At 38.0% G+C, this 144179-nt stretch overlaps 1 protein-coding gene across 1 annotated transcript; it reads right to left on the bottom strand.

Moving 5' to 3' along the window:
- Positions 1 to 36168: 36168 nt before the first annotated feature.
- On the bottom strand, positions 36169 to 141151 carry Dab (DAB adaptor protein). Its single transcript, XM_068227811.1, has 7 exons — positions 141088 to 141151; positions 138159 to 138373; positions 123674 to 123817; positions 108035 to 108175; positions 100653 to 101297; positions 70896 to 70918; positions 36169 to 41098 (listed from the first exon to the last, which is right to left on the bottom strand). Exons 1-7 carry the CDS (start codon positions 141149 to 141151, stop codon positions 36169 to 36171), a joined length of 6162 nt encoding a protein of 2053 aa, XP_068083912.1.
- Between the last annotated feature and the right edge of the window lie 3028 nt (positions 141152 to 144179).

Below are 144179 nucleotides of genomic sequence, written 5' to 3'. Positions count from 1 at the left end.
TCCATACAGTCCAGACTTAGTGTCATGCGATTATCACGTGTTTGGTAAGCTGAAAAGGATCTCGGTGGACGATGATTTCGAAATTATAAGGAGGTGAAAGCAGCTGTCTCCAGGTGGTTACATAGTGCTGAAGATGATTTCTACGCATCCAGAATCGAAAAGCTGGTTAACCGTTCCGAGAAATGATTACAGTCTCTTTGGGGACTATATAGAAAAGTGAACTTATATTGTATGTTATCATAGACGTGTTGCCTATGTGTAGGTGGTTTCATAAATGGCCATAACTTACTTTTTGATTCGCCCTCATATGTAACTGGATTAAACAATTACAGGTATTCAATTTTGCGTGAAGTGCTATGTTTAAAGGCACTGGAGATCACAAAGAAAATTTTAAGTCCAAAGAAGTCATGCCACCATGCTGCTTCTCTGGCAATCACTGTTCAAGAGTTTTACCAATAACACTCTCCACTTACTGGCGAAATCACTCTTGTATCCTTGTCCTACTCACCAACATGACCAATGGTACACCAATAATCCCCCCCTCCTAATGGTGCAACAGCCCCTAAGGGCCTTGGCCTACCAAACCGCTGACCGCTGCTCAGCCCAAAGGCCTGCAGATTACGAGTTGTCGTGTGGTCAGCATGACGAATCCTCACTGCCATTACACCAATAATGCTATAGACAAAATATGAAAAGATATCCTTTAATTAGAAATATGCATCACCAGATAGGTAAAAGTAGTAACTTTATTTTTAAAAAGTTCATAATTATCAAAATTAATTTCATACTCAATCAATGAAATTGAAATGATGTATCAACAATAAATTGATAGTTGTGATATGTTAATTCTGTTCCAAGAACTACAATATATGCATTCAAAAGTTTGAAATCAGACAGATACAATAACAAATAACCACTTCAGATAACCTCTAATAATACAGGTAAATGTTTTTATTTGGTCTTCTCCTTGTTTAAAATATTCTTTCTTCCAATATTTCATAAATTAATATAAAAATTCCACTAAGACTCTCGTAATGAAGAAGGAAGGCCAATGCAGGATCCACCTCATGGTATATAAAACAGATACAGTAGACATTAGTATAGTTGAGAAATCATTCATCAGTAACATAGCAACCAACTGTTATCTTATCAAATAATTCTGAATCAGCGTCTGCGCTACCCTTTCCCGGTCTGTACACTCCAAAGACATCAAGTTGCCTATTAGCTTTAGAGATGAGCCTTACACCTAGAATTTCATGTTTGTCGTCTTTAACTTTTTCGTAGCTTACAAATTCTTCTTTCACCAGAATGAATACTCCCCCTCCTACCATTCCTATCCTATCTCTACGATACACACTCCAGTTCCGTGACCTGCTCAGTAAATGATTGGAGAGACTGCCTATACGGAATTAGCCAGTATGTCTGACATAGACAAGGATTTGCAAATCAGAAGATAGTTAAGAGTCTGAATATCATGAGGAAGGCTCATCAAGAGTTCAGTCAAGGGGAGCTGAGTGAGCACAAAAAGTAGAAGCTTTGATCTCATAAACAGCTGAACATTCAATTGTCGAAGGCCTCTGCAGTACGATACAGTGTGCCAGGACTGGAAATAAACTGGAAAACAATCAACTCAATTTATAAAAAATCCATAGGACACAGTAGCACATGCAGGAGAAATTATTTTTTGGAACAAATAAAATCTTCACTTCACTGTTCGGTCAGTGCCATAATGCTGCAATAAGAAAAGCAAAAGATGAACGTACAAATTATTTATAGATGTGAAGTTATGGAGATTATTCACAGATAGTTATATTTCAATAATCGCTCGGTGTATATATTAGGATAATTGGCACAGTGTAATCATTCATGTTAAATATTCACAAAGGTGAGCAATATCATGATAAAATTTGTTGCAAGTGAATAATAATCAATTAATTCTGATGCACTATTCAAAGTAGATTATTTTAAAACAAATTCTGTAAAAAAAATTTCAATTTAACATTTTGGAAAATGAAAAGTAATATTGGTAATATACATAAGAAAGAACTTCCTCATATCTTAAATGAGAAGAATATCAGTAGGCAAATGGTAAAGAAAAAAATTAATCTAGGTTGGGCATTCAAGTACGTAGAGCAGTTCAAATAATTATACAGCATATTCTCAATGGTCATGTTACAATAATATAACCCATGTTCAACAAAGTTTGAGAAGAGTGACCTATTCTCAAGTGTGGTCTGTTGTATTTTGTAAAGAAGAAGTGAGTTCCCACACATGTATGACTATAAAATCAGGATGATCCTGCTATAAAGATGCAAAAACAGGCTGTTTTCAGACTGTCAATGGACTAGACAAAAGAATGGTTGAATAGGTGGCTAAATTTCTAGAAAACAGAACTCAAAAAATTGGAGAATTATCTAACCCCCTGCAATGACTAAGAGGGGGGTCTCACAAGACAGTATTATTGGACCTTTATGTTTTCTTATGTATGTAGATGATATGAGTAAAGAACTGGCATCAAAGAAGGTTTTTGCATATGATGTTATACTGTACAGAGTAGTAAATAAATTACAGGATTGTGAACAACTTCAAAAAATACCTCAACAATGTTGTGAGATGGACAGTTTTAATAACTGTGTTGATAGGGTGAAAGTCCCTCAATGGGATGACTGTAAGTACTCAGGTGTTAATATAAGGAAAAATGTTCATTGGGGTAATCACAAAAATCACATAATGTAGGGCGTGTAGTAAGGATGTAAAGGAGAGATCATGGAAGTCACGGGTAAGAACCCAATTAGAATGTTGTTCCAGTGTATGGGACCCTCACCAGGATTACACGATACAAGAACTGGAATACAGGAAAGTAGCACGATATATTCTGGGTGATTTCTGACAACAGAGTAGTTTTAAGAAAATGTTGCAAACTTTGGGCTGGGAAGACTGTGGAGTAAGGAGATGAACTGCCTGACTAAGCGGTATTCACTGAGCTGTCAGCGGAGAGATGTCGTGGAATGACATAAGTAGATGAATAAACTTGAGTGGAGCTTTTAAAGGTGAGAAAGATCATGATTATATGAAGATAAAGTTGGAGTTCAAGAGAACAAAGTGGGGCAAATATTCATTTATAGAAAAAGGAATAATTTATCAATAAATTTTTTAAGTTCATTAAAATCATTTAAGAAAAGACTAGGTAAACAACTAATAGGGAATCTGCCACTTGGGTGACAGCTCTAAATGCAAATCAATGATCACTGATTGATGTTCAAGTCCTCAAACATGATAGAAAGAGACGGGAACAAAGGCAAGAAGATATTCATAATGAAGAGGTTATGACTGACTGACTGCCTGGGATACAGTGCATAAATATCAGCTTAGTGGTGAAACTACATGGGATGAATGAGTAAGGAACCATTACTTAGGGAACTATATAGAATAACAGAAACAGAGGGAGAACTAAGAGATAATGCCTAATACCCATACTTCATAGAATGGGGTATAAAAAAGGAAAAGGAACCAGTGCTTATTAAGAATCCTGGATGTGTTCAAACTGAAATATTAAAGGCACAGCAGTGTATATATGTGAGCATATGATACATAAAACATAACTTAAGGCACACATCAATGAAAATTCTAGATATGCTAAAGACATGATGAATGATTTCTCCACAACTTTTATGTCTGCAGAATAATGAGTACTGGTACCAAACAAATTAGTTATTCGTTGCAATCAAGCTGAATTGTCTTTCCTTCTTTACCACCTTCATGTTCAATTTCCTTAAAAATAGGAGTCTTATAAGTTTAATTTTACATTCACCAGTATAACATTCATATTGCATGAAGTTAGCCACTCAAAATTCATAGCAAACCAGTATTTACCATATTAACAATTTTATTTTTGAGTATTTGATAATGTATCTTGAGTGAGATAGAAACATAAAAAGAGAACACATTAAAATAAAGACACTCTTACATAACAATATACGTAACATTCTGTGTAGTACAGTCGTGGATAACAAAGCGATGACATATCAAACAATCTAATGAAGCGGTATTGCTCAACATTGAATGGACTAGAAAAAACCTGAAACAGATAAAATCACCATCAGAATCAGGAACATTATCAAATTCTACAGCAAAACACAATAGAAGTATAAATATAATATAATAAAATAAAACAAGAACTGTACTAATTTTACATACACATAAAGTGAGGCATGCATTTTTGTGCAACAGACTTCCAGCAACCTACTATTTCACAAAATACAGTATTCCAGATATGGACTATTTTACTTAGATGGGTAGATTACAATGAAGAATTACACACTATAAAGTAAGGTAGCTGGCAATTGCCAGTGATCACAAACATAAAAGAACAAAAATCACACCATAACCAAAAGACAGAAGGAGACACATATTGCACTAACAATTTTAGTACAAACACATAAACCTGCTCAAATCAAAATATCTCAGAATTCTGAGATAATTTTAACATGAAGCCCAAGTAATTTTAGTACAGCCTGAAATCAATGCACACTAAGTGCCATGCAAAAAGTACTTTGCTTGTGTTTTTTTATGTTTTATGATTTATTTTACTAGTGCAATTATTATTATTATTATTATTATTATTATTATTATTATTATTATTATTATTATTATTATTATTATTATTATGGTACAAACTACTTGTCCAAGTCACTTGAGCATCATAATTAACATAACATACACCATCAATCTGTTATTAATGATCTGCATTTCGGGCTGTCACCCTAGTGGCAGATTCCGTATCTTTTGCTTACCTCACCTTTTCTTGAACGTTTTCAAAAAACTGTGTGTGCACAATGTCCAGCCAAATCTACAGCATGCAAAGACCTGAAATTTTTAACATACAATCGTTGGGATGGAAGTGGTCCAAATGCACCTAAAAGCCAGATTTTTCATTTTTTGTATTTATTGGAGAGTTATGAATGAAAAACCAGCAGATTACATGTGTTCCACCAGGATTTAAAAATGTATAGATTCACTGTCAATAGGCAATGTACAGATAAGTAATACAAGGTTAGGAGCTATTTTAAGTCCATGGCGTAGGAAGCCATTTTTGGTCTCCGACTCAAGGAGCCATATTCACTCTGTGATAACAGGAAATGTTTTTTGTCTATATGAGTGTGATGCCCAGCCAAATTTACGGCAAGCAAATTATTAACATAGGCATATTCTCAAATAAATCTTTATACAGGTAAAGGCCTGCTTCCCATGAAATATTTGTAGTAGTTTTCATTGTCTCAATTATTTATTTATTTATTTAATATATTTCATATTTACCTGATAGTCATTTCATTCAAATAAATTTTAGGAAATACAGGGATTTCGCTATCATCATCATCATCATCATCATCATCATTTTCATTTCCCGTTGTCCAGTCCTGCCAGGTCGGGGTGTTGATAGCACTTCTCTACCGTTGCTTCTCCTTCCACCACTCCTTTTCAGTAATTGTATTCCATTCCAGTCTTCTTTATACTGTTCTTGACAGTCTCTATCCATCTTGCTCTGGGCCTCCCTCTTGACCTCTTTCCCTCTATATTAACCTCCACTACTTGTTTTGATATCCTTTGCTCCTTCATCCTCACACTCAGTTTTTCTACTCCTATTTATTTTCTGACCTCAACATTTCTTATTCTGTCTCTCCTTGTCTTCCCTACAATACTCCTCAGAAACTTTATCTCACTGGCCTGAATTTTACTCTCATATCTTGCTGTCAATGTCCAAGTATCTAATACATACATTAATATAGGGGTATAGTACATTTTTTACATTAGGAACTTCTTTGTTCTGCACCAAGTTCCTTACATTCTGGTAGAATGTATTTACCACTTGTACACTTCTACTGATTTCCTTATCTACCCTTGCATTTTGCATTATTTTACTTTCCAAATATTTGAAGCATTCAACAACCTCAAGGCTTTGTCCTCTGATACTAACGAATCCTTTTCCTTCTATTTCTCCTCTTGTCATCACCACTGTTTTGCTCTTTCCCACATTTTTTTAATACCATATTTCTCAATATTGTCATTTAAAGCCTCTAGTTGGATTTGCACTTCTGTATTGTTGATTAGTATCATCTGCAAACAAGAATATTTTCATATCCCCTCTATATGTTGCCTTTGTTTTCTTTAGAATTTCATCTGTAATCATTATAAATATAAGTGGAGATAGTTTTTATACATTGCTTTCACTAATTTCCTTGATTGCTTTCCACATCCTTTTCTTTCCAGGGTTTCCCACAATTTTTCTCTATTAACACTATCATATGCTTTCACTAAATCACGGAAAACCATCACCAGATCTTTTCCATATTTCCACTGTTTTTCTATCAGTAACTCATGATAAATATAGGATCTATTGTTGACCTACCCTGTTGTAAGTTATACTGCTCTTCTTCTAAATTTCTTTCCACCCTTCCTCTCAGCCTCCTTTATATTATTCCCTCCAATATTTTGGCTACTTATGACAACAGTGTAATCCCTCAATAATTGTTGCATACCTTCCTATCACCTTTCTTAAATACTGGTATTATTACACCTTTACACCAACCATCAGATACTTGCTTCTTCCTTCATATACACCTTAGCAGCCTATATAACCAATGTAGATCAGTAGGTCCTGCTACCGTTACATTTCCAAACGTTTTATCCATCCCTGCTGCTTTACTTGTTTTCATTTGTTTAACAGCCATTTCCTCCTCTACCATTGCAATATCACTCTCTGTTTCTGGATCATCCTCATTTGCCACTACACTCTCTTCTGCATTATTTCCCACATTCAAAAGTTCATCAAAGTAATATAAATATTTCCACCTATTCTTTATCTCCTCTTGATCTGTTATTACATTTCCACTCTCTTTCTTCACTTGTTTTGTGTACATTTTTCCTTTTCTCCTATTTTTTATCAATCCATACATCCTTTTTTCACCATTTAGATTCTTTTCCAACTCTTGTATCATTCTCTCCAAATATTTTTTTCTTTTCCTCATTTACCACTTTTTTACACTTACTTAATCTTAATTAATCTTACTTCTTTCTTTTCTACCTTTATTTCATTCTTACCATTTGTTATGACCATACACGAATTGCATTTATAATTAAGCATGAACACATTGCTTACAGAAATAATTGTAATGAAATTGTCTCATGATACATCTGAATAACCAACCTCAACAAATGGGCAGACAAAAACAGTCTCTATACAAATGCTGTGTTCGACATTCGCGCATTCTACTGGGATATAACAGTCTCCCATGCTTATTTTGAAGAAGAGAATTTGGTGATCATTTAAGTAACATAGTCCTTAAGGTACTGTGGCGGACGGCGTTTCCTATCTGGTCGGCAGGTTAGGCTTGAGGGTGGAGGTCTGTTTTCTTCTGCCTCAAGTCTTCAATTTCGCATGTCTTCTTCTGCCCCAAGTCCTTGATATCTCCCAGGGATTGGTTCATTCATCCGGTCAGTGAAGATGAAAGGTTGTTTATATTCAGGATGATGTTCTTGTTGACTTGGGGCTAGTTTCTGATCAGTGAATGTTCCCGTATTCTTTGGAACCTGCGTCCTAAGTATTTGGTCAATATGTCTTTTGAGGCTATAACCATCGTCTAGCTGAATCTGATAATGTAAATGACCAAACTTTTCAATGACTACTCCATACTTCCATGGCATTTTATTCCCTTCATAGAATTTCACTTGGACTCTGTCTCCCATGCTTAGATTGTGATGTCCATGAGTCTCCTCTTGATTTCTTTCCTGTTTGATTGGTCGAATAACATCTAGTTTGATCCGTAATGGTCTGTTCAGGTACAATTCAGCTGGTGATTTTCCAAATTTTGAGGGGTGGCACGATATTTCAGTAGGATCTCTTACACTTTTCTGGATATAGACAAGGGCTCATTCGACATAGCGTTTTAGCATCTGGACGTTTCGTTCTGCCATTCTGTTAGTTGCTGGATGTCCAGGAGCTGTGAATTTTTGCAATATACCATGCTTCCTACAGAAGTATTTGAATACATCACTTACAAATATTGTAGCGTTAGCAGAGACTATCGCTATTGGGAATCCATGAAATGCAAAAATTTCTCTTAATAGCTCAAGTGTCTTAGCAGATGTTGGAGCTTCTCGAATTACTTTGATTTCTGCCCACCTGGATTTTGCATCAACAATTAGAAGGAAGTAGAAACCTTGAAATGGACCTGCATAATCCATGTGGACATGGCTCCAGTTTTCTGTAGGGACGTCCCAATGGTGAATCAGTGCCTTCGCTGGAGAGGATCGAATGTCAGTGCAGGCCAGACAAGATTTTACCATTTTCTCAATGTCCTTATCGATATTCTTCCAGTAGCAATACCGCCTTGCTAATTGTTTCATTCTTGTAATCCCTATGTGTGTGCTATGTAATTCCTTCAGGACTAATGGCTGGAGCTTTGAAGGAATGGCGACTCTTTGACCCTTGAATAAGATTCCATCATCTAGTGTGAATTCATTGCCTATGGATTCAGATGACATGACCTCCGCTTTGATTTTTGATAACAATTCATCATTTTCTGTTGAAATTCTATTATTGTCAGGATTTAATTCCGTGGTTGCTATTTCAGCGATAGTTAAATAACAGAGTTTATGAACTTCTTCACTGAACACTATATCTTTTGATATGTGTGACTGATTGATCGCTGCTCTTGACAAGCAGTCAACATTGGCATGTTCTGAACCTATCGTATACTCAACTTCATAGTCAAACCCCGAAAGGAATGATGCATATCTTAGCAATCTAGCAGAAGTCATAGCTGGTAATCTTGAATTCTGATGGAAGATTCTGGTAAGTGGGCTATTGTCTGTTATCAACTTAAACTTACATCCAAATAGATACATATAAAAATGGTTGACAGCGAGCATAATTGCTAGAGCCTCATGATCCAGCTGGCTGTAGTTACGCTCGGCTGAATGACCTTGAAGCAAATGCGATAGGCTTTTCAACATCAACAATGTGTGAAAGGACTCCAGCAATACCTGTTGGACTGGCGTCACAAGCTAGAACCAGTGGTAAATCTGCATTATAGGTGTCAGCACTCGATCACTTGCAATCTTCTCCTTTAATCTGGCAAATGCTGATTCACATGAACTAGTCCAATGAAACTTCTTATTCTTACGGAGAAGCTGCCTCAAAGGGTAGGTCATAGTTGAAGTATTTGGAATGAATCTTGAAAAATATGTTATCATTCCAAGAAATCTTTGAACATCGTTTGTATTGACCGGACAAGGCATTTCAAGTATTGCTTTAACTTTTGCTAGTGACTTCATGATTTTGTTATATTCAATGACATGGCCGAGATATTCGATGCTGGTTTCAAAGAAAGCACACTTCCTTTGATTTCGATGTAAGTCGAATTCTTTGAGCCTTTGAAGGCAGGCAAATAGGTTTTGTTGACATTCTGTTTTTGTAAAGCCATGGATAATAATGTCATCAAAATATGAATGAGTTTTTGATAGTCCAGATAAAACTTTATCTATGATTCTATTAAATTCGGACGGAGCTGTTTTCATCCCAAAGGAAAGACGATGCAAGCGATATGTACCTCGATGTGTTGATATGGTTTGGATATTGCTGCTCTCTTCATCAACCTGGAGATGAAGATATCCTTTATATATGTCCAGGCGGCAAAAGTACCTCGAGTTTCTCAAGCTATTTAGGATGTCATCCACTTTCCGAATTGGGTCGTTTGCTGCTACTAATTTGTCATTAACTCCTATCTTGTAATCAACGCAAAGTCGAACTCCATCATTGGACTTTGGAATCACTACTAGTGGCAAACCCCAATCACTGTAATTGATTTTTGAAATTATCCCACCTGCTTCTAAATCGTCTAACTTTTTTTCTACTTTCTCCCGTAAGGCATATAGAACGTCACGTTCTTTATGAAATACTGGCTTGGCATCCTTACGGATCTGAAGAGACACTTTAAAATTTGGCACGCACCCTATCTTTTCTTTGAAAATTTCTAGCTCTTGATTATCTCAGTAATATTACTGACTGGATATCTATATGACTAGTATTTGATTCCGCTTCATGGTCAATTTCTTGAAGATTAATACCAAGGTGACGGATCCATACACGCCCCAGAAGTGGCTCGTAGTCGTCTGGTACTACATATAACTCTTCAGATGAAGTTCTATTCTGATAAGAAACAGTAACGTTAACCTTAGCCATCAGGTAAAAACACATTCTTAGTATAAGAATGAAATGCAACCTCTGATTTCTGGAGTTGTACACGTAAGTCAAGAGCTTTGAAACTAGAATGCGGTAGCAAAGTAAAACCTGCCCCAAAATCTGCTTCAAATCTCTGGGGCATTCCTTCTATATGAACTGTAGAGTAAAATTTCTTCGCATGTGGGTAGTCGTGATATTGAAAAATGTCTATTATATGGCTTAGGCCAAATGTTTGAGTAATATCTTCTTCCCGAAGAAAATGAGAGTCAATTTTGGAATTCCTTCTCGTTGCTAACAAAGTACATATGCACACTTTCTTAATATGGCTGAGTTTTCCACATGAACTGCATTTCAGATTGTTAAAATCAGTCCTACAGTCCTACGCTAGATGATTGTCTCTACCACAAACGTGAACACATATTTTGAATTCCCAATTCCTTGTAGTCAGTTTTTGATCTGGACATGTTTGCTGGTGTTGCTTGGCTTTGATCATCGTGAGATGCATCCTGCCTTGATTTGTGATTGATTTTTTGAACAGAATCATTATAAGTACACTTGTATACAGCTAATTGTGATAGTTCCTTGCTGTCTAACTTACATACTTCAAGAGCAATAGATTTTGTTAAAATTTTGTCAAATTCTTGAACATTTGCCTGGAGTAATTGTTCACGAACTGAACTGTCATAAATTCCCCTGAAGAACTGTGCTCTTAGAAATACATCAGCAATGCTCACCTTACATTCACATGCAGAATTGAAGTCGCAGTCAATTGTAGCATGTCTTAATGTAGCCACATAGTCAGCAATATGTTGGTTTTCAAGCTGGTAAGTGGATAGAAACCTATGCTGGGCTACAAGAACATTCTTCTTAAGACAAAGATGTTTTTCTAGGGTTTCAATTAAATTGTCATAATCAAAATCATTAGGTGTTTTTGGTGCCACTAGCGCAGATAATGTGTTATAATTCGTAGATCCAATCGAATTAAGTAGCATCTGAGTGGCATATTTCTTGTTGGTGAACACATTTTTCAATTGTAGATAGTTTTCGAAACGTTGCCGGTAATTTTGAAAGTTCTCTGCTTGCGGGTTGAAACATTTGAAGGGTGGAATAAGAAATGTATTCGAATTAATAATAGGTTGAGTAGGTTGAACTGATGCTTGACTTCGCATTTGATCTAAGAGTGCGTGTTGATTGGCATTCATTGCTGCCAAAATTTGCCTAAACTGGTCTGCATCCACGTAGGAATGTTTTAAGTTATGTCTCACATGAAATTAATTGAATGCTAGGAATATGATATGTACATAGTCGAGGTTATATAGGTAAAATGACAGTTGTATTTCAGTTCAGTCACTAATCGCAGAACATGTTTTTATTTACACACAATATCATCATTTCCCTTTGAAGTTTGAAAGTTATCCTCGTTGCCAATTGTTATGACCATACACAAATTGCATTTATAATTAAGCATGAACACATTGCTTACAGAAATAATTGTATTGAAATTGTCTCATGATACATCTGAATAACCAACCTCAACAAATGGGCAGACTAGGAATAAAACAGTCTCTATACAAATGCTGTGTTCGACATTCGCGCATTCTATTGGGATATAACACCATGCTTTCTACTTTTGTTTAATAACCCCCTTCACCGTTCCATTCCACCAAGGTTTCTCCTTTCCCGTCACTCTCGCCAAAGTTCTGCCACAAATCTTATCTGCATAGCTTACAAATATGCTTATAAATTTGGTCATTTCTGATATAGGGATGTGATGTTTTAATGATGCTTGTTGTTTAAAGAGGCCTAACCTCTAGGTCATAGGCCCTGTGCTGTTTTAATTTCTCCCAAGTTCCTCTATCTTTTAAGTTCCATAATTTTCTTATGTCTTATTTCTTTTACTCTCACAATTGTACCTGTTTTCAATTTTGCTACCACTACTCTGTGGTCTCCATCAAATGCCTCACCTGGTAGTGCTGTTACATCCATTAACAGTTTATGATTTGTTTCTTCAACAAAAAAAAAAAAATCAATAACTGTTTTTGTCCTTCTTTCACCCCAGCCATATCTAGTGATCTTTCTGTTATTATTCTTTCTAACCCAAGTGTTACCCACCATCATTCTATTTCTCTCTCAAAAATCATCAACTTATAACCCTCGCTGTTTTATTTTCCATATCCAAAAGGAACAACCACTTCTTCTTTTCCAGTTCTGTCATTCCCAACCTGCACATTGAGGTCTCCCATGACCATCACTTCTGCATTGGTGATTATTTCCTCGAGTGTCTCCAAGATTTCCTCTATATTTTCCCCACTGTTTCCAGTTTTGGGTGTATGAGCTTGGATGAAGTCTTTCACTCCTTCTTCCATGCTCAGTCATACCCTGTTTATTCTGCCACTAACATAGTCTACCTTATTCACATTTTCATCCAGGATTTTGTTAACAATCACACCTACTCCATTTTTTTGCCTCACCTCCTACTCTCAAGTATAGGATGTATTCTCTACTCATCTTCTTCTTCACTCCCTTTGCCTTCCACTTGATCTTATTCAGTCCCATCATTGCAACAATCTCTTTCTCCAAAAAGTCAATCAACTCTTCTTACTTCCCTGTGAGGATAATAATAACACTAATTATTCCCACTTTACAATATTGGCTGCTGGTCACCTACCTTTTACAGCTCCCCCAGCACAAGAACTGCACATCACCTGCAGGGTATGCACTAAACTTTCCCGAGTTTGATATTTACCATCAATCGTTTTTAGGCCATTGTTATTGTACCGGGAGGTACACCTCTACGCAGCATATTCCAATTCGGCGCCTGATGAACTCCTCTATTGGTAAAACAGTGAAACTGAAACTACACCAACTTGGAACTTTACTCAGAAGATGTCACCACAGAAATATGATGTATTTTGTTAGTGTACTGTTCCCTAACCTGAGTGAATTTCCACTTGTTTTGTTTGACATTCATCAAGAAGTTTGGACATTCTTGCACAGAGGACACCACTAAAAACTATGTTCATGCACCCTGGTGCGAGGTATAAGAAGTTATCATTCAAAGAAGTTTTGTATTCATAAGTTATTTTTTTCTGATTGATGTTCATTTATTTTTGGGTTAGCAATATTTCCTTTTTATTTCCACCAGTTTTGAATCTAGCCAATCCCAAATTTCTGTAATTAATTTTCAACCTATAATAATAATAATAATAATAATAATAATAATAATAATAATAATAATAATAATAATAATAATAATAATAATAATAATAATAATAATAATAATAATAATAATAATCTTCTTCTTCTTCTTCTTCTCCTTCTATTTTGAGTGTAACTTTTAAATTGACCAATAAAATTGAGAGGGTGTGGCTGGTTTATTCGTGAAAGATCTCGAACCTTCCCTGAGGGTTTATAAACTGCGGCTTTGCACGTCTCTTGGCCACTTGATCGTCATCCTATTGACTGTGTGTGTCAAAGCAGGAGGCGGGCGGCCTCTTTCATCGGTCAACAGTACATCTACAAGGTAATGGCCACATAACATCTTTCTTTCTTGGTACCTCCGCAGTTTAACCCGAGGCAAAGGTCCGAATCTTTAACTATGTAACCAACTTTTCTAAAATGTAAATCTTCTTTCGGCTAATGTAAAAACTTCGTAAACTCTTTAACTGTAAATCGAGGATAGAGAGTGAATTACCCTCTCGAGCTCCCCTTCATCTTGGTCTGAGGTGACTACGTTTATAACTGTTTTTCATTCTGTGATGTGGTAAATTACTTCCTATACGAGTCACCTCAGAAGTTTGGGAATAGTTCCTGTTTCACCGGCCTAGTGCCCTTTAGGTTTTTAAGTTTTCCTATCTTGGAGCACTGTACGCCTCCATTCAATTTGTGTTTTGGGCCATCTACTTAACCTGTTCTTTTCAGCAAACGCCCTGTGGGTTGGGTACTAGATACCCCTGTATAACATTACCTTTCAATTTGTAAGTTGTGCCTTGATGGCGAGTGATGGTAATTTTCTGATATTGCCTTGAATAGGCTAGAAGAAACTGAGAGCCTGTTAGCTCTTTTTCAATTTTGTGATTGTAACGAGTGCCTCTGGAAGGCTAGACATTGTATTTTGGGAGTAAGTGCTCCATAAATTAGGGAGATTTCTGCCCTTGAGTAAATTTGTGCTCTTTGTAAATTTGAGCTTGTAGCTCAGGAAATGTAAAGCTAGGGAAGGTGTTAAGGTTCTGAAACTTGGATTTTTTTCCCAATCTTGTTTAATGTTTGCTACCTGTACCTGTTAAAATTGTTAAATTTTGAGTTCTGAAAATATAACCTTCAGTTTAAGCTTTTAATTAATTTTGACATTGTAGTTAGACCCATTCACCCCAGCACCTTCTTTAACCTTTCTGCTCCATGGGTAACCCCGCAACAAGTGGTAGTAGAGCATGGTTGAATGGGTCCCAATTAAGCCCCTTTTGATGGCTAATCATAGTATCTGTTTCGAACTCTAAGAATTGTCTCAGTCGCTGGAATTTTTTTTCTTTCCTAAATTTGTAAATTTTTTTCATCATGTCTGGCCCTCGTGAAGTCCTCCATCCTGGCTACTTGCACAAGGAGGAATTGATTTATGAATTACTGATTAGGAATGTTCAATCTAGAGGCACGGTTGTGGCAGATACCACCAAGCTTAAAGAGTCATTAGAATTACCTACTGTATTAGTATCCCAACTTTGGGAGAGAAGGAAATTGATGAGGCTCTCTCCACTATCACTGATAATACCACTGAGCTAGCATCCGTAGTTAGTTTTTTTTGAAGTGAGTGATCCTTCGGCTAACCAACTTCAAAGAGTACAGACTAGCTTGTTCCATTTTTACAATAGAGTTAGGGACCTATTGTCTCTCAAGTTAAAAGAAGATCATGCTAAAGAAGCTAGTAATCTTGTTGATCATCTTTCAGAAATGTCAAATAAAGTTAGTCAATTGTTGTCGGGGGCAGCTGCTCCCAAAACCAACCAAGCCACTGTGATAAACATCGTCAGTGAGGAGGATTCTTCCAGGGGTGAAGAAGGTAGAAAATCTGTGGCAACTCAAGAAACATCTGCCCCATTAGGAAATAAGCCTGATCGTCGTACATCCATTCCACCATTCTTTTTAAATAATGCTGTGTCTGAAGCTTCTTCACCCCATAGGCCGTTACCAATTATGTCACCTGGGTTCAGTAGTTTGCCTCATCCTTTGGCTATGTTACTTAGTGGAATTTCTAAGTTTTCTATTAATTCTACTAATGGTGTCATTTCATTTTTAATATTCTTAGTTGAATTTCAAGATCACGCTCTAGTGTTTTCTCTCTCTCCTTCTCAAATTTTTCAATTTATTTACCCTTACTCCATAGGTGTTCTCTCGAACAAAATAGTCAGAGCAATAGCTGAACAATCTTCTATAGAAAACTTCCACGCACATCTGCTGGCTAATTTCATTCTGGCTCGAGCCATGTCTTCCTTAATTCAAAAGTACTATTACAGAGTACAGCGACTGAATGAAAATCTCGCAGACTTCATCCAGGACATTAAGTTCTACAACAGGGTATTCACTCTTCACTTCCCTGAAGATCAAATTGTGCAGACCATTGTTGAAGGCATTTTCCCGCCTGATAGGTCATATCTGTGTTTCGCATCGCGTCCTCAAACGTTTGCAGAATTAGAAGCTATGGCATTCTCAGCCGAAGGAGTTAGGTATGCCGACACCTTACGAGTCGCTAAGGAACCCCCTCAGTCTTCGAGTAACTTTCGGCCTCAACCTTGTTGAACTTTCACCACCCGCAAATGCTATGCTTGTGGGTCGACAGATCATCTGCGTAACAAGTGCCCTTTGATTAAATCCAGTGGGACAAAGAATGGGGCAGGGTCATCGCAAGGATGTTTCAAGTGTGGATCCTTTAATCACCTCGCCAAAATTTGCCCTAATGCCAATAGCACCCGTTCCTGCTCAACTTCTGGTGCAACCCCCATGAACTCCAATAATTGAAAGTGACTAGTGTCATCGGCTGAGTCAGCAGGTTCATTTTTCCAAGGCTCAGCCCCCATTAAACCCAGCGAAAGTTCGACTAAGGATAAGTTCGACTAAGGATAAGCGTTCTTCTAATGTATCATTTCATGGTCCTAAAGAATGCCTCAGAATTGTGGCGGAGACCCCCGCACTTGTACCTTTTCTTAAAATTGAGTTGAACAATGAACTGGTCACGGCTCTATTAGACTCTGGGAGTGTTTGTTCTATAATTTCGGCTGAGTGGTATTCCAAATTAAATTCTGTCTGTAAGTTTTCTGATTATTGTTCATCTTTGGTTCAAAGCATTTCAGCTAATTCCTCTCCATTAGAAATTTTAGGTTTCATCTCTGCCAAAATTCGTATTTCTAAATTCACCTGGAAAGTAAAACTGTTTGTAGCTAAGCACTTGTCTTGCCCTATAATATTAGTAGCAGACTTCATGTCTCATACCGGTCTGGTGCTCAACATTCAGAGCAAGTCGTGCACTTTCAAATTTGCCAACAATTGTAAAATTCATTTGCTTAAGTGTAATTCTGTGTCATGTTCATCTGTTTTGCCTACCCAGGATGAGATGTTGTTAGACCTTAGACATCTACCTGAGGAGCAGGCTGATAGTATTCGTCAGTTGTGTCAGTCATTTCCTGATGTGTTTTCTGATACTCTTGGTGTTACCGATCTTATTGAATACAAGATTGAGGTTACGGATTCGATCCCAGTTAGATATCCTCCTTATAGGCTATCTCCACCTAAAATGAAGGCTCTTAAAGAGATCACTGACCAGATGTTAAAGGACGGTATTATTCGACTTTCTAAGTCGGCGTATTCATCGCCCATTTTTCTGGTGCTGAAACCTGAAGGTGGCTTCAGGCCTGTAATTGACTATAGGGCTTTAAATCGGAAGGTGGTGTTACAAGCTGTGCCTCTTCCTGACCTTCACTCTCGGTTTTCATGGTTTCGGAAAGCTAAGTTCTTCATCATCCTAGACCTTAATCAGGCATACAACCAGATCCCTCTAGCTGAAGATTCGAAGCATCTAACAGCCTTTGCCACAGATTGGAACTTGTATGAGTACAACCGCGTGCCTTTCGTGCTCCCCACGGGGGCAGCCGTGCTCACTAGACTGCTAGATAGGGTCTTCTCCGACATAAAATTTGAATACTTGTACCATTATCTTGATGATGTAGTTGTATTTCCTGAGACCTTTGAAAAACACCTAGATCATCTGAAGGAAGTACTCAATTGCCTTCGTAAGGCCGGGTTGACTGTGAAGTTATCTAAGGTAGCTTTTGTAAGCCTTCTATGTCATTCCTAGGACATATTGTGTCGCCCGATGGTGTTTCTATCGATCATTCCAGAACACAGGCCATCCGTGATTTCAAACCAGCTACGTCTTATTTGCATTAGAGAAGTCTGACTTTGGAAACTGATAATCAAGCCTTAAGTTGGGTCTTAGCTAGGCCACATCGTACTGGTCGCATAGCCCGTTGGGCCATTAGGATTTCTGCGTTCCAATGTGATGTAAGACATATCAGAGGATCTGAAAATGTTGTTGAGGATGGACTAAGCCACATGTTTTCTCATGATGTGGAGACCACTGAACAGAAAGATAGTTCTTCTCTGCCCGTGTCCATACCTGCAGGTGTAAATGCCATTCTAACTGATGCCCCCATGTTGTTTAGGGGTATTGAAAAATATCAACGTGAAGATCCTGTGCTGGCCCCTATTATTGAAACCCTTTCTTCTGGGGAACATGTCGTCCCTTATGTACTGAGGAACAAGGTTTTGTGTTGCCCGTCGAGGCACGATCAGAAGATGAAAGTAGCGGTTCCAGCCGTGCTTGTACCTATGATCTTCAAGTACTATCATGAGACCCCATTAGGGGGCATTTAGGCATCTTCAAAACTCGGGAAAAGATCCGAGAAATGTTCATTTGGAAAGGTATGGACAGTGAAATTCGTGAATTGGTAAAAGCTTGTAAATCTTGCTTGCTTAGTAAGCCCACCTTGTCCACTAAGCTAGGTCTATTATTTTCTCATCAAGCGTCATGCCCCATGGAACGCCTCCATATAAACTATGTCAGACCCTTCCCCCAATCAAAGGGGAACGCCAACAACTTCATTCTAGTGTGTGTAGATGGTTTCACAAGATTTTCCTGGCTATTTCTGACTAAGCTGGCTACCGCTCAGTCCACCATTTCTTGTTTAACATCTTTGCTTCTTTTGGTCCTTGTCAATACATAGTTTCTGATAATGCTAAAGCCTTTATCTCCAACCTCTTCCATAAATTCTGTTTTGATCTGTCCATTTCACATGTAACTACTTCGGCGTATTATCCTCAACCATCTCTGGCCGAGCGGGTCAATCGTAATCTTAGATCGGCTCTCGTCGCATTTCATCATGAAGATCATTCCAGGTGGGATGCGTCCCTGCATTGGTTGGCCTTTACTTTGAATTCGGAAGTTCACAAGTCACATAAGTTCACTCCAGCTTCTCTGATGCTTAAATTTGTGCCTAACACGCTGCTCTCTAACCTTTGGTCACTTAATGATATCCTTCCAGAGACAATAGATCCCGATAATATTAGAGATCTATGGAAAAAGGATAAGCACAACCTGAAGGTTTCTCATGAAAAGGTTAGGGAAAGATATGATCGTGGACAGAGGCCCACCAAATTAAAAGTTGGAGATCAAGTCATGGTTAGGAATTTTGTTTCTGCGGGAAAGCTTGCCCCCAGATTTCATGGGCCGTGCATTATATTGGATTTTCTACTCCCATTACATTATTAGTGAGCAATCCAGCCACAGAGAGGATCTTTAGAGTCCACCTCTCTCAGATTAAACCTGTATAATTAGTTTTTTTATAGGTTCACAGCCGCTAAAATTTAGCAGGAGCTTTGAAGGTTATATTTTAAAAAAATTTAAGGCCTTCTGCCCTATGATTTTATTTCCATATGTGTATGATGTGTATGTATGATCTTCCCCTCTGGTTTTCCTGCTGTCAATTTCTTTGTGGCCATTACCAAGCCCCCGTCTCCTGCATATCTGCACTACTGCCAATAAACACCTTCAACGCTGCCCGCCCCTCTGTATCACCAATAAAGATCGTACTCTCAAATCTGCTACAACACTTCTTTGTCGCCGAGATCTTACTGTTTCAGTGCCCCCTCAGCTGCCTGCCGCCGTACTACAATTGAAGTGGGGTATGGGCCCACTCCACTCCCGTGAAGACTCCTTGGGAACGGCGTGCCGGAGTCCAGCTCTCGGCAAAGGCGGAAGTGCGGTGACCCTACCGCCAACTCATCTGGGGACTGCAGATATACTTCTAATCTGTGGCGACCATCACCACGACTACCCCTCTCATAGTAGCTGCAGAGACGTATCTGAGGGTACTTGAGGGGTCTGGGTGACCTCAACTGGATATCGGCAGAGGCGGCAGGACTTGCCGTCAAATTTATCAACATGTATTTCATATTCTACTACAACAAAGACACTCTAAGACTGGAGTTAAACTACCTTTTACCTATCAACTTCAAAAAAACTTATAAATTTATTTCTCTTCAACTAAAAATGTTTTCACAAAATTCTTCTGTGTGACTACAAGGAAGGACATTTGGTGGGGGGGAGGTCTGTACCAGGAGGTACACCTCTATGCCGCGCATTCAAATTCAGCGCATGAACTCCTCTATGGCAAAACAGTGAAACTGAAACTACACCAACTTGGAACTTTACTCAGAAGATGTCACCACAGAAATATGATGTAATTGTGTTATTGTACTGTTTCCTAACCTGAGTGAATTTCCACTTGTTTTGTTTGACATTCATCAAGAAGTTTGGACATTCTTCCATAGAGGACACCACTAAGAACTATGTTCATGCACCCTGGTGCAAGGTATAAGATGTTATCATTCAAAGAAGTTTTGTATTCATAAGTTTTTTTTCTGATTGATGTTCATTTATTTTTGGGTTGGCAATATTTCCTTTTTATTTCCACCAGTTTTGAATTTAACCAATCCCAAATTTCTGTAATTATTTTTCAACCTATCACAGTCTTCTTCTTCTACTTCTTCTTCGATTTTGAGTGTAACTTTTAAATTGACCAATAAAATTGAGAGGGTGTGGCTGGTTTATTCGTGAAAGATCTTGAACCTTCCCTGAGGGTTTATAAACTGCGGCTTTGCACGTCTCTTGGCCACTTGATCGTCATCCTATTGACTGTGTGTGTCAAAGCAGGAGGCGGGCGGCCTCCTTCATCGGTCAACAGTACATCTACAAGGTAATGGCCACATAACATCTTTCTTTCTTGGTACCTCCGCAGTTTAACCCGAGGCAAAGGTCCGAATCTTTAACTATGTAACCAACTTTTCTAAAATGTAAATCTTCTTTCGGCTAATGTAAAAACTTCGTAAACTCTTTAACTGTAAATCGAGGATAGAGAGTGAATTACCCTCTCGAGCTCCCCTTCATCTTGGTCTGAGGTGACTACGTTTATAACTGTTTTTCATTCTGTGATGTGGTAAATTACTTCCTATACGAGTCACCTCAGAAGTTTGGGAATAGCTCCTGTTTCACCGGCCTAGTGCCCTTTAGGTTTTTAAGTTTTCCTATCTTGGAGCACTGTACGCCTCCATTCAATTTGTGTTTTGGGCCATCTACTTAACCTGTTCTTTTCAGCAAACGCCCTGTGGGTTGGGTACTAGATACCCCTGTATAACATTACCTTTCAATTTGTAAGTTGTGCCTTGATGGCGAGTGATGGTAATTTTCTGATATTGCCTTGAATAGGCTAGAAGAAACTGAGAGCCTGTTAGCTCTTTTTCAATTTTGTGATTGTAACGAGTGCCTCTGGAAGGCTAGACATTGTATTTTGGGAGTAAGTGCTCCATAAATTAGGGAGATTTCTGCCCTTGAGTAAATTTGTGCTCTTTGTAAATTTGAGCTTGTAGCTCAGGAAATGTAAAGCTAGGGAAGGTGTTAAGGTTCTGAAACTTGGATTTTTTTTCCCAATTTGTTTAATGTTTGCTACCTGTACCTGTTAAAATTGTTAAATTTTGAGTTCTGAAAATATAACCTTCAGTTTAAGCTTTTAATTAATTTTGACATTGTAGTTAGACCCATTCACCCCAGCACCTTTTTTAACCTCTTTCTGCTCCAGGGTAACCCCGCAACAGTTATGATGGGGACACCATTCCCAAAGGCATTTTAGAGCTACTGCCAACAATTATTCACGCCGCCCTTTACATTGGGAATAGACACCCATACAGCCACCCCTAACATGGGAAACAAATGCTGCTGATGAATAGTGTACTCATACTATTCCCTGAGTACTGGACTGCCTCTTCCACAATCCCCATGTTCCAAAGTCCATCTTCTCCGCCGTAGATTCTTTAGAGGTCTTCACTCATAACCCTGAGCTGACCCTTACAGATGCTACAATGTGTCAGTGTGCTCTGGGACTCATATACTGTGAGTAGGGGTGCCACTCCCTGTGCAAAGTTACCTCCGAAGAGGGTCCCTACCTGCTACCTATACCGCTGTCCGGCTCCATGATTAAATGGTTAGCGTGCTGGCCTTTGGTCACAGAGGTCCTGGGTTCGACTCCTGGAAGGGTCGGGAATTTTAACCTTAATTGGTTAATTTCGCTGGCACGGGGGCTGGGTGTCTGAGTCGTCTTCATCATCATTCCATACTCATCATGACGCGCAGGTCGCTTACGGGTGTCAAATCAAAAGACCTGTATCTGGCGAGCCGAACTTGTCCTCAGACACTCCCGGCACTAAAAGCTATACGCCATTTCATTTAATTTTACCTATACTGCTATATCTATATAAATAAAGTTATAGTGGGGACGCTGTCTGTAATTTCATTTATTTTGCCAATTTTTCAGATATTTATCCACTTTAGGTCAACTGAAGACCATATCATTACTTTTTAGCTTTCATGTCTGTCTGTTTCACCATCATGGCGAAGCAGCTGGATAGATATCAACCAAACTTCATATTTAGGGTATACTCATCCAGGAGCAGGTTTTTATATGCATTTATTATTATTATTTTTTTTTTTTTTGCTAGCGGCTTTACGTCAGATAGGTCTTATGGCAACAATGGGATAGGAAAGACCTAGGAGTAGGAAGGAAGTGGCCATGGCCTTAATTAAGGTACAGCCCCAGCATTTGCCTGGTGTGAAAATGGGAAACCACAGAAAGCCTTTTTCAGGGCTGCCGACAGTGGGATTAGAACCCAGTATCTCCCGGATGCAAGCTCACAGCCGTGTGACTATAACCGCATGGCAAACTCACCCGGTTTTATATGCATATGATTTAACAATCACAAAAACAGATTGGGGGTTTATATGGATATCAAACGAGTTACTTGATATTATATCATACTATTGATTTTCTATGAAATCTGTAGACTATATATGAAACGTACCTTCATTTTAAATAATTTTTGTTATCTACATAGTTTCGCTTACTCTTCAAATGACAGAGAACATCACTATTTTCTGCGGATTTCATGCTCTGTGTTAAGTGAAGACACCCTCACAGACCAACAGTGAAACCACCAGTTACCATGGCAACATCTCTGGCTGCTTGCCAGCAGGGAAATAATATAATGCCATTTACGTCATCATTCTGTAAACTTGTGAGAGACAACAAGCTGCCATTCTGCGGGATATTTGAGGAATACTGTTGGAGGTTACAATCGTCCTCAAATAGTACTAAGGGTCACTGTTAATATTTCAACAGTACCGCGGAGTGTGGCCCTTTATTTCACACCATAAGGTGTTTTATGGCATTTTACTGAATTTCTCTTCTATTTCTGTTTTCTGCTTTAATTTCTTGCCTCTTTCTTGACTCTTTAGGCTTAAGTAATACACCAAAAGTCATCTTATCTGGTTACCTAAGAATTACTGCACCTAAAAATTTCTCCTCTGTTACCACTTTCTTAAATCCGTAAACTCATATCATCACAATTTAGTGAAGGGCATTTCATTTTTCCAATACATCCACTTGGTATTTACATATTTGTCCTACCTGGCTGTCCTCAGTTTTTATCCTATCTTCAATTAATGTCAGCTTTCTTAACTGTCTTACTTTCTTCTTAATTTCTCCGCATGTATGCGAGTGCTAATCCCGAAAGCTGGACTCTCTTTCCTTTGAGTGATACTATACACTATTTCGTTCATCCATATTTCCTTTGCAATCTATGATTTCGCCAATTAAGTCGCATAACATACCTATCATTAACTGGAAATTTACAGTCAGTAGGTATAGTAAGTTGTAATAATTTTGAGAGTTGGTTGCACTTTCTATTGTAACCTAAAAATAAGCTGCCCTTGGAAAAATATGTTCAAAGTTTAAGCATTGCTTCTTCTGAACATGAGGCTGGTTTGAATGTGGTCAGATTTAAGAAGATATCTGGGGAACAATGCTGATAGCAGGCTAGTTTCAGCTTGCAGAGAGAATGTCACTGAAAATCTAAGGCATCTGAGGCTGCTTTTAATAATGTTGCTTTATGTCCCAGTCTATCTACAATATTTCACATATGCATATGATTTGGAGGACAACAGAAGCCAGTAAACGTAGGATATGTGAAACAAAGGCCTCGTACATTGTTGTGTAACTCAATTAGTGGAAACCGTCAATATGTTGATGTTATAAAGTCCAGATGTGATCTGTAATGGAAAGAAGGTGAATGAATGTGTGTAGAAAGCTGAAGCTAAGAGACAGGAAGCAATAGTGAAAAAAAATGTATGACTTATTGAGTAGTTGCCCTCTCGGACGGTCTGACAATTTTGGTTTGGAGGTCTCCTTTCCACTAGACATGAGTGTGGCACATTTTTAGAAAACAATCATCAAATTCGGGATGCACATTGGCACAAACAGTGACCATATGCGAGCTGAATTTTATGATTCTAGCTGCCACATAAGTATACAAAAAATAAAGTAACGCTTGAAAACTGTACTCAAATATCACCCTATTCAAAATTTCTAACTCAATCTACTGCATAAATAGAGGAAATATAAGTAAATGTCATAGAACCAACCATGTAGACTACTAAAAATGGCATTTGATGGCGCAATCTGTTTGTCAATATGACGTACGGTTTAGCAGCATTTAATCTTGAAATGAAGGTTGCAAATTATAAATGTGCATATACTTCAAAGTAGATTTGTAGTGATCTCTAAAGGGGAGCCATCATAATTAAAACTCGTCATATCAATAGAGACTGTCAGTAAGTGAGGGGATATTAATACACTATAAATTTCATTTTTGTTCCATATTGAAGTGCAATTATAAGAAATACAATACAATATATCAAGTAAACAATCTTACCATGAAAAGGGATAATTTCAGACGGTTTTGAGCTTATTTTAATCTTAACTCACGAAGGGAATCTTATATTGTATTGTTTATCATCCTAATAATGAGGAATATATCCAATTAGTACAATATCCTACAAACAAAAAATATACGCCAACACATTTTTTTCCTGAGAAAACAAAAAGGAGTGTCCGAATTCACCCCATATATTGGGGTGATTTCGAATGCACATGCTTTTTAAACCGCTGCCCGAAGTTTCAAAGTGTATTAGGTGATTTTGGACACAAATAGTCCTTTATTTTAACTCTTCGTTCTTTTTGCTTTAGTGTTGTGATATTTAAAATGTTCTGAGGGTGTCCAAAATATGACTAGCTGGTTAAAATCACTTTAATTATAAATTCAAGGTGTTACTGCTGATCTTTATTTTCTGACAAGGTAAATGTAAAATTTTCTGGTCTAAATTGAAACATTAGTAGTTATAAACTGCACAGGAATCCTGCTGAAAGATCTTAATAATGTTTCTTACAAATGATACAAATCTTAATTTTAAAAAAGGTCGATACAAGGAACATATAGCTGCCACGGCCTATAAATCTAAAATAAGTTTTATCTGAAAATAAACATTCCTCTCTTCTCAACTTGGGTTGGAAGTATTTTTGAAATTTCTTCTTTAGCGATTGTATCCTCATCAGGGATGTTAGGGAACACAAACACTTTTATTATTAAATGAATAGCGCACAATGTGCAAAAACAGTTTTTGTACAGATGGTCACCTACGCTAATGCCATTCTTATTATTGAGGTTGTCCTCATTTTGCAGTTTTGTGCATGGTATCTTTCACAATGATCGTTGCACAGGTTACATATACAGTCTTTGTTCGGCTGGTGGAAGGTTTTGGTTTGGCAGAATCTGTGGTGAAATCCATGAGTGGCGTAACGTGTAATTACGTGCCGTAGCTCGTAATTTGCTTGCTTCCACTCTTCCGTCATTATGGTGTCCATGGAATAGAAGTCGGACCAAATAGCATTTCTTTTCTCGTTTAAAGTTTGGCGTGCATTCTCATAGGGCTTGGTGTTTGGTAGACCAAACTGTGTTTTGATATCGTCAATGAAGTAGTCCTCTTTAGTTAGAAATGTTAACTTTGAAGGGGCTGACTTCCCAATGCCTAGAATTCTCTTGAGATATCAGGCCTTGACTTTTTCTATTGTCATCAGGTCACTGAGTGTGAGTTTTTCCCAGGTGACGCTAATCCCATAGGTTGCTATTGGTGATATGGCTGTCCTGAACATTAGCATTGCTGTACCCAATGATATTTGTTGAGGTTGTTGAATGTTGTAGATGGCTTTTATTGCTGCGGATGCTCTTTCTTTGATGTGGGTATTGTAGGATGTTAGAATAGTTCGGAGGGTGACTCCAAAGTACTTGAATTTCGACACTACTTCTAGAGGTTTGTTGTGCATGGTTATTGTATTTTTAGGTGCATGTTTTCCTCCTTTCCTAAAGGTCATTTGTTTGGTTTTGTTGTGGTTTATTTGCAAATCATTTCTTTCTGCCCATGATGTGAGCCTATTGAGGACCTCTTGGAGCTCTTCTATGTTTTCTGAGCCATATCATCTGCATAAAGTATAAGCAATGCTGAGGTATCTGTGATTATGTGATGTCTGCTGTCATGATGTTGAATAAAATTGGGCTGATTGGGTCACCTTGTAGGACTCCGTTTGTTTGGGTTACGATTTTGGATAGGGTTATATTGTCTGATATTTGGACATAGTTATAATTGAGGATATTCGAGATTATGATTGCTATTGGATGTGTAGCCCCTATTAGGACACTGAGTTTCCGGACGAGTGTTGCTCTATCAACAAGGTCAAGTCTACGAAGACTACAAAATATTTCTTTCCTGGATGCCTCAATGTATCTTGGACTTGTTCTATTAGGTATTTTACGGCATGTGTGTGCTTCTTCCCTTTCGGAAGCCGAATTGATTTTCTGGTATCTGGGAGTCTATTTCTTCTGCAAGCCTGATTGTTATGATTTCCATGAAGATTTTGAATGATGTATTTTTGAGGGCTATACCTTGATATGAATCAGGATTGTCAGTTTCTCCTTTTTTAAACATCATTTTGATTGTTGACAATCTCCATTGCTCTGGAATTTCCCCATTGTGCATGCATGTGTTGAATAATTCTACCCAGTAGTCTAGCATGACAGGTAGAGAGTCTTTCAGGTGTTCTGTGCAGATGCTGTCTGGGCCGGGGGCCTTTCCATTTTTTGCTGCTGTTATTGTATTATATATTTCCTGCCTCGTTATGGGGATGTGATTTCCCGTCATTGTTACTGGATTTATTTCAAAAGCTGTTGATCGGTGTTGGAGGTTGAGAATGCTTTTGAAATGGTTTTCCCATGACTCCATTGAGATATTATTTGTTGCTGAAGTTTTTGGTTTCCTAAGCACTAGGAATGGGTCATTTTGGGCGTTTGGAGCACGTTTCCTGGCGTCTTTCTCAATGTACTCCGTTCTTGTTTTCTTGATTAGTGATTTATATTTCCTTCTTTGTTCAGCGTATTGGGCCAGGTGACTAGGGTTCGATGTGTTCTTCGCTCGATGTAGTGCCAGGAGGGTCTTTTTTTGTTCATTGTAACAGTCTTTATTGAACCATGGTTGTGATCTCCTTACTTTCGTGTGAGTTTGGCATGATTGAAGGGTTCTTGTACACATTTCCACTGCTTCAGTTAGTTCATGTCATTGAACTAATAGTCTTGCTTTATCTATTTCATCACTGATATGTCTTAGTTTCTCTGGATCTAATTTCCTGGATATTTTCTTCCTTGGTTGTATTGGTAATTGATCTTTATGAATTATTTCAAAGACCGTCGAGATTGGTATATGTTTCCTAATCAGGGCTATGGCTGAAGTCCATAATGCTTTTTGACTGAATTTTTTAATGTCTGTACATCTGTAAAAGACTAAATCTATGTTCTTAACACAAACACTTTTCTACTGTTTTTATGTGGGCACAAAAATTTGACATCCACATCCCTTGAACGAATATTTCAGGCCAGGCCAAAATACTACCTTGTATGCTCTTTATTACACAACTTGTATTTTTAATCCAACAAGGAAAGCCTCTTCTTGGAACAGCAGAACATCATTACCTTCATTGTGTGTTTCATCGTATTCATTTTCACTGCTGCTGCCACAACCATCACTTGTTTCTGCTCTGCTTTCATCTCGGCGGAAGTCATGGCCAAAAATCGACTTCCCAGGAAGAACATGTTTTTGCGGCGGTGGGAAGTAGCAGGTTGTGTTGCAGCTTGGCCGAAGGGTAATGAGCTTCCTTGAGCATTTCCTTCTTCCTCATTTAGCACTGGTTATCTTCCCATTTTTTTGATTGAGGCTACTTTCTGCACTGTATTTTGTAGAGTGGATCAAGGCATACCATACAAATCAAATGCTTTCTTATAAGACAACTTGCCACTTTTAATATCACGTACAGCTTTCTCTAATAATTTTGGTTCATAATTACACCTTGAAATAGCTCCTATCTGCCTCTGATAATTTCTAGGCATTGTCCGAAAACACCCAGAGTGCTTTCAATTTTCAGTAAAATGTGCACAAAACTCTATTTTTCACCAAATCACACCAAAATTCCACAGCAATCGTTTATAAACATTTCAGTCAGTTGATCTCACTGTCCGGCTCCATGGTTAAATGGTTAGCATGTTGGCCTTTGGTCATAGAGGTCCTGGGTTGGATTCCTGGCAGGGTCGGGAATTTTAACCATAATTAGTTAATTTCTCTGCCACGGGGGCTGGGTCTATGTGTCTTCATCATCATTTCATTCTCATTACAACATTCAGGTCGCCTACGGGCGTCAATTTCTTGATTAATAAATTTCATGATGTTCCGTATTGATATCTATAGTATGTCATAGAAAGAAATTTAGTATTGATAAGGTGGATCTCTTTCTTTCTATGACATACGGGCGTCAAATCAAAAGACCTGCATCTGGCGAGACCAACTTGTCCTCGGACACTCCCGGCACTAAAAGTCATACACCATTTCATTTCATCACACTAAGAACCAGTTATAATGCATTCCTTGTGGTCGCGACAATCAAAAGTATCCACTTAATGATAATGCACGAACTTTCAACAATGCCAGTGCACATGGGAAATTTTCCGAAGTATGAAGCTGACTCATAATAAAAAGCGCAGAACACGGGAAACATAATCTGAAAGGCATATTAAAATGTGTGCGGAAGTGCAAAACAGCGGCGACTCATTGCTATGCAACAAAATACGGCAAATCTAGCATACTGTCTGAAACCACCGTTTGACGGTACCTCAGTCTTGGGATTAGTTTCAGCCACATGGATGGGAAAATGCAAAGAAGATGATGATTGCAGTGGCTCATTCTCCGAGTCTAGATACTGATTTCATTTACACGTTCACTCCCAGTCGTTTCCCAGCAACTTCCATGCATAATGTTTTCTGTGAATATTCTGCACACAATCAATCAGACACATATACCAGTGATGTCTTGGTTTTTTAACTAACAGACTGCAAAACAGCCCTACAACCAATGGTACTCCTTCCACCCGTCAACATGCACACGTACCAACCACCATTTATTTTCCGTGGGTCCTCCCCATCACATGACCACAGGCTTCAGGAGTACCTCTAGCTCAACCTCAAAGACATTACCGACCTACAGTCGTGCAAGTATACTTGTGCCTTGCAATGGTAACAAAAGATCTGAGAGGTCGACACTAATTAGGAACTAATATTTAGAGGCCCCATGTGCCTTGCAATACATACTCATTGTCAGGAATAACAGGTCAAAGTAAGAAGAAGGAGCAATAGAAAGAGGAAGCAAGGGCAAATATGAAAGCACAAAAGAACAAGGATAATTTCCACATGTTCATACACCGACATCTCACATAGGTGGATCTTATGGCAACGACGAGATGGCAATGTGCTAGGGGGAGGAAGGAAGTAACCGTGGCCTTAGATATGGTACAGCCCCAGCATTTGCCTGGTGTGAAAATGGGAAACCACCGAAAACCATCTTCAGGGCTGCCGACAGTGGGGTTCGAACCCACTATATCCCGAATGCAATCTGATAGCTACGTGACCCAAACCACACAGCCACTTGCTCGGCAAATCTTTCTTTTTAAATGGACAAAGCCTAATGATGTCTGATTTTGAGCAGAATTATATTGCTTTAATGAAATATGCTCCCCTGTGTTCTCATGATGTGGCAAGATCATTTTCTAGATAAAAAGACGTTTTAAGTAACAAGAGTGTCATGCCACTTTGGATAGCATTGAAAAATATTTTCTTATTAATTGTCACCTGAGTTTGTAGAGTGACTGCAGAAGGACTGTTCATTATGAACAATTTTACTTTGTGCATAATGAAAAATACTTTAAAATATCAATAAATAATGCTAGAGGTAAATTTTCACTCTTTTATGTTAAATGACTAATATACTTTTAAGAGCCTTTTTAAGCACCTGTTGTGTCTTTTGCAGTACATTTTAGTCAGCCAATTTCAAATTTTTAGTGCCTATCAGCCCTAATACTAATTATGACAAAAGAATAGAAAGACTAGACAGTACTACAGAAAACTGGCTTCAGCTATGGAAAACTGGTGGCTTGAAAATATTTTCAAATTTTGAGAGATGATAGTAGCTAGATATCAAGTGCCTTTTCAGATTGCTATATTATTATCATTAACATAAGACTAGTATCTTTTCTAAAATATGTACCTCAGAACAGGGTGTGCAAAACAGGCTCTGTGCTGCTTACATGTCATTTGGATGACTATCCCATCAGGTCTACAGAAATAAAGATCTAACAGTTCATACATAATGCACTGGTTACCAAGCAGTAGTAATCTCAAATACTACTTTATGGATGTTAAACATCAATCCTGTACAATAGTTCAATAAACCTGAAAATCTGTTCCATCATGAATATCAAGTTACAAAACTACGGTATATCAACAATCTTGCAGCTCTTGAGAAAGTGAGCCTTAACAGTGTGGATGCCATCATCATCAGTCACCAGCTATGACAAATGGCATATAGGCTGTACAAGTGATGCTAGGCTTTCTTGACAAATTCTTCATGGTAAACTCTGCTCTGACACAAGACCCGCAGGTGCCCCTTTACAATTATATAACGACCAGCTTAAACAAACCAAGAAGGAAAGAAATAAAAATCTTATGACCTGGAATATACTTATCAAGGGCACTTACTCTGGTACCGAACTATCTCTGCCAGTGATGAATTGTTTGAATAATGCACACAAGCCCATAAATGCAGTTTATGTGGGTATGTTTCATGCAAGAATTGACCTTTCTTTGTACCAGAATACATAAGATGTACTGTGCGTGAAGTCCTTCCTAGATTCAGTAATTTTATTTGTCTATTATATCTGTGTGGCTGTGTAAGCAAAATATTAAGACATGCATCTGTTTGAGGGATATCTTAAACTTCTTCTATGGAAGTAGTTCAGGGGACAAGTTAAGCCTTCTAATTTGCTTTGCACTTAGTTTTAATTTCTTTTTTAGGACGTTCTATTGCAGTCTCACTAGATGTAGCTGCAAGCACATTCTGCATAATTCTAAATTTAGGTTCTACTGTGCTGGAAACTATGCTCTTAATGTTCTCTTTACATCTCACAGCTTTCCACTTTGCAGCAGCTCCAGTCAGGAATATGGCCGTGCTCTGTTTCTTCCAAAATAGATGATTCAGTCTCGGCATCAGATCTAGAAACCCTTGCAGCACACTGATCTCTGTCTATACATTTTCATTTAACACCATTCTTCATGGATTTGTGTTTAAGGAACATGCGACCTTAATAAATGTGCTCTCCCCGCTGTCCACATTTTGATGTAAGTACAAAATTTAAATGTATATCCCTCACAATATTTTGCAACTGCTATTTTTAAAAGAAAATACTAAACTGTTTACATAGAAGCAGTTCAGATTGTTGTTCGATGAAGTGTGGTATTTGCAACATGTTTTAGATTGAAAAAATTATCGGTAAAGTGTAAACAAATGTCCGTACTGTGATATAATTTTTGTGACAAATTGTCATAGAACATTTTGTCAAAGAATAAAAAGAGTCAGCGATACGTTTTGACTACGACAAAACACACACAGAGCACAGCACTACTCACTTTGGCTTGAGTTACAAGTTTCTTGAGATTTTGGGTTCAAGACTTCTGAGCACTACACAAGTGACAATGAAAATCCACAACCTGTTTTCAGTCATTTGATCAGGTCAGGAATGGAATAAATGAAGCCCCCATGTAACGGCGAGGATACGAATTGTGCCGGCTGCCGAAACCTGTCACACTCCTCTGGGGCAATGATTTAATGAAATGATATTGGAGAGTGTTGCTGAAATGAAATATGACAGAGAAAACCGGAGTACCCGGAGAAAACCCTGTCCCACCTCTGCTTTGTCCAGCACAAATCTCACATGGAGTGACCGGGATCTGAACCATGGAACCCAGTGGACTACACAAGTATAGCCATTGAGATTAGTGGTAGCGGAGATTACTGTTTGTCTATTTCTAGGAGAGTGTTTAGAATCTCAATATTCATGACAAAGAGATAACTCATACATCAGCTCCCAACTCCTTATATATCAGCTACCATGTAAATACACTGGCAGAAAAAAAAGAACATGCAACATCCTCAAGGACTGTGTTCAGTGGCACCAGGGTATAATATGTGCATACTGAGGGGTTGCTATGTTGGTGATTCATTTATCACAGACATCGGCGATCAGATGGTGCTCAGGAGGCCTGTCCGTAAGCACTCTGTTTTGACTCTGCAGGCAGTAACTGTCTTGAGCTTAGAGGTGAACAGTGTCTGCGACATTCATTCTAGGATATATGCTCCTGTTGAACAACTGCAGCCCTTTGAACGGGGTTGCATTGTGGGCCTGTGGGAAGCTGGATGAACGTATCAATGGATGCACATGTTGGACACAATGTAGTGGTGGTATGACGCTGCTTTCAGCAGTGTTCTGTGGAACATTCCCACACCCGTAGACCAGGCTCTGGACATCCGCATAGTATGGATGCATGTCAAGATTGACGCATTGTACGAGCAGCTGTGGCCGACCGAACATCATTCAGGGACAAAATCTGGTCACATGTTGCACCTGCTGTGTCACCAAGGACCATTGGGAACCATCTGCTTGCAGCAGGATTACGATTGTGTGTGCCTCTGGCCAGGCTACCACCGACACCACGACACCGCCAAGCATGGCTACTCTGGTATCGTGAAAGAGTCGACTGGAGAGGGGAATGGCACTCTGTTGTCTTCAGCGATGAAAGTAAGTTTTGTCTGTATGCAAATGATGGATGTACATGTGTACGGCATAGACATGGTGAGCGGCCTATTCCAGAATGCATTTGCCCACAACACCCAGGTCCCACTCCAAGCTTCATGGTGTGGGGTGCCATCAGTTACAACTCGTGGTCACAGTTGGTAACGTAACCAGTGCTCACTACATTGCACAGGTTGTTGTCCCCATGCTACTGCATTTTCTTCAACAGGATGATGTGCTTTTTCAGCAGGACAATGCACGTCCGCATACAGCTGTTGCAATGCAACGTGCTCTACGTGGTGTCCAACAAATGCCCTGGCCAGCAAGATCACCGGATCTCTTGCCAATTGAACACGTATGGGACAAGATGAAGCAGGAACTTACACATTCTCCAGAGCCTGCAAGAACCATTGCAAAATTGCATTAAAAGGTGCAAGATGCTTAAGACAGTCTATCACAGGATGCCATTTGGCACCTTTATAATTGTTTGCATGCGTGAATACACGCCTGCATTGCCGCCGGAGGGGATACACTGTGTACTGATGCAACTGTTTAGGCACCCTTCTGTGATGTGTATTTCATTTGGTCTGAATTTGTAATCATATACTCCTGCAATGATGAACTACCTATCACATCGCATGTAAATAAAATCACCTTGTCCTTGCGGATGTTGCATGTTTTTTATCTTTTTGCTTTTTTCCTAGCACTGTACAATGAGTTATCTAATGGCCACTTAAAGCCTTTATTTTCAAGGACATACAGTGTCATACTGGAGTACTTCTAGATTTTTTTTTTTTTGCTATGGGCTTTACGTCGCAGTCGCACCGACACAGAGAGGTCTTATGGTGACGAAGGAGTACTTCTAGATATAGGTTCAATGGCAATGGGAAAAATGTTACTTTCAACACCTCCTATCCTCTCCCAACTGGAACACACAGTAAAATCAGACATTTAATTCCAAATAGTCTAAATACTGAGGTGAGTGAGTCATGCATGAAGATATAATACACAAACATAATGTGAAGCAAACATGCAACAAAAGATGCATAAAGCTCATGTGCATACAATTTACACAGACTACAGGTGTAGAAATTAAGTCAAAATATCATTTTACATTGAGGAACATAAAATTCAAATGATTCAGTTCTCTGTATATAAAAAGTGTATGTATGTATGTATGTATGTATGTATGTATGTTTGTATGTATGTATTTGTGTTTGCAACCGCAGGATAAGTGAGGATCTCTTCTCTAAAGAGTTAGGGACAACCGGTTGATTGTACAGTCCTAGCTGTCTGAGCACAAGGAGGGCCATGACTCAGAATAGGTCCGAGATGCCCATTCCCATTCCATAGCAACTGGTATCCCGACTCCCAGGACCACTTACTAGGCCACTCAGCCATTGCTCATGGCAGTACGTCATACCTCCGCCACAGGAACCTAGAGGGCAGCAGCTGGACCTCGCCACACTAGGCAACGCCGGTGAAAGCGTGTAGACTGCCCGTCTTCTTTATGATATCCATGGCAGCATGGCTGACACTTAAGATAGTAAACAAATACATCGAGTGTCTTACTACGTAATGTTATCTCTGGACGTTATTGTAGGAAACAACAATGTAAAGTTCCGTACAGAATAAAAGTGCAGTTGTATTTTATGTTGTGTTTACTGTACCTGGCAAGTCAGTAAGTGTAATGATCTCCATATACACATAAAAGCATACTATGAAGCCATGCTGCACAAAGAATGCTGTAATTTTTTAGCAGAGGGAGATAGAAATAGGTATCAAATTTGAAGAGCAAATAGTAATGCCATCAGACCAATAACTAAACAGGAAATATTCCATGTCTCTCTAACTATGAAACAGACTGGTAGATGGGTAACAGAAAAAAGCCAAGGAAAGACTGCTAGCCTCCTTCAGTAGTAAACTGGGGAGGAAGGAAAAGAGAACAAATGCAGACCTAGAAAACAAGAAACAACAAACAGCTTGTTACACAATAGCCCATTAGGGCCTTGGCCTGCCAGGATGACTGCTGCCCATCCAGATGGCCTGCAGGTACTGGAGTTCCACTTGGTCAGTGTGACAATAGTCTCAGTTGTATTACTCAGCTTTCTAGACCAGGTCTAATGCCTCTCATGTCAACAGCCCCTCAGTTGGTCTCAGTAGGTTGAATAAACCCTGTTCCAGCCCTCAGTCCAGAATTAAAATCCCCAGACTGGCCAGGAATTTAACCCAGGAATGTTATTCCCTAGCCATGGCCTGGCCTAAGTAAGTGATTATGTTAGAAATATTTGAAAGAAAAATACTAATACTGAGATTCATATTTGGATCACTAGAAGAAGATGGTGTATGGAGAAAAAGATAGAACTTTGAATTCTACAAACTTTTCAAACTAGATACTGTCAGAACAGAAAAGATATTGATGGTTGTAATACTGCATAGTAGTGAAAAACTAGAATGGTCAAGAATAGCGGAAGGAACCAGGAAAACTGGAAGAACAAAGCTAAGGCAGAAAGAATGCATGAGCAAAGACCCTGGGAGTTCAAAACTGGAAGAGCTTTATACAGAATAGAGAAGAGTGACAAAAACTTTTGAAGAAGGCCGGGGTTTATGGAGACTGTTATCAATGATGATGATGACAGAAAATTAGGAGGCACATAATAAATTTTAATAACAAGGACTATCTCATCTTTGAGAAGCATGACATTTTACCCATGAGTCTGATGATGTTGATAATTTTCCTTCATATCTATGACTCTGTCGAGAAAACAACTTACTGCTTGGTATATTTGTGCAAGATAACCTCCCAGACTACTTACATATACTTACACATAGTTACGTTAGCTACCTAGAGGGGATATATCACATGTTTAACAGTGCATTTTCATTAAAATATCTTCAGCATTATTAGTGCTATTGTGATTTCTTTAACAAGCCAAACCATAGTTCTTTATGAAATGTCAAAAAGTTTGTCAGTTTATCAGATTTTACACATTAGAAATCTAAAATATATTATCATAAAAGCTTCAAAAGCTCTAAATTCATTGAGTTAAAAAATGTAGGCACATTCAAGACACAAAGCTGAGACAACATAGCTCATGAATTAAAAAAGAAAAAGTGAATTTATTGAAAGCATATTCTACTGTTACTTTGCATAAGTAAACTGACACTCAAAGCAAAAAGGAGCATGCAAACTATAATCTAAGAAAACATCTAGTCCATACCTCATTTCTCTTCTTCGAAGTTGAAAGATTCAAATGCTTTTGTCCACTTGAAAGGATCACTTGAATTGCTGTTTCCAGATTTTTCTGCTGTTCGTGCCCCTTGATCTGATTTTGGTCGAGGAAGCGTGGCAGATTCTGCACTGAAGAAGTCGTCATCAAACGGATCACTTTCACGAGCAAATATGTTTATAGATTCTGACTTCCTCAAACTTGAAGATGAATCCACCCGTAATAAACTCGACATCCGAACTTTCATTCCTGGATGGTGCTTTTCAGTCTTGCTAATTTCTTCACCGTTCCATAAACTCCCAGGTACCCTTCTCTCCACACGTTTACTTTCCAAGAAAGCTTTGGCAGAAAGAGGCAAGTCACTAACACTATCAGCAAATGCTCCATTTTCAAAGTCCGCAAACACTGTCTCTCCACCTGTATGCACTGGTTCATTGCCATCGTCTGCTGGAAGGAACACATCATCACTTGACTTACTAATTACCTTATCTATTGCACTCTCACTCTCCTCGGCTACACTCTCAACTCTACAACTACTTCTAATATCCTCATAAGGAGATCTCCTATGATCACTAATGTCACTAGATATACTGGAAGCAAGTCTTGCACTAGGATGTCTGGTCTCTGGTGGAGTGAAGTCGTCTTCAAAAGGGGATTGCCTATGACTTGATCCCCTTGATGTTCTGGGTTTGCTTGAGTCATCCTGAGGGGGTGATTCATTTTGATCTAGAGGACTCCTAAGTGTAAGTTCTTTAGGTTTGGCTTCAGTGTCTGTGGTTAACCTATCTTTAGGTTTTGGTAATGTGTCTATTGGAGTTGGTATACCTGGAAGGGTAGTACTGTGCCCTGATAATACTGGAGATTTCTTTTTGAATACTTCAGATGCATCTAATTCAGGCTGATCTTTAGCATCTGCATTAAATTCAAATGCTTGCATTGAGAAGTCATCATCAAAGGGGGACTTCTGATTGCAAGGCCTATCTTGAGGTTTCTTATATCTCTGAGGGCGTCTAGTATGAAGTGTTTGGGACCTCTGTTCATAACTAAACTCCCTCTCAGTTCTACGAGATCGTTCCTGGTGAGGCCAATAGTCATACTCTTGATCAGAATTAAAGTAGCCTTCCCTGCTTCTAGGCCGAGCACCCCCTTTTTCTCGGTACCTCCGCTCAGTAAATCCATAACCAGTTGCTTTTTCTAGATTTTCTGGCCGTGGCATAGCAGGAAGTGAATGCTGTTGTTTTTCTGCTACTCGAGGTTTGTAATCACCAGGTGAACTCTTTTCTGGGGGCCATCGAGCTTCTGAAGCACTGCTAGGTCTCTTCGGCCATGTTCTTTTCCTGCCCTGATACCTTGGAGATTCTTCTTCTCCTTGTTCACTAAACTCATCCTCCCAAGGAGATTCCCGAGACCTGTCCCTATAATACCGATGCTTTCTTCGTGGTGCTTGTTCATGCCATACATATTCACCATCTACACCCACACATTTTCTTCCCCAGGCATATCTACTGTCCATCTCAGGCTCTCTTCTCCATCTGTACTCTTCTTCTCTATCTCCTCTGACTCTTCGATCACCATATTCCCTCTGTGAAAACCTGTCATCCTCATCCCATGACACAGACTCAAAACTACTACGCCTATCACCTTCTCCACCCCATGGTGATGGTCTGCGCTTCCAACCATCTTCATATTCCAGTCCATTAACATCTCTTGAACCATATCTTCTTTGCTTTTCATCATCCCATGATGAACCCCGATGTCTCGGTCTGGTCCTCCAAGAAACTTCATATTCCTCTTCCTCTTCTTCATCCATAGAGCGTTCTGGCCATCTCTTTGATGGTCCTCCCCAATTCTCTTCATCATCATCCTTTCCTTCTTGCTCCCATGGAGACACATCTCTTGATGATCTTGGTCCCCTCCTCCATGGTGAAACTCTCCTTCTTCTACCCCTTCTTTCATCCTGGTACATCCTTTCTACATATGGGGGTGCATCATCATAAAATGACTCTCCATCACTCCATCCATTTTCTCTCCAGGGTCTCTCTTTCCATGGACCTTCTTCAGCTCTTCTGTCTTCCCAACCTTCTTCTGATTCGTCATCTTCTCGCCAATGGGCAGGTCGTCTTACTCTCCTCCTCTTGCCTTTCTCTTCCCTTTCAGATGGCTCTTGGGTAGGGGATGGGTGCACTTTGAATTCCTTCCCATCAGATGACCATGGAGAAATTCCCCCCTCACTAGGTGCTTCAGAAACGGGCTTCTCTGAAGTAACATGTCCAGACTCAAATTTTGCCCAACCTTCATTTGAGGGTGTAGTTTCCTCCTCTTTTCTCTTACCTTCCTTACATAAATCTCTCTCTATCTCTTCTTTCTGAGGAGGAGATGGCCCACTAACTACTTTTGGTGGTGTTGCTGCTTGTGTACCTTCTGAATCTTCTTTCTTACCAGTAGGCAACACCTCTGGAGAAGGTTGTACTTTATCTAGTTCCTCTGTTAACTGTGGCAATTCTGTTTGTGTATCCTCTTCACCTTCCAAAGCATTCACATCCTCTTCTAATATAGTTGTTTCAATTATAGATTGTGGCTCTCGTACTGGAGTTACTTCGACCGCAGGAGAATCTGCTCTGTCACTCTGCTGTCTGGAAAGGGAGAGGAGATCATAATCTTCATCCGCTTTAACAGCATCTGTAGCACTCTCATCCTTTTCACTTGATGTATCAGCATCATCTTTTTCTGTTGTTGCTGAATCCAAAGATATTTCCCTTAAAGCAGCATATCTGTCTTCAGCTTTCTTTTCTTCCGAAATGTCTTCAACTATTGTTTCTGAGATTGTTTCCAACTGCTTTGATTCAGCTTGTTTTGAGTCAGCTGGTTTAAGTTCGGCATCAACAGGTGATGTTGGCCCATCAGCAGGTTCAGAAACCTTTTCTTCTTGCTCTATCAGTTCCCGAAATACTGCATACTTATCAAATGGAGCTTCCTGGAAAACATCTTCCAATTTTTCTGATGGTTCACTTGCCTCAAAATGTGCTTCAAACTCTGCTTTAAATTCAGGTTCTTCATCAACTGACTCCCTTAGAGTGGCATATTTATCTCTTTTAATACCACTTTCAAATTTACTATCATCTGTTGCAGACTCTGAAGTTTCTTTGATTTCAGAAAGTTTAGAGAGACATTTAGTAAGATCTTGGAGAGTCATGTTTGACAGATGTCCAGGAGATACTCCTAGTATTGCTGCCAAGTCCGACAGACCTGTCTTGGTCAACTGACTCAGTGTTATATCTAAAGAAGTTGCACTTGATTGCTGCATCTTACCATGCTGATCTTCTGAGGCAGGTGTAGTAGTTAGACTTGAAGTGGACTGTAAAAACGATTCTATAGTTGTAACAGCTGGGGATCGAGACTTGGAAGAAGGATAAGTCTTACTTGCATCTGAAGCTGGACTCTTCTTCTGAGGAGGAGGTAGTAATGGGAAAGGAGGCACGTAGTCTGGTTCAGAGGTGGTCTGCAATGTCATCACAGCTGCAGGATATTGTCGCCTGGGCCTCTGAGGTATTGAACCATGATCGGCCTCTCCAAATCTTGGCCTTCTTGCTGGTACAGGAATAGGAGGACTCTTTATTTCCTCAGTCTCTTGCGGAGTAGGTGAAGATGAAGTTTCATAATTTTCAATATAATCATAATGTGGATGGTCTTCCATGTGTGGAGGTCGTGGGGGAGGTTTCATCACATTACCGACTTGTTGTCTCTTTGGGGGGAGTGGAGGAGGCTTTATAGGAGTAATATTGGTTGCTGGTCTTGGTGGTGGCTCTGGTGCAATCTCTGCTAATTCAGCACTGGACCCTGAGAGTCTGGAGGTATTGTCTGATTCAGTCATATCTGGGAAACAGGCTACTATTGGTGGAGAAGGAGTGATAGCACAACGATTACGCAGTGTGACACTCTCCAGGATATTCTGGCTTGCTGGTGATCTTCTTCCAGAACGAGAAGGAGTAGGAGGCATCGGAGGAGTAGGACTCAGCCTTGGGGGCTGAGAAGGGGAACCACCACTGAAACTGTCCACTGTCATTTGTTTCATCAATCTTCCTGAGGTTCTTTGAGAAGACTTTGGGCTGGGCAATTTCACCAAACCTGTTACAGTTGTTTGTTTATGGAGTCGTGATTTATTCTTTGTCTTTGATAAAGTTGCTGACAAACCAGTGTGGGTTGTAGAAGCCTGTCCTGAAGTAGGAAGAGGGGGCAGAGGAACATACAGCTCTGTTGGAGCCTTCTCAGGAGGGAGAGATACTCGCAGTGGACCATGAAATGTTGACGGAACTGCATCATGCTGCATTGAAGGTGAGGTCCTCTTCGCATCATCATCTTGAGAGGCTGCTGTTGAACCTTCTATGACTGATGATACAGTAGGTTTTCCATTCCTACCAAACATGGTGAAGTCAGCAAATTCTGTGTCAAATGGATCACTTGAAGTTCCGGGGGGAGGAAACGCACCAAGCTGAGAAAAGTCATCCTCAGCAAAGGGATCAGTCTTATCAAATGGATCTGTATCTTTAAAAGGATCAGCATCTATTGAGACAGCATTCACATTTGTAATAACACCTGTAGTTGAGGTAGTTACTATAGACGTACCAACAGCATTAGTAGAAGCAGATTCGACACTGGACAACACAACATCTGTGGACGATGGACATGTCACACTATTACTTGCACTTAAATTGCTACCTGATTCAAATGTTGCCTGGAACAGTGGAGCTGTTGCTTCAGCTGGAGCCTCAGTCACTAAATCTTTCAGAACCTTTTTTGGAGGATTTTTCAGTTCCTGGAAGAAGTCTTTTCTGTCTATATATGGTTTGCTGCGTCCTGTACCCAAAGGATCCAATTCAGTAAAAACATCAAACTGGTTTGCAGACTGCTGTTGTGATGGTGGACTTTTACAAGCATCTGGAACTTCCTGAAAGAAATATCAGACCATGCATCTCAGAATAGCATAAAAAAATTTTACGCCAACTAAACGGAATGCTAAAAAACCACGAAAAAGCGACATACCCATTATGATTCATGCTAAAGCCACAGAAAAAAATATTCTGCAAGCATGAAGGTGTTCCTAAAGGCTAATGTATTATTGGAAAAGAGGATTTGGAACTAGGTGAGTAGAGCTTGGAAAAGAATCAAATGATTATTCATTTGAAATAGCGTCTGTATTGTACCTACTGACAAAAACTAAATGCAATGACACATGAACTTAACTGCCTCGATCATAGATATACTAAACATTGCTCGACTAATTCAAAGAAAAAAGGCAGGAAATAATACTTGTAACAATATACAGTGTGGACCACAAGTCAGTCAATTATAGGGTTGCCATAAGGTTCAGGATGAAATTCAGGACACCAACACCAACAAGTTCCAACCACAGGCACCGACTCCATGGGAGCACTTGTCCCCATACATACTGTATAATGGTATGGGGGCACAATCGTGTTTTTGCTGCTGTAAGTATATTTTATATTTTCATCCTTTCCCCCATGTTGAAGACCAAAAGTCAGCACCTATGGTTCCAACTAGTGTATTTGGGTAATTCTATATGATATGTCCCGTCTGTTACCAAAAGACACACTTGTTATATGATATTAATGTTAAAAATCAAATAGAGAAATAATAAGAAATCATACTTCATGTAAAACACCCACTTTACAGACCACTCCAAAATTATATAATATTCAATGTTATGTGCAAAGATTTTTGAGTAACAGATGGGACAGCTCACATGGAATTATTCATTTCTAAATAACATGAATAAACGAAAACTAAAAAAGTCATTTATTTTCCTTTGCTTAAAGATATTTATGACACAAGTGCCCTGATGCTGATATCGATCATACTTTTCTTAACTTGACACACTTTTTAGCAACTCATCATTTTTTAAATGTACTCATGAAATTCCTGCCAAGATATTTCTTTAAAATTGTATTGCAGCAATAATATTGATTTAACAGATTCTATTTGCAGTCTATTTCTGTCATCTGTCCATTGCAAATTCATTAAAGAAAGAATTATTTCTACACATGCATTATGGTCTGGTAAACAGAAATAGAACTGGATTTACATTGCTTTAAAAACTGAACCCATTTATTACTAGTTGACATGGATACAAAATCATTTTAATCATTATTCAATATGCTGCTCTCGGGCGGAAGTAGATAGCATTAGCGTAGGTCAAGTCTGTTACCATGACATCAGGTAATGACGTCAGACTCTGCTTCAGGATGACTAACCAAAAAATTCCATTGTGCAGCAGGGGATTACAGACTTCTTCACGCAGCAGGACACGGTGATTTACCACACAGGGATCTTAAACCTGGTCTTTCTTTATTCGTGTCAGAAGTATCAACTTTACTTATAGGTATTTAACAAAAAGCAACAAGATATCTACATTCCTACTATACAAATATACAAGTCTATTATACAATCACAGATAGAGCAACAATATTCGAGAGCTAGATGATGCTTGCCCAGTATTGGGCAACGTCAATAGCGTTGGGGGAGGTTGCAATCAAGTCTTTCATAGTGCACATTGAAGGACATAAACACACTGACATAGATGTTGGATCGTCTGCTGCTCTCCGCAATCACAAAGTGATGAATCACTTGAGAAGCCCCACTTCCGCAAGTTTACTTTGGTTCTGCCGACTTCTGTACGGAGTCTGTTAAGGGCTTTCCATACTGTCCACTTTTCCTGGTGTCCACATGGAAGACTTTCCTTTGGCTCTATCCAGTTAGAAAGGTGGTGGATTCTTTCTTTCCACATTGTGACTCTAGCATTCTCTGCTTTCCCCTCAAGGTTAACTGATGTGCGGAGAAAACTTTTCCTAGATTTTAGCCTCTGTGTGGCTGGTTGGTATCCATAGAGAGGATGTGCTTCTGAAGAAGATGCCTGGAGCCTTTCTTTGTTAGCTGCTACCTCCCTACGAATCTCACCGGGAGCAATACCAGCTAAAAGTTGGACCTTCTCAATGGGTGTGGGTTTCAAACATCCAGTGATGATCCTGCAGCTTTCGTTTAAAGCTATGTCGACCTGCTTCGTATGAGCTGACCTGTACCAAACCGGGGAGGCATATTCTCCTGCAGAATAGCATAGAGCTAGAGCTGATGTTCTAATTGTTTGTGGTTGTGTTCCCCAACTTGTTCCTGATAACTTTCGTAGAATGTTGTTTCTGGCAGCTATCTTTTGTTTCAGGTTTTGTCAATGTTTCTTATATGTTAATGTGCGATCCAGCATAACTCCCAGGTACTTTGGTGTAAAGCAGTGTTCCAGTAAGTTCCCCTTCCATAGTACTTTGAGTTTCTGAGAGGCCTGCGCATGCCGCAGATGGAACGCACAGATTTGAGTCTTAGCTGGATTTGGTTTTGAGTTGGTTTTTCTCATAATAGGTACTTAGCTCTTCTAATGCAGCAGTTAAAGAGATCTCTGCTTCATCAAAGGTATCAGTTTGAGTAGTAAGTGCAAGGTCATCGGCATAGATAAAGCTTTTAGTATTTTCTGGTAATGGCTGGTCATTAGTGTAGATGTTGAAAAGAATAGGAGCCAGTACACTGCCTTGAGGTAGTCCATTCCTTTGATTCCTCCATCTGCATTGGCGTCCTTGGAATTCGACAAAAAAGCGACGATTTTCCAGGAGAGTGGCTATCATCTTGGTTACCTTGATGTCTGGTGCAACAGTGGGATGAGTGCTTCAATGCTCGTGGCATTTTTGCCTGATTGGCATCCCAATTCAGGACTGTACAGCTGTCAAACGGAAACATTTTGATTGCCCTTTGTGTACTTACTTGAAACAGTTCAATATTTCCCTGTTGATCATTCCATTCACCATAAAAATCATTTCCAAATGAATCCCTTTTTCCAATACTTGTCCTTTGCATGTGATATTAATTTCATAGTCTCCATGTTTTCCATAGATTTATTCTTTTTTTTTTTTTTAATATTCAGTTCTGCTGTCTTGACCAAAAAATTTATCTTCAGAATTTATAATGATCACATACGTCTACATACGAAGGGTCAGGAGAAAAAAAAAAATCAGGTAAGTCAACTTCCTTTATAACTTAGAGAAACAAGATTTTAATGTCGAAAATAAAAAGTTACAAAATCATGTGCTTTGAATAACTGAAGTTTGAAATGTAGTAAACTGAATTAAGCTTGGTCCAAAACCCAGTATATCACCACTAACTCGATTACAACAAAAAGATGACTTATCTGTTTTTTTTCCCCTGATCCTTCATATGATACTTGCATATAGACAGCTCAAATATTCCTGTTTCATATTTTGACCTCCTTGCTCATAGTTTGCAGACTGCAAGAAAAGGGCAAAGTTGTGAGATGGATAACAGACAATGGTTTGATGGTAAAAGGGGTGAAAAGTCAATTTGTAAGTTTCACCAAGAGGAAAAGTCCTCTCAGTCTTAATTACTATGTTGATGAAGTAAAAGTACCTCATGAGGACCACTGTAAGTACCAAGGAAAGATCTTCATTGGGGTATTTACATATAGCAAAGTAGTAAATAAAGGTTACAAATCTCTTCATATGGTTATGATAGTTAGGATTTAAAGGACAGGAAGTATAAATCACTGGTAAGACACCAATTAGAGTATGGTTTGAGTATATGAGACCATCACCAGAATTACTTGATTTCAGAACTGGAAAAGATCCACAGGAAAACAGCACAAATTGTTCTGGGCAATTTCTGACAAAAGAGTAGTGTTACAAAAATGTTGCAAACTTTGGCTGGGAAGACTTGGGAGTAAGGAGACAAGTTGCTCAACTAAGTGGTATGTTTATCTATATATATATAAAATAGCTTGTCCTGACTGACTGACTGACTGACTGACTGACTGACTGACTGACTGACTGACTGACTGACTGACTGATTCATCATCGCCAAGCCAAAACTACTGGACATATAAAAATGAAATTTTGAGGATATATTCATATTAAGATGTAGGTGCTCGCTAAGAGAGGGTTTTTGGATATTCCGTTGCTAAGGGGGTGAAAAAGGGGGTGAAATTTTAAAATGAGTGTATCTATATCTCAAAACTTTAAAAGTTTACAGATGTAAAAATTGGTATTTAGAATCTTCTTTAAAAGTAAGGAAACACATATTTTTTTGTTTTCAGAAAATCCCAATAGGAGGGGTGAAAAAGGGGTTGAATGACTTTAATGAGGATACTTATATATCAGAAACTGAAGATATTACAGACCTGAAAATTGGTGTTTGGGATCTCCTTTAAAAATAAAGAAACATATATTTTTTTGTTAATGGAAAATCCAATTAATGCGGTGGGGGGGGGGGTTAAAAGGGGGTGAATTTTTAAAATGAGTGTATCTATATCTCAAAACTTTTGAAGTTTATAGACGTAAAAATTGGTATTTAGAATCTCCTTTAAAAATAAAGCAACATGTATTCTTTTGTTTTCAGAAAATCCCAATAGGAAGGGTGGAAAAGGGTGAAGAATGGGTTGAATGCTTTTAATGAGGCTACTTATATTCAGAACCTGAAGATATTACAGACCAGAAAATTGGTATTTGGGATCAACTTTAAAAATAAAGAAACAGGTATTTTTTCGTTTTGGGAAAATCCAAATAATGGGGGGTGAAAAGGGGGGTGAATTTTTAAAATGAGTGTGTCTATATCTTAAAACTTTAAAAGTTTACAGATGTAAAAAAATTGGTATTTAGAATCTCCTGTAAAAATAAAGGAACACATATTTTTTTGTTTTCCGTAAATCCCATTAGGAGGGGTGTAAAAGTGTGAATAATGGGTTGAACGCCTTTAATGAGGATACATATATCTCAGAAACTGAAGATATTACAGAACTGAAAATTTGTATATGGGATCTCCTTTAAAAATAAAGAAACATCATTTTTTGTTTTTGGAAAATCCAATTAATGGCGGTTAAACAGGAGTGACAAATTGGGGTGAATTTTTTGAAAGACTATATCTACAGAATATCTGAGAAACGTAAAATGTTACAGACGTAAAAAGTGTGCATTTGGAATCTCCTGTAAATGTAAAGAAACATAGGTGATTTGTTTTTGGAAACTCCATTTAAGGGGAACTAAAAAGGGGTGAAATTTTAAAATGAGAATTTCTACAGTATCTCAAAAAACTCAACACGTTACAGAAGTAAAAAATGGTATTTTTTAATCTCTATTAAAAATAAAGAAACGTGTATTTTTAGTTTTCGGAAATAACACTTGGGGTAGAGTGGGATGGGGTGGGGTAAAAGTGACTGAAAATGGTGTTGAATTCTTTTAATTAGGCTATTGATATCTCAAAAATGAAGATGTTACAGACGTGAAATTTGATATTTGGAATCTGCCTTAAATGTAAAGAAACACGTATTCTCGGAAAATCCAATGAAGGGTGGGGGGTTGAAAGAATTGAAAAATGAATTTACTTAATTGTATGAGAATAGATACATCTAATAAAAACTAAAGTTGTTACAGATGTGACCATTGGTATTTGGATCTCCTTTAAAAACAAAGAAAAACACGTTTTGGGGGGCGGGAGTGAAAAGGAGTTGAATTCCTTTCACGAGGACACATAAATAAAAAACTGAAGAAGTTAGAGTCGTGATAATTGGTATTTAGAATATCCTTTACTATTAAAGGAACAAGTATTTTTTGCCAGATAATTCACTTGGGGGGGGGGGGAGGAGTGTGAAAGGAAGTGAAAGAAAGTGAATTATTTTTATGAGGATACTTATATCTCAAAACTGAAGGTAATAGACGTGAACATTCGTGTTTGGAATCTCCTTTAAACATAAAGAGACACGCCTTCCTTTAAATTTTTTTTTTGGGGGGGGGGGGGGTGTTAATAAACTTAACGGCGGTGGGGTGTAAAAGGAGGTGAGACCAATTGATTTTACTGTTCATAATGTACTTATGAGGAGCCTCCGTTGCTCAGGCAGCAGCGCGCCGGCCTCTCACAGCTGGGTTCCGTGGTTCAAATCCCGGTCACTCGATGTGACATTCATGCTGGACAAAACGGAGGCGGGACAGGTTTTTCTCCATTTTTACTCCGATTTTTCCTGTCATCATTCATTCTAGCAACACTGTTCAATATTTCATCAATCATTGCCCCAGAGGAGTGCTTTGGCAGCCGGCAAAATTCCTATTGTCGCCGCTAGATGGGGCTTTATTCATTCCATTCCTGACCCTGTGGAATGACTGGAAACAGGCTGTAGATTTTCGATGTACTTATTCTGATCATAAATCGATCATTTTTAATCTTTCCTGGGTTCATTTTCAACAGCCATCTTTTCCTTCGGAGAACGTTCTTAGATTACAGTAGATTCTCCTGGCATATAAATAAAAATTCAAACAAATTTGAAATAAACAATAGCAATGAGATTGACCGTGCAATTGTTCACCTCTATAATAAGGTCAATAATGCATGGAAGTCAGTTATTCGTATCGTCAGAAATCACGCACACTTGCCTACCCGCGACAATGGTGCTAGTCACATTGTCAATAATGACAATGGCAGCAGATGTAATTTACCGCCAAGTAGCGGCCTTGCATTTTGCGGTGGGGTCCAGAACATCTAATAATAATAATAATAATAATAATAATAATAATAATAATAATAATAATAATAATAATAATAATAATAATAATAATAATAATAATAATGTTCTGGACCGTCGTCAAATGTGTGGACCGCGCTGGAAACAGGTCCTGGACAGGTAATGACTAAGAATGCAGTCCAGCCGCGGGTTCAGTACCACCAAGGCAACCAAGACGACACCACGCCGGATCTCCTGAAGGATTTGATCCATATTAAAAATGTTTATAGGAAAAGATGGCAAAGATTTAGGGACCCAAGTGACCGGGTGGAATACCTGGACCTAGCCCGGGAAGTACTAAATCGATTGCTGGAAATGAAGATTGAAAAATGGGAGGAAACTTGCCGTAATCTATTAGCAAACGAGTCAGATCGCAAATTTTGGCAGATTCTCGCAGAAAACGAGTCAGATCGCGAATGCCGGCGGATTATATATCTAAAACAATATGCATTCAATTATAAATTTCAGTGTAATACCGTAGCGAAGCACGGGTATTTTGCTAGTTATATATATATCATATCACCAACCCTATGAAGAAGCACGACGTCAATATCACATTCAGAACATGTAACACAAACTGAAATATATTTTTCAATTCCAACACCGTAAATTCAACTGATAACAAATTTTTGAATTCTGGAATTTATAGGCTCAAGTGTGCCCAATGTAATTTCTTGTATATTGGGCAGACTGGGCGTAGTTTTCAAACTAGATACCTTGAGCATTACAATGTCTCTAAACACAATAAATATTCTGCAATGAACAATCATATGAAAGAGATGGGACACAAGTTTACCATGATTGATAAAGATCTTCAAATCTTAAAATGCATAAGCAAGAGCAAACTGATGACGGAATTTGAAATTTTTTTTTTTTTTTTGATCAGCACTTCAGCAATAATCGAAATTTAAACGATGTGTTGGAAACTAAAAGTTTGGTAATCAAACAACTTCCTAATTTAGCCTACTCTCTTCTTCTAATATAAATTCCAATAATTTCATGAAAATATTTAATTATAAACTCGCCAACAATACCCCTTCAATAACAGTAGCTACTTCATTGTCACCTCACTGTGCTACGTCCCCTCCACAGACCACTAGTGATCTCAAGGTTCCGCCCTCCCCTCCTCACCTGACTCACTCCCTGCCACTACAGGCACACCCCGACAATACGCGAATTAGTAACAAAGAGACTGATAGACCTTATCATGCAGTCAACGCTGCTAGTCGCCTTTCTACCACTCTAAGGGGTAAGCCTTAAGATATATACATACAACACATAGTATAATACTTCAAATTACAGTAACTTACACTCACTTTCCTTATATTTCAGACTTCAACACGCTATACATTGCAGTTCATATTACATCCAATTTCTTGTTGAACTTCCCCTTATTGACTTTGTCAGAAGATACAGTACAAGTTTACGACATACAACTATGACAAGTTCACAACAGATTTTGGAAAAAATGGATCAATTTCTTATATTTTGATGCTTTGGCAAGTGCTATTCAGCTGTTCAAAACACGTATACTCACCGCTCAACCAGCTATCCCACTATGAAACACTACGTACCTGACTCTTGTTCTTAATTATTACTAGGATGAGATTTTAATAATATTGAAAATTTTAATTAATCCACACATCTTACAACTATGGTGTACACAATTTTTGTAATCATTGGAAAATACTATTGTAAATATTACAGCTTTTTTATGATTTTGATCATTAATCATAGAATCATCTTTACATAATTTTTGACATTGTAAAAAAACTTCATCTCTGTTACATATGACACCAACAAATATCTTATTAAAGTTTTTATGACTTAATTTAAAATTAGCATAACTTTGGAGAACTAATTACCACTACTTAAAATAACATTATAAACTATTAGATTTTAAGGGATAGTCTTATAAATAAGATCTGACTCAGGGCCCTGACCTAACTTAGAGTATTTAATGGCTGAAGATGCTTGCCATGTCAAGCGAAACATGTCCCATATTAAACAATATGTAATAACTGTATCCTAATTATACGGATTGTATTGTATTGAACAGGTAGTTCTTAAGAAACTATTTGTAACTTTTAATATAAGTGGTATGTTCAGAGCTGTCAGTGGAGAGATGGCTTGCAATTACATTAGCAAATGAATAAGCTTGAATGAAGTTTTCAAAAATTAGGAAAGATCATAATATGAAGATAAAGTTGGAACTCAAGAGGACAAACTGGGGAAAGTGCTCTTTTTTTTTTTTGGAAGAGAAATTAGGGATAGAAATAATTTACCAAGGGAGATGTCCAATAAATTTCCAAGTTCTTTGAAAATATTCAAGAAAAGACTACGTACTGGTAAGCAATTGATAGGAAATGTGTCACCTGGGTGACAGCCCTAAATGCCAATCAGTGGCGACCGACCGACCAACAGGTACATAGGTAGATGGATAGATAGATAGATAAATAGATAGATAGATAGATAGATAGATAGATAGACAAATTTTATTCAGATAACTATAATGGTAACAACAAATGAACAAAATTTAAGAGTATAGTACTAAACTACTACAGCACTGCTCTTATCCACAGTGGTGAAAATATTGGACATTTGTTTGAGGGGATAAATACAGACCGAAGGACTAAGTCTAAATAATTTCTTGAATTTAACAATGATCATACCACTGGTAATGATCCAAGATGACATTACTTGAGAGTTAAAAGTTTGCTTCTTGGCAATGAGCTATATCACCACATTCAATATGTAGAGTAGGAAACAGCTAATATTTTTAATTCCAGATATGTTAATCTTTTAGGTCTGAGTTGTGTCTGGAACAATGATGTTGAATACCTTAGGCCATGAAAGCCTAGCATCAGACAGAGATAGGAACTACTTTGTATCCCAGAGATATGATGATGAGGGATAGATGATTAGTTGCTGCTGAAATATATGCCCTTCAATTCAAAAAGTATAAAAATTAATTTCATTTGAATGTAATGAGTAAATAACATGCACAGGAAATATTGTTTTCATTTTTATGAATAAACCAGTATGTGTTCATGAAGAAATTCATTAATATAACTACAAAACTACAAACAACAGGGGTGCTGTGAACAAAGCAGGATAGCCTCTGTGTAATATACTCCGAGCTCTTTCTGCATTTCATCACGAGTAGCTAAGTCATGACCGTCTCCTGTTATGCATGTGTGTCTGCATGAAACTAATAAAAGCCACTGTTTAATAGTATATTTTTGTTAGGTTTATTTTTTCGAAGTAATTTTGTGAATAGTAGTTTAATTTAGAACAGCTCATCATACGAACATGTCGATTCTGAACCAACTTCAGATAAAAGTTTGTCTGTCATGCAAAGTCTCTCAGTGGATCATACGCTATTTTGGATATGGAACATGCAAATAAAGTAGCCTTCAAAAGTTGACTGATGATGGTAAGGTCCATGGAACCAGACCAAGAGCATGAGTATCAACACGATGGATCGGTATAGTGAATGGTCCCTTGCAGAGTTCTCTCAGAGTCAACAACACTGAAGGCTTTGGGCAGAGAAGAATGATGGAGTAGGGCCTTTCAGTAAGCTGGCTGTATTAGGACAGTCACAACACCTCAGCCATTAGGCAGAATGAATAAGAATGATACAGTGCTGGCGAGATGGCAATTTTTTTGCAAAAGTTAGTAGCACTGTGCACCCATGTTTAAGCTGTGTCTATGTTGCATCACAAACTCTCTGAGACCCACAGTAGTATCTCCAGTGTGAGGAAAATATGATGTCTGGAAGGCTAGGGGTAAGGAACCTGCACTAGAAATTTATACGACACAAACTGCATTATACACCATTGCTAAAAATTCCTTGACATATCCCAATTTCCCTTGTAAGAAAGAAAAATTTCCTATCATCTAGACTAAAAAGACTGATCATATTTCATGAAGCAAGCACTGAATTATTTTATTTGCTATCAAAGAAGCTCTAAATTGTACCATGCAAATATAGTAAAAATGAACTTTAGGACAAAAAAACAAACAAATATTCTTGGTTTTCTAGATAATCTATGCTCCAATTAAAGCCTTTAATATCAAGACCTCCATATACAACTGCAGACAATAATGAGGAAAAAGATAATAGCTGACACAAAATGCACAACACATGAATTAAAGCAGCAAAGCAGTTATTTATGATTATGCATTAAGAGAAATCAAGAAATCTCAAATCAAATCTTAGATCAACTGATGGTAATACGACTCATTTGAACATAAATGTACTAAATTGCCTGTGTTCTTGGATACTTCCCAAGACAATGGCAGATTTTTGATTGATGAATCAAAACTGCCATCAAGGTAATTATTTCACTAAGAACCAATACTAAGGGAGCAGTTCTTGAAAATTAAAGCTTGCAGCAGAAACTCAAGAAGAGTGTATGCTTTGTTCTTGAGGATAGCATAAATAGTTCTTTAAACCTACTAATTTCTCCATATGTCTTTAGCTTATCTTAGTTATTTCTGGGGTTTTCGGAGTCACCCTAGCTCATTTCAAGCTTTCTGACCAGATTTTCTGGCTGATAATGAATGATTTTTGAGGAGAAAATTCTTCCCTGTAATTACTGGGAATCAATTCTCAGTTCCCAGGGTGGAAATTCATCAATATAGCTGCAGTGCTATTCAAATCTTTGCATAACTTTCTCCAAATATTCTCAGGATATTCCTTGTTTTCCTAATTAATCACAGGTCCATTAATGGAAAAATATTTGCAAGTACTGTATAAGAATTCTGAAACCTACTTACATACATACATACATGCATGCATACATACATCCATATAGACTGTTATACCTTTGAGCGTTCAGTCTGCGAACCAGTGTGAATTTACTAAATGTTGCCACAATCCTCTATTTGCAACTAGTGCTGTGACCTCTTATCTTTAAATCACAAGAAACTGAGTTTAACCATCGCCGTGTTGGTCTCCCTCTACTTCTCTTTGCCTTTGTGGATCAGCGGTAGAGTGTCGGCCTCCGGATCCCAAGATAGCGGGTTCAAACCCGGCAGAGGTAGTCGGATTTTTGAAGGGCGGAAAAAAGTCCATTCGACACTCCATGTCGTATGATGTTGGCATGTAAAAGATGTCTGGTGACACATTTGGTGTTTACCCGACAAAATTCGTTAAATCTCAGCCATAAACGCCCAAGAGAGTTTCGGTTTACTCGGTCTGCCATCTAGTGGGGGCCTGGAGTAAAACAGAACGTCGAAATTGATGAGCAGACAGCCAGATGGTGTCAAATTGAAATGTCTGCACACGGTAGCTGAGGCCATACGATTATTATTATTATTCTTACCCTCCATAACAGAGTACATTATTCTCCTAGGTAACCTATCCTCCTCCATTTGCCTCACATGACTCCACCACCAAAATTGGTTTATGCGTGCAGCTTCATCCATCGAGTTCATTCCTAACTTAGCCTTTATCTCCTCATTCTGAGTACCCTCCTGCCAATGTTCCCACCTGTTTGTACCAGCAATCATTCTCACTACTTTCATTTCTGTTACTTCTAACTTATGAATAAGATATCCTAAGTCCATCAGCTTTCACTCCCGTAAAGCAAAGTTGGTCTGAAAACAGACCGATGTAAAGATATCGTCCGGGAGCTGACTTCCTTCTTACAGAATACTGTTGATCGCAACTGCGAGCTCATTGCATTAGCTTCACTGCACCTTGATTCAATCTCACTCACTATATTACCATCCTGAGAGAACACACATCCTAACTACTTGAAATTATCTACCTGTTCCAGCTTTGTATCACCAATCTGACATTCAATTCTCTTGAATTTCTTACCTTCTGACATCAATTTAGTCTTCAAATGGCTAATTTTCATACCATACTCATTGCACCTATTTTCAAGTTACAAGATATTAGACTGCAGGCTTTCAGCACAATCTGCCATTAAGACCAAGTCGTCTGCATAGGCCAAACTGCTTACTACATTTCCACCTAACTGAATCCCTCCTTGCCATTTTATACCTTTCAGCAACTACGAACAACAAAGGTGAAAGATTACAGCCTTGTCTAACCCTTGTAAGTACCCTGAACCAAGAACTCATTCTACCATCAATTCTTGTTGCAGCCCAATTGTCAAATAAATGTCTCTGATTGATTTTAATAATCTACCCTTAATCCCACAGTCCTCCAGTATGGTGAACATCTTTTCCCTCAGTACCCTGTCATATGCGTTCTGTTTTTCAATTGCCTGCTGCATACTGAAAATATGATCCTGACAGCCCCTATGTGGTCTGAAACCACACTGGTTTTTATCTAACTTCCTCTCAACCACTGATCACACCCTCCCATCCAAGATGCCAGTGAATACTTCGCCTGGTATACTAATCAATCACATACCTCGATAGTTGTTGCAAACCTTCCTGTTACCTTGCTTATAGACGGGTGCAATTACTGCTTTTGTCTAATCTGAAGGTACATTACCAACACTCCATGCTAATCTTATTACTCTATGAAGCCATTTCATCCCTGCCTTCCCACTATACTTCACCATTTCAAGTCTAATTTCATCTATTCCTGCTGCTTTATGACAATGGAGTTTATTTACCATCCCTGCCACTTCCTCAAGCATAATTTCACCAACATCATTTTCTTTCAGCCAACCAATATTGTATTAAATACAGTTGGACCCACACTTACAACTAAATTTGTCCAAGTTTGAATCTGGGGTATGTACATTTTTAACACAGATTTCCATTGTATTTGTTGAGTGTATTTTAATACTGAAGCTATGTACATTTTAAACATAAGCTTCCATTGCATTTATTGATTGTATTTCATCTCAAATTTTTTATGTATCACTGTTTTTGTTATATGTCTTTCTTCCTTATGTTATTTTAGCTGATGATGACGACTAGGCTAGGTTGAAACATGTCCTATATAGCTTTTCAAACAACTATGTAGCTTTTTAAACAGACCATTTATTAAATGGCAAATGTGTATTGAACAGGTGGACTTTACACAATTAAATTCTTTTAGAATTTAATCTTAGATATTTAAAGTCAACACGGAACCGGAATGAAGTTGTAAAAATACTTGTAAAAATACCCAATGTTGCGAGAACTTGGGACACAGATTGATACAAAGTTCACTGTGTGCTAAACAGAAGGCGAGTGATTTCAATTTACCAAATGTCAATTGGGAGGGTAATGCAAATGACAGGAAGCATGACCAACAAATGGCAAATAAGTTAATATGGGAAGGGCATCTGATTCAGAAAGTGATGGAACCAACAAGATGGAAGAATATTCTGGATGTGGTGCTGGTAAAACCAGATGAGCTCTATAGAGAAACCGAAGTAATAGATCGTAATAGTGATCACAAAGCTGTTTTTGTCGTAGTTAAAAATAAATGTGAAAGAAAGGGAGGTATTAAAATGAGAACTATTAGGCAGTATCATATAGCTGATAAAACAGGCATGAGGGAGTTTTTAAACTGTAACTATGATCGGTGGAAAACGCTAAATAAAAATGTAAACAGACTCTGGGATGAGTTTAAAGCAATTGTTGAGGAATGTGAAAATAGGTTTGTACCTTTAATGGTGATAAGGAATTGTAAAGATCCACTATATTATAAGAGAGAAGTAAAGAGACTAAGAAGGAGGTGCAGGTTGGAAAGAAATAGTTAGAAATGTCTGTGGAAGTAGGAGAAATTGAAGGAACTTACTAGGAAAGTGAATCTAGCAAAGAAGGATAACATGGTGGCAAGCATAATTGGTGGTCATACAAATTTTAGTGAAAAGTGGAAGAGTATGTATAGGTACTTTAAGGCAGAAACAGGTTCCAAGAAGGACATTCCAGGAATCAATAATGAACAAGGGGAGTGTGTATACGAGGATTTTCAAAAGGCAGAAGTATTCAGTCAGCAGTATGTAAAGATTGTTGGTTACAAAGATAACGTCCAGATAGAGGAGGTGAACAATACTAAAGAAGTATTAAAATTTACCTATGACAACAATGACATTTACAGTAAGATGCAAAAGTTGAAACTTAGAAAAGCAGCTGGAATTGATAAGGTTTTGAGGGATATCCTAAAGATAATGGGTTGGGATATAGTACCATATCTGAAGTACTTATTTCACTATTGTGTGCATGAAGAAGCTATACCAAATGAACGGAGAGTTGCTATAGTAGCTCCTGTGTATAAAGAAAAGGGTGATAGACATAAAGCTGAAAATTACAGGCCAGTAAGTTTGACATGCATTGCTTGTAAGCTTTGGGAAAGCATTCTTTCTGATTATATTAGACATAATAGAAGGCTGTTTGGGTTTAGGAAAGGTTATTCCACTGAAGCTCAACTTGTAGGATTCCAGCAAGATATAGCAGATATCCTGGATACAGGAGGTCAATTGGACTGTATCGCAATTGACCTATCTAAGGCATTTGATAGGGTAGATCATGGAAGACTACTGGCAAAAATGAGTGCAGTTGGACTAGACAAAAGAGTGACTGAATGGGTGGCTATGTTTCTAGAAAATAGAACTCAGAGAATTAGAATAGGCGAAGCTTTATCTGTCCTTGTAATAATTAAGAGGGGAATTCCTCAAGGCAGTATAAATAAGTACAGATCTCTCCACATGGTTATGAGGGTATTTAGGGTTTGTAGTAAGGATGTAAAGGACAGGGCATATAAGTCTTTGGTAAGACCCCAACAAAATATGGTTCCAGTGCATGGGACCCTCACCAGGAATACTTGATTCAAGAACTGGAAAAAATCCAAAGAAAAGCAGCTTGATTTGTTCTTGGTGATTTCCGACAAAAGTGTAGCGTTCCAAAAATGTTGCAAAGTTTGGGCTGGGAAGACTTGGGAGAAAGGAGACAAGTTGCTCAACTAAGTGGTATGTTCCGAGACATCAGTGGATAGATGGCGTGGAATGACATCAGTACATTAATAAGTTTGAGTGGTGTCATTAAAAGTAGGAAAGATCGCAATATGAAGATAAAGGTGGAATTCAAGAGGACAATTGGGGCAAATATTCATTTATAGGAAGGGGAGTTAGGGATTGGAATAACTTACCAAGGGAGATGTTCAATAAATTTCCAATTTCTTTACAATCATTACAATCATTTAAGAAAAGGTTAGGAAAACAACAGCTAGGGAATCTGCCACCTAAGCGACTGCCCTAAACGCAGATCAGTAGTGACTGAATGATTGATTGAGCCTATCACTAAGGTTTATTGTGCACTAAAGTGCGTGTGTGTCAAATTAATAGCTTAACTATCACAGGCTGATTGTCAGCAAATCAGGTCCTAGGTCATCGGTTAGGAAATAGCCATGTTGTTCAGCAAACCCTGGATCACAAACCCTGTCATAGATGAAGTTTATAGCTAGATTAAATAAAGTCGTAAAAAACGCCGAGTGTTGGGCGGCGGGAAATAACCTGACTCCCTAAGGGGGCCAACGGCTTCGGGCGAATGAGCCCCTTTGGGTGGGGTGATGGTCCCCACAGTGGAGGAAATGCCACTGGAATCCATTACGTAGCGTCTGTTCTCCAGGTTAGGGGCGGCTGCACAAGGCGTCTGTACTCCAGAGGAGCGGCCTCATTATCACCTCACTGGATCACATCCAGAGTTGTAATTCGGGATCTAGTCCCACACAGGTGACACCTTGACAGTCAACCATGGAAGGTCTTTTAAGGAATACTCCACCGGCTGAACCAAGAGTTCAGAGAAGGCAGCATTCGGATACGGTGGGCTGCCACCTGAAAGATACCATGAAGTCGGAGGCATGGAAATACCCCAGTACCACATACACGAACAAGACAAAATCAAGAATCAAACCAAAGCAGATAACATACTTCTCTACACACAATATAAACTCACTCATGCAAACCGGTAAACTAAAAGTGATCACCAACATAATGGACCAACACAAAATTCTTATCATTGGATTACAGGAAATTAGAAACACTGACCAGGATGCCTTGGAATCTCAAGGGTACAGACTTTATAAAGGTATACCCGGGAAGAGAGTGATGAAGAATGTCCCACAATTTGGAACAGGATTTTTGGTCAGCTTTAAAATAATAAACTCAGTTCAAGAATTCAGATCACAGTCTCCACGACTCTCAACGATCACCTTAAAGGCATCTAATAAAATCTATACTATAATAAATGCCCATGCTCCCACTAATGATAAAAACAACTCCTCAAAATACCAGGAGGAAACAGGAGAATTTTGGGACCCATTGGACCAGACCATAGATAACATCCCCAAACACCATATAAAATTATTAATAAGCGACTTCAACGCTCAACTAGGCAGAGAAAGAAAATACTGTGACATCATCGGAAAATGGCCAGCACACAAGAAAACAAATAAAAATGGAGAGAGACTTGTTGACCTGTGTAGAAACCATAATTTAATTTCAAAATCTACATGTTTTAAGTGGAAACCTCAAAAACTTAAAACATGGAAATACCCTGACTACACTAAAGGAGAATGGCAACTGGATCACGTCTGCATGGACAAATACCACCACAAAGAGATCTATAACGTCAAAGTCCTCCGAGGAATAGACAAAGGTTCAGATCACTATGTAGTTAAAATTAAAATTAAACTCACTCCCCAGAGGAGGCAACAAAAGCAAGCCCTTAAAACTAAAAGAAAAATAGATCCTACCCAGCTAATCAACAACAAAAATTACCAGCAAGCAACTGAAAAAATAAAAATCACAGATAAACTTGAAGACTTAGTACACAACCTTAAACAAATTGCAGAAGACCTGGCTCCAATTAAACCATGTAAAAAACACCAATGGTGGAACAGTGAATGTGATGAAACAGTGGAGAAAAGACATCAGGCATGGCTATTACATCAGTATAAATTCAGGACAAATATTTCAGATTCCCTATGGGAATCAACATCTATATCATATTACATCAGTCCCAAAAAACAGAAATATCCTATCAAAAGCTAGTAAAACAGAGAAAAGAAACTACCCAAGTCTTAAGAAGAATAAAAAGACAACATCATAAGGACACCCTGCAGTTAATTGAAGAACAATTCAATAAAACTCAATCAAGGGACTACTACAAAACCTTCAGAAAGCAGCTCCAAAAATATGAACCCCCCGACCCTACTGATGAAGGATGAAGATGGTAAGCTGGCCCATAACAATAAAGACAATGCAGAAATTCTGGCTAAACATTTCAACAAGCTTTTAAATTGTGAGGAACCTACAGAACTTCTTCATTTGGACACCAACACCCCGATAAAAACATCACCAGAGAACATCAATCCCCCCACAATAAAGGAAGTTTACCAAGCTCTGAATAAATTAAAAAACTACAAAGCGCCAGGAGAAGATCAGACCTTTGCAGAAATCTGGAAATATGCAGGAACATCAGCAAAAGTTGCCCTCCATCAACAACTTGTCTCTATCTGGATTAAAGAAGAACTACCAGAACACTGGACAACAGCCCTCATTCATCCACTGCACTAAAAAGGAGATAAAACCAACCATAATAACTACAGGGGAATCTCGCTCCTAAACATAACATACAAAATATTTTCAATAATCATCCTTAATAGGATAAGTTTACAACTTGAGAAAGAACTAGGAGAATATCAAGGAGGTTTCAGACCCTGGAGGAACTGTCCTGATTAGATCATGAGTCTTAAGTTGATAATGGACTATAACAGGAGAAGAAACAGAGATATGGTGATGACATTTGTAGAAAGCTTATGATTGCATCCATAGAAAATCTCTGTTTAAAATTTTAAGACACCTTGGACTACACCCCAAATTAATAAACATGATGAAATTGACTCTCACCAACACCAAATCAAAAGTGAAGTTTAGGGGTGAAACATCAGAGACATTTGAAATTAAAACTGGGCTACGGCAGGGAGATGGGCTCTCACCACTATTATTTAACTGTGCTCTAGAAATGGTAATGAGGGAATGGTTTAGGAAATGTCCCCACAAAATAAAGATTGGCCGAAAAATCAAAACAAATTGCCTGGGTTTTGCTGACGATTTAGCATTACTAGCAGTGGACATAAAAGAAGCAAAAACCCAGATATCAGAACTTCAAAACATTGCAAATAAAATTGGCCTCAAAATATCATTTGAAAAAACAGAAATTATGCCGCAAAAACCAACACAGCTAAAAGAAGTCGCTATAAATGGTAATAAAATCAAAATAGTAACTCAATTTAAATATCTTGGAGAAGTAATAACACATAACCTAAATGAAAAAATCTCAATCCAAATAAGAACAAATAGATCAGCTAAAGCACAAAAGTTAACATGGGATATCTACAAAAAGAAATGTCTATCAATAAATACAAAAATAAAACACTACAACACAGTTATAAAACCAGAAGCTACATATGCAGCAGAAACACTCTTTCACCTGAATAAACAATCAAAGACTGACAGACTTCAGAAAATTGAAAGGAGGATTGGAAGAACGTGCATCAACAAAAAATACCAGAAAGATGGACAGTGGCGGTTAATACCTAACAAAGTCGTGTACAAAGAGCTAGAACCCATTACATATACTATGCGTAAGAGGAGACTGGGATTCTTTGGACATATCATGAGGATGCAGGATTCGAGACTTCTGAAACAACTAGTACAACACAATCTCGTCTCAAAAAATACCACAGCAGGATGTAAATGGATCAGAGAAGTAAGAGAGGATCTGAAGGAAATAGGCCTTACAACAGAAGACACCACAAATAAGATAAAATTGAATACAAAACTCAAGAATACAAACCTCCGCTTTACCCTTACACAAAACAAACCAACAACATGCACATTTTCAACTGAGGAAAGGGCAAGAAGATCGGAGCGTCTGAAGAAGTACTGGGAGGACCGCAAAGCCCGAACAATCCCTTCAAAGAGACCTGAACGACGGACTGACTAAAGTGATCCTATGTGGTCATAAAAGAATAATAATAATAATAATAATAATAATAATAATAATAATAATAATAATAATAATAAGAAGAAGAAGAAGAAGAAGAAAGTCGTAGAAACAAAGACCCACCCTGTGGCACACCACATCAAACAGCTATCTGTCCAGAATATTTTCCTTTGGTATAGCAAAAGAATTACATGTTTGAGGTCAGATGATATTCCTTGCATAGAGAGACAATTTTCTATGTATGGGAAATATGAATCACCATTTGTTGAGTTGAAACAGCCAGAAACTAATCTAGAATTTATATGACATCCTGATAATTTGGAGACAAATCTACATTGATTATTACTCATATTTGTATCTATCTGTGAACTTAATCCATGAACCAAAACTCTTTCAATATTCTTTCTCAGAATAGAGCAAGGATTCTCAAACTTTTTAAAAATAGTACCCCTAAGTAAATGACTAGTTTTCTATTGTACCTCCACCATATTTTTTTCAACATTTTTTCATATTCATTTTAATGACATAATAAATAATCACAGAACACTTCAATGATTTCTTCCTTTTCTTTTCTTGAAGAGTAATCTGGTAGACTGAATTCTTTCACCACAGAAAAAAGGTTGCGAATCCAGAACTCACTGTCTATATTTTCAGGAAAGTATTCACCAAAATATTCAGTCAGACATAAACAATGTTCTTTTAATTTGCTCACAATGGAATCATGAAGCTCAATTTCATTTTCACCCATGAACCTTTCTAAGAATGGAAAGAATGAAAGGTTTCTACTCAAAACTTCTTTAAAAGCAAACTGAAGTTTCTTTTTCAGAGCTTTTATTTTGTCCTGAATCATGATGACTGTTGTGTGTTAACCCTGCAGTCCTACGTTCAACTCAGTGAGCCATTGGAAGACGTCACCTAAGAAACCTACTCTACATAGCCACTGTTCATCTGTATGCCTTCACTAAACTCACACTTGCTATTAAGAAGAAAAATTTGAACTTCTTGACTTTTTTTTTTCTTTTACAATTTGTTTTACGTTACACTGACACAGATAGGTTTTATGGTGATGATGAGATAGGAAAGGCCTAGGAGTGGGAAAGAAGTGGCGGTGGCCTTAATTAAGGTACAGCCCCAGCATTTGCCTGGTGTGAAAATGGGAAACCACGGAAAACCATCTTCAGGGCTGCCGACAGTGGTGTTCGAACCCACTATCTCCTGGATGCAAGCTCACAGCTGCGCGCCCCTAACCGCACAGCCAACTTGCCAGTGAACTTCTTGTCTTCAATCAAACAAACGTGCAAGATAGTTCCCTTTCAAAAGCCACCTTACCTCAGTATAGAAAAGAAGATGTTTATGTTCACTCCCCCATTTCTTCACATAAGATTGCCAATAATCTAGAAATGGTTGTATTTGTCAATGTTATTTTCATTCCATTTGCTTCACAACTAGAGCCTCTCTGTGAAAAATACAGTGAACGAATTTCCTTCTTGATCTGGGAAATCACACCAGTATGTTTTCCAGTCATTGCTGTTGCAATGTCAGTACACACACCAACACACTTCTCCCAGTCAACACCATACTGCCTCAGAAAACCATCAAGAGTGTCAAATAAGTTTTGTGCTGTTGTTCGTTCTGAAAGCTCCTTGCAGAAAAGCATATCTTCCTCCATTGCAAGGGTAGAATCTATACTATATCTAACAATTGCTATCAATGGTGCCATATTTGTGCAATCTATACTCTCATTCAGCTGTATAGCAAAGTATTTTGTGGACTTGAAGTTGGTTATGAGATGTTCTTTTAAAAAATTAGTCATACTAGAGATTTTGCGAGAAAAAGGGTTGTTGGACTAGGGAATAACACCCAGCTGATTTGTCGGTTTTTCACCAATAACACTTGACACCATGTCGTTATCTGCAGGCACTAAATATTACTCACCATCAGTATGTGGTCTTCTGGCCCTATCTATTATTAAGCTTATTTTGAATGACACTTCAAGACCCTTCACATTCGCAGATGAAAATGAGGCAGTCTGTTTTTACCATATCTTAAGTGATCTCACTTTCCCTTAAAAAATCAAGTGACTTATTCTTCAGGTTCTCGTGTTTTGTATGAAAATGTTTTTAATAAAGATGACTTCATTGAATTGTTGGAAAGGGTCTCATGGGAAACAACACAAAGGGATTGTGGATTTGTCTTGCTTCCTCCATAAGTAAATCCTAAAACCAAGTATGCAGGATCATGCCTTCTGGCCTTATGTTGAGATTTCTGTTCAGATCATGTACTCCTATAAGAAAAGGATTCAGCTTCCACTGGCTCTGCAATTTTTTCAAAATCTTCATCTTCATCAGAAGTAGCCTGACTTTCTGTTTCATGTCTTCACTTTTTAACAGGTTGCACCGTTAACCATTTCTTCATCTTGGTTGATGTGAGAAAAGTACACAAACAAACACACAAAGTATAATTCTAAACTCACAACTGTATTTCCAACCACTCAGTTAACAAATCATGGCTAGACCACTTTGATTTGTGAGCGAGAGAATAAAATAATGCCAGATATACATTGTTGTGTTAATACAAACATTAGAAAGGAAATACTGTATTAAAAATAATAATATATCTATTACCTATTTAAAACAGACTGAAGCTGTCAATATTCTTAGCATGTATATTTTGTTGCATTTATATCTACCAAAATTAAGATTGTAATTAATATTAATTAATATTAATTAATATCGAAATGATAATATTAATAATAGAAAAGAAATAATATGTTATTTTGCAGTTGAACAAGAACAAATGTCGCAACATTAACAGTCGCAAACATACTATGGCTGGTTTCTTGAAATCAGAAATAATCATCAACTTCCATTGTTGAGAATGATTTGCAGAGTCATGTTTTAAGGTAAAAATGCAGAATACCCCAATGCAGCAAAGCCGATGGTAAACCAGTAGAAGTGTCATAGAAATACAGTGCTACTGTAGTGCTGTGTCAGATATTAATATATTCCTCAGACAATCAAAGAAGGAAGTTCATACTGTATACCTCGAAAACTGATTGCAACATTTGGTTCTTTTGTCAGTTTGTCACTTTCTCAATAAGAAGCACTCCCGTACTCCCGGAGGTATGTGTACCACAGTTTGAGAATCTCTGCAATAGAATAAGTAGTTACTGGATGCCAGGAAGACATGTTATTAACATCTCCTTTTCTCTTGTAGAACAGTATTGTTTGACCTTCTCAAAGTTTTTTGGCACTTAATGAATAAAGAGCATGCTATTTATAATTACTGCTAGGATTTCATAAATGTCTAGCCAGTAACATATGATATGGCCCAGCTGATGTATCTAAAGATATACCATTAATTGTTTACTTGGCATTATTGGAAGAATTTCTCTTTTTGGAAAGCTTTTCCAACTTATTCATTCAGAGATAAAAAAATACCCTGAAAACCACTTTCAATATCATTCACAGGAATCAGACATTCTTTTGTACTATCTGAATTAATACGTTTAAACAACTTTTTTTCTCCTATTATAGTAATTAAATTGAGTTAGTTCATACTAGTATTGACCTCGGGCTTTTTCCTTCTAGACCTTGATGATCTGTGAGGATTGGATGAATCCCTATGATGAATTACTCATAATTCTTTATTTCCATTTCTCATTTGATAATAATGAGTAGAAGGGTGCTCATTTCCTGATCATTTAGCATTGCTTCACACAAAACTCAATATTGGTTTTTAAAATGGTTTCAATTTTCAATTTTGATTTTGTTTGACAACTGAGGATGCCTCTCCAATTGGTGGATATTAACCCAAGCTCAGTTTTGAAGCTTAAACCATGCAGGGGAAAACTGCAAATAATTAGTGAACTAAATTTACTTGTAGAGTTCTCCTTAGAGCAATTATTTGATACTTTGTCAACATCCCCTGTTGCTGTCTCTTCCAAGACGTTGTGACATCTCACTACATGAATATTTATTCCCCTCTTGGTGAAGCGGTTTCCACAAGTAGCACAAGTAGCACAAGTTACTAATTCAATTCCTCTAGTACGGTAGTTGAAGTAGAAAGACCTTCATTAACATCAATCATCGTACAGCCGTAATTTACAGAAATAAATACAAAACACAACACTCACAGTAAGAAATCTAAGTAAATTAACAGGAAACAAATATCACAGTTTCAAACTCATCTACCAAATTCAAGCTTAGAACTACATGATGTATAGTTAACTTACTCAGTAAAATAAGGAAGATACATAAAACAAAAGAATAATAAAAATAAAATAATAATAATAAGCATCAATGGCATAATAATAATGTTATTGGTTTTACGACCCACAAACTACTTTTATACTTTTCGGAGATACCAAAGTGCTAGAATTTTATTCCCCAGTTCATTTACGTGACAGTAAATCTACTAACACAAAGCTCACGTATTTAAACACCTTCAAATACTACCAATCTGAGCCATGATCAAAGTTGCCCACTTGGACCCAGAATATACCACCTAAGCCATTCAGCCTGGCCACAGAAATACAATGTTACAACATGATCTGGCTATCAAGAACTAAATATTCACCTGGACTGCAGTTATCATTATACTGAAGGTGATATTTGTATGAAGCAAAAATGAGTTGACAGAAAAACATAAGTCCAACAGCTACTAATCATATTAAGAGGCAACATGATTCTGGAATTATTTCTGAGAGTTGACAGGATATAAGGAGCAGTCAAATGAAATCTGAACACCCGCCATAATACATATTCCGCATGAAAAGTGGTAACACTGTTGTTATATATTGATACTACCATCGCTGTGGTAGGAGAACTGTATAGTGATATCTCACAGATGCACGCAGTTGTTGGGTTATGTCTTTGTCGGTACGTGGACTGGTCTAGTGTTTTCGTCTAGCTGTAGAAATGGAGGCAAGTAAAGAAGAGCAGAGAAGTGTGGTTCCTTTTCTGGTGGCTGAGGGTACTGGGGTATGCAAAACTCATTGTCGCATGTTCGCTGTGTATGGCGAACACTGCACGTCCGTGATAAGTGTGCACGAATGGCATAGGAGATTCCAAGAAGGGCACACATCACTGCAAGACAATGCGTGCCCAGGATAGGGCCATTGAGCCATTACTCCTGATGTGCTAGAGAGGATTGATGGCCTTATCCAGGAAAACAGATGAATCACAGAGGAAGAAATACGTGTTCAGATTGGAATTAGCCATGGCTCCATGCATGATATTATCAAAGATCACTTGCATTTTCGCAAAATTTTTGCGCAGTGGGTTCTGCATCAACTGACGGAGCGACAAAAGATTGACAGAATGGCGTCATGTCCGAGTCATCTTCAGCAGTACCATGAGGAAGTGTATGCATTTCTGTCCTGTAACGTCACAGGGGATGAAACATGATGTCACCATTTCGGGCCCGAGAGCGAATGGCAAAGCCAACCAGGGGAATATCGCAATTCTCCCCCGCCAAAGGAATCCAAAGCTGTTCACATAAGTTCCGGTAAAGTCATGACGACCTTCTTCTTTGACTGTAGGGGCTCTCTGCTTGTCAACTTCTTCAAGCATCAAATCACAATCAATGCGCAGTGCTATGAAGTAGGGTTGGGCACTATGTCCCTGTTTCGGCACACTGTGCTCCGGAACACGGAGCATCAGTTGTTCCGAAACATTCTCAAGCGAGACTGAGACAGTGACTCGCTATCCTGTCAGAAGCGCCACTATGCACTGCTCTTCTTCCACTAGCTGACTAAGTAAAATCTTTCAAGATTAAATACGGAACAAAATGAGATTAGTTACTTGTCACTAGCTGACTGTCGATACCGGCAGTGTGCCACCATGCGCTGGAGTGTTCCGTGTTCTGTCATATCCTCTTTGTTCTGTGAGTACCGTTGCACCAGCAACTGGCCTTCAGTACATGCGGATAACTTAATGTGTTCTGTTTTGTAAGACTGTTTTCATTGAAGCCTAGTAATATATACCGTATGAAATACGGTAAACTTTGAATAATGTCGCACCGGAGTCCTGATTATGACTTTTTTACTAGAATAAAACAGGACAGAGTGAAATGCAATTTATGGTCTTCTGTTTTGTCTGCAAAGGGATCTTCAACCAGCACAATGATGAGACATTTCAAACTTAAACATCCCACAATTTTTATTTTTGCGTTCTGCTTGTGTAGTTTTATTTTTAATCTCTTGTCCCGCTTGTATATAGTGTTTAATTTTGATCTTCGTGTTTTGCTTGTATGGGTTATTTTTTTATTTTCATGTTTTGCTTGTATATTGTATATGTAAATACAGTACTGACGAATGTTTCTTCATCTGTGCGAGTATATTTTTAATTGGTGAAAATAACATTGTGACATTTGTGAAAACATCTACTGCCAGTGTAATTGTGACAGGTGTATTTCAGAATGAATGCAAAACATTCTTATCCTAAAAACAACATTTAGACACGATTTTCTGGGTGCCTATTTCAGAGTTCTGACTGCTTTTTCACGTGCCGTGAAGTTTTATCCTGGCCCTAATTACCCACAATATAGACTGATACATTCAACCGGTGAAAATATCCTTGGATTAGTTACTTTTAAACATCTGTACTGCCATTATGACCGTGTTATGTGTATCTCATATTGACCAAAAAAATCTTCACCTAAAAGCAGCCTTTAAATGTTATTATTTGGCACGAATTTCAGGGTTCCGACTGTTCCTTCACGTTCCGTGGAGCTTTATGCTGGCCGTAACTACACACAGCATGTCCAGTACAGCAGCACATTCCTGATGACGCGGAACATGTTATCTTGCCTCACGAAGTTCTCTCTTCTGTGCAGTTACAGTCCCGTTTGCCATGTGCCGGTACACTATATCGAAACACTCCACCTCAAGCTCCTAATGTTCTGGAACAACTGACTGTCCTGGTCTCTCCAACCCTACTATGAAGACACTCTGCAGAAACTGCGACACGCCATAAAGTCAAACCTCCCTGGAATGCTGTCGGATGGAGTCATCCTGTTGCATGATAATGCTCACCCCCATACTTCCAATCTGGCAAAGGCTACGCTTCAGCCCAGATTTTTCACCTTGTGATTTTCACATTTCTGGTGACCTGAGGAAAGACATCATGGACGCTGGTTTCATTCGGACAAGGAAGTGCAAGAATGGGTGTGGTTGTGGATCTGTCAGCTACCTACCTCTTTCTAAAAAACTGGAATTGAATGTCCTGTATTATTAATTAATAATAATAATAATGTTATTTGTTTCACATACCACTAACTACTTTTACGGTTTTCAGAGACACAGAGATGCCGGAATTTAGTCTTGCAGAAGTTTTTTTACGTTCCAGTAAATCTACCGACATGAGGCTCACGTACTTGAGCACCTTCAAATACCACTGGACTGAGCCAGGATCAAACCTGCCAAGTTGGGGTCAGAAGGCCAGCACCTCAATCGTCTGAGCCACTCGGTCCAGCGATAAATGTGTTAACGCTTTTGGTAATTACTTTTGAGTCATAACCATTTAAAGAGATCTGAAACATTTCTTAACTACCTCATTAATATTAGGGGCAAAAGATCTTCATAAGTCGACACCCCAAACAAATAGCAAACAACACCCTCATTAATATGATTATTCCAATGAAGATCATTCCTTATATTAACACCTAGGTACTTACAGTGTTCCCCATGAGGTACTGTTACTCCATTAACACAATAATTCAAACTGAGAGGACCTTTCCTCTTGGTGAAACTTACAACTTGACTTTTCATTCCATTTACATTCATATCACTGACTGCTTCCAGCTCACAACATTGTTTAAGTACCTTTGCAGTCACTCACAATCCTGCAACTCATTTACTACTCTATACATTATAACATCATTTGCATATAGCCTTATGTGTGCTTCAAGATCTTTACTCATATCTATATATATAAAAGAACTTGTCCTGACTGACTGAATGACTGACTAACTGATTCATCATCACCGAGCCAGAACTAATGGACATAAGGAAATGAAATTTTGGGAATACATTCATATTAACATGTAGGTGCTCGCTGACGGAGGACTTTTGGATATTCCATTGCTAAGGGGGTTAAAAGGGGGGTTAATTTTTAAAATGAGTGTATCTATATCTCAATACTTTTAAGGTTTACAGATATAAAAATTGGTATTTGGAATCTCCTTTAAATAAAGAAACATGCATTTTTTGATTTTGGGAAAATCCTAATAGGAGGGATGAAAAGGGGTGAAAAATGGCCAAGTGCCTTTAATGAGTATACTTATATCTTAGATACTGAAGAATTACAGACCTGAAAATTGGTATTTGGGGTCTCCTTTAAAAATAAAGAAACATGTACTATTTGTTTTTGGAAAATCCAAATAGTGGGGGGTGAAAAGGGGGTGAAATTTTAAAATGAGCGTATCTATATCTCAAAATTTTAAAAGTTTAGAGATGTAAAAATTGATATTTAGAATCTCCCTTAAAAATAAAGAAGCATGTATTTTTTTGTTTTCTGAAAATCCCAATAGGAGGGGTGAAAAAGGGTGAATAAGGGGTTGAATGCTTTTAATATGGATACTTATATCTCAGAAACTGAAGATATTACAGACCTGAAAATTGGTATATGGGATCTCCTTTACAAATAAAGAAACACGTATTTTTTGTTTTAGGAAAATCCAATTAATGGGGGTTAAACAGGAGTGACAAATTGGGGTTAATTTTTAGAAAGATTATATCTGCAGTATATCTCAGAAACGATAAATGTTACAGATGTAAACATTGATATTTGGAATTTGCTTTAAAAGTAAAGAAACACGTATTCTGGGAAAATCCAATGAAGGGGGGGTGAAAGAATTGAAAAATGAATTGATTAATTGTATGAGGATACTTACATCTAATAAAAACTAAAGTTGTTACAGACGTGAAAAGTGGTATTTGGATCTCCTTTAACAACAAAGAAAAACGCGTTTTTGGGGGGGGGAATCATCTTGGAGGGCGGGAGTGAAAAGGAGTTAAACTCCTTTCATGAGGACACATATCTCAGAAACTGAAGATGTTAGAGTCATGATAATTGGTATTTAGAATATTTAGAAACAAGTATTTTTGCCAAAAAATTCACTTAAGGGGCGGTAGTGTGAAAGGAAGTGAAAAACAGGTAATTATGTTTATGGGGATTCTTATATCTCAAAACTGAATGTAACAGATGTGAACATTGGTATTTGGAATCTCCTTTAAACAAAAAGGAACGCACCTCCTTTTGGGGGGGGGGGAGTGTAAATCAATGGCGGTGGGATGAATAAAAAGGTGAGACCAATTGATTTTACCATTCATAATGTACTTATAAGGAGCCTCCGTGGCTCACGCGGCAGCGCACCGGCTCTCACCTCTGGGTTCCGTGGTTCAAATCCCGGTCACCCCATGTGAGATTTGTGCTGGGTACTCCGGTTTTCCCTGTCATCATTCATTCCGGCAACACTCTCCAATATCATTTCATTTCATTTGTCATTCATTAATCATTGCCCCAGAGAAGTGTGACAGGCTTCAGCAGCTGGCACAATTCCTATCCTCGCCGCTAGATGGGGGCTTTATTCATTCCATTCCTGACCCGGTTGAATGACTGGAAACAGGCTGTGGATTTTCAGTGTACTTATTCTGATCATAAACAGATCATTTTTAATCTTTCCTGGGTTCGTTTTCAAGACCCATCTTTTCCTTTGGAGAGTGTTCTTAGATTACAGTAGATTCTCCTGGCATATAAATAAAAATTTAAACACATTTGAAATAAACGATAGGAATGAGATTGACCATGCAATTGTACACCTCTATAGTAACGTCAGTATTGCACGGAAGTATGTCATTTGCATCGCCAGAAATCCCGCGCACTTGCCTGACCGCGACAATGGTGCTGGTCACATTTTCAGCAATGACAATGGCAGCAGATGTAATTTACTGCCAAGTAGCCATCTTGCATCTTGCTGTGGGGTACAGAATAACAACAACAACAACAATAATAATAATAATAATAAAATGGGAGGAACTTTGCCGTAATCTCTCAGAAAATGGGTCAGATCACAAATTTTGGCGGATTCTCTCAGAAAACAAGTTAGATCGCGAATTTCGGCGGATTATATATAAAACGTAAAGCATCCAATCATAAATTTCAGTATGATACCGTGGCGAAGCACGGGTATCTTGCTAGTCATTTATATATATATATATAAGAAAACATAAAATCCAATAATACTGTCCTGCAGGACCTCCCTCTTAATTATTACAGGATCAGATAACTCTTCACCTACTCTAATTCTCTGAGTTCTATTTTCTAGAAATGTAGCTACTCATTCAACCACTCTTTTATCTAATCCAATAGCTCTCATTTTTGTCAGTAATCTCCCATGATCTACTCTATCAAAAGCCTTAGGTCAATAGCTATATAGTCCACCTGACCTCCTAAATCTAAAATATCTGCTATATCTTTTTGGAATCCTATAAGCTGATCTTCACTGTAATAATAACTTTTCCTAAACTTAAACTGCCTTCTATCAAATCAGTTAGTAATTTTGCAAATGTGACTAATATAATCAGGAAGAATGCTTTCCCAGAGCTTTCAAACAATACATATCAAGCTGACTGGCCTGTAATTATCTGCTTTATGTTTGTTACCCTTTCCCTTGTACACTGTGGGTATTATTGCTACTCTCCATTCATTTGGTGTCGCTTCTTCATGCAAACAGTAATCAAATAAGTATTTTCAGATATAGCACTATATCCCAACCCATAGCCTGTAATATATCCCCAGAAATCTTATCACTCCCAGTTGCCTTTCTAGCTTTCAACTTTAGTATTTTTTTATAAATGCCTTTATTATCATAGGTAAATTTCAGTATAACAATACTGGCAGAGCAGCTGCAATATGTGTGGTCTAGCAGTGAGTAAACAATATCGCCAGTGAACTGCTGAGGCTTGTATAAAGAAGCTCCTAGAAGAAGCTCCTAGAAGAAGCTGGAAGCTTATTAACAATGGAGCAGGCACCCTAAATGCTGGCCCCATGGTGTAGGGGTAGCGTGCCTGCCTCTCGCTCGGAGGCCCCGGGTTCGATTCCCGGCCAGGACAGAGATTTTTCTCTCGACCTGAGGGCTGGTTCGAGGTCCACTCAGCCTACGTGATTAGAATTGAGGTGGTGGCCCCGGTTTCAAAAGCCCAGAATAACGGCCACAGCACCCCTCGTAATCTCCTGCTGGCCTACATAAAGAACAGAACTAGCAAACTCTGTCTCAAGCAAGTCAGTGGTGAGTTAACAAATGCAGTTACGAGATGGCCACACGTCTGTGATGAGTGATTCAGTGAAGTGTGAGTATACCAGATGGCTGCATGGAATTCAGTACAGCTTGATCATTATAAAGTGAACTGCTCTGGAATGACAGTGAATTGTGAGGGCTGTGTTGCAGAACTGAAGTTCAAACCACCACTGAGAGTGAGTGAGTAAAGAATGTGTCAAGTGGGAAACTCAAACACACGAGAACTTGTAAATTACTGTAAATAATAGTTCAATAAATTTGGTGGATACCAAGACACGCTATGTCTCTGAGTACTTATTTTAGTTTTAAGGAACCTGATAACCTGCAATAATAATAACTATAATAAAGGCAGCTTTAAAATACAACTATCAACAGATTCAAAAATATGGAGGAGGGAGAGATTCTTCCATAAACTCACAGTCAGGCAGAAGTAAATGAGCTATGATTTAAAAACATGTCTATCTTACATTTCCACTCATTTATCTTTTATCTCAATTCTCATCCCAGCATTCCTGTAAATGATATGTGGATTTTGTCATGCCATTCCCATTGTGTTTACACACAGTATAAATATGCAATGGAAGAATAAAGGAAGATATTGTAAACACACGTTGTGAGAGAATGAGAGAAAGAGTGTATGAGAGAAAGTGCATTTTCTTAATCTTTAAAAAGTATTTAGTTTTACTGGTGATTGGTTGGTCACACTGCATAAAGTGAGATGCAAGTGGAATCCATTATTCTTAGCAGCCTCTACTGAGAAAGCTCAAGATGATATGTGCAGGTAATACATGTACTCATTTCATATAGAACAGTTGTAAATAAGCATACATCTCAAGAAACTCTCATAAACTACTACTAAAACATGCCTATGTAAACTAACCACTCAAAGATGGATGGTAAGGAGGGAGAATGCTGATGTTAATGCAGTCAAGCATATGTTATAACATGCAATAACTGTAAAGACAATATGTTAAGTATTTTTCAAAGAAAGGAAGACAGAAACTACACAACAAATAAACATAATTATAAGTCACTGAGGGTGGAAGAACCAATAGAAAGGAGAAAGATGGATCAACATAAAAATAAACCAAATTATGAAGACAATACTCTGTATCTTCACACACATGTCTGCCTTATCCTTATCAATCTCAGTTGTTCTATAACCCTTGAAGTGGTAAGGAGAGTGCCCATCTATAAAGGTGGCAATTAATGAAGAAGAATTATTCTTTCATTTTGTGTATTTTATGTTTGTCCTTGTCTCTGTTTTCTGTTGCTCCCATAGCCTACACAAACTTTCCATTGTATTTATTCTTTAGGTTCCCATCCTCATTCCAGCATTCCTGTCAATGATGTGTGAATTTTGTCATGCCATTTTCACTGTATATAAAACGGGTGAAAGATGTCATCCCCTTTAATCCAAATCAAAGAGGTTTTACCAGACTTCCTGGAGCATAGATTAATAGTTCTATCATTAGTTCAGTAATGGAGAAATATTGGTCATAATCATGTTTGTTCGATACTGGAAACATCCAGATTATTAAAAAAAAGAAGATTAAATATTAATTTACAGTCTGGAAACAGCACTAGAATACGGATGATTAAGGGTGTAACAAAACATATTAATCTTCAGAAGGGCCTTCTTCAGGGTGCACCACTTTCTCCAACAGTATTTAATATATCAATTTCATAATTGATGAGCTATGAGAAAAATCAGTTACGGAGGCCTTTGGATATCCGCTTGTACCCGGAACTGACAATCTCTCTCTTATATGCTTCACAGATGACATTGCATTGATAGCAAAAGATCAAGAATCTACTGAGGAACTGGGACTCAAGGCTATTAAAATGGTTGAAAGTACTGGGTTGGAAGATAACAAATCCAAGTGTTCCGGCATTATAATCGATCAAGAAAACATTAAAGAAATAGATCTCCATATATCAGATAAAATAATGATCAAAAGCATTGGCAATGGTGAAACAATTAAGTATTTGGGAATACATTTTTCTAAGACAATCACCATAAATTGTAATTAAGTTATTACTAGAGCCCGGAAGTTAGGCAAAATGCCTTTTTTTTGTCTGGGTGGATATATCAAAGTATCACATAGAAACAAACATGTTTCCATACATTTGGGAACGGTAGGACCAGTTGCTATTTTGTCTTTTTTTGCCTATTTTAGCTTCTGTGCTGGCAGGACCTAGCGTTTACAGTGCACTATGTCTTCTGGTATGGGCTAGAGCAATTTTGTTACTTTCATTGATCTGTCTCTGTCTTATCGTTGGCTTTGACAATATGAAAGTGACAGGTATCAGCGATGCTAGTAATGCCATTCCTTCTGCAGCCAGTCCCTGATATGAATGGTGTGAAAATGTTGCTCATAGGGTTGGTTGGTGTATGCATTTCAGTGGACTTGGCAGACTGATATGTAACTACAACTTCGGGCTCGGTGAGGAAAGCAACGGGAAACTACCTCGCTGCTCATTTCCCTAATACGCCTCTTCATTAATGCCTAGGCCATCTATGACAGCTGATGGCAGAGCTGTTGAGTATCCAACCAGCCTTAGGGCTGAAGACTGAACACAAAGCCTATTTGATAGTTTAATACTTTTTCGCCTTTTTTTACGTTGTTGTGGATATTTTCTGCTCTTATTTATGTATTAAAATTAATCAATGAAAAGAAAAAATATATAATTACAACATACACTATTAATAATAGAAAAAAATCATTCTAACTTAATAGACAAGAAAATAACATTTACACAAATGATAATTTCATATTACACAAATCTCTACTGTGAACTCCACAAGCCAAATGGCCAAGAAGGTTGCCAGGTCCCATCCTTGCTACATAAAATTTAGTGCCAGTGGTGATTATAGTTTTAAGAGGAAGAACAACTTGGTAACCATTCTCTACTAACATTAATCAGAAGGAAAATGGGAGAGATCCGATACTTCAAAAAATGAAGGTATTGGCAAAAGAAAGGGAAGGCCCACAAATAGCGTGAAAATGAAAGACTCCCTAGGCCTCGCAAATCTACTTCGTCGGGGTCGGAAAAGAACAAGAGTTGCCCAAGGGAGGTCAGACAGGAAAGGTAAGAGCGAGGAACCTGACACAAGTAAGTGGTAGCAATGCCAGACTCAGCAAGAGGAACCGTGGTCGCCAACCCCAACTCCCAAGTTGAGAGGCCCTGGTCCTACTTATAGTGACCTCTTATGACAGACAGGGGATACCGTTGATGTTATTCTGTCATCCCCACCCACAGGAAGATGTAAGATTAAGTACTAAAATGTGATGCAGATGTGTGTTACGTAGCTTACATTAGAGCATCTTTATTATTTTAGTGCCCATTTTTGTCATTATAAATGCCTATTTTAATTATTTTATTACCTATTTCCTAAATGATAAGTGCTTATTCGCCTGCCTATTTTAGCAAAAATAAATGCCTGAACTTCCAGGCTCTAGTTATTAATAACCTAAATAAACTGGAAAAATTAATTGCCACTTCACTTCTGAAAGCTGATCAAAAATTAAAGATACTAAATAACCATATATGGCCAACGCTTGTGTATCCATTACAGAATGCTCCACTCGATCACTTGCTAAGGAAGTAGACCAGTTGTTAAAGAGCACGTTCAAAGAGATTCTTTCACTTCCTATTGATGTTCCAGAAGCCATGATTTATTCACCTGCACAGGTCTAGCATTAGCTAAGGGCCAGTGGGAAGCATTTATTCAACATATTAACATTGAAAACATTCTGAAAAAATCTAATAATGTATATGCACTCTGTGGGAGAAATACTGAGAAAGAAAAAGCCGAATGTTTCCGTACTTTGAACATTGCTGCGGGAAAAACAACAACAAAAACAAATACCAAAGCTATCAGGGAAAGGCTAAGAAACAAGGAGTTCAAACAGTGATGCTCCCTCTTGACACAGCACCCTCAAGGAAATAAGTGGTTCATGGAAAAGCTAGGCCTTTCAAAATCAGAGTGAACTGAAAGTTCTCCATATGTTCTGACTGAAGGAGCTTGAATGAAATGAAAGTACTTAGGATTGTGATGCGCGGGGATATTTCCCTGCAGAGGCCTCAGTATTGGGAATATAACCATGTGTTGACAAATGTCGAGATGAGGAAAAGGGCAATTAGCAAGGGATTACTTGGTAGGGGGCTGGAACATGACCACTGAGATAACAGGGACCACGACCAAAATCACTTGCAAGATTACATTATTGTGTCAGCTTTTGTACATCGGTTCCTGGAAACAACAATATCCCAGCGACCCTGGCACAGCGCGGTCCCAATTGTTGGGTTGTACCGTGGGTGAGAGATGTGCTGTATTTAAGTTGCAGTGTTGGGAAGACTGTGACAGGATTGTGAGCTGCACGTTAGTTCCTCATTTTGTGCCATATTAGTGACTTTTTTGAAGATGGACCTTTTTGTTATAAATAAGCCAAAACTATGTACATCATCGGTAAGTTATGAAAAAGATTTTTTATTCTAGCAGCAGCACTGGCATGTAATAACAAGACATAATCACGGATGTGTGCCTAAGTTTTACAGGTAGGCCTGTCTGTTTTGTCAAATGCCCGGGGACTGATTAGAACCTCAAATGGCACCATCGAAAGTGCGGGTAAATAATTTGTAATTGGCGAGCGTGGTAACTCAGTTCCAATGGTTCTATCTTCTCATCAAAATTTTTAAAATGGGCAGTCACATTCTGTTGATTCAGATTCTACTTAAAACCATAGATCCTGTCGCTTACCATTCTTTAGTACTTTGAGTCATAACCACATCATTTATAGTGGTGTATTTTGAGTATCCAACCATTCTTCAGGCTTACCTTGTACCTTAAATGGTGAATGGATACAGTGGTATACCCAGAAAATAATTTCAGTGGGTAAAGTATAAGTCCAGGCCAGTAGTGTGGATATGACTTTTCCTTAGGAGGGGGATATGAAAAGAATGCCAGTTCTACTGAGTGCGATGATGGATCCTCAATAGATATTGATGGTTTTGATTGTTACCATGTAATTATATCCAGCAATCGAAATCATAGCTTCTGCACTCTTAACATAAACCAGCTGCATTATTGAAACTGTTCGTAAATTAATAATATCGTTCATTTGTGAGGAAGTAGAATTTTAATTTAATTTGTCTTAAAAAAAAAGAACCACTTTGGTACTACGCTCCGTGAAGGTGACTGGATGCCTTAAGTCAAATTCTAAAATAAGGAGACCTAAAAGTAAACAGCCGGCCCTGTGGTGTATGGGTAGCGTGCCTGCCTCTTACCTGGAGGCCCCCAGTTCGATTCCCAGCTAGGACAGGGATTTTTACTGGGAATCTGAGGGCTAGGTCAAGGTTTTCTCAGCCTATGTGATTATAAATGAGGAGCTAATTGATGGTGAGATGGAGGACCCAGTCTAGAAAGCCAAGAATAATGTTCAAGAGGATTCGTCGTGCTGACCATACGATACCCCGTAATCTGCAGGTCTTCGGGCTGAGCAGCGGCCACTTGATAGGTGATGGCCCTTCAGGGCTGTTGTGCAATAGAGTTTGGTTTGGAAAAATAAACAGATAAAGAAGCGACATCTCTGCAAGGCTCTTTAACTTCCAGCTAGTTCTTCCATCCAGTCTCGTGTATTGAGGACAGTTGGAAAAGGTATGTGTTAATAAACGCTCCTCATAAAACCTTTGTAAAAATACTAACTGCTCTCTATTTATAACAAGAAGTAAAAACGCCTCCTTTTCATGTGGCTCAGTTGGTTGAGTCACTGTCCTGAGTCCAAGTTCGCAGGTTCAAACCCCGACTTGACTTGATGGCCCTTAAAAGGGTGTTGTAATGGCAACAGCTCCATGTCGTTGGTTTCTGGCATGTTAATAAAAATTATACATACATATATTAGCGTCACAAAGCTGTAACTTTATACTACTATATTCTGTATCCTAGGCTTGCGAGGATAAGGTAAACTCTACGTAGCATATGTTGCGACGTGTATTTTTCTTTACCAACTAACAATATATCTATAGCCATACCCCTTAGATTACATATATATGTTGTGTGTGTGTTTTTCTTCGCTGCATTATTTGTATAAAATGTCACTTCTTTATAGCTTGTTACAGGACCATTATTACAATAAAATTACTTTTATTCGGAATATATGAAATGCTGCAGTTATGTTGGGAGAGGAATAACAGGTGAAGACAAGGGCGTATCCAGAGGTTGGAGGGAGGGGGGCCCAAACTCTCTGGTAGTTTGGTCATCTACCAAAATAAAATTCTTAATGAAGACCTACCTTCACAAGCCTACCCCAAACTGAAATCCTGGCTACACTACTGGTAGAAGCAAGAAGAACAACCACTGCAGGCTGCCTGCAGTGAGATTGAAACTTTGGGACTTGTTCTCCATTACTGTCCATTCAGCTCATTGCTTATTAATACTTGCCATTAAACAATTTGTGACCTTATTGCAAAAGCCTTTCGCGATAACGTGGGAAGTATATGAAGAAGTGAACTGCTTAGCTGACATTGGTTACATGAGAAAAGTAGGTATTCTAGTCAGTGATAAACAGAAAGATCATTGTGTAATATTGGACCCAACAGTGCATCTAGAATCAGGCGAACAACAGCTGCACGATGTGCACTCTTAGAAGCAGCCAATCTACGTTCCAGTATCCAATTACATCAGGGAGAAATATCATGTGAACTCTGTTACCGTTTACGGATTATTAGTGGGTATAAGAGGTACCATACTAGGGATGATGGCCAAGTTGTGGAAGAGGTTAGCTCTCAAGAAAAGCTTCCTAGCCATGATTGCTGAGGTGGCTGCTTTTAAGGAACTATTTGTTGTGTGTGTCCTCTGCGCCTACAAGCACCGCAGCCCGCCCGATATGGATGTTTCCAGAGACCACGAGGCAGACTGCAGTGTGCTGACTTGATCGTCTGTGACGTCAGCCAGCACTATCAAAGGAGCAACGTTTCTCGCCTCTCCAGGACTCCCACAGTGTCCAACGACCAGACTACACCGCAAGTCAGACACGGAGGCACCCTCTTAAAAATGTGTTCTGAATAGGTGGACGGATTCCTGGCCGTGAGGTTTCACCTCTGGACATTGCCTCATTCATCCTGCATCCCGTAGCCACGTCGAGCACCCATCCAAGCATTCTGCTATTCACACAAGTCCCCTACAGTGCTCCGACTGCAATCATAGCATTCTGCTATAGATGAACATAAACGCAAATTCCTTGCAAGTTATACGCCTCCTGTTAGCATTCTGCTAATACAAACTCTCTCCATAAGTTCCATTTGTTATTATACATGACCGATAGTTTTCGACTATCAAGAATATTCTCTCATTTGAACAGACTGTCTCATCAAGACAAGATTGAATGTATATAGGACTCTCAATTTGTACAAATGTAAATATTCTTCAGGCCCTCAGCCTACCATCTTATATTAACATTAAACGGTGCAACTCCACAAGCTTCAAGAAAAGTTTCGTTCTATTTCATGTACTGTACATATTGTATAAAAATGTTGAAGCAATAAACCTTTATGTTGTGCCTTGTATATAAAGTTCCATGTATACAACACTATTTATATTCCAAAACATAAAAATTGTACAATACTGTATCTTATGGCAAACCCATTGAGGATCAGTTTCCTAAATAAAGGATTACATATACTGTGTGTCCGGCTTGAATGTATAAAAAAATAAAAATTATATCTTGAGAAGTAATAGAGATAATTATTGGCAGTTTGTTTCTACAATTAGAGAAACTCAAATTCTTTATTTATTTGTTTTACATACCGAATACACCTTGATATGTACACCAATAGTGGTGCGACAGAGGTCAACTCCGTATTCCACCTCTCTCCATGTTTTTTTGCATCATTGCAGATGATAATGGTAAATTAATCCATACATGCTTCCAACAGAGCCTTAGGAAGTCAGTCCAATGAGCAAGTAGGGTACCTCGTTCAACATTTTTTTTTTTCCTGCTAGGGGCTTTACGTCGCACCAACACAGATAGGTCTTATGGCGACGATGGGATGGGAAAGGCCTAGGAGTTGGAAGGAAGCGGCCATGGCCTTAATTAAGGTACAGCCCCAGCATTTGCCTGGTGTGAAAATGGGAAACCACGGAAAACCATCTTCAGGGCTGCCAACAGTGGGATTCGAACCACTATCTCCCGGATGCAAGCTCACAGTCGCGCACCTCTACCTGCACGGCCAGCTCGCCCGGTCCTTGTTCAACAGTACACAATGTTGTTCATAAAAGCTTGTACTTACAGGTGTACAAACTGCAGATTCATCAGAAACTGAAACCTGATGACAAGCTGTGACGGAAGGCATTCACAGAAGCAGTTCTGGCGAAAACTGATTAAAATTAGGCATTTCTTGATATGCTCTGTTTTTCTAACGAGGCTACATTCCACATTTCTGGGAAGGTGAACAGACACAACTGCTGCATATGAGGTATGGAAAACACCCATCCAGTGGTAGAGCATGAACATGACTCTCTGAAAGTTAATGTGTGGTGTGCACTGCTGAAGGACAAGATCATAGGATCATTCTTTTTCATAGAGGGTATTGTTAATTTACAAAGGCAGACATGCTGGAGTTGAACACTGTGCCACAACTTCCTTGTGGTGTGATCCTCCAGCAAGATGGCATGCCATGTCATTATATATTGTGAGAAGTTTCTTGCACCATAACTTTCCAGGGCACTGTATTGGGATAGGTAGTCATCCAACACCCCCTAGAACCCCAGACCTTACACTGCTTGATTTTGTCCTGTGCAGCTTTGTCAAGAATCAAGTGTATCAAACACCAGTTTGTTATCTACCAGATCTACACCATCACATTCAAGGAACTATCACAAATGTTACACCTGCAATGCTAGAAAACGCATGAAGAGAGGTGGAATACAGAGTTGACATCTGTTGCTCCCCTAATGGTGCGCCTATTGGGTATTAGGTACGTAAAAATAATTTTGAGTTTCTCTACTTGTAGAACCAAGGTAATTTTTTAAATTAAACATTCAAGCAGACACACTGTATACACAATATGAATATGCAAAAAAAACCATGGCACTACAGCCCTTGAAGGGCCTTGGCCTACCAAGCGACCTTTGCTCAGCCCGAAGGCCTGCAGATTATGAGGTGTTCTGTGGTCAGCATGACGAATCCTCTCGGCCGTTATTCTTGGCTTTCTTGACGGGGGCCACTATCTCACCATCAGACAGCTCCTCAATTCTAATCACATAGGCTGAGTGGACCTTGAACCAGCCCTCAGGTCCAGGTAAAAATCCCTGACCTGGCCGGGAATCGAACCCGGGACCTCCGGGTAAGAGGCAGGCACGCTACCCCTACACCACGGGGCCGGCATGAATATGCAATGGAAACGAAAAAGGAAGAAATTGTATGCATGAACTGAAGTACATTGTGTGTGCATGCGTGTGTATGAGGGAGAGAGAAAGATTCCATATCTGTAAAATTTCACACAAAAATGTTCTATGCCTTGAAAATGCACCATTTGATTAATAAATACAGATTTCCTTCATTAGTTCTATGAAAGTCATGATTTAGAAACTTGCCCTCATTTAGCATTCATATAGCACTTCCTTCATGTTTTGATCTGATAAATATTTTATGTTTATTAATTAATGTATTTGTAATGTTTTCTTTATGTTAGTCCTAATTAAAGTTTCAATGGATGTCATTTGACATCAGTCTGCATTCTGTTAGCTTGCTCAAACATACTATAGATCTTTTCTTAGTCAATACATTCATTACTGCTCTTGAAATTCATTTTAAAAGCAGCTGGAAGACAGAACTAAACACACGTAAGAAGCTGATAACATAAATGGTGTTGTGATTAAATTGTGGTGAGAAACATTTAACAGCAGTTAACACATTACTAATAGGTCCCGGACACTACCTCACTGATTTTGTAACAAGCCATTATCTGTATTATTTAACTATATATATACCTCCTTTTAAACTGAACTCCATCAGTTTATATACTAGCCACTTGAAATACTTATCTTGACTTGGGTGTGATAGTTCCATGAAGTGACTACTGCCTTCTGACTAAGATCACCACAGTTTGAATTCTTGTCAGCGCATAGGGATTTTCTTTTAATGAAAACCTTCGGGTCACATAACTCATGATCGTCAGATCAAATAGTCTTTTGTGTAATTAAATATAGTTGGTGCTTTTCCCATCTACATAAATAAAACAGTAAGTCTGTCTTTCCTTTTGATTTTTTGCACCAAATTAAGTTCTATGTGAAATGTGAAAGATGTAATCCAGTATCAGTGAGAAAATTAATGTTTTCCATCATCCCTGCTTGTGATGAATCCTGAAAATGGAACTCTCAATGTACTCATATCACAACAAACTTGGAATTTTACAGAATATCAGGTGCTGCTTACAACTGCAAGGTTGCAAAATGGAAGCCAGAATCTCAAGCGAAATAATACAAGATGATATTGGACGACCCTAGTTGCCGATCGGCCTTTGATGAACATCAATAGCACACATTCTCTCTGAACTGAGGTCAGAGTAACTAACTTTGTACATGGTTATCTGTGTGAGAGGTTTGGTCAACAGAAAGATCAAACAACAGGTGCTCCGTACAGTTACATACAAACATTATGGATCCTGTAAATATTCCAGAGTTTGCAATTTGTTATTCCTGAGGAGGAGGTATTTCTTCTTCAGGTGAAGCAAATGCCGAGGAGCAGGAAATGGGTCAACGGGTTATTGAACTACCATATTTTTTGGACCTTAAGATGCCTGGATTTTAGGATGGAAATTTAAGGAAGTCAAATTTATACAAATTTCTGAATTAATTTTATCAAGGATCATTACACTTTATGCACAGACATAAAGTATAACATTGTAAAATGAAATTACAGCAACTGATTTTTAGTCCTCAATACCTTCATTTTTGCTGTTACTCTTAAAGATGTAGTCCAAATTTCCACTTCCACTGTCAGTTCCTGATTCTTCAAAAGGTACACTGTCTTCAGTATCATCAAAAGCATTGCTGATTCCTCATTTCTTGAATGATTGTTCTTTCACAGGTAATACATTTCATATTATTCTGTACTGAAGAGCAATATAATGTAAAACAAGAGCTAAAAAGTTTCCATCTATTCAATACTCATTTATTGTAACCTAAAAGAGTTACATATACAGTAGAGTCTCGCTCATCCGACCTTCGCTTATCCGACATTCCATGTTATCCGACACTGGTAGACTTAATTTGAACTTTTGGTAGAGACTAAATTCAGGGACACCCGGTGTGGAGGGTGCGACCGAGGGACAAGCACTGGCCTGACCGCTAGCGGTAGGACCTTTTTTTCTCAAGGACAGGTGCAGCGAGTCTTCAGTCATTGCTCATTGTAGTATTGGTTGGGTGAGGATGTTATAGTTTTCATGTCCTCTGTGAGTATGGTGAGTAAGCAGAAGAAAGTGACTGTTTCTATGGAAGACAAGTTGAGTGCATTAAAGAGACTGGACAAAGGGGAAACTCTTCAAAAAGTGACTTCAGATTATAGTGCTGGGCATGTTACAGTGGGAGAAAAAAAAAAAGGGAAGAAATTGAAAATTGGTGCTCTACCAGAGCAACAAGTGATGCACTGAAGATTAGAAAAACAATGAGAAAATGCGAGTACAAAAAAGTAAGTGAAGCACTATTTCTTTGGTTCACTCAAAACCGGGAAAAGGGCCTGCCAATATCTGGCCCCATTCTGCATAAAAATGTGTATTTCCAGAAGGAGTTTCCTGCCAGTGCTGAGTGGCTTGATCGGTGGAAAAAACGGTACGGCATTGGGCAGCTTAATATCTGTGGAGAAAAACTATCAGCTAAATCTGATGAGGTTGTGAAATTTAAAAAGGAATTTCAGGAAATAATTCTTGCTGAAGGATTAACTGATGATCAGATTTTTAATTGTGATGAGACTGGGCTAATTTTAAAGATGCTGCCATCAAAAACTCTCGCAGCCCAAGCCGAGACGTCTGCACCTGGCTACAAGCGTAGTAAGGAAAGAGTTACTGTTCTTGCCTGTAGTAATGTTACTGGGAACCTGAAAGCAAAATTGCTTATGATCAGTAAAGCAAAGAAGCCTAGGGCATTTAAAAACATTTCTGTTAATGCTCTTCCAGTCCATTACATGAATCAGAAGGCTGCCTGGATGTCTGCTGACATCTTTAAAGACCGTTTTTTTTTTTACACAGTTTGTTCCAGATGTAGAAAAATTTCTAGCTTCAAACAATCTCCCTAGAAAGCTCTTCTTCTACTAGACACTGCTTCATCACACCCAAATGAAGATCAACTTAGAAGTGGTGACATCAAAGTCATGTTCCTCCCTCCTAATGTGATGTCATTATGCCAGCCAATGGACCAAGGTGTGCTGGAAACATTGAAGAGGAAATATTGGCGGAAACTCCTTTCAACCCTGATAGAGGAAGTGGACAATGGCAACGACATGATAGAAAAGTTAAAACAAATCAACATGAAAGACGTGGCATACTGGATAGCGCAGTCTTGGAAGAAGTTGAAACAACGACATTAGCAAAGTCTTGGAACATACTGTTGAGTGAGGCTGAACATTGAGAGGAGGTGGTACAAGAAGACATGGGAAATATTGTGCCCTTACTGAATTGCATTCCTGGCTGTGAGGATGCTACGACTGAAGATGTAAGTAAGTGATGTGCACAAGATCAGCTGTTTGAACTAACTGACCCTGATATTATTGATTTTGTGAATGCTAATGAAATTGAGGATGATGATGAAGAAGAACGAGGCATTGCAGAACAAAAGGAGAAAACGATGACTCACAGTGAACCTATGTTGAGCAACAGCCGGAAGCAAGCGCAACGGAGGTGTTGATTTTTCGTCCATGGCGGGATCTCACAGCAAGAAAACGTGGATCAGCAGGCAAGCAGACATTGTTGACAAGTTTCTTTTCGTAAAACATTTGGAATGCTTTCGTTCAATACTGCATGCACTGTACAATTGAACTGATAATGCAATAAATAGAGTACCGTAAAACATGTAATTGTTTTAGTACTAGAGAACAGCCTTCCTGTTTGTTTCAGTTCATTTTCAAAGTTGTTCTGTATTATCCAACATTTTCAGTGATCCGACATACTCCAGGTCCCGTTTAGGTCGGATAATCGAGACTCTACTGTATTTGAAACTAGTTTCGGTCCTGCTAGAGACCATCATCAGTCAAAGTCAAAGTTAAGGCAAGACATAAATTATAATAGATAAAATGTTGTTGACGTTCAGTGTAAGACAGATATAACAAGATAACATAAAAAACAAACTCAATAAAAAGAAATTTAATCTACCCCCATCTTTTTTATTTTTCTCCAAATTCCCTCTAGTAACCACCCACTATTCCAAATCGCTCAGCCCCACCTCAGGCTACACTATACAGTACCTCCATTTTCTTCCTCCTCTCATCTACAATTCAACTCTGTTTTATTTCTTTGCTTTTGCTCTTTCAAATTTTTCAAAGATCCATATTAAAAACAAATAAACATCTCAACACTTTCCCATCAACATTATTCTGTTCACACTTATTTCAACTGAACTGAATTCAAGAAGATTCCCTAAGTGTTAATATTCTAAGTGTTTAAGAAGTGCATTCTTCAAATTAGAAGAAAACATTAAGATTCTACAAGTGTTAATATTTGATGTGGTTAACCTAGTCTTTTAAGAAGTGCATTCTTCAAATTAGAAGAAAACATTATCATTCAATTCTATTCTTGCCTTTAGGATTTAAACTGATGATGGTCTCTAGCAAGACAGAAACTAGTTTCAAATATATGTAACTCTTTTAGGTTACAATAAATGAGTACCTACTGAATAGGTGGAAACCTTTTAGTTCTTGTTTTACATTGATTTTCTATAGTCTTTCTACCTCTTGTCGTGTTCTTTTCAATATTCTACAACTTCTAATTTAAATGCTACACAATACAAAAATATCTTAAATAGCACTGTGCAAACTTTTCAAAAATAGATTAGAGCACTATTCGCATCTGCAACCCAACAATATAGCTGAGACAGAAAAACATTCCATTTCTCTCCCCCCTTCTTTGGTGGAATCCTAAGATAGCTGATCTAACAAGTGAGTTTCCATATAGCCAGAGACAAATATCTATACACCTTCAGACCATATGATGCAGGGAAGTTTCAGGCTGTATTTCCTGGGTAAAAAAAAAAAAAAAAAAATCTCTTATGGTCTGAAAAATACTCAGGATGTAGTGTTTCTTCGGACATATCTAGACATACAAGATGATAGCGACAGTGAAAGCAATGACACCTTGTTTTCATTTTGCCAACAGGGAAACCCATGCTCTTAGCATGAGCTGTCTTACAGCTCCATACTCGAGCCTTGATTGAGAGGTTGACGATTTGCAATCTAGGCAATTCAACAGGCCAATCACCAGGCAAGTCTATCTCTTCAAGCTATCTTCCCAGTCCAGAGATGAAGAGGCGAGACTACTGTTTGCTATGAGTACAAGAGAAAAGAGAAGTGGCCCAACCACAGTGGTAAGAAGCAACGTTCATTCAGCAATGTCCACAGCAGATATCATTTGGTGATGTTACAGAGGAAAATCGTGCATGTGGCAGAAACAGGTTGAAGTTCTGTCAGCAAATCCCACCCAGCATGAGAAAATAACACTCAAAAAATGATATTCTTGTTGTTTTGGGGAAGCAAGAAGATGAAAACAAAATGTAAATTACGAAGACTTGTGACTGTGGGCTGTCCATATTTCAAAAGGGCTAATAATTGGAAGTTTTAACTTCTGTGATTCTGTTGCATGAAAGCCCAAGAAAACATACAAAATTAAAAGCAGGAAAGTTTTGAAATTCATATCTCGCACATCTATATATATAAAATAAGAGTTTTGTCTGTACATTGCTCAGAATTTGAAAATAATGGTATTTCTGTATCGATCATGTCCATAGTAACAAGAAAATACACTTTTTACTTTTCCGTAATGTCTGTCTGTCTGTCTGTATGTATGTACATGCATCACGAGAAAACGGTTGAAGAGAATTTAATGAAAATCGGTATGTGAAGTCAGGGGATGAGCCTATACAATCTAGGCTATAAATAATTTTACTCACGCTGAGTGAAGTGGTAGTTTAGGGGAAGGCCTAAAATTGAATTCTCAACTATTTATGTTATTAGTGGACTAATAAAAATCGGTATGTGAAGTCGGGGGATGAGCCTCTACAATCTAGGCTATAAATCATTTTACTCACGCTGAGTGAAATGGTAGTTTAGGGGAAGGCCTAAAATTGAATTCTCAACTATTTATGTTATTAGTGGTCGTATTTTAAAGAAAATGGGTATGCAAAGTTGGGGAATAAGTTGCTACAATCTAGGCTATCAATAATTGTATTCACGCTGAGAAAAATGGTAGTTTAGGGGAAGGCCTAAAATATAATTCTCAAATATTGTTGTTATTAGTTGTCCTATCTTGATGAAAATCGGTATGCAAAGTCAGGAAATAAGTCACTATAGTCTAGGCTGTAAATTATTTTATTCACGCTGAGTGAAATGGTAGTTTAGGGGAAGGCCTAAAATGTAATTCTCAAATATTTCTTATTAGAGGTGTAATCGATGAATGCTACATAACTAGGGTTATATAGTATTAAATTTCCTATTATTCATGTGTTATACATTGTTACCGTACTGGCTATGATTACAAAGATATTCATGGTTTTGGATTTTTTGTTACTAAGACCATATCAGCTCCGAGTAACCAGAAATGGGTAAACAGTATTTAATGAAAATCGGTATGTTAAGTCGGAGAATAGGAAACTACAGTTTATGGTATAAAATATTTTACAAATCACAGAGTCGAAAGAAAACTAAATGTGAAGGCCTACAATATAGAAAGCTCATAACATTGATCAACAATAACATTACATTGACCATTGTTTGTCGTGATGTGCTTTGTGTCATCTGTTGCCCCTCATCTCCTGTAGATAGGATTACTGCTGCGTACAGAGTATTTTTTATTTGATTTACGTCGCACCGACATAGATGGCGACGATGGGATAGGAAAAGGCTAGGAGTGCCTTAGGCCTTAATTAAGATACAGGCCCAGCATTTGACTGATGTGAAAGTGGGAAACCACGGAATACCATCATCAGCGCTGCCGACAATGGGGTTCGAATCCACTATCTCTCGGATGCAAGCTCACAGCTGCGCACCGCTAACCACACGGTCAACTCGCCCAGTCGTACAGAGTGTAACAGCCTGCCTGAATGTTGATGGGAAGTAGCTGGGGAGTTAGATAACTTTCTTCTTTAGCATGCCATTCCCCTGGTTTATAAATTTTCTGATACTACTGGTACGTAACACACTGGATCATCATAGCATTCGGGCTATTCTATCCCTACTCTGAGGCACTGATTGGAATGAACAGTGTGCATATTTAGCGGAATAATGGCAGATGAGTGTTCATGGCAATCTGCGGCCTGGTCATCCCAGCTCTGGAACTTTGGGCTATTAGATTGGCACCGCAATCTAACCGCAGCACTGTTCGTTAAAAGTGATAAAACGTGCGGCTTTCCATTTGATCGAGTATTTTATATGATAGCATTGCTTTTAATCGCTACATTCATACTTACGTTTTTGTAATGACCTATGTTGATTTCAGTTTAGGAAAACCACGAAGTCAGTCTTTCTGAGAATCCCGTAGCGAAGCACGGGTATATCAGCTAGTCTATATATATAAAATAAGAGTTTTGTCTGTACATTGCTCAGAATTTGAAAATAATGTATTTCTGTATCGGTCATGTCCATAGTAACAAGAAAATGCACTTTTTACTTTTCCGTAATTTCTGTCTGTCTGTCTGTCTGTCTGTCTGTCTGTCTGTCTGTCTGTATGTATGTATGTACACGCATCACGAGAAAACGGTTGAAGAGAATTTAATGAAAATCGGTATGTGAAGTCGGGGGATGAGCCTCTACAATCTAGGCTATAAATCATTTTACTCACGCTGAGTGAAATGGTAGTTTAGGGGAAGGCCTAAAATTGAATTCTCAACTATTTATGTTATTAGTGGTCGTATTTTAAAGAAAATGGGTATGCAAAGTTGGGGAATAAATTGCTACAATCTAGGCTGTCAATAATTGTATTCACGCTGAGAAAAATGGTAGTTTAGGGGAAGGCCTAAAATTTAATTCTCAAATATTGTTGTTATTGGTAGTCCTGTCTTGATGAAAATCGGTATGCAAAGTCAGGAAATAAGTCGCTATAGTATAAGCTGTAAATTATTTTATTCACGCTGAGTGAAATGGTAGTTTAGGGGAAGGCCTAAAATGTAATTCTCAAATATTTTTTATTAGAGGTGTAATCGATGAATGCTACATAACTAATGTTATATAGTATTAAATTTTCTATTATTCATATCTTATACATTGTTACCGTACTGGCTATGATCACAAAGATATTCATGAATTTGGATTTTTGTTACCAAGTCCATATCAGCGCCGAGTAACGAGAAAATGGGTAAACAGTATTTAATGAAAATCGGTATGTAAAGTCGGAAAATAAGAAACTACAGTTTACAGTATAAAATATTTTACAAATCACAGAGTCGAAAGAAAACTAAATCTGTAGGCTTACAATATAGAAAGCTCATAACATTGATCAACAATAACATTACATTGACCATTGTTTGTAGTGATGTGCTTTGTGTCTTCTGTTGCCCCTCATCTCCGGTAGATAGGATTACTGCTGCATAGAGTATTTTTTTATTTGATTTACGTCACACCAACATAGATAGGTTTTATGGCGATGATGGGATAGGAAAGGGCTAGGAGTGCCTTAGGCCTTAATTAAGGTACAGGCCCAGTATTTGACTGGTGTGAAAGTGGGAAACCACGGAATACCATCATCAGCGCTGCCGACAATGGGGTTCAAATCCACTATCTCTCGGATGCAAGTTCACAGCTACGCATCGCTAACCACACGGTCAACTCGCCCAGTCGTACACAGTGTAACAGCCTGCCTGAATATTGATGGGAAGTAGCTGGGGAGTTAGATGACCTTCTTATTTAGCATGCCATTCCCCTGGTTTATAAATTTTCTGATACTACTAGTACGTAACACACTGGATCATCATAGCATTCGGGCTATTCAATCCCTACTCTGAGGCACTGATTGGAATGAACAGTGTGCATATTTAGCGGAATAATGGCAGATGAGTGTTCATGGCAATCTGCGGCCTGGTCATCCCAGCTCTGGAACTTTGGACTATTAAATTGGCACCGCAATCTAACCGCAGCACTGTTCGTTAAAAGTGATAAAACGTGCGGCTTTCCATTTGATCGAGTATTTTATATGATAGCATTGCTCTCAATCGCTACATTCATACTTACATTTTTGTAATGACCTATGTTGATTTCAGTTAGGAAAACCACAAAGTCAGTCTTTCTGAGAATCCCGTAGCGAAGCACGGGTACATCAGCTAGTACATACATAAATCGTGAATAAGAAAACAAACAGACAGCAGCTGAGGACTTCTTAGAGAAAGCTAGAGCTTAATTTATGGATTATGCTTCACCTTCAATTTACAACTCCAACCAAATTTGGTTTGTGCATGAAGTGCATGTATAATGAAGCTAGAGCACAATGGACTATGTCCTTTGTTGGTGAGAAGCAAATAGAAATGGTAGCTCAATCCATTAGTGCCCTGACATTTTCTTATATCACAATGCCCACAATTAGCATGGATGGCTGTCTGTTACCAAAATTCTTCTCTGTGCTACAGGACAGCACAGGAATGTTTGATCTGAGAGTACTGAAGCAAATATTTAAAGACAATACCAGGTAACTTAAAAATCACTGTCACTAAATCGGGGAAAATGGCGGGGGGAAGTGAAATGAACTGAAACTCTGGTGTACAGAAGTTTTCATCCCATTCTCATACAGAAAATGCACCCTGCTCTTTGACTCCTGGCCCATGTATGATGATATAGCCTGCCTTGAAAACATTCCTCCAGCCAAAACCATAGAACTGTTCTATTTTAATTATTTTTGAAAGCAAAACAACCTAGTGAATTTATACACTGTTTCTTTTTGCTACTTTGTACTGTTACAATAAATTTTATTTTAAAATAAATTTTACTTTTCTTCTACTTTTATTGAGATTAAGTCAGGGGCAAGGCACCCCTTAAGGCTCTAAGGCTGAGCCTACACTTAAATTCCCAAATTAGCTTTCTTCCGCTCTTATTAGTGTATTTCTATTGATATTTCAAATACTATATATTTGAACTCATGCTGCCTAACACATGTCTTTGCTGACAGCCAATAGCTATTCAGCTCAACTCAGCCCGCTTCGTGCACAAGCAGTAGCAACTACTAGATGGATGGGGTGAAGAGGGGATGTATCTCATAAACATGCGCATTTAGGCTTGCCCAAGGAGCTGCTGGTCATCGTAGTGGGAGAAACCTACAAGGATGATTGTCCACTGAGCTGGTTGTTAGCAACTACTACAATCTAGGGGTGTTTGGGAGAATTAAAACAGTACAGTATAATGAAACATAAGGGATACAAGGTTGTCAATGATGTTTAATACAAGATAGCAATGACATGTAAAATTATCGAACATGTGACATAAATCTGAAGAGGACTCAGACACCTGCACAAAATGAATTTAAGATAACAGTTTTTGGTGTGTTACTTTGAAATACATGACTTCATTTGTAGAATAAGAATGAATTTAAGATAATCTCATGGTGTGTTACTTTGAAATACATAACTTAATTTTTTTTAAATGTGCTGTTTCAACATGTTGGCAGTCCTTTTAGGAGGCAAATTTGTGTTGTGAATAATGGGATTGACTACAGTGTGAAAGTTACAAAAGTGTGTACTGTCAGGGTGGAATTTAAGTGCAGTGAAGAGGGAGAGAGAGAGAGAGAGAGAGTGTAGCTGAACACAAACAACAGTTTCTAGTGGGCTAATCTTCACTACACATGCATTTCAATGGATGTGTTCAATTTAAACTAGATCCATTGAATTTTCTTATCAAAAATCCAACATTTTTTCCTCAACTCTCCTTGGAGGAAACCAAGCTTATCCATTTGAAAACTGATGGAAAATTTGTAAGATGTTTTTAGAGACAATGGTATGAATCGAAACCACGGTTAAGTGTCAGTGCTACCCGAAACAGACTATATTGTTTTTATTGTGTGCTCTTTGATAAAGACAATTTTTAATGTTGCAAAATAGGGGTTGGTGAGGGAAGTCTTTAAAAATGTCTTTAAAAGGCAAAAATACATTAATGTTCCATTGCACACATCACAACAGCTGTTAAATACAATCAGCTAGGTACAGCTAGAATTGACCATGCTCTTTCTGAGGCGATACATCTGGCAGCTTTGAAACACAATGAAAGAGTCGAGTGAAATAGGAATATAATGAAAAGACTGATTTCAACACTTTGTTTCCTAGTGCGGGATGAGTTAGATCTCTAAGATCACAAAGAATCTGAGACGTCTTTAAACAAAGGCAATTATTTAGAATTATTGGATTTCTTTGCAGAGGAGGAACCATATATGAAAAATAATTTATTAGCCGATGGGGTATATAAAGGCACTTCTTCTGACACACAAAATGAATTACTCGTATGCATTACGGAAGTAGTTCAAGAACAGATCTTTAGTGAGTTTGAAAATAATCCGTTTATTTCTATACAGGCAGATGAAACCACGCATATCTCAACTACAAGTCAAATGAGTGTTATTTTCTGTTGGAGAAATTGAAGACAGATTCATCAGATTTTATGATGTTTCAAAAGACCGAAGCGCTCAAGGTATAACCACTGTTTAGCTTGACGCCCTCAAAACATGGAAGATCTCGATAGAGAAATTAATATCCCAAACTTATGTTGGCTGCAGTGCAATGGCACGTAAAAATGCTAGTGTTAACCATATTGTAAAACAAGAATATCCTCATACCCTTTTCATCCATTGTTATGCGTATCCATTAAATTTGGTTCTGCTCTATGCTTGTGAAACAATTATGCAAGTTAAGATTTTTTAAGCAAATCTCGAAGGATTTCATACTTCTTTAGCCATTCTAATAAAAGAAGTGATCTTCTTAGAGCAAGCAATTTCGAATTGCCAAGCACATGTGAAACAAAATCACATGCTATAGCAACAATTATTCTTCACTATGCAGAACTAAAAGCCACATTTCATGATATTACAAACATTGGTTGTTGGGATGATAACTCCTTATATCAGGTAATTGACTCGGCAATATATTAAATGATCTGACTTTTTTTTCTGCTGCAGCTTTATAATTTGATTTTTCATCATATGAGACATCCTGCAAAACAAAACCATAGATATAAGAAACTGCAAGTTCAAAAATGAAAATTGCACCAAGGCTGTTAAAAAAGTAAGATGCAAAGAAGTATTTCTTGCCTGCATAAAGAAAGCTAACTCTCTCCTAAATTCTGCAGGCGAACCTAAAATTCTTCTAAATGAAGTAGGAAAACAGAAATTTAGGAGACTTGCAATTTAATAGCCGACACTATAGTAGTAAACTTGGAAACCAGATTCCAGGACTTTCAGAAGCTAGAGTTTACAGAACTGGTAGATAAGGAAAAAATTTTGTATTACAGTAGGCCAAATAATTTCCTGACATCTATTCTTGAAAAGCTGTTTAAGTGTATCCATTCTTCAATCATGAAAAACTGACAGGAGAAATTATGTTCATTTATAGTAGTGTGGATCTATTCAAATACATTACACATAATGGATTAAAAACTGTGCTGTCTGAATGCATAAAACTACTTTCCTTGCTACTTTCAATTCCGCAATGACTGCTTCAATGACTGCTCCGCAACACAATGACTAATGATAGACCATCCAATTTGGCAATTTTGGCTATAGAGAAGAGAACTGTTAAATCTTCTTCGAAACGTCAATAATTCATTTCTAGAGTTATCGTAATCTACACCCGGGAAAAGGACAGAACGATCGATTTTATCTACAAAAAAGTTTAATGGTGAGTTATGATGCAATAATTTGTCTATACTCCTTGTCGAATTAATTTAATTTATAATATGCATGTATTTCTTGATGAAAATTCCTGGCATTTTAATAATATAATATTTCCGGGAGGTGCGCAAAGTCATAAAGTCTGTGTGCAATTGATATTACAGTACCTGTTATCATCAAGGCCACGCAAGCTCAATTATTAATATTATTATTATTATTATTATTATTATTATTATTATTATTATTATTATTGTTATTATTATTATTACAGTGCATAACTCAATGTTGGGCCTATGTAATTAAAAAGTTTCATCGTGTTTACAATGTCAATCAGGGAATCATTTGATAATGTGAGCTTATTTACTGGTCCTTAGTTACAATTTTTTAACTTTAAACGATTTCCAAACATAATAGGCCTAGCAATAACATGTGTAATACTTTCTAAGAACTTATTTATGTACTTATATACACACTTATGGAGCCGTGAAGATTTCTTTTTATTAATCTGAAATAACATCTGCTCTCTTATTAATGTGTAAGTGAAAAATACAATTTAATTAAGATTTCTTCTATTTTAAATTTTTTCCTTACCTGGTATGAGTGAAGTGTATATCTCTTGAAGGGAAGGAGGTCTCAACCTCTAATGGGTTAATGGATGTGACCTTTCTAGTAGAATAAGGCTGTGATTTTTTTAGGAATTGAGCACGTTTGTTATTTTCAAGATTCATTATATCTCAGCCTACCCTACAAAAACGTTCATGCTTCGCCACTGGATTAAGCAGATTTTTGAATTAGCATAGTTTAGATTAAAGAGAATCTATACTGTGTATATTTATGTGCACATATCCATAAACAGGATCACTTCTCTATGAGAGTACAAGAATTTCAGAAATCATTAATGAATATCCAACTTTTTTCCAACGACTCAACAGGCTTCTTCACATTTACATTTTTGTATCTTCCCCTTTCCTCTGTTTATCTTGATTTTTTCCCTGCTCTAAGATGAAGATCTGTCAACGGTTTCTCAATAAGTTTAAATGCCCAACTTCCAGGTATCTTGTAGTAATACTACATTGTAAGAAAGCGTAACTATCTAGAATCCTAGCCAGTATATGTTTGTAAGTGAGTTGTACAGAGATGCATGTCAGTTGGTGATGTTATCGTAGTTCAGTTGTTTTGAAACCGCGACTGTAGCAGGTTGGCAGTGAGTTGTTATGGAGTTGTATTGTTGATACTGCTTCGGCAGATCAATCATGGTTTAGTGATGTTTTGACAGTCAGTTGTTAATATAGCGAGCTATCGTAGATCAGTCGTACCATACTGATACTGCTTCACAGGTTGATTATAAATTATTGTGTATGTATTTTGAATGTCATTGTAATTGTGTTGAATGAAAATATATATGTGTGGTCAGTTATAGTGATGTTATATTTTTACAGTCAAAAACGGTTATAACAAAACCGGAGGGACCGTCAATTAACGGTCGTTATAGCCGATAGTCATGTAACCGTTTTTGTTGTTTTGTTGTCATGTCTGTAAGTTTTAGGCTGCACACTTATATGGTTAATTAACACAATTAAGTTCAATCTTAAAAAAACGTAACTGAAAGAAGTACTCTATTTATAGAACAGTATTTGTTGAAGGGGACTACGAGGAATTTCATTGGATATCACTTGAAGAATAGATCCATTGTTTGGTACATTATTTGTTCTTTGCTGCTTAAACCATTTAAGTTAGGATTCTTTAATGTCCTTAGGATAAGATATTGTGGCACACTTGATTTTTAAATAATTTTCTTTGAAAAAAGTCTGGGTTTTCTCTCTGACCTTTGAAATTGTAGAAACCAATCAGTGTGATACACACAAATCCTTTGCGATGCTGACGTTTGTATTCCAAATTTCTTATTGTATTATTATGTGTGAATTTTGTACAATATTAAACACTTTCCTTTTACTTTGTGACATCTTTGCAGTGATGCTTGTCTTGACTATTTAACAGAGTCATTTGAAATCTACAATAATAAATATTACATTGTAGTCGGTAATCCCCAAACACGTTACAAACAAATATCAACATTGGAAGTTATAGCCGATACATTTCTCCAAAAATGTGATCAAAATACGCTGTTTTATACAAAATGTTGTAATAAGCAATGTCATACTAAGTGAGTTCTTAAATACAGTGTTTATATAGTATTTGAACGGGACCATTAGATTTTGCCGTTATATCCAATATGGCGTTAAAAGCAATGTTGCAATAAATGGTCTCGACTATACATCCCTGCAGCTACGTCTATTGAAAGTGCAATCTGTGACCATTAATCACCATGGAGAAACAAAGTACATGTCTTTTAAGTCACCCTGAAAATTTCAAAGCACTAACTCATGTAGTTTCAGAACTATGTATTATTTTGTTTCTGATGACGTGCGAAATGTTGCTCAACTAGGCAATTTAATTACCGCCTGTAGTTTAGTAGTCACACCATTTAAAGAGATAGTCACATATAAAGAGATGGATCTAGAAGAACTGGGTTTGATGAGGAGAGAGCCTATTTTAAGGTGGGAGTGTATGAAGATGTGCCGGCCCCGTGGTGTAGGGGTAGCATGCTTGCTTCTTACCCGGAGGCCCGGGTTCAGTTCCCGACCAGGTCAGGGATTTTTATCTGGATCTGAGGACTGGTTCGAGGTCCACTCAGCCTACATAATAGGAATTGAGGAGCTATCTGATGGTGAGATAGCGGCCCCAGTCTAGAAAGCCAAGAATAACGGCCAAGAGGATTCATCATGCTGACCACACGACATCTTGTAATCTGCAGGACTTTGGGCTGAGCAGCAGTCACTTGGTAGGCCAAGGCCCTTCAGGGCTGTAGTGCCATGGGGTTAGTTAGTTAGTTAGTGTATGAAGATGTGGAGATTGTCCTTGTCCTTTTGTTTTCCCATATTTGTCCTACAGTAGTGTCGTCTTTCTGGTGCTCCCTCTTCTGACCAGTCATTGTGTTTGTCCTATTACATGTTCCTTTTCCTGTTCCTATCTCTCTATATGACCTGATACTTCAACATATTTACTAACCAGGATTAAACTTTGTACTGCACTAGGATCAAACAGACCATAGAATTTGGATATTGGAGCAAAAATACTTGGGGCGTTCAGAAATGATTGGCACTATAATTCTTTCATGTTCACAGGAACCATTTTCTGAACAAACAAATACAGATTATATTACAGCCATTCCCTGCCAATGTCTATGCACTTTTACCATCATTCCGGCAGGTTTTGTATTTGCGCAGCAAACCATTCTTTGGGGGTGTCCTGGCACCACTGCTGCATGAAGTTCTCCAATGGTGGTGAATAGTGCACGAATAGTCCCAGCTGTGTTTTCTTGGGATGAGAGCTCCCAGTATGTTTCCACTCGTTACACTGGCATTTCATTTCTAGAGTCTGTGGAAGAACCATGACTCATCGACAGTGACCAGACGCTCAAAGAACTCTGTTGCATCTGCACTGTACCGATGCACCAACTGTTGGCATATCTCCACACGCTTCTGTTTCTGCACAATGGTGAGGGAATGGGGCACTCATAGTGCACACTCCTTCTTCATCTTCAAATCCTCATGGACGATGGTGTGGAGGGTTCCGTGTGATAAACCTGTTGCCTTCTCTAGTTTATCAAACGTGATTTGCCTGTGCCCCATTATTAAGTCATTGACACACTGGGCATTGTTTTGTTTGTGTGCAGTTGCTGGACGCCCAGTGATTTTCTGTTTTTCAGTACAGTCCCTGCCGTCTCTGAACTCTGATACCCAATGAAACATGGTTCTGCGGCTTGGTGCTGTTTCCCCACATACGGCTACTAATTTCTTGTGGATGTCTGAAGCAGTCACCCCTTTCCTCCAGAGAAACCACACTGTCCATTTGCCCATGCTTGTCTGCTTCCATGTTGTCTTCTCTATGATGGCAGCAGACAGTACTATAGTCTATTTTTCACGCATACATCGCCACACATTTCAAACTGCTACTTTGCAGGAGTTATAGGGGGAGTGTCAATCATTACTGAACATACTAAATAGATCTAATACTTTTAGAAATCTCATGAATAAGCAAGTAGAAGAAAACATGCCTCTCACATCCTGTTTAACATGAGTTCTAGAATGAGTTCTTAAATAATAAGTCAATTTGAAGTGGTTCACCACCATAAAAACTTTGTTATGGACATGAATATTTTCATGGTTTTCAATTTAAACAGTGGTTATTTTTATTTATCTGATTATCTTTTTTTACTTGTTTGTTATGTTTGCCATATTTATTTTCAAAGTTTATGTATAGTCACTCAAAAATGATGAGCACAAGGTATTGTATGATCCTCGCAGTTATATTTAATCAGATTTAATTTTAAATATTATCAAAATATAACTCACCTCCCATGCAGGTACAATTCTTGTGGATGCCCACAGCAAACATATGTATTGGTTCAATTGTTTATGAGAAAAGTGTACCTGAGAAGAACTTACACAATATCATGCGCTCATTCTTTTCTTGAGCAACTGTGCATTACTTTGCCTGGTAGCAGTGAGAAGTGCTCAGTGTAGTAGAATGTTGTGCTTTGAAAATGAATAAATAATTTATTAGTTATCTTATTTATAAGATAAATCAATAAATAAATAAAAGAGAGAGAAGGATTCTTTTTGGTATTCTATTATTGGAAGAGTGTAATTGCTGAATGACATCATCACTAGTTTTCCACCAAGTTATCCATGGTTCATGTTGCAGACAATGCATGTGAGAGTTTTTAAATAAAAGAGTAGTTTGGATGCCATGTATCATCACGTAAGAAATAATTCCTCATATCTGACAATGTTCTTCCTATCCATTATCTTCCTTAAGACTGGTCACACCTCCCAGCCACATATGGATATGCAGTCCATCAGAACAATTTTCAATGTGCTTATTTTCCTATACTGATGTTTAAATGAACCTCAAATACATTATACTGTAGGAGTGCGCAAACACATCAAGCAAACATATTCTTACAATACAGTACAGTCCATAAAATATGATAAATTTCAGACAATATATAATTAAATTGCCTGCTGTCATTTCTTGATGGATGCAGTACTTTTGCATCCATCACTTGGCACAGGCCAGAGTAAAGTGTAGCTTCCACCGAAGTCCCAGTCTCATCCATGGCTGTGACTATATGGAAGCTGCTGGGGTATGGGTGGTGCTAAGTAATGACATTCAGAGTACGACTAGTACGTTTGAGTGTTATGCAAGGTGTTGCTCATAGGGTTAATCGTGCTGCAGTAGCACTTTCTGGCCCAGTAGGGAAAGCAATGGCAAACTACCTCTTGCCTAGTACACCTCATTTTGGTGCTCTCATGGGTGGTGCTATTTGAGGATCCAACCAGCCTCTGGGCTGATGACCTAACAAAAAAAACATATAATTAAAAGAGGTCCAAGTATAACAGAAAAACTGTATGAAACCCTGTTCCATTGGATGGAATCACAGGAATAGTCAGAAAATTACTAAAAGCTTTGATTGTTGACATGAGACCCAAGGGAACACCAAGGAAAAAGTAGCTTGACTAAACTGAACAAGGTTTGGAAAAATGAAGACTGAGTTGATAGTAGATCCATCAGAAAGAAATCTAAGTTGAGCAACAGAAGCAGAGGATAAGCTTACTGCACCCAGTCATTCCATGAGTTCTATGATGATGTAAAACTATATTAAAGATGCAAATTTCATTCAACGTATAGTAGAAGATTCTTTTAAATCCATAGTGAACAAAAATAGAGCATATGAAATTATTCCCATGATCAAAAATAGAATTTTACAGTATTTATTCTTTGAAAAGTTTTATGGCTATAAGGAATATGTCATTTGAAAGTTATTTACCAACATTCAATGAACAAGAACAACATTTTCCAAACAGATAAGAATAAAATATAAGTTGACAGTCTATGTTTTTCGTATGCTTCTTTGAACATTCTTACACAAACTGACTCAGGCTTTAGATTTATGGGCAGTTTTTATTTGTGTATTTGGCAGCACTTTCTGGATTGAAAAAGTTAAAACTGAAATTTTGTGAAGATTTTGATTTGTATGAAGAGGGGAATTACTTTACTCTTTTGGAAGTTATTAAGTGGATCCTTACATGCTCACACATGGTTTATATGAAGAAAATAGTTTACAATTTGCATTTTACACACATTTTCAGAGATATATTATGATGAACGATAAATTAACTCGGGTTATTATCATCAATGTAAATGGAGAGGGACAAATTATCTACCCTTAGTGAACCATTCAGTTAGGTAGTTTCTGAAATGATCTAATATCATCTGATTAAATCAGTTCTTATATACTGTACTGCTTTTTTATCAGCAGGTAATTTCAACATTAGAGCATTTTCGTGTCTGTAACAAAGAATATAAAGAAATATTTCCTACAGTGTTATGCCATGCTATGGTTCACCATCTTATGTGTGTTTAATACTTTCTATACAACTGCAACACAGTTACAAAACAGCACAGCACTATCATTACTAAGGAAGATACAATAAAGTGAGTCTTACTTGATCTACTGGAGGTGGAATGGTTGTAAAACTCTGTACGTTGGTGCCGGATGGCAGAGGAGGAGTAACTAATTCACCTTCGTCGAACAAGGACTCTGTCTCCTGATCAAACCAATGCTTTTCTTGTTGCTGAACTGGAGCTGGTTGAACTGGTGGTGAAGGCTTACTAATGCTAGTCACGGCAGAAGCGGAAGCTGCAGCTGCGGGCGGCGTGCGAGCAGTCGTTCGTTGGCTAGAATGGCGTGCAGCAGAAGGAACATTGAAAGGATCTCGTGAAGAACGACTCGAGTCCTTTGCAGAAGGAGGAGGAGGCAAGATAGCAACAGGTTGTTGTTGTTGTTGTTGCTGTTTTGCTGGCTTAGCAGGAGGAAAAATAGTTGAAGGGGGGGCAAAAGAGTCACCGAAGGGATCACTAGCAAATGGATCCTCTTTGGTGGTGGAAGGGCCAAATGGATCAGAGGGTGTTATCCTCTCCATTTGATGGATTCCTTGCTGAATACTGTTCAGTTCAAACTCCAAGTCCAACAGATCCGCTATTACCTCTGACGTCTGCTGGGATGGCTTTGTTGATCCATTCTCCTTCACTGTATCTTCCTGGATTGTTCTCATCTTGCTAGTCATCTGTTCAGAGGTTCCTCCTCCATTCTACAAAACACCAAGATATTCAAATAATACATTGATAATGATATCTTTTGAAGCAATACTGAAATGCATTGCTAAAAGATGAATTTTAAAGACATGTTATCAAAAGATATTTTTAAATATAAGAATTATCATGGAAGGTTCCTACTCAGCCAGATTTTTACTGCATTATGCATGGAATTGTTGCTACAGTTATTCAGTGGAATAAAGTACAGTGCAATACTGATTTTATTTACTCATTCCCATATGGTACATACTGCTAGCATCCAGCTTCACAATCAGAGACATGCTATTTATGCATTTTATATTTTTGCTAATTGTTTCACATCACACCAACTCAAACAGATTTTTTGGTGATAAGAGGATAGAAAATGGCTATTATAGGGACAAAGCAAAGTAGTAGTAGTAGTAGTAGTAGTAGTAGTAGTAGTAGTAGTAGTAGTAGTAGTAGTAGTAGTAGTAATAGTAGTAGTAGTAGTAGTAGTAGTAGTAGTAGTAGTAGTAGTAGTAGTAGTAGTAGTAGTAGTAGTAGTAGTAGTAGTAGTAGTAGTAGTAGTAGTAGTAGTAGTAGTAGTAGTAGTAGTAGTAGTAGTAGTAGTAGTAGTAGTAGTAGTAGTAGTAGTAGTAGTAGTAGTAGTAGTAGTAGTAGTAGTAGTAGTAGTAGTAGTAGTAGTAGTAGTAGTAGTAGTAGTAGTAGTAGTAGTAGTAGTAGTAGTAGTAGTAGTAGTAGTAGTAGTAGTAGTAGTAGTAGTAGTAGTAGTAGTAGTAGTAGTAGTAGTAGTAGTAGTAGTAGTAGTAGTAGTAGTAGTAGTAGTAGTAGTAGTAGTAGTAGTAGTAGTAGTAGTAGTAGTAGTAGTAGTAGTAGTAGTAGTAGTAGTAGTAGTAGTAGTAGTAGTAGTAGTAGTAGTAGTAGTAGTAGTAGTAGTAGTAGTAGTAGTAGTAGTAGTAGTAGTAGTAGTAGTAGTAGTAGTAGTAGTAGTAGAGGGGCTGCCTGGCAAAGGCAGCCAGGTGTAGAGCTAATCACTCTACCCCACCAAGTGCGGAGGTTACGGATAGTGGAAGCCTTTACCTTCCATCCCTCCAAGGGCCTTCATGGCCTGCATGGAAATGACTTTGCTTTGCTATTATTACTGTAGAAAGACCAAGAGGCTTGCAAGAAACTGAAAATAAGGCAAACTGCGTAGTATTTCACATAGTGACACATGGGTGCAAGTCGTAGACACTGGGAAAGAAGGAGACAAGTAAGATCTATGCAACTGAAATGTTTTGCTGGAGAAGGATGGTAAGGATTGCATGGACTGATCACCACACAAATAACTCCGTCCTAAAAAAACTTAGAAATTGAAAGAAGACTCTAAGACCAGATTAGGCCTTATCAACTTAAATACTGTGCTTTGGCCATGTTATGAGGAAAGGATCAGAAAATATGGAAAAGCTGATCATTAATGACAAAAGTGAGTGACAAATGCCATGAGGTAGAATCCCAACATGGTGGATAAACCTACCGTACTTATTGGTATATGAGGGTGATGCCATAAATATTGCATTATATTTCATTTTACTTAAACATTTCTTTCTTTATAACCCTGCTTCTCTATGATCAAATTCCAATGTTTGGGAAGACTTGCTATTCTATCGGAAGCAACACTGAAGTCCATGTGTTGAACGGATGGGTAACGGCAGCATAAAGTTGTTTTGGAGAAGAAAAATGACTTCCACACATGGGTTTTTTCAACTTAGGGTATATGTCAAAGTCTGCTCATCTCCAGGCTGTAGTGCAGGTGAGGTAACACTTCTAATTCATAGTCACACAGCTCAGTGGTCACAAAAGTCCCAATGTGTGGACGAATATTATTACGGATAATAACTGGCACAGCCTAGAGGAACTGAGATTGGTTTTTGCGCATTTTTGTGTGCAGCTTTTGTATGAAGCCTAGGTAATACACTGCTATGACACTTATTCCACATGGAATTCTATCTGTCATGATGATTCTTTGAGATCATAAGCAAAGATCATCATTTGATTGACTTTTGATTACACTCGCCGGCCCCGTGGTGTAGGGGTAGTGTGCCTGCCTCTTACTCGGAGGCCTCGGGTTCCATTCCCGGCCAGGTCAGGGATTATTACCTGGACCTGAGGGCTGGTATGAGGTCCACTCAGCCTACGTGATTAGAATTGAGGAGCTATCTGATGGTGAAATAGAGGCCCTAGTCTAGAAAGCCAAGAATAACGGCCGAGAGGATTCATCATGCTGACCATACGACACCTTGTAATCTGCAGGCCTTCAGGCTGAGCAGCGGTTGCTTGGTAGGCCAAGGCCCTTCAAGGGCTGTAGTGCCATGGGGTTTGGTTTGGTTTGGTTTGGTTTGATTACGCTCATTGAAATGTATTAGGTCATGGGGACAAAGCACTCTACTCCTTAGACCAATCAGGCCTTCATCTCTGACTAAAAAGTTTCCAACTCACTTTTCATCAATAGCAGCATTTCAATTTAAGAATGCTTGACCTTCAATGTCAAATCTTCGTTTCAGCAACTTAGTAATGGTCATGCATTTCTGCTTCTGTTCAGCAGTCGAGCAGTGAAGGACCCATCGCAAACAAATTTTTCTCTTCTTTAAATCATATGAGGCGAATGGAGGAGGATAGTTTACCTAGGAGAATAATGGACTCTCTTGTGGAGGGTGAGAGAAGTAGAGGTAGACCAAGACGACGATGGTTAGACTTAGTTTCTAACGATTTAAAGATAAGAGGTATAGAACTAAATGAGGCCACAGCACTAGTTGCAAATGGAGGAATGCGGCAATGTTTAGTAAATTCACAGAGGCTTGCAGACTGAATGCTGAAAGGCATAACAGTCTATAATGATAATGAATGAATGAATGAATGAATTAATTAATTAAATCATTTGAGAAAATATGGAATACTGACACTGGTGAAATCCCGGTGGCTTCTGAAAGTTCCTTACATGTCATGCGACGACCTCCCTGAAGAACATCCACCAAAAATTTCACATTTTGTTCATCGGTTGATGTTTTCGGCCTTCAAGGTCTTGTTCTTCCCTCCAGTGTTTCTAATGTCATCAGCTCAGCATAGCTGTGGTCTCCCAATACTGAATGGTGATGTCCTGAGTTGTCACCTCAATACTCTCTTGGTCCAGATTCCAACCTGTCTTGAAACATGTCCTGCCCGTTTCCACTTAACACAGGTTCTTTTGCAGATCAGTTTGTTTGGTATTCCATCTCAAAGTGAGGTCCCATGCATGGTCCTCTCCATGGGCTGTTGCAAAACTCACAGTCTGCTGGAGTTATGTTGAGTCAGAGGACAGGAAGGAAAGTAGGCCTCCCTCAAACAATGTACAGGATACAGTAGGTGTAAAAGAGGGATGGGAAAGAAAGGGGGGAATTGTAGAAGACAGGTGGTCTAATGTTTTAAGGGGAAGGAGAGTGCAGGCTAAGGGCTCCATTCAGGATCAGAATTCAGGACAGGTGTCTGTGAGAAATCGGTATGAGTCACTGCAGATAGAACAACTGAGGGAAGATGAGGAACAGGGAACTGTTGCTTAGAAGTGTGGAAGTAGGAGAAAGTTAAAAGGTAGGAAAGGGAAGTAATGATGTGACTTCACAAGATGGAAGGCTGCATCAGCCATCACACCTCCGAGGACATAGTAGATTTTGTCAACAAAAAGATTTTGGGGAAGTTCTTTTAATAATAGTAATGACAGCAATCAGCTTCAGGCAACCTAACTTAATTGTATTCAAGAGACATATTTATAAAAATCAAAACAAACAACATTCGCTTTGGAAGGAGCAATTGAAGAGAGCATCCTTGTTAAATATAGTGACAAAGGAATTATTTTTCAAAAATTTTTTATTAGTAGACAAGCAGAATCATAGTGAAAATTGTGCTGGATACAAAAACATTTTTTACAACGTCTGTTCAAATGAATCGATATCATTTTTTAAAATAGGCTTAATAAGTAAATCCATTTTACCTCCCATTTCACCATCCCATTCAACCATCCACATGGATTTTAATTTATTTTAATTTTTAAATTCATGTAGATTTTAAGTAAAACAAGGTAACTATTAGGATATTCTTAAGAAGGTAAATTACTTTGCAATTTCACCTAAGTGTTATAATACAGCTGAAGATGTTCCAAATGGAATGAAACATGTACTGTGTATGATTAATTGATTTACTTAATGCAAATATACTGTAAGTATCGAAAAGGTGGAAATTTACTGTTATTGATTCATTGTAAATAGGATTTGATATGGGAAATGAAGCTGATTTCTTGCAATAAGTGGTATGTTTCAAGCTGTCAGTGGAGAGATGGCATGGAATGACATCAGTAGATGAATAAGTTTGAGTGGTGTCTTTAAAAGTAGGAAAGATCACAATATGAAGATAATGTTGGAATTCAAGAGGACAAATTGGGGCAAATATTCATTTATAGAAAGCAGATTTAGGGATTGGAATAACTTACCAAGGGAGATGTTAAATAAATTTCCAATTTATTTGCAATCATTTAGGGCTAGGAAAACAACAGATAGGGAATCTGCCACCTGGGCGACTGCCCTAAATGCAGATCAGTAGTGATTGATTGATTAGCATGGCTATTTCCAGACTATATTTAGTGACAAGGAGGATACAGGCACTGAATACCATATAGATTTCACAGTGCCACTAATTGTGAATCTAACTCTATGACTGTGTACTGGGAGAAACAAGAACTGGGGTGCAAGGCTCAGGTACCTGCTCATAAACCATACATTATGCTGGTGAACACTATGTGCCACGTTCGGTGGTCTGTGGATGACTGGAGATGCGTGAATTGGAGTGATGAGTCATACTATATGTGGCAGTCTGATGGGAGGGTTTGGGTGTGGTGAATGATACTTGCCAGCCTATACAGCACCCACAGTGAAACTTGGAAGAGGTGTAGTAACCGAGTGGGGGTGCTTTTCATGGAAAGGTACTTGGCCTTCTCATAACACTACTTGAACACATAATAACAGAAGGATTAAAGGTGAGCAGCAACAAGATGCTACAGTAAAAGACCTGTTCAAAGAGTGACTGCAAAAAGGACCGCAACAATGTTGCGAGATGGACAACACAAAATCGTATGATGGTAAACAGGCTGAAAAGTCAGGTTGTAAATACAGGGTGTGCACAAATGATTTGAGCGGTTTTGTCAATTATTTCTAGCCATATTATTAGAGATGTGGTGATGGTGTTTGATGTTGTAAGACAAGTATCCCTCGAAGTTAAGTTAAGTTAAGTTAAGTTAAGTTAAGTTAAGTTAAGTTAAGTTAAGTTAAGTTAAGTTAAGTTAAGTTAAGTTAATTCCACTTTGGCAATAGACTGTATTGCATGTGTTATTTCGGACTTCATTTCTTCTATAGTACTGGGATTATTTAGGTAAATTTTGCCAAGAGTTCTCCAAAGATAATAATCACAGTAACTGAAGTTGGCTGATCTAAGAGACCACAAACCTGTACTAATTATCTGGCATAAACTGGATGGAAAGTATCTATACAATTAAAAGCAGTATGCACTGTGATACAGTGCTGTTAAAAATACCCAATATCTTCCTGTGACAATTCATTAAAAAATGAACACAATATTGTTCTCACATACACATCTGAATTCATGTGTTCATAAAAAAATAGGACCAATTATATGCTGTGTCCTTACCACACATAACTCTGTTCAGTGGGATGCAATGGCACTTCCTGTAAAATATGTGGGTTCTCAGTACTCCACAATCACACATTTTGAGAATTTAAATGTCCAGAAAGATGGAACCATGTCTCGTCAGACATAAACATTAGCTGTGAATCCAAATTTCCATTGTAAACACTTTCAGGAAACCATTTACAGAACCTTATTCTTGCAGCAAAATCTGTCTGGAGAAGTTCCTGCATACACTTTATTTTATGTGGTAAAATTTCAGCTGTCTGGTTCCTTTGTCAGCTGACACCATGGATATGTCTGTTCCTTTGTTATACTGTATGATTAAGTTAAAACGTGTCTTTCCTCCTTCCTCTGTACATCACAAACTGAACCTATTGTACACCACTTTTTCATCAACTTTGAAAAGCAAGATTTTGTAGGAATGCTAGTCAGGATATTTACAAACAAATCTCCAAATTCATCCTCTACATTTATCTTTATTTTAAATGTAACATTCCACCAAGTAAATTTGTTGTTCAGCCGGGCTGAGTGGCTCAGACGGTGACCCCAACTTGGAGGTTCGATCCTGGCTCAGTCCGGTGGTATTTGAAGGTGCTCATATACGTCACTCTCATGACAATACATTTACTGGCACATAAAAAACTCTTGCGGGACAAAATTCTGGAACCTCTGAGTCTCCAAAAACCGTAAAAGAATACTTAGTGGGACATAAAGCCAGTAACATTTGTTGTTCAGTCAAATACTTCATTTTACAATCGATTACTTAATACACTGGCAATATACTCAATAATGCACAAGCAACAGCCACATACACATTCTGGTACAATTCTCAGAAGCAACTAACTGCTGGGATATTTTGTCACCTGTCACATGTCACCTTGCTTTCCATACTGCATTTGAGAGAGCTAGAAATTGGTTAGCAGCAGAATGATACAAAGTTTCCTCATACAATGAGAACACTGTACAATGTTAACAGTAAACAGAACAACTCAATAGAGAAATCTAACAGAAATTAAATCTAATGGCTATAAATGTAACAGACCTTGGAACTGGATCCTGAATCAACAAATAATCCTCCCCCTAATTTTATTTGGTGTTGCTCTATATGTTGTTTTGCTAGTTCGATTTCCTTCTTTTTCAACTCGAACACAACCTGGAACAGATCTCTCATGGCGATGACAACCTGCAACAAAAATATTAAATGAAGACAGCTGCTATAGCATGTTTATAGAAATAAATCTTTAGTATAAAAAGTGTCCATATTTCAACAATTTCCCAATAGCCTGCTTTCAAAAATATTCTGACTTTTCAATCAAAAATGACCAAATTTTCAAGAGAATTTCTGTTGTTGCTTCTATAGTTGTTTCCTTTAGAGGGTCAGCCCCAAGTATTACTGTACTTAGAAACTGCCTCATAGTCTGTGCTGGAGAGTCTATAGCAGTACTGTAATTATAATTAATTGTGCCTCTGTAGCGTAACACTTAGTGTTATTAACTGCGGTCCTCGGGAGCCTGGATTCGATTCCCGGTACTGCCAGAAATTTAAGAAAGGCAGGAGGGCTAGTATGTGGTTGAAATGGCACATGCAGCTCACCTCCATTGGGGATGTGCCTGAAAAGAGCTGTACCACCTCGGGATGAGGACACGAGTTTACTTTTTTTTTAAATAATTAATGTCACAGTTTCAAAGTCTGAACAAGGTCTTATATGTGTATGTATATATATATATTCTCTTTCTTGCAGCAAGGGCACAAAAATGGTCCTCAGGATAACTACCAAAATTCACTGTAAGTACAACACTCAACTTTATTTTCTTAGTTCAACCATGGAACTCACCCTTGTGAACATGAGCAAAAGCATTTCCTTACATTCTCTATTTCATGTCAGAGAAATAGAAGACTAAAGAAAAGTTAGTTTCTGAAAAGGCTGTTAGAGCACACTGGTGCATCATCATATGGAATAATAGCAATTCAGCAGGCCTATTTGTCTGTATATGAGATCAATTTTTTCTGTTGTTGTTTATTCTGCACATCCCTTCAGTTTAAAATGGAACCTGTCATAGACTGTCTGTAGCAACATTTTGATTATAAAAGTGAAATAACAAAATAATACAATATTATTTTATGAAAACGTACCTACTAGTTGTGACTGTGCTAATGTTAAAGAGGTAATAATTAACTCACTTAAAATGAATCCACTAAGTAACAGTACAAATCTCTCCTCTAAAAATTAAACTAAATCAAAGAAACCATGGTCAAAAATTATTATTATTATTATTATTATTATTATTATTATTATTATTATTATTATTATTATTATTATTATTATTATTATTATTATTATTATTATTATTATTATTATTATTATTATTAATTTTATTTTAATTTTTTAGCCAACATAGGACTACTTAGTCAGGTTTTTCTTCTCTTGTCAGCACAATACTGTTTCTTCTTTTCTGAACGTAATTTTCTGTCCGCTTCTGGAATCACTCTGCCTATTCTCTGCTTGTTGATTTTTGTCTGTAGTCTAGTGTGTTTATCTTTCAATATGTTGAGTGTATTTGTTTTGTATTTTAAATCTTCTATTGTACTATGCAACTCTCTCATGTCTTCTTTAAGTTCTGTGATCCATCTAATATTATTCTTACTCTTACTCTTCCATAATTTTTCTATTATTTTTCTACTGATTCTATTTTCTGGTGACCGTATTAGATGCCCTAAGAATGATATTCATTTCTTTTTCATTTTGCTAGTCACAGGTTCTATTTCTTTATAAACTGTCCCACTGGAAGCTAGTCTCCAGACTCCGTTTACTAGATAATTTTTATTTAAACACGTTCTCACTGTTCTCCTTTCTAACTTGAGTACTCTATCTATTGCAAATGTGTTTGTTGTTTTGAATAATGCTTCTCATGCATATGTAATTTGTGGCTGGGTGACTGTTTTGTAGTGTTTCAATTTAGTTGCTATTGAGAGACACATATTATTACTATGTATTCTTGGTAAAATGCTGTGCTGTAACCAGTTAATCTATTCTATTTTGCCATGGTGGTTTCTTGTTCAGGTTATGTGTGATTATTTCACCTAAATATTTAAATTTTTCTACAATTTTTAATTCTTAGTCTCCCAGCTTAATTTTGTTTGCAAGCAGAATTTGAGTTAGCATAATTTCTTTTTTTTTTTAAATAAAATTTTCCAACCAATATTTTGAGCTATTTCCTGTAAAGATTTTATTTGTTGTTTTGTTTCCTGAATATCATTGGCCAGAAGAGCTAGATCATCAGAAAATCCTAGACAGTTCAAATGTATGTTATCCTTCTGGGCTCCAATTTTTATATTTTTCGAGTTGTTCTTGTACCATTCCCTCATAACGTACTCCAGTGCACAATCAAAGAAAAGATGTGACAATTTGTCACCCAGTCTTAAACCAGGTGTTACCAAGAATGCTTCAGTAAGTTCTCCTCTGAACTTAATTTTAGAAATTGTATTAGTTAGAGTAAGTTCAGTCAATTAGATTAGCTTTGGGTGAAGTCCAAAATGTGTGTAACATTTTTAATAATGATGGTCTGTGGATGGAGTCGTAAGCTTTCTTGAAATCTATAAACGTTATTGCAAGGGGCTTGTTTCGTTTTCTGTAATATGCCATGACTAGCTTCAAAGTTATTATTTGTTCAGAGCAGCTTCTCCAAGGTCTGAAACCTCCCTGGTATTCACCTAACTCTTGATCAAGTTGTTCTTTAATCCGATTATATAGTATCTTAAAATCTCATACATGCAGTCAAGGATGGAAATACCTCTATAGTTGTCTGGATTACTTCTTTCACCTTTCTTATGAATTGGATTAATTATAGCTGTTGTCCATTGCTCTGGGATGTCTGAGTTGCACTGCCGGCATATTTCCACACTGCTGCAAAAACGTGGTCTTCTCCACACGCTTTGTAGTTCTTCATTTCCTTAAGCACTGTTTCAACTTCTTTTGCTGTAGGTAGGTTTATATTTTCTGTTTTGGTTTTTATTGGAGTATGTGTATCAATTAATAAGAGCTTTTCAGGTTCATCACTGTTCAAGAGCTTATTAAATGCTTCCACCTTGATTTCTGTGTTTTCCTTATTGTTATGTGCTATTTTTCCATCTTTATTTTTCAACAATAATGTGGGGGGGGGGGATTGTATTTTTGCAATTGTTTACTAAAGCTTTGTAATAATCTCTAAAATTGGTTTTGTAATCATTTTCCTCAATAGAGTTTATTAAATCTCTTTGATATTTTCTCTTAATTCTTCTAATCGTTTGTGTGAATTCTTTTCTGACATTCTTGAGGTTCATGGCATTTTCTTCTCTTTTATGGGCTTGAAATTTCAACCAAGCTTGTTATCTTTCTATGTGCATTCTGTCACAATCAAAGGTCCACCAGACATGTCTTTTCCTTAGATTTAATGGAGCTAGATCTTCTGCTTTCTGTTTAAGAATTGGTATTAAGACATCTAAAGTGTCTGTTAGTCTTGTATTTCCTGTTCTTTCCCAATACTGGGCATTCTGGATTAACTGATGAGGGTTGTATGTTGTATGTCCTTTCCTCTCCAACTCTATTTTGTCTTTTTCTTCTTAATAGAGTAAATTTAATCTTGATTTTAATTAAGTAATGATCTGAACCAGTGTCTGTTCCCCTTAGAACTTTGACATTGTGGATTTTCTGGTGAAAGAATTTGTCTATACATACGTGGTCTAGCTGCCATTCTCCTTTTGTCCAATCAGGATGTTTCCAAGTTTTAAGTTTGTGTGGTTTTGTTTTAAAATATGTAGATTAGGAGATTAGTGCATGGTTCTGCAAATTTCTACAAGTCTTTGGCCATTTCTAATAGTGTATTTATGAGGAGCCCACTTTCCTACTGCATCTTGATACTTCTTTTCCTTACCCAGTTGTGCATTAAAGTCCCCTATAAGGATCTTGATGTTATTCATACTTGTTTTATTCATTGTCTGATCAAGGAGATCCCGGAAATTATCGACTTCTTGCAGAGTGTTTGTTAGGACATTTTTTTATTGGTAGGGGTATGAGCATTTATGATGATGTAAAGTTTGTTTGTGGTTTGTAAAGTTAGAATTGCGTTCTTGGTGGGATGGCTTTAAAATCAATTACAGAATCTGTTATTTTCAAATTTACTATAAATCCTGTACCTAATTGGGGACAATGTTTCATGACCCTTTGGCCTGGCTTCCCGTTGTATACTTGAGATTCAGACGAATCTTCTGTTAAATTTCTCATTTCTTGGAGCCTTACCACAAGAATATTTTGCCTATCTAACTCATCTGTGAAGTTCTTGAGCTTTCCGGTTTTCAGTAAGGAGTTTATATTGTGCATTGCAATATAGTTAATATGCTTATGTTTGATTCTATATTTGTATGTTTGGTTATATGCATGTCTTTTTGAGTGTTCAAATTCATTCTTGTCTTTTAGGTGACTACCCACCGAATCCGATGTAGTCTTCTCCATCCTTTTACTAAAAAAACTTTTCCATAGCTGACTATAAAAGGTTATCAACCTTAAGTGGAGCAAGCCCTAATTTACAACTGTGGTTGTTAGCTGCAGAGGATATTTATTCAGCTGCCACTAACATGTGAAAGAGATGCTGTTGGGGTACCGCCACTCACGTGTGGAATCATTGTGCCCTTTATTGCCTCGATGTTTATTTTCTGGCTGTAATTTTATGGCTTTAAGCCAAACCTCCTCTTTTTTCCGGGCTTGGGACCAGTAACAGCAACTACTGAGCTACTCAATCCACTGAGCAGATACTGCAGGCGGAATAATAATAATAATAATAATAATAATAATAATAATAATAATAATAATAATAATAATAATAATAATAATAATAATAATAATAATAATAATAATAAATATTTTTTTTAACAATGTTTACATCGCATCGACACAGATAGGTCTTACAGGTAATAAGTTTCATGGTGTTTCTGTAAACACTTACAAATCATATGCTTCTAAAAGAAGAATTTACTTGGTCCACCTTTCAATACATTAGGAAAAACACTTTACTTTATGGATAAAAATGGAAAAGCCCGTACATATTTTTATGTCTAAGCTTTGTACCGAGTTAAACACAAGAAAAACAATAAGTTTTCTGCAGTCTAACTTGAATACCGATCCATCAATAAGAAAACATCCACAACTTTGCAACATCATAGGAATGCAATAGGGCAACATCAAGTTCATTCAAGCAATAAAATAGTGTGTATTAAAAACATTAAACTTGAAAACAGAGGATATCATGATTGATGCCTTACAATTCACAATAACTTATAATGTGAAAATGTGTTTCGTTGTTGTCGGCTGCAGTGGTGGATTTAATTCGTTTCCAAGTAATTAATTTCTTCCAATAAATTCACTTCTGTCTGTGGATGTACTTTTGATGGTCGAGCAGACCAATTATAACATGGAATAAGCACCCACATAGATTGCACAGAATTTTTGGAGGAGGGTGTGGTTGTGCTGCACGGAGTTTTTGTGCTTCTCTCCGGGCCTCTTCACATCTGCATTGTTCCCCTTCAAACAGACTGACAGCAGCAGGGATGGTCCAGTGCCAAATTGTACGGTCTTGAGCAAGCGTGTCCCAAGTTTGTGGATTGAGACCTGTCATCTTCATAGTGTGCTTAGGGTGGTCCTTTTGGCGCCTCATGGGGGCTCTATGAGCTCTGGTGCCAGAACAAAATTCACCATACAGAATTTGGCATGGATATCTGGTATCACTCATCAGATGTGGCCCGTCCATATAAGCTGATGACCAATGATGGGCGATTCTATGCTCTTGGCATGAGTTTGGAAGATAGGAAACTTAAAAGGGTCCACCTTTTCAATACAAATAAATGTTATAGTTTATTTACAACATATATTTACACTTGGAACTAGTTTCGACGCTGTTTGGCGTCATCTTCAGCCAAAATGTGGGAAATAGGCTAGCATGTAGACATTTATATTACACAAGGTGTTACATCAGTGTGAATAAATGAGAGAACATGAAGACGTAAAGTACAATGTCAGTTTCAAAGTGGTCATGAAGGGTGAGTCAAAATTGTATAAACATGAGATAACATAATCACTTAAACAATAAACATATAAACATATAAACATATAAACATATAAACATATAAACTGTAACAAAACCATGCGGAAGTACGAGATGATTGGCATTGGAGATTCAAATTATTTCAGACACTCTTCCATTGAATGTTGCCTGCCGCGAGTGTAGTACAAAACATCGGTTATATTTCAGTAAACACAATCTTCTCAAAAATGCACATAACATTATAAAATATTTGGGTTGAGATGAAATTTGGCAGTTAGGGATTGAAATCACTTATTCAATAAGCGTCAATTCAAAAAACAGCTGTGAAGGGTTAGACAAGAATTGCACAAGCGTGAGTTTGGACTCGATGAATGCAAAAAACACATGAAACACACTCGAAAATGTAGGTTCGTGATGGATTTGGCACAAAAGGTCTGCGTTTAATCATTCATTGAATGGCACCGGTGCGAGTGTAGTTCAAATGTGAGTTAGGATTTAACAGCCTCTTAGAATTGCACGTGACATCTGAACTCATGGTGCGAGGGTGAATGCACTGTTTTGAATTGACATTACTGAATATCTACAGTTCGAACCTTCACTGCCAAGTTCATCTCGCACCATGAGTTCAGATGTCACGTGCAATTCTAAGAGGCTGTTAAATCCTAACTCACATTTGAACTACACTCGCACCGGTGCCATTCAATGAATGATTAAACGCAGACCTTTTGTGCCAAATCCATCACGAACCTACATTTTCGAGTGTGTTTCATGTGTTTTTTGCATTCATCGAGTCCAAACTCACGCTTGTGCAATTCTTGTCTAACCCTTCACAGCTGTTTTTTGAATTGACGCTTATTGAATAAGTGATTTCAATCCCTAACTGCCAAATTTCATCTCAACCCAAATATTTTATAATGTTATGTGCATTTTTGAGAAGATTGTGTTTACTGAAATATAACCGATGTTTTGTACTACACTCGCGGCAGGCAACATTCAATGGAAGAGTGTCTGAAATAATTTGAATCTCCAATGCCAATCATCTCGTACTTCCGCATGGTTTTGTTACAGTTTATATGTTTATATGTTTATATGTTTATATGTTTATATGTTTATTGTTTAAGTGATTATGTTATCTCATGTTTATACAATTTTGACTCACCCTTCATGACCACTTTGAAACTGACATTGTACTTTGCGTCTTCATGTTCTCTCATTTATTCACACTGATGTAACACCTTGTGTAATATAAATGTCTACATGCTAGCCTATTTCCCACATTTTGGCTGAAGATGATGCCAAACAGCGTCGAAACTAGTTCCAAGTGTAAATATATGTTGTAAATAAACTATAACATTTATTTGTATTGAAAAGGTGGACCCTTTTAAGTTTCCTATCTTCCATTCTCAGTTCAATACGGACAAAAATGAAATTCTTAGATTTAAATGGCATGAGTTTTCTCAGGAACAGCAATGTTGGTGACATGGTCCTCCCTTTAGATCCTAAAGATAGATCAAAGTTTTCGTTGGTGGAAACGCTTAAGCTTTTTCAAGTCATGTCAGTAAAAGGTCCAAGTTTCACAACCATACAGCAATGTTATGTTGACAACTGTGTGGTACACCATGAGTTTCGTCTTCATGGTCAGGTCTTTATTCATGAACACCTGGTATGATAGTCATCCAAATGCTGTATGGGAAGCACCAATTCTCTTCTCCACATCTTGTTCACCGTTACAGCGCACAGATAATATACTACCCAAGTATGAAAAGTTGTCTACCTGTTCCAGTGGAGTATCTGAGATGGAGATGTTGAAATGTGGAAGGGTTGTGTCTGGTGAAGATTGTGCCAGGACCTCGATCTTTTGAACGTTAATGGTGAAACAAGAACGATCACATGCACTCTTGTAGTAGTTAACTGACTGTTGTAATTCCTCTGGTGTGAGTGTAAGTGATGCAGCATCATCTGCATACAGCATTTTGGTTACCTTTGTAACCTGGATGAGCCTCTGTGAATGCAGTCTTGCTAGGTTGGAAAGCCCTCCATCGAAATGATACCTAACCTCCACACCTGGGTTGTTCGTACAAGATTTATGTAGCATGGCAGCCAAATATAATGCAAATAATGTTGGAGCAAGCACACAGCCCTGTTTTAGTCCATGAGTAACAGAAACTTCATTTGAGATGCTATTCTGATGGCAAACCTGTCCAGTCATGCCATCATGGAGGGCCTGAACCAGATCAACAAAACACTGAGGACAGCCAAAGTGTTTCAGTACTGCCCACATAGCAGGTCTTGGAACAGAGTCAAATGCCTTTCCCAGGTCATAGAAGACTAAGAAGAGAGGATTCTGTTGCTCCCTGCATTTTTCTGGAAATTGCCGTGGTACAGACAATCAGATCAGTTGCGCCTCTGGAAGTTCGAAACTCGCACTGGAACTCTGGGAGGACTCTCTCAGAAATAACCTGGAGGCAGTGTAGCACCACATTTTAATGTATATTTTCTCACAACACATCATCTATTTTAGGTAGTATTTGTTTTCAGTAATTATGGGATGTCTTTGATCAATGTGACTGAACCAGCTGAGGATGACCCAGTAGGAGTCAAAACATGTACTGGTGTAATAACAGAAAATACTTTTCCATTATGTATCATAATGTAAAGTGTTTTTCCTAATGTTGTGTTGAAAGTTGGACCAAGTAAATTCTTATTTTAGAATCATACGACAGGTAGGTCTTATGGCAATGAAGGGATAAGTAGGGCTAGGAGTGGGAAGGAAGCAGCCATGGCCCTAATTAAGGTACAGACTGATGTGAAAATAGGAAACCACGGAAAAACATCTTCAAGGCATACAGTGGAATTCGAACTCACTATCTCTAAATGCAAGCTCACAGTTGCATATCCCTAATCGCACGGCCAACTCGCTAGGTAATAATAATAATAATAATAATACTAATACTAATAATAATAATAATAATAATAATAATAATAATAATAATAATAATAATAATAATAATAATAATAATAATAATAATAATAATATACTAATAATAATTTATTAATAGTTATACATTTAACAGATATTCCATCTAAATAATTTACAACATTATATCTTGAAAATGGCTTCAGTTCAAATCATACTGAAGATCAAGCTGATTTTATTATTATTATTAAAATCAAACCAAACCAAACCCCATGGCACTACAGCCCTTGAAGGGCCTTGGCCTACCAAGCGACCGCTGCTCAGCCCGAAGGCGTGCAGATTACGAGGTGTCATGTGGTCAGCACGACGAATCCTCTCGGCCGTTATTCTTGGCTTTCTAGACCGGATTATTATTATTATTATTATTATTATTATTATTATTATTATTATTATTATTATTATTATTATTATTATTATTATTATTATTATTATTATTATTACCTGAGAGTTGGCCATGCGGTTAGGGGTACGCAGCTGTGAGCTTGCATTTAGAGATAGTGAGTTCGAATTCCACTGTCGGCAGCCTTGAAGATGTTTTTCTGTGGTTTCCTATTTTCACATCTAACGTTACAAACCACAAACAAACTTTACAAGATGATAAATGCTCATGCCCCTACCAATGAAAAAAAATCCTAACAAAAACTCTGCAAGAAGTCAATAATTTCTGGGATCTCCTCGATCAGACAATGAATAAAATAAATATGAATAACATCAAGATCCTTATAGGGGACTTTAATGCTCAACTGGGTAAGGAAAAGAAGTATCGAGATGCAGTAGGAAAGTGGGTTCCTTATAAATACACTAACAGAAATCGCCAAAGACTCATAGAAATTTGCAGAAACCATGAACTAATCTACAAATCTACATATTTTAAAACAAGACCACACAAACTTACAACTTGAAAACATCCTGACTGGACAAAAGGAGAATGGCAGCTAGACCACGTATGTATGGCCAAATTTTTTCACAAGGAAATCCACAATGTCAAAGTTCTAACGGGAACTGACACTGGTTCAAATCATTACTTAATTAAAATCAAGATTAAATTTACTCCATTAAGAAGAAAAAGACAAAATAGAGTTAGAGAGAAAAGGACATACAACCTTCATCAGTTAATCTCGAATGCCCAGTATCGGCAAAGAACAGGAACTACACGACTCACAGACACTTTAGATGACCTAATACCAATTCTTAAACAGAAAGCAGAAGATCTAGCTCCATTAAATCCAAGGAAAAGACATGCCTGGTGGACCTCTGATTGTGATAGAATGCAGGAAGAAAGACATCAAGCTTGGTTGAAATTTCAAGCCCACAAAACAGAAAAAAATACCCTGAATCTCAAGAATGTCAGAAAAGAATTCACCCAAATGATCAGAAGAATTAAGAGAAAATATCAAAAAGATTTAATAAACTCTATTGAGGAAAATGATTACAAAACCAATTCTAGAGATTATTACAAAGCTTTAGTAAACAATTGCAAAAATACAATCCCCCCAGAATTATTGTTGAAAAATAAAGACAAAAAAACAATAAGGAAAACAAAGAAATCATGGTGGAAGCATTTAACAAGCTCTTGAACAGTGATGAACCTAAAAAGCTATTATTATATATGATACATATACCCCAATAAAAACCAAACCAGAAAATATAAACCTTCCTACAGCAAAAGAAGTTGAAACAGTGCTTAAGGAAATGAAGAACTACAAAGCGTGTGGAGAAGACCACGTTTTTGCAGTAGTGTGGAAATATGCCGGCAGTGCAACTCAGACATCCCAGAACAATGGACAACAGCTATAATTAATCCATTTCATAAGAAAGGTGAAAGAAGTAATCCAGACAACTATAGAGGTATTTCCATTCTTGACTGCATGTATAAGATTTTAAGATACTATATAAGTTAGATTAAAGAACAACTTGATCAAGAGTTAGGTGAATACCAGGGAGGTTTCAGACCTTGGAGAAGCTGCTCTGAACAAATAATAACTTTGAAGCTAGTCATGGCATATTACAGAAAACGAAACAAGCCCCTTGCAATAACGTTTATAGATTTCAAGAAAGCTTACGACTCCATCCACAGACCATCATTATTAAAAATGTTACACACATTTCGGACTTCACCCAAAGCTAATCAAATTGATTGAACTTACTCTGACTAATACAATTTCTAAATTAAGTTCAGAGGAGAACTTTCTGAATCATTCGTGGTAACAACTGGTTTAAGACAGGGTGATGGATTGTCACCTCTTCTTTTTAACTGTGCACTGGAGTACGTTATGAGGGAATGGTACAAGAACAACTTGAAAAATATAAAAATTGGAGCCCAGAAGAATAATATGCATTTGAACTGTCTAGGATTTGCTGATGATCTAGCTCTTCTGGCCAATGATATTCAGGAAACAAAACAACAAATAAAATCTTTACAGGAAACAGCTCAAAATATTGGTTGGAAAATTTTATTTGAAAAAAAAAAAAAACAGAAATTATGCTAACTCAAATTCTGCTTGCAAACAAAATTAAGCTGGGAGAGTAAGAATTAAAAATCGTAGAAAAATTTAAATATTTAGGTGAAATAATCACATACAACCTGAACAAGAAACCACCATGGCAAAATAGAATAGATTAACTGGTTACAGCACAGCATTTTACCAAGAATACATAGTAATAATATGTGTCTCTCAATAGCAACTAAATTGAAACACTACAAAACAGTCACCCAGCCACAAATTACATATGCATGAGAAGCATTATTCAAAACAACAAACACAGTTGCAATAGATAGAGTACTCAAGTTAGAAAGGAGAATAGTGAGAACATGTTTAAATAAAAATTATCAAGTAAACAAGTCTGGAGACTAGCTTCCAATGGGACAGTTTATAAAGAAATAGAACCTGTGACTAGCAAAATGAAAAAGAAATGAATATCATTCTTAGGGCATCTAATACGGTCACCAGAAAATAGAATCAGTAGGAAAATAATAGAAAAATTATGGAAGAGTAAGAGTAAGAATAATATTAGATGGATCACAGAACTTAAAGAAGACATGAGAGAGTTGCAGAGTACAATAGAAGATTTAAAATATAAAACAAATACACTCAACATATTGAAAGATAAACACACTAGACGACAGACAAAAATCAAGAAGCAGAGAATAGACAGAGTGATTCCAGAAGCAGAAAGAAAATTACGTTCAGAAAAGAAGAAACAGTATTGTGCTGACAAGAGAAGAAAAACCTCCATAAACCTGACTAAGTAGTCCTATGTTGGTTAAAAAATTAAAATAATAAATAAAATACGCTGTGGGTTCATAAATGGCAGAAAACATGTAACAATTCTCTTCAAGTATCCAGGACATCACAGTGTCATTTAATTGGAGTGACTTGGAGCTGCACTGTAGCCTTGGGCATGCACCATTCACCCACACATTCCTATGCATGAATAAAAAGGAGGTAAAGGGACTTGGCTAGCTCAATAACATTGCTTAGGAATGTAACATCTTAACAAATTTTCATTAATTCATTATAAGGAATAAATATACACACTATTTATTCCTTGTTTAATAATTTGTTCTTTTACAGGTTTGATATAGTGTAATAATTATATTTAATTTGCGTGTTGGACAGATAGGAAAGCTTTTAAGTTATGTTTAATAGAGTCGACACTGGAAAGTACGGCTTCCTTCTTAACAACATATATTTCACAAGCATTCTTTAAGCACAGAGCTGGAGAGCAGTATTTTACTAGATGAGAATGCAGTTGCTTACACCTAATGTATACAGAAGAGAAACGTCACTATGATCCAAAGATTTTTAGTTGAAATTTCATCAGATGAGGAGAATAGAGTATGAGCTTGTTGTGTTCCAAAACTCTTGAGAAGGAACTCAAGGATGAAATGAGGCAAATAGGAGTGGTTATCTGATGTTAAAAACAGGTGCTTCCCTAGCTAGTATTTACCATCAAAGTCCCTCGCGGAGGGAGAGTGGAAGGAGAGAGAGAGAGAGATACATCATAGAATTTTGGATATAAAGTTTGGTGGACCCAGATGGGATGAGGGTCAGATCTGTATTTGAAGATTTTTCAGGTACTATGGAGCCATGTGACAAGAGTGCTAGTGGTCAGGTCAACGGGAAAAGGTAAAGAGAATCTGCACCAAATGTAAACTCGTCTCCTCATATTCCTCCAGGTGGGGCAGCTCTTTCCAGGCGCACTTCCAAAGGAGGTGAGCTGAAAGTACCTTTTTAAAATCATATACAGTACCAATGATGATTGTTGTTTAAAGGGGCCTAGCATCTAGGTCATCAGCCCCATACAGAGTACCAGCCCTCCTGCCAATCTTATATCTCTGGCAGTACCAGGAATCAAAGATCTCTGAGGATAGCACGTAATAGTGCTAAATCTTACACTACAGAGGTTAGATTTCAAAGTTCAACATCAGCTGTAACCAGATACGTACAAATTTTGAGAGTCACTTATCTTCTCCCCTCAATCAATGAAGGATGTAATGACAATTGTGGACCAATATGATAGTTTTCTTCTATATCTTTGCCATCCGTCTGCGACCTGACTTGGTACATAATTTCTCCCCATCCATTTCCTAAACTAACTTACTCTTGCTTTCAGTAAGACTTAGCGACTAGTATTCTCTTTCTCTAAATAATTATGTATTTCAGGTGTATATTTTATGACATACGAGGGACTTTAATAGTGGCAACTATTTTGTTACAACCGATACAAAAGAGACACCTCTGTAAAACTTCTACAGTCTCTCAATGTAGTCCCCTGTACTGTGTAGAATCTGTTGCCAGTGATATGGATGCCATAGTATACCTGTCGCAGTGCTTGTTCTCTGGAGGGTGCAAATGGACTGGTGTACTGCCTCAAGATTGTCTGAAACAGTTTGTAAGTGGATACCACAGTGGTGCCTTCATCTTTGGAATAAAATCAAAATCATAGGACCTGTAGTCTGGGGGGTATGAGGCATGGTAGAGTAGTTCCCAGCCCTCTCAAGCATATAACTCAGCCACTGGTTGCACCACAGGCACTCAAGCATTGTCCAGCAAAATGATGAGAGATGTCTGCGGAAAGTGTTGCCAGTTCTTTTGCAATGTTGGTCATAGGTAATGTTCCAGAAATGAACATTAATATAGCAAATTCACAGTCAATCCTTGGGGTATGGTATTCATTAGGATAATGCTACTACAGTCATACACCATAATCAACATCATCTTTACAATGATGGCATTCTGGCAAAGTACTGATTTTTGTAGGGACCTGTAATGATCCCACTTGTTTCATTAGTGATCAATTTCTGTCTTGTACTACAAGACCATTGTATCATCCAGCTCATAGTGCTTCAAGTTGGTTAGAGCAGAATTTTATCATTGTTATTTCTACAATTCCATAAAATGGTGTGGAACCTATCGCAATGCAATTTTTACAAGCCCAGGAACTTATTCAAGATAGGAGGCACAGCTTAAGGTGTTATTTCTGTCTCTGAGGCTGACTCATGAATCACCTAGTTGGTATCCATCACTAGCAATACACCAACGACCTGCATGTCCTCTTTGCTGTCAGCCGAGGTATGTCAGCCACGCGTTGACATCCATCACTGAAGGCTTTTGTTCTAAGTGTCACTATTCTGTAAGGCATTACCAATTCGCTGCACAGCCTATGAAGAACTTTTTGACATTGTTGTGCTGTACGGCTATGAACACATTCAATCTTTATCCAACTGTGCTTTTTTGTCTTTTGAGGCTACTCACCTTTAGATCACGAGTTCAGAAGTTACTCTTCTTCACAGCACAGCACACACATGGAGCGCTGGATGGGAGAGTCCATGTACTGTGAGGTAGGTTAGATAATGACCTAACATATAGGATAGGCAAGATACACTAAGTTAGTTTCCTAGAGTATATACAAAAGTGTGACAACTATTAAAGGACCAACACTCGTAGGTAACATGTGTCTAAATTTGAAGCCTAAAATCTTAAGTTATTCCTAAAGTAGTTTTGAAATACATTAAGTTTAATCAAGATGGGGCATTTCAGTTTCACTTGGCTCAGTTTAACAATCCTTATCATTTACATGTTAATACAAATGCCATTTAATAGTAATCTCAGAGCACTGCATATTATCACAAGCTATTGGCACACAACTCAAAGCCTACAGATTACAAGAGAATGCATGGCCTACACACCTGTAAACTTAGATCAGTAACTTTGATTTCCAAGAGAGGAGTTGTTATTCTCAAGTTAAGTACCGGTACCTTCCCATTCTCCTCACAAAGCTAAATCAACCCTGTTACAGTCCACCTAACAATCTTAAGTGCCTTTAATCATACCTAGGACCCTCAGGTCAAGGTCAGCAACTGGCAAAGTTACAAAGATGATATAGATGTTGATTCCCATAGAGAAACCAAAATATTTGTCCCGAATGATAAGTTACAAAGGCCGATAATATTGAAATTCGACAAATACTGAAATTGGCTGCAGCATGTAAATCCTTCATTCCTGATTGACAAACTAACAGGTTAGTACATATAATGAAGCAAAAAAAAAAAAAGGAAATTTATCTGCAGTTTTTTTATATACTCATAGGAAAAGTTTACATGAAATCTAGTTCCAGATCTACTAACCTGGCTTGCAGCTTTGTCTGTTTTTATTCCAAAGAATCTGTGTCCTGTATCAGGTGAACCAAAAATATAGCCAAATGCTCTGGAATCTGACATATCTTGGGCAATGAAGGAGATCTTATGGACTGGATGATGGTAGAGACAGTCCTGAAAATTACAGTGAAAATATTAAACATGGTCATTTTACCTTCTTATCAGACATTAAATAATAAACTGAACAAGAATCCTTGTTTTAAATAATAAATTGAATAATGACTCTGAATGACAAAGTTCTAATTATGACAACAAATTTGTCTTATCAACATGATAATTTATTTATACCTAAAAAAATTCCAAGTTACCACAGGTTTTTTCATAGTGGTATTCAACACTTTTTAATTGTCTTATGAAGGACCTTCAGTATTAAAAGACCTTGAACTTCAGAGACAAAACTAAATAATTCTAAAAGTGAACAGAGAAATGAGCACTGAGAAAACAAAATAATTTTAAAAGTCAACAGAGAAATGAGAACCCAAGACTTCTAAAAGCAAAGTCACCTCCGTACAGGCCATGAAGGCCCTTGGAGGAGTGGAAGGTAAAGGCTTCCACCATTGTTAACCTCGGCACGAGATGGGGTGGAGTGGTTAGCTCTACTCCCGGTCGCCTTTACCACCAGGAATTAACCTGGTACTCATTTTTGGTGGAGGCTGAGTGAACCTCAGGGCCATATGCACCTCTGGAAGTGGAAATCTCATTTCTTAAATTTTACGACTTCCTGACGGGGATTCGAACCCACGTTCTTCCGGGCGAACCGAGCATGCCTTTACTGCCTCGGTCAGGCAGCCCCTCAAGACTTCTTAAGATGTGCCAATATATAAAAATTTGTAAATAATAATTTTAAAAATACAATAGCACCTCATATATTTTTAAATACAGCGTAATAGTTTCCAACTTCTCCCACTCTTTTAGTAGGATAACCAGGCTTTACCACAGCCTAGTCACACTCTCATTCGCAGCTAGTGGAACGCACTGAGTGAGTCTATGTACACTCATACTCATTATAATACACTGGTGGAAAAACAAAAATCCAAAGAAGGGATTGTGCTAGATTAATGAACGTTGGTATGTGTGTTTATACATCTGAAAGATGACGCTGATTCAAATTTACCTCAAATTGCATTCACGTGGCGCTAATAGCTGCCCCATGACATTGCACATCAGGTTTTCTTTAAATGCGGGCTGTACTGTGCGAGAGTGTTAGTTACCTGTGAGATTGGGTGGAGTGACTGTGAGTAGGTCAAGAATGCCTTTACGACGATGAAGAGGTCAGTATCAACAGTTCACTGCAGTTGAACGAGGCCGTATAATAGGGCTATGTAAAGGTAAATTTTCCTACCCCACTATTGCAAAACAACTTGGCAGGAATGTCTCCACTGTGCAAGCATGCTGGCAGCAGTGGTTGTGAGAAGGTATGCTCGCAAGAAGACCGAGCTCCGGACGTCCCCATGGCACCACTGAGAGAAAGGACAACTGTATTTGGCATATGGCTGTGGCGCAGTGGACTGCATCTGCAGCAGCAATTTGTGCGGCAGTTGGCACCACAGTGATGCAACAAACTGTTCGAAATCGGTTACTTGAAGTACAGCTCCGAACCAGATGCCCTGCAGTGTGCATTCCACTTACCCCAAACCACCGCAGTCTGCAACTTCAGTGGTGTCAAGCAAGAACTCATTGGAGGATGGAGGGGAGGTTCATTGTGTTTTCCGATAAAAGCCGGTTCTGCCTTGGTGCCAGTGATGGTTGTGTGCTGGTTAGAAGGAGGCCAGATGAGCGCCTGCATTTCATCTGTCCGCGGCATCGACTTATTAGACCTACACCAGGAGTTCTGGTCTGGGGAGCAATTTCCTATGACAGCAGGAGCACTCTCGTGGTTATCCTATGCACTCTGACTGCAGATATGTACATCCGTCTAGTGATTCGACCTGTTGTGCTGCTATTTAAGAACAGCATTCCTGGGGGTGTTTCCCAACAGGATAATGCACACCCCATGCCGCTGTTGTAACCCATCGCAGGCTTGGTGTGATCTTTTAGAGATGATAAAATATCACTTAATAAAACTCACAGGAACACTCCTAAAATCTATATAAATAAAATTGTTTCTGTTTGTCTGTTTGTCTGTCTGTTTGTCTGTTCCACCATCACGTCGAAACGGCTGGATAGATCTCAACCAAACTTCATATTTAGAGTATACTGACCCCGGGGAAGGTTTCGATATGCATATCATTTTAAAATCTTTGAAAAGACGGGGGTTTTATAGGAAAAACGGTTTTCCTCCATTTTCTCTTATACTATTATAGGCAAAATATCGAATTTGTCGTATAAGGACGAGACAAAGCTCAATTTAATCCTCTTGACGCAAAGAACAAAACTCGGTAAGCCCTACGGGCCCGAAAACCATGTTTTAAGGCCCTAAAACCAACCGTTACGGAGATATTGGCACCACACTACCCCTGCTCTAGGAATCGGATAAAGAAATGAACTGCCGTAACCATGGCAACGTCAGCTCCAGGATTCTAGAGCAGTGAGATTATGCATGTACGTTTGGGCATAGCTGTCAACCAAAATAGGTACAAATAAGACTTAATATCTGGGAAAAAAATATACTGTTGTGTAAGGCACTCATAGGACTCCTTTGGGCGGGGATGGAAAGGGGGTGAAGAACGAGTGTAAAAATCTATATAAATAAAATTGTTTCTGTTTGTCTGTCTGTTTGTCTGTTCCACCATCACGTCGAAACGGCTGGATAGATCTCAACCAAACTTCATATTTAGGGTATACTCATCCCGGAGAAGGTTTTGATATGCATATCATTTTAAAATCCTTGAATAGACAGGGGGTTTATAGGAAAACCAGAATGGTTTTTCCACCATCACGTCGAAACGGCTGGATAGATCTCAACCAAACTTCATATTTAGAGGATACTCATCGCGGGGAAGTTTTCCATATGCATATCATTTTAAAATATTTGAATATATGGGGGGTTTATAGGAAAATCAGAATGGTTTTTCCACCATCACGTCGAAACGGCTGGATGGATCTCAACCAAACATTGTATTTAGAGTATACTAATCCCGGGGAAGGTTTAGATATGCATATCATTTTAAAATCCTTGAATAGACGGGGGGTTTATAGGAAAACCAGAGTGGTTTTCCCACCATCACGTCGAAACGGCTGGATAGATCTCAGCCAAACTTCATATTTAGAGTATACTTATCCCAGGAAAGGTTCCGATATGCATATAATTTTAAAATCTTTGAATAGACGGGGTGTTTATAGGAAAACCACAGTGGTTTTCCTCTATTTTCTCTTATACTATTGATTTTCTGTAAACTTCGTTTACCGTACGTGAAACGTCTCTTCATTATAAACAACTTTCATCATGTTCATAATTTACCTTACTCTTCACATGACGGAGAAATTTACAATTTTCTGCTGGTATCATGCTCTGCATTTAGTGACCGACAGACCGACAACGAACCTACAGGTTACCATGGCAACGTCTCTGACTGCATGCCAGTAGGGAAGTAACGTATTGCCATTTTCCTCATCATGCTTTTAAATTCGTGGTTGTTCCTTGGGTAGATGGCAAGAGAGGCATCAATCGGCTCATCTGCGGGATATTGGCGGAATATCGTTGGAGGTTATAACCGCCCTCGAATAGATTAAGTAATAACACCATTAGTCATCTTCATATTTGTTTACCTAAGAATCACTGAACCTAAATTTCTCCTCTGTTAGCGCTTTATTATATCCATAACTCACGGCATTTATTTATTTGTCGTTATCCGGCTGTCCTCAGTTATAATCCATTTTCTATTAGTTTCAACATTCTTAACTGTATTATTTTCTTCCTTAATTACGCCGTATGTACGTGAATGCTAGAAACTACTGGATGCATTTCCACCAAGATTCGTATTTAGAATACACCTGTCCTTGATAGGTTTCAGGGCAAATATTGTTTCTAAATCCCTGAACTAACTGGGGGTTTATACGAAACCGAAACAGTGATTTTTCACTTCCAAAAAATATACACAACAAAAGTTTATGGAAGTCTACCTACCTTGGTAGAAATTAATGTCTAAACCTTTTTTTCTCATGTGCATCATTTCGATACGAGGATCAATAAGGGAGATATCATTAAAGGACCGTTTTTCTGTACAAGTCCCATCGGACTTAACTCACGAGCGGGTGCGTGTAAAGCGTATTCCTTACAACTTGAAAACTACTGAAGACATTCGAAACAAAATTTATATTTAGCATCCACCTGTCCAAAGGTAGGTTTTAAATGTAAATAACATTTCATGTTCCGGAATGGACTGGCGGTTTATAAGGAACCGAAATGGTGATTTTACTCTTCCACAATATATACAGAACAAGACCAACCTGGCTGGAAATCGACCAAACCTGATGGAATTCCACCTCTAAACCTTTTTTTTCATGTGCATTTTTTCGTCAGGAGGATTAATAAGGGAAATATCATGAATGGTCACTTTTGCAGGTTAAGTCCAGCGGACATAGCCCAAAAGGTGTTTTACATGGAGCAGATTCCTTATCTATATAAATCAAATCGTAACGACTGTGTACCTCTACACTGACTATTTTGGCGAAATTTTCGTACAGCTTTCCGTTTAAGGGGTAATAATAACAATCTCCATAATTTTTGATTTCCTGAAAGTCCTAATTTTTACCCACCTCGCCCAAAATCCACATTGTGGCATAATCTGCCAGAAGAATAAGAAGATAATTGAAATTTGACAAAATTATACGTTTTAGCCTGTAACGAATGAAAAATCCTATATCATTAAATTTTTCATTTTTTATCCCCGAAGAATATTGAAATATGCAGGCAATTTTAATGATGGTGCAGACCTTCGGAAATTCCTATCACGTAACGGATTGCACAATCTCCGTTCAATTTGGAATGATCTACAACCTTGGTCTTATGACTTTATGCCGTATCTGTATCCCTTTTACGTTTGATTTTTCTCTATTAATCGATGTTAAGTCAATTTGGAATTTTCACATGCATTATTCATACTTTCAATTACTTATATGAAATACAGAATCATCAAACTCTTCACGAAAATTGGCCCACTCAGTAGCCATATGTGAGCCAAATGCTACGTATGTAGCTGTCACATTATTATCCGAAAAGTAATGTAATGTGAGATGATCTTACAAAACCTTTACCCTGTTCCACGTTTCTAAATCTGACCCAAGAATAGATGACATATCATTGGACCAGCCATTTAGGCCACTAAATCCGGCGTGTCTTATGGTATAATCCTTTGTCGATATGACGTACGTTTAGTAGCAGTTAATCTGTAAATGAAGGTCTTCAATATTGTAAACACGCATATACTTTCGTATGTCGATCTATATATATTCACTGATGTCGATTTAGCGATCGAGAAAGGGTCGGTCTGCTATTGTAATCAGTACTCCCCACACCGACTTTGACTGGCAGTAGGAAAGGGTTCCTTCTCCAACTCCTGTGTAACTGTCATTAGTAAGGAAGGTCTACAATTGTAATGAATAGTTCCCTTCTCGATTTGACTTGCAGAAGGTAAGTGAGCATGCAGTTTTGTTTAAAACTCCCCTACCCGATTGTGTTTGGCAGTAGGCAAGGGTGCCCGCCATTATAAAGAAATGTACTCATCTAAAATGTGACTGGCATTAGGCATAGTGGCCTGCTATTTTGATGGAAACTCACCAACTTGGTGTGACTGGCAGTACGCTGGCTGGCAGTAGGAAAAGGGGCCTGTCATTATAATGATAACTGCACAACTCAATTTCGAGTGATAGTAGGGTAATTGCCTGCCATTATAATAAAAACTGTAATCTGTCTGGAGGTAGGAAAGGGGGGTTGCCATTTTAACGAAAACTCCCCAAATCGATTCTGTCCGCATAGTAGGCAATGGGGCCTGCAATTATAATGTAAACTTCCCAACCTGATTGTGAATGCCAGTAGGCAAGTGAGCCTGCCGTTATATCACAAATCGGTAACAAACACTTTACATTGGAAACGTACGGGGACCTCCCCATGCTCTTTCTCGGATAACGCTAAGAGACATGCAATTTTAAAACTATCTTATTTACTGCATGTACACTATTTACTTCGATATTCGAATACAATGTAGAATACCGTAGCGAAGCACGGGTACATTCGCTAGTTAATAATAATATTAATAGTAAATATAAACAATTATAAAATAAATGTTTATGTAGTCAGAACATGGGTTAACATTAAAAATAACGTCTAATAGGTACACTCTATTTCAATAACTAATTTATTAAACTTACATCATAAACTTGCATTTATTCATAATATATAATACATTACTCCTACATGAAGATAGTTGGAATAAAGTTTCACAATGCTCCGCCCCCAATACCCCATCCCCCACCCTCTCTCCAGGTTACAGTTGCAGGCTTTAGGATGAAAAAGGTAGCAATCTGCTCTCCTCCAACCAATAGGAAAGATCCACATCATTACACGCGCCCCTCCCCTCCTCTACCCCTCCCCGAGGAACCATTAGCTAAGTTCAAAACCGCTCCTCTCCCAGGCTCACAGATCTATTATAGTGACAGGTGACAACAGACGTTTCTTTGGCAGTGTAGATAAGTACAAAATATTTCACTATACGGTGTTAGTTGTTTCCCACGCAATCATTTTTTACTCACATATGGTTCATATTATTACCTAAATCCATATCATTGACAAGTTTACACTATGTAAACTATACTGTACATATGTGCACATAATTTAAGTGATTTGATAAAATCTGAGGATGTTCTTGTAGAACAAAACATGTCATTCTTTGTATATAAAATGTGATTTTTACAGGTATGCTTATCGTGTTTTAATTTGCATTTGAATTTGTTGTGTGTCTGACAGACTGGAAAGTTTTTAAGACATTCCATAAGTCTGTTGTGTTCAAGTGGTTTGTCTAATGTACACCAGAAAGGTACAAGAAACCTAACAAAGCCTTAATTTCCATTAAGTCAGTAGGTCTTGTAGTTCGATATTCTTGGTCATATGGTTCATGGGTTATAGAAGATTTGTACAATCGACCAGAATGTTTATAATTCTAGTATCAAAAAAGCAGTTCCATATATCTACAGTAGAAGTCAAATTTCTTGCTGGTCCTTTCACCCAGGCAAATGAGTTACGATATTCACTGAGCGAGTTCTCACATTTTGAGGAGGAATATGCATTTTCCATTTCATGACATCATCTTTTCCAATGAAGTGCAGAACATTACGTTGCCATTTTTGTTGTGTAGGAGTCCCATTATTAATATCTTGCTCATTCTGTATCTCCTCCACGTCCTGTTCCAACTCCGAATCTTCTTCACGACATTCAAGATGATCTTGTTCCACAAAATCTTCCAAATCTTCTGCAGCCACATCATTCCATTCAGATTCCAGTAGTAATTTCAGCATGTACTCTTGTTGTTCATGTTCATAATTAATTTAGTTTCATTTCCAGCAGAAAGTAGTACGAGTACTAACTTTGGTCTGAGAGACCAAAATAAAGGAAATCTTGCTAAGAACTTGAGCCAGGCACTTAACATTCACGCAACAATAAGTACATTGACCGATTTGAAGGTACTAACGAGCAAAGCATAAACAAAGCATGCGCACTAAAGTTATAGGAGAATAATTGGGCAGTCGGTCTTGGAGACTGGATGTTAGTTCTGGGGGGTAAAGCTGCCATAGAGCATTTCAGGATCAAGATAACTTTTTGCACTGGCTGCTCTACTTCTTCCTTGTTTCTCCAGGGTAACTCCCTTGAATTTCAAATTCTCAGCAGCACTTCGAGCTTCACGATAGTAAAATCCCCTATTAAATTTCCTATCTTCAAACAGAATAATCTGGCTGGATATTACTTTATGAGCCTAATAAAGAGTCATATCATGTGCTTGTAGCTCATCACTGAGTTCTGACAACTCTTGAAGAGCATCACACGTAAGACCATCAAAAATAAAATCAACAATCGTAATTTTTTTTCAAGAGACCATCGTAGATAACTCTTTCACTCTTGTCCCTGTTCTCATTCTGTTTTGCTCATTTGAAATGTGACACAAGTAATCCATAGTTTTTCCAAACTGGAGAAACACTTGAAGCTACCCAATGAATATTCTTAATTCTTCCAATGTGTTACAGTTGCTGGTCCAGATCGTCAAAAATATTTCTCATTTTTCTGGCATTTTTAGGAGATTGGTAGTATAATGTATAAGGTTTGTCAAGAAATGACTTAAAATAATTAATCTGTGATGGGAAGTCCTTCGTAATCACATCTCCAACAGGAAGTTCAAGTCTATGGTTTGCGCAGAGTCTTAATCCAAGTCATTATGCCTTTCTTTTCTTCCAAACATCACAGTGGCTCCATCACACGTTACTGCAATAATGTTTTCTTTCAAACATTTTTGAGAGAAGCCCCATTCATTCAAATGTTAATCAGGCATTGAAAAATACCTTGGGCAGACACATTTTGCAACTTAACAGTATCAATAAACAGATTTGTATGTTCATCCATATCAGGAAGCATTGCCCTGACATGTATTATTAAAGATGATAATTGTCTAATAGTAGTGCTCTCATCAATTAGCCAAGAAATCTTGCAATTAGATTAAATTTTCATTAGGGTTTTCTTTATTTCAACTCAAATATGCTTAACTATGTTGATACAAGCATTGGTCGAATGCAGAATTTGGCCCATGTTGTTACCATTCACTTCTTGGAGATGAATTTCAGATTCAAACTTATTGAATGTCTGATTTTTCTTGGCAATTCTTTAGGCTGTTCTGAAGATATTGGAGGTTATCTCTTTGTCATGTTTAAAAGCTTGAATAAAAGAGACCTCCAACTTTTTCTTTTGCAGCAGTTGATATGCCAGTGGCAGCCTTACAAATGAAACTAATTTCATGACCATGGATCCTTTTTTTGAAGTGGAGTAATTTGATTTTGATTTTCACCAAAAGAAGTAATCTGAACATTTGCCTATGACTTAGAAGTATTCACCCCTTTTTTGTTTCTGTCCGGGCTCAAATTGATTACTTCTTGGCATAGTGCATTTTGCAGCCAAGCTTTTTATATTTCACAATCAATGTCTTTTTTTTTTTCTGCAGGGTCTAACTCTTTGGGAAGATTTTCATTTGCACCTGCATGTTTGGTAGCCACAACCACATGTTCAGCTTTTACAGATTCAATTGAACTTGTTTTCAGCACACAACATTCACTCGATTCATTCTCAGAAAGTTTTGATTTCTTACCTGCCAGAGTGGAGGAGAAGAACTGACTGATTTTTTAGTTCATTGCAATTGATAAAGACCATAGGAAACAACCACTTCATGTAAAAAATGCACAACAGATTCAACCACAGCACATTAAGAAACAAAGTTAAATGAACACGAAGTGAAGTGAAGCTGATCAGCCACACCAAGGAAGGTCCCAAATTCATATCAGCAATCACGTACAGTCAAAAGGGTAGTGTTATCGAACCAGTTCGATATCATATACTTTACTACAAGTCATATGTATTTGTAACCACATATAAGTGGACAAAAAGTATTGAATAGGTGGTTTAATAAATACTTTCATTGGATTTTAAGTTAGATCACATACTTTGCCGACATTTCGAATACATTGCAGTATTCTTTGTCAAGGCGACTGAAATACCCCTGCTCAATCCGAGGTAATCAGACTCCCAGGGAAATTGAATATGAATATTTGTGTGTGCATGCCATATGATTTCATCTCACCTCATTCCCGATCCTGTATCAGGAAAATGGAACTAAGGGGTAGACATACACTCTGTTATAATTTGCAGAGCAGTGTCATGAAATTTGAAATTGAAAATACAATCATCCAAAGTATACAGCCCATTATGTCCCCAGAAATTTATCAATTCCACATGTTTTTCTAGTATTCAACTTTTGTATGTTCAAATCTAAGAACATTGCACCAATAATCAAATGTAGAGGACGGCATGAATTACTGTAGAAGAACTGGATTTGTTGGGGGTAATATAACTGCTAGAGGACATGTGAACATACTTTGTTATAATTTACTGAGCAGAGTGGCCACACTTTTTAATGTGCTAATGCTATGAAGCCAAGCTCTGCATTCAGGAGGTAAGTAAGCTTGAATCCCACCATCAACTGTCTTAAAAATTTTCGGTGGTTTCCCATTTTTTTTTTTTTTTTTGCTATGGGCTTTACATCGCACCGACACAGATAGGTCTTATGGTGACGATGGGATAGGAAAGGCCTAGGAGTTGGAAGGAAGCGGCCGTGGCCTTAATTAAGGTACAGCCCCAGCATTTGCCTGGTGTGAAAATGGGAAACCACGGAAAACCATTTTCAGGGCTGCCGATAGTGGGATTCGAACCTACTATCTCCCGGATGCAAGCTCACAGCCGCACGCCTCTACGCGCACGGCCAACTCGCCCGGTGGTTTCCCATTTTCACTTCCAGGCAAATGTCTGAACAGTTCCTATACGTCACAGCCAATTCCTTCCACTTCCTTGCCCAATTTTATTCACTATCATTCATTTTATCTTCATTAGTTCCTCAACTCTCTCTGTGGATCAGTGGCAGAGCGACAGCCTCTGGATCCCAAGATAGTGGATTCAAACCCAGCAGAAGTAGTCAGATTTTTTAAAAGTCCATTCGACAATCCACGTCAAAAATGCCGGCATGTAAAAGATCTCTGGCAACACATCTGGTGCATTCTCGACAGAATTAATTAAAACTCAGCCATAGACACCCAAGAGAGAGTTAGTAGGCCTAGAGTAAAATGGAACGTTGAAATTGATGAGCAGATAGCCAGAGGGCATAAAATTAAAATGTCTGCACACGGTAGATGAGGCCATACTATAAGATCCTCAGCTGAGGTTAGTGTCAGAAACAGCAACGAGCCATAATAAAACATGCCTTATAATTTCATCTCACCTCATCTCCAACCCTGTATCAGGAAAACATAACTGAGGGGTAGACATACACTCTGTTATAATTTGCAGAACAGTGTCATGAAATTAAAAATTGAAAATACAATCATCCAATCATCCATTACAATGAAAAAAAAAAATGGCCATTGTGTAATGTTTATGAGCAACTGCCAGCACCTTCATCATGACCATATATTACCTTGATGGTAAATCTTTGATGACCGGGCGAGTTGGCCATGTGGTTAGGAGTGCACAGCCGTGAGCTTGCATCCGGCAGATAGTGGGTTCGAACCCCACTGTCGGCAGCCCTGAAGATGGTTTTCCATGGTTTCCCATTTTCACACCAGGCAAATGCTGGGGCTGTACCTTAATTAAGGCCAAGGCCGCTTTCTTCCCAATCCTAGCTCTTTCCTATCCCATCATCACCATAAGACCTATCTGTGTCGGTGCGACGTAAAGCAACTAGCAATAAATAAAAAAATTTGATGGCTGTAATTGGAAAGTTAGTATCACAAAAGGAAATGTCTGACATGAAACTGCCTCAACACTGATCTCAAGACTGAACAGCCAGAAAATAATCAATAAAGTATAGACAATCGTAGTGACTTGTAAGGATGAAATCTTATAATTCAAAATGTTGAATACCAGAGAAGATTCTGAAGTTGAGGACAGATACATCATTTCTATTACTTAGGCAGAGTATTCTCTCATGATGATAATATGATGTGATAACTACAAGCAACACCAAGGAGTATAATGTGACAAAATTAAACAAAGTGCAATAAACATCCACAACGTCAAGTCTGCCTGTACAACTACAAAAAATCAGCTCTAAAAACCCTTGAGATCCTCTCTTCAGCATCTCTCTCTCTCTCTCTCTCTCTCCAGTTGTTCTACTTATGACTGAGCATCGTGGCCCAAGGACTTTGTTGTTTCTTTTATAAGCTGATATCATTCTGTACATACTTGCGTTTTCCGGACAGTAACTCTCCATGGTAAGTCCATGATCTCTCTTACTTGATCAACCCATCTTTGTGTGACCCGTCCTTGTATCCTTGTGCTAGGAACTTTTCCTTGGACAATTAATTTTTCCAGGTTGTCATCCTCTCTTCTCATAATGTGATCAAAGAATTGCAGGATTCTCTGGTACACAACTTGGCATAGACTTTCTTGTATTCCAATTTCCTGGATGACAGAATCATTTGTTCACCTGGCTGTCCACGGTATTCGCAACATCCTTCTCCAACACCACATTTCGTAAAGAAGGTCCTAGTATCTTTGCAGGTTGGTCCTGAGAAGGACCATTTGCAGAAGTTCTCTCTAAGTCCATGTGTAATTGTTCCCTACCTAGTACCATGTATTCTTTGCAGGTTTTTCTTTTTTCTTTTGTATAATATTGTATATACTTGTCCATTATGTAAATTCCATACGCTTAATAATAATAGCACCACATTTCAAAGGCGTTGATTCAGTTCCTGTCTTTAGCTTTTATGGTCCAAGTTTCGCATCCATACAGGAAGATCAAGAACACAAGCTAATGGACTAATCTTTTCTTTGTATTCATAGATATTGCTCTCCAGCATAGGTATGTATTTATTCCCTGTTCATGCTAGAAGGCTTATATCAGGACAACCAAACACAGAATTAATACCAGACTGAGAGAACGTGTCATTGTCATCTCATCTAACCTAAGAAACCTGCAGTGGCAGAGCATTTCCTCTCTTTCCTCGATCATCAAACTGAATTTGAGGAAACCACAGTTCTGGCTACTACCTTCCTCCATCATGCACATCTCTGTTAAGAAGCTTTGCAGATAACGAAACACGACAAGTGTTTCAACAGAAAAGAAGAGCGGGTTACAAATTAGCAAAGTTTGGCGACCGTTAGTCACTACTAGATGACAGAAAAATGGCAGCGCTGGGTCACATTGTGTAGGTCCTGGAAACACCAATCTGAGAGAGAGGCAAGTCAATACTAGCACCACAACCGAGCCTTCTCATTGCTAGAAAAGTACAGACACTCACCAGTCCTAGTCATTTTCTCTTGGTAGGGGCTACTGAAAAGCAACTGAAACATCAACACATTTATAATGTCAACATGGCCTAATACCCAGAAGAAGAGCAAAGCTTGTCAATTGACATCAACCATTAAAGCCTGGACAAGTATAGGATATAGGCTCCCATGGTAGTGTGCACTGAGTGGCCTTCAAATACTGTATTCAAAAGTTGGAGATAAGGATCTTGAAAGTACAAAAGAACCTTGTTTATCCGGCCCTCATTAATCCAGATCTCCGGTTTATCCGGATCAAAAATAATAGTTTATTTTTAATTGCACAGTGTTTCTTTTATGGTGTCGACTCTTCTTGAATGTCTTTTCTGCCAAGGACAGTTAAGGACAGGAATTGGAAGTAATTCGGCCATGGTCTATCAAAGGTACAGTCCTGGCGTTCGCTTGGAATTGAGAATAGGAAACTGTGGAAAACCATTCCCAGTATGGCCAAGGTGGGATTACAACTCGCGCTCTTCTGAATGCAACGTACTATTAATTCACTGATGGTGAACTCGAAAATGAAACCGGCGCTTCATCATAAGAAACAAGGACTCATGGAGAGGCAACAATGCAGCTGGAGAAACTGATGGCCTATTTAGAATCCTTGACTGAAACCACATCAACAGAACTGTTGTTAGTAAAACGTCTTCATGATCGTGCTGTGCGCAAAAGCTATACAAATGTAAAACAGAAAAAAAACTCACACATTATTTTAGAGCATAAAACAGTCGTAAATGTACGAAAAGTGTTTTGTATATTTTTTTGTACAACTGGGAAAAAGGTATCACTGTACAACTTATGTTAACAGGTTATATAACATGTACTGTACGGTTTTTTTTTTTAATTTTATTTTTTCCAGATTATCCAGACTTTTTTATAATCTGGATCAGTTCCGGTCCCTTTTAATGTGGATAAACAAGGTTCTTGTGTAGCAAGAATTATCAGTGGTACAAACAAGTTGCTACAATAGCACAAAGGTATTCACAACAAAGCAGGGATAATGGTTAAGTAAGGAATAAGAATGTTAGATGAACCAGTACATATGATTGGCTTTCAGTGTCAAATCATGCAAGTTAAACACAGGATTGGCAAGTTACCTCGAAGACTGATGAAATCAGTTCTAAATTATAGGAAAAGTAGAGGGAGAATACAAGAAATGACAGTTAAAATGATGTTTAATGAATTCAAGCTAAGAACTACAGAAGCAGAGGAGGTCATGGCTATGGTAACAGTATTAATATTCACATAGAACTATAAGCTTACTTTGCTCAGTTAAATGGACTTCTACCGAAGCACTCAGTTCATTCACGGGGGTTTTCGGTTTGAATACTCAAGTGCATGACAGTGTATTATACATCAACTGAACCATCATGACAAACAGGTGCCAAGACAAATGACATGGCCCAGTGAGTTTAAAGAGGCTGTACTAACGATAAGTTTACTCACCCCTGTTTTTTCATCCCTAAGTCGTAGACCATCGATGGCTATGTTGATGTTAATTCTTTGTTTGTGCTCCCCTGCTGCACGGATGGCCATCTTCAAGTCTGCCAGGGCTTCCTGGCACATCCTGTCCCCTCGTGCTTCACTCACTTCCAAGATCCCAATCAGTTTGGCTTTAAAGCTCACCCCTTCTCCCAGAAATCTTGATGGCTCATTCTTGTCTAAACAGGAGTAAAAGAAAGATATAAATTTAGAATAGTTAGCCTTTCACTAAAGGATAGCAATAATATTAGATCGCTCTATATTTCATACTCATAAATGTGATATCCCTGATACATACACAGTATATTAGTTGTCCTCTTAAACCTTGTGATGAAATATAACATCCTAAGGAAATAAAATTAATCATGTTAAAACTTTCATGGGACAACACACATACAGTACATGTTTATTTATGTTTAATATTAGTTTACACAAGATAAACAATACCATGAAACACTTCAAATAATTTGCTTATAATAAGAGCCTCCTGTATCAAAAAGCACTCCAGAATGGCCTTCTGTCTCCTCTTAATTTACAATGCAACATGTACAAAACATGCCAATCAATAACAATCACAAGCCATGATAAAGAGGATCAGTACATATAAAAAAGGATAGAACCCAACCCTCTAACTCCCAAATTTTATTCAGAGTCAATTGGGAGAAAATAAGGCAATGCAGTATTATGACAATAATTATTATCAGGGTTGGAATCTGAATGCTCATTCTGATTGGTCTCAGTTGCACTATTTCTTTAGTATGACAATAGTGGTGAACAAAGTTTTGTATCTGTGCAAAAATTTGACCTCTGGTTTCTGACGGATCTTGATTCACAACTCTTAGACACTGAAAAAGTGGATTTCACAAAATAACTGTGTTTTATAACGTTTCATAGTACTGTACATAGGCCACAGACCATGTCTAAAATCACACTGCATTATTTGACCCATTTGACACTGGATGAAAATTTGTGAGTTAGAGGGTTGGTTTCTGTCCTCCTTTTAATTATCCTGATGATACAAATGTTAGATGAACTCAACACAAAGCTAGAAGAATATGGAATGAGAATTAATAAGAAAAAGACCAAAAGTATGATAACTGGAGGAAAAAGATTTTGTTTTTGGAATTGGCTTTACGTCGCACCAACACAGATAGGTCTTATGGTAACGATGGGATAGGAAAGGCCTAGGAGTGGGAAGGAAGCGGCTGTGGCCTTAATTAAGGTCATCCCCTGGTACATTGCCTGGTGTGAAAATGGGAAACCATGGAAAACCATCTATCAGGGCTGCCGACAGTGGGGCTCAAACCCACTATCTCCCGAAATGAAATGTCATACGGCTTTTAGTATCGGGATATCCCAGGATGGGTTCGGCTCGCCAGGTGCAGGTCTTTCTATTTGACTCCCGTAGGCGACCTGCGCATCGTGATGAGGATGAAATGATGATGAAGACAACACATACACCCAGCCCCCGTGCCATTGGAATTAACCAATTAACCAATTCCCGGCCGGGAATCGAACCCGGGATCCTCTGAACCGAAGGCCAGTACGCTGACCGTACAGCCAACGAGTCGGACACTATCTCCCGGATGCAAGCTAACAGCTGTGTGCCCCTAACCACATGGCCAACTCAGTGCAGGGGGTGCAGAAATAGAGCAAGTCAATAACTTTAAAAATTTGGGAAGTACGATCGGGGAAGATATGTACTGCACAACAGTAATTAAGAAAAGAATTGCTATGTCAAAAGAAGGCTTAAAGAGAAAATTGAAATTACTTTGTGGGCCACTAAACAAAGATGAGAGGAAAAGAATTCCCAGGTGTTATATTTGGAGCATTGCGCTGTATGGTGCAAAGACTTGGACAGTACAGAAGAAAGACGAAAGAAAATTGGAGGCACTAGAGTTGTGGATATGGAGGAGAATAGGACAAGTGAAATGGGAAGACCGGGTAGGGAATGAAGAGTTGGAGAAGACGATCTGCAAATCATTAGAAGGAGAAAAATGAACTAGATTGGACATTGTTTGAGGAGGGACTGTTTACTGAAAACAGGAATAGAAGGAATGGTGAAAGGCAAAAGAAGAAGAGGAAGGAAAAGATATCAAATCCTGGACAACATCAAAGGAAAGAAATATTTAGAGATGAAAAACTTGTCTACAGACAGGCAAAAATGGAAGAGGTTTATCCCATGACAAGACTTGCCATAAGGCAGAATACTTGAATGATGATCCCCTTCATTATGGACTGCAATTATTGTATGGAATTTTCATTACACTCTGTGTATACATTAGAGGAAACTGACAGGTAGGAGGTAGAATACAGTTCTAAATCTGACTAAGGGTGCACTGGGTGAAAGGCCAATGGGATTTATGCACATAATCAGTTGTGGAGTGATATACAAGATCAGATTAAAAAGTTTCCAGACTAGCTCTGTTATGATGATTCTGTGAACATGTGTGTGTTGTAGTCTGCAATTATTTCATAGACAGAAAGGTGGAACAAGCCAACATGAAATTTTGTGCTAATTTTAGCAAATTTGGCACACAGGCATTGAAGATGCTTCAGCAAGCATATGATGACGAGACAATGAGTCATACACAGTGGTTCAAGTGATAGAGGTGGTTCACAGGTGGAAGAATGTCCCTTAAAGATGAAGAGCAATTTAGAAGATCTTCCATGAGTATCACTCCCTGAAAATGTGGAATAAATTTGGGAACTTGCATGTGAGGAGCATTAGAGGATGATTGATGACATTGCAAACATTGTTGGTGTGTTGTGCAGACAATCTCTGCATCAAAATTGGACATTTGATGTGTCACTTTCAAGATCATCCCCCGATTTCTGAAACCTGACCGAAAGACCATCACATTGCAGTGTGTCAAGATCTCCGTAAACGTACCACAGATTATCCATACTTCACGCCCAGGATCATCATCAGCGATGGGTCCTGGGTGTACAGGCATGATGCTAAGACAAAGTGGCAATCATCGAAATGGAAGAGCCCATCATCTCCATAACCACAGAAGATGAGAATGAGCAGCTCAACTTGAAGACTATGCTTATCGTATCTTTCGATATCCATGGCACTGTTCGTCGGAAATTTGTTCCCCAGAGCCAGACCTTCAACAGAACATTTTACTGTGATGTTCTGCAGGATTTGAGGGAGAACATTTGGCAAAAGCAACCAGATCTGTGTTGCATGAAGAATTTAATTCTCTACAACAACAATGCACACATCACCGAGCATCCCTTGTTACTGAGTTTCTCATCAAACGCAACATGTTACCCCTTCTGCACTCACCGTACTAGCCAGATTTAGCTCCCTCAACTTCTTTCTCTTCTCAAGAATGAAGATGCAGCTGAAAGGTTGCTGTTTTCATACCACTGGCAAGAACCAGTGTAAATCACAAAAAGTTCTGGACTCGTTGACACATAATAATCACCAGGCCATATTCCAGCAGTGGCAGAAATGGTGGGACTGATGGGTTGCTGCACAAGGTAACTATTTCAATGGAGATAATGGTACACAATGTACCATACTTTTTCATCAGAAGAGGAAGTCCAGGAGCCCTTTGATCCAACCTCCAACCTTATACATTCATCATCTCACTAACACCATTCAAAAACCAGTTAACTTGAAGAAGCAAGAGTTACAGAATGTTCGGTAAATAGGAAGTGAGCATTTATCTTATATTATCTTTTTTACAGGAAGAAAACGTGAAGTGGTAACAGGTCCAATAAGCTGAGGCAGTCTACCAAATTACAAAGGAGGCTAGCCACCCAATGTGTTAAAGATATGTAGCTGATTACCTGTCAGGAAGTTGATAAAGTGAAAAATGTAAGCCTATCACTTCTGAAGTAATGTGTTGCTCTGAGGTTCAATCAGAATACAAAGAAATACATTTTTAGTTAATTCCTGGGGGGCAAAGATGAGTGGGCATAGATAGAGCTGATCACATTATCCTGTTCAGAATCAAAAGTTATAGATGGTGGAAGCCTTCTGATTACAGTTGTTAGGAGATTTCATGTCTCTATGGAGATCACTTTGCTTACTTTTCACAAAATTACAAAACAAATTATGTGAGGTACTTTAAAATACATATTTTACTACATGCATCAGTCATTATTACAATTCTTTTGTTAAGGTAAAAATATCTGTTTAGCGGAGATAAATTATTCATGTCTATAGAGAGGACCTGAAAAGAAAAAAAAAAAGGAGTGTAATGAATTCATTTTAAATAAAACATATAAACATAACATATAAGAAAGTGGCTAATAGGATGTATAGAGAAAATAAGCAACCTAACTGACTTCAGTATAACCTTCTTCACAGACAAAAATAATATAATTTATTTTCATTAACAGTGATTTCTCGTCTATGTGTGTACTACTGCTCAATGTAAGTCACTGCTCTCTTTCTGAAACTTAGCTTACATTATTTCATTGTTAGACTCCTTTCACACCTGATTACTTAGATATAACAATTGTTATAGAGAATTAGGTAAAAGAAAATCTGATTCCAGAAAGAACCTACTCAGGAGAACAATATCTTGCTGGTTCAGAATAATTACTCAACCTCATTTAACAAACATTCACTGAGAAAAATATTTTGCATTTAGTGAAGTCAACCATTTAGCACCTGATACCAAGAGCAAAGAGTAGAGCCTCTGCGGCTCAGACGGCAGCGTGTCGGCCACTCACCGCTGGATACCGTGGTTCAAATCCCAGTCACTCCATGTGAGATTTGCGCTGGACAAAGCGGAGGCAGGACAGGTTTTTCTCCGGGTACTTCGGTTTTCTCTGTCATCTTTCATTCCAGCAACACTCTCCATTCTCATTTCATAGCATCTATTACTCATTAATAAATCACTTTGGGAGTGGTGAGCCCATCGTATTAACAGCCTATATCTGCTTCATTCATCACATCCCTCACCCGCTCATTGACTGGAAAACAGGTTGTAGGTTTTCATTTTTCACCAAGAGCAAAGACTAAAGATATGGAAAAACAGAATATCATCCCAAAAGACTGGGAATGAATTTAAAGATTTAAAGAATTGAGATCAACAAACTGATTATGAACATACAGTAGTAGCTATTGTAATGTTCATTCTCTTTCTCCCATGCTGCGAAGGTGTGTACTACTGTTCAAATAAGTCACTGCTCTGAATCTCTTTCTGAAACAGCCTACATTCTTTTAACATTAGACTCCTTTCACACCTGATTATTTAGATATAACAATTTCTTTAGAGAATTTGGTAAAAAAAAACTGATTCCAGAAAGAACCTATTCAACAGAGTGATATCTTGCTGGTTCAGAATAATTACTCAACCTTGTTTAACAAACATTCACCGAGAAAAATTTAGCACAGGGCCTCTCAGGGTGCATGCACCAGTGCATTGCACGGTGCAAAAGACGACTTCGCTTGGTTGACCAGAGTGCAGACCCCCACTCCTCAATTTTGAGCAATAGCGCTGTCTCTCTCTTTCCCCACACCTGTCTCGCTCGCTCCACCTGTCTCCCTCTACCTCACTTGCTCCATAGTGCTCCAAATCTGAGCCGGCTTGAGCCAAGCTTAGCCGAGTCGCCCAGAGACGACGCGCTGGTCCGAGCCGAGCCGAGAGGGACTGATGCACTGTGCACAGTGCGCCTCAGTTTGCACGCGTGAGAGTTTGGGCATTTGAGAGGCCCTGATTTAGTACCTGATACCAAGAGTAAGGAATAAAGATATGGGAAAACTAAAGATCATTTCAAAAGACTGGGAATAAATTTAAGATTTAAAGAATTGAGATTAACAGACTGATTATGAACATACAGTAGTTTTGCACTGTAGCTACTGTAATGTTCATTCTCTTTCTCTCATTCCATGAAGATACTAATTGTGTGTAATTGACTGAATGTTCATATAGATGCATGAAATTATTATTATTATTATTTTTTTTTTTTTAAGTTTTATCATGATGGAATAGAACACCTTCATGCACTCAAGGTGCA

Source organism: Anabrus simplex, chromosome 5, assembly GCF_040414725.1.
Source record: "Anabrus simplex isolate iqAnaSimp1 chromosome 5, ASM4041472v1, whole genome shotgun sequence".
Taxonomy (NCBI): Eukaryota; Metazoa; Arthropoda; class Insecta; order Orthoptera; family Tettigoniidae; genus Anabrus; species Anabrus simplex.
The sequence above is the reverse complement of the archived record's forward strand: the minus strand, read 5'-3'. Positions and strand labels throughout refer to the sequence as shown.

What these genes read in the sequence shown, in the direction of transcription:
- Dab (XM_068227811.1), bottom strand. Translation starts at nt 141,151, where the DNA reads ATGCCTGTACACCCAGGACCCATCGCTGATGATGATCCTGGGCGTGAA. An exon ending in TTAGGGATGAAAAAACAGGG is followed by an intron (nt 123,818 to 138,158) that starts GTGAGTAAACTT and finishes TGTAATTTTCAG; the next exon opens with GACTGTCTCTACCATCATCC. An exon ending in TTCCACCTCCAGTAGATCAA is followed by an intron (nt 70,919 to 100,652) that starts GTAAGACTCACT and finishes ATAAATGACTAG; the next exon opens with CAAGATACCCGTGCTTCGCC.